Source organism: Oncorhynchus gorbuscha, linkage group LG06, assembly GCF_021184085.1.
Source record: "Oncorhynchus gorbuscha isolate QuinsamMale2020 ecotype Even-year linkage group LG06, OgorEven_v1.0, whole genome shotgun sequence".
In the NCBI taxonomy this organism is placed as follows: Eukaryota; Metazoa; Chordata; class Actinopteri; order Salmoniformes; family Salmonidae; genus Oncorhynchus; species Oncorhynchus gorbuscha.
In genome coordinates, this window is record NC_060178.1 from 27,717,637 (window position 1) to 27,861,815 (window position 144,179).

The following is a 144,179-nucleotide window of genomic DNA, read 5'->3' on the forward strand; positions in this document are numbered from 1 at the left end:
TGGGGAAGCAAGGCTCCACTTCCCCCAGAAGCAGACAAGGGCAAGCGGATGGAGCCTCTTTTTGTGGTGGGCTGGACCTGTGTTGGGGACTTTTGTCAAGTCCCTGTCACTGTGGAGGGGGTGCCCTGCTCTAACCTGGTGGACACTGGGTCTGGTGAGGCCAGATATTGTGTCAGGTTGGACTCAGTGTGAGCCCACAACTGTGCAGCTCCGCACAGTCACAGGTCAGCTGGCACCCATGAAAGGGAAGGGACTAATGACTCTGACAGTAGGGGGCAGGTCTGTACGTCATCCTGTGTGGGTGGCGGCTGTGCAGGACCCTTGTATATTGGGGTTGGACTTTCTTAGGAGCACAGGCTGCCAGTTAGACCTAAATGGGGGCACACTGAGCTTCCAGGGAGGGCCGGCAGTCACCATGGCCCCCCCTAATGTCACATTCACTCAACACAACAAACCCTTTACTCCAACAGTTAAAACAGCAGAGACTCATGGCTGCACCCCCTCCCCCATATCTCCAGTCCCCCTGTCACCTACGTCTGTGTGTTACATTCCCCCAGCTACCTCGATGACACAGCCCTCTGTGAGCCCGGGTCGCACCCCCCCCAGCCCAGCCACCCCAGATGGGAGAGGAGAGGACACTGTGCAGTGAGGGAGATATGGGGAGGAACTGTGTTGGTCTTGACCCCGAGTATCAGGAATGGTTGTGGCAGTTGCTGTTTGAATTCAGAGACAGCTTTGTGCTGAGTGAGGAAGAGGTGGGTCAGACTCATCTGGTGCAGCATGAGATCGACACAGGTGATGCTGGACCCATCAAGATGCGTCCCCGCCGTATCCCGCTGGCAAGCCAGGAGGCGGCAGACAAGGCTGTGTGGGAGATGCAGTGGGCAGACTTCATCGAGCCCTCAGACAGTCCCTGGGCGGCGCCAGTCGTCATGGTTCCGAAGAAGGGGGGCAAGCTGAGGTTCTGTGCGGCTGAATGAGGTAACCAGGAAGGTCTCATACCCCATACCACGTATCGATGAGTCGCTGGACCTGGTTAGGGGGTCCTCCTGGTTCCCCTCACTAGACCTCCGCAGTGGCTACTGGCAGGTACCCCTCTCCCCAGAGGCCAGAGCCAAAACTGCATTCTCCACTAACAGAGGACACTGGCAGTTCAAGGTCCTGAGCTTCGGCCTGTGCAACGCTCCAGCTACTTTTGAGCGTTTGATGGACAGGTGATGGATGGCATCCCCCGACAGCAGTTTCTGTTATACCTCGACGACATCCTGGCCCATGGCAGCTCCTTCCAGTCAGCCCTGGGGGCACTACGGCGTGTGCTGGAGCGGGTGGCTGCCGCAGGTCTGAAGCTCCACCCCGAGTAGTGCCACTTCATGAGGAGAGAGGTGTCCTTCTTGGGCCACCGAGTGGGGAAGGAGGGGATCAGCACCATGGAGGACAAGGTGGGGGCTGTCTGAGACTGGCCCACCCTCCACCGACCAGCATCAGCTGAAGAGCTTCCTGGGCCTGGCCTCGTACTACAGGAGGTTTGTACGGGGCTTCTCAAGCATCACTGCTCCCCTGAACCGCCTGCTGCCGAAGGACAAGGCTTTCACTTGGACAGTGGAGTGTGAGGAGGCGTTCAACACCCTCAAACGTGCACTGATCGAGGCCCCCGTGCTCGCCCCCCCTGACCTCACCTTGCCCTTTATCCTGGACACAGACGCGAGCAATGTGGGCATGGGTGGGGTGCTGGCACAGGTGGGGCCAGTGGGGGAGAGAGTGGTGGCATACTTCAGCAAAACATTTGACAAACATGAGCGCCGCTACTGTGTCACCCGGCGGGAGTTCTTGGCTGTTGTGGCTTCAGTCAAACACTTCCTGGGTGGCCTGCCCTTTACTGTAAGGACTGACCTCTCTGCTCTCCAGTGGCTCATGTCGTTCAGAGAGCAAGAAGGGCAGGTGGCATGCTGGTTGGAGGAGCTTCAGCCGTATGACTTCGCAGTGGTGCACAGGGCAGGGGCACGCCACTCCAACGCCGACGCCATGTCCCGTCGGCCCTGTACTGCAGACGGCTGCCGCCACTGTGAGTGGAGAGAGGGATGGGAGAGAGAGCTGTGTGCAGAGGGGGTCTGTGCCACAGTGTGTCGGTCGAGCGGGCCTGTCTGCTGTGAGCTGCAGACTGTCGACGTGGCTGAATGGGGGCAGCAGCAGGGACTGGACACAGACCCACAGTCAGTGCTACAGTGGGTAGAGGTGCAGGTGAGGCCACCATGGGAAGAGGTGACAGCGCTCTCACTCGCGACCAAAGGGTTGTGGTTAAAGTTTGAGAGACTGCGGCTGGCTGATGGCGTGCTACAGCGGGCATGGAAGGAGTCAGCTACGGGAGAGGAGAGGTGGCAGGTGGTGGTCCCAAAAGCATTGCAGGAGGCTGTGCTCCAGAGTACTCATGGGGGGGTGGGGACTGGACACTTTGGGGTCATAAAAACACTCTGCCGCCTTCGTCAGGGCCTTTACTGGGGGCAGCACAAGAGGGATGTGGAGGACTTTTGTCACCGCTGTGACAACTGCACAGCGAGAAAGGGCCCCCCAGGCCGCTCTCATGCTCAGCTACAACAGTTCCCAGTGGGGGCTCCCATGGAGAGGGTGGGAGTGGGTGTAGTAGGGCCGTTCCCCACCACAGACAGTGGAAACCGATGGGTACCCACGGCCTAGGCTCTGCCTGACCAGGAGGCAGAGACCATCGTCAACGCCCTGACAGCGGGGATGTTCAGCAGGTTTGGAGCTGCAGAGTCCATCCACAGCGACCAGGCAGAAACTTTGAGTCCCATGTGTTCGCCACCATGTGTGAGATGCTGGGTATGCACAAGACCCGCACTACTCCTCTCCATCCTCAAAGTGATGGCCTTGTGGAGCGATACAACAAAATGCTTGGACAGCAGCTGGCCATCGTCCCTTCCAAACACCAGCGTGATTTGGACAAGCACCTGCCTATGGTCCTCATGGCATGCCGTTCCGCTGTCCAAGACTCCACCTCCTGCACGCCTGCCCTCCTCATGCTGGGGAGAGAGATCCGCACCCCTGCGGAGATGGCGTTTGGTCGGCCCCTGGATAGCCCTCACGTTCCCCCGGGGCCGGAGTATGCCCGGAGACTCCAGGACCGCCTGGAGACAGCCCACACCTTCGCCAGAGAGCAGCTGGTGAATGCAGGTTTGAGGCAGAAGAGGAACTATGACGTGCACACCCGGGGAAGGCACTTTGTGGCTGGGGAGCTGGTCTGGGTCTACAGCCCCCTAAGGAAAAAAGGCAGATGCCCCAAGTTGGACAGTCACTGGGTGGGACCCTGCAGTGTCCTGGAGAGGGTAGGGGAGGTTGTTTACCGGGTGCAGCTTCCTCCCAGGGGGAGAAAGGTGACACTACACCGGGACAGGTTAGCCCCATACAGAGGGGCCTCTTCTCCCCACTCCCCCTGTCTCCCCCCCTGTGTCACTGCGTGGTTCCCCAGAGTCACTGACTGTATTACCCATTCCCGCTTCCTTGTCCCCCATATCCCTGGAACCACCAGCTTTCATATGTTCTCATGTTCTGAGCAAGGAACTAAAACTTTTGCTTTTTACATGGCACATATTGGACTTTTACTTTCTTCTCCAACACTTTGTTTTTGCATTATTTAAACCAAATTGAACGTTTTATTTTATTGATGTATTATATTAAGTTAAAATAAGTGTTAATTCAGTATTGTTGTAATTGTCATTACAAATACATGTTCTTTTTAAATCGGCCGATTTAATCGGTATCTGCTTTTTTTTTTGGGTCCTCCAATAATCGGTATCGGCGTTGAAAAATCATAATCGGTCTACCTCTAATCCCAACACGGTTTTAACATTTAGAAATTTCAATAATCATCACACTTGATACGGCTTTTGAAACATACGACTCTTAACTTTCATCAATGACAAATCCTTCAAATAAAAAAGATACACTTACTCTAGAAGTTTTGCACAGGCTGCAGAGCCATACAGCTGTAGATGCCTCTGTCTCGGAGCATACTAAATAGCCAATACGCACAGGTGGTTGCCTCTTGTATTCTGTCTGTTTTCTGTAAACAAGCACTGTAACCCTAACACGGTGTGCATCAATTTAATCTTTCATTTTTTGAAAATGACTTCTCGCTGAAATGAAAGATAAAGTCCTTATGCTCCCAATACCAAGTGATGCGTGTTAACGTTCAGGTTGAGCATCAGGGATTTTAACAAAACTCAACGCTACAGAAGACGCCTTCATCCAATGACTCTTATGTGTAATGTAATGGAACTAAGGGTGTTTTCACATAGTCCTCTTTAAAAGAACCGATCTCAGTCCTCTTAAAAAGTGTACTCTGGGGTAGAAAAAAGCTAAATAGCTCAATTATCTTTTGTATTCACACTGCCCTTGCATTTGAATGAGGATTCAACTCTTTTGCCAGTTCACTTCACCTATTTTGTGGTCCGAGTCCACTTTGCATTCACATTGCTATGTTTAGAAAGGAACCAATAACTTTTTCTAACATTCACTCAATAGACTCTGGGTTTTTATAAAGTGCAGGACAAGCCATTCCATCATAACGTGTTAACGGACAGCTAGATATACCTACTTACATTTTGGAAGATAGTAGATTGCATTTAATTAAAAGATTAGACATAATAATTGTAATAATAATACATTATTAACGTGTAAATATGATTGATAACAGAATAAATAGCAGTAGAATAACTGCAGGTTAAGTAATGCTGTAATTCAAAATTATACACCCAATCTAGGCTACTGCCACTTTAAGTGGCTAGTATTGATTTTGTACCCTATGTTGTGATTCCACACATTTTGTGGAATTTCTGTGCATCTATAATATCCAAAAACAACGTTTTTTCCCCCAAACCTACACATCATATTCTCTCTTCTGTGGCACCAAAGTAAGTGGGTGTTTATGGCAGAGGAAACGGTGTCGCAGGAGTAACGACAAGCGAACTTGGGGAGCTTTGCGTTCACATTGCGCTAAAAAAAGGAAACGGGCCGAAGAATTCAAGTGAACTTCACTCAGACCACCTCTCCAGATGGTCTCAGTTCGCTTTGGGGCTTTTTTGAGGGGTCTGAGTTCCTTTGGAGTTTTCACACTGCACAAAAAACAAACCAAGTGTGAAAAGAGTCGGAGTCATGATCAAGGGCTAATGCCACGTTCATAATGTAATGACTTGACTAGATCATAAAGGAACAATTGTCCAGACAGAGGGTTGAGTTTACGAATTGACAGGTTTTTACACAGACTACTGTTTGGCCGTAGCCCACGCCAAATAAATGAAAGATAACCCACAAGCAAATCGTGACCTTCTCTTGTGAAGCCCAGACATAAGAGAGAGAACAAAGGCTAAACCTGGTCTTAACTTCCAATGCTCCATCCCCCTGCCCAAACCCCCCTCCTCGCCACTCCGCCAACCGCCAGGATGCCCGGCATCAGAACATTCCAGGCATTCCAGTGATTGGTAGATAGCAGGTTGATTGGCATGTCGGACCCCGCGAACACTGGGTACAGGTAAGTACAACACAACCATCTACTAGCCTAACACAACACACAGCTGTCTGCGGGTCGCTACAATAATAACTGGGAACTCAGCAAAAACGATGGTCAAATGGGATTTTTTTTAAAAAGTCATCCCATCCGACAAGGAATTCCAAATCAGGAATTCTGGCATCTTTTGTCGAGTTCAAAGCAACTGGGAACTCATGGAAAAAAAATTGGTGTGACTGGGAAAAATCTATTTCAACGGTCATCCAGCTCCGAATTTCAACTCGGGAACTCAGGGCCTCTTTCTAGAGCTCTGACCTTCCGACCTGAAGATCACTGACATCATGATTTGACCTCATATTTTTCCAGTTGTTTAGAAAGCGACATTTCTAGAGCGCCTACTTTCCAACCTGAAAATCACTGTCATGATTTGACATTGTTTTTTGGGAGCATTCTCATGTCACGTTCACATGCTAGTCGGAACTAGGACATTTCCGAATTGCTGATTCGTTGAACACTGCACTGTTTAACTACATCCTATTACCAAGTCGGACATTTGAGTTTCCTAAAAAAAATCATTTTGAAATGGTCATCCTCAGAATTCTGAAGTCAAACTCGACCATCATTCTATAGCTCTGACATTGCGACTTAAAGATCACTGATTTGACTTTTTTTCTTCTGAGTTCCCAGTTGTTTTGAAAGCACCATAGCTCGTTTAGCAGGCACCCTGCTCAGAAGACCAATCCAGGTCACTTTTGCCAGATCCAGTGCGCTATTCTTCTTCTTCGATGAGGTTTAACAGCGGTTGGCATCCAATAAATGTTGCATTACCGCAACCTACAAGACTGGAGTATAAATCCCTTATACTTTGATTGAATAAAAAATAAACAAATACCCTTCCACCTAATACTCACAACAAAATGTAATTAATAAATAAAACACCACCGTACTCTGTGACTTACGTTCCATCCCTGCAGTACAGTTGATAACCTGCCACGTTCTATCAAAATCGAACCCAGAAGCAGACCAGGACAAGGAGAGTAGGAAGAAGGTGAGTATTTATTTACAAGTGAATGTGAATGGGTAGATAGGTCCAGGTGGCGTAGCGGGCAGCGGTGGTGAGTTGATGTGAGTAAATAAGTGGATCCAATGGGATAGCGGAATCCTCCGACGACCAGGTGGGAATGGGGTAAATGATCCGGGTGAGTAACTGAAGACAGAACAAACGGAGGTAAGTTTAAGGCAAGCAATACGTAAAAAAAAAACAAAACTAATTATATCCAACTTGAGGCACAACATACTGTTCATGGCTAACGATCCGGCATGGAATGGATGTCAGGTCCGGGCTTATGAAGAGGAGAGATGATGATCAGGACCAGGTGAGCAGATAGCTGATGGGATACAGGTGCGGGTAATCAGAACTCCCAACTGGCTACATTGCCCGGCAACCAGACAGGGTGCGTTCCAGGAAGCCGGAAAAAACACTCCAGGACAGAACACAGGCAAAAAACCGACTCAGGAAACGGGATTCGTGACATAACCATTGCTATAAATGCTAAAAATCCAATCTCACTGAAACATATAGAACTTGTTGGTTTATCCCTCTGTACTGGTACAGATCTAATACTCACACCACCCCTCTCAGGACCCCTCCCTCTGTACTGGTACAGATCTAATACTCACACCACCCCTCTCAGGACCCCTCCCTCTGTACTGGTACAGATCTAATACTCACACCACCCCTTTCAGGACCCCTCCCTCTGTACTCCTACAGATCTAATACTCACACTACCCCTCTCAGGACCCCTCCCTCTGTACTGGTACAGATCTAATACTCACACCACCCCTCTCAGGACCCCTCCCTCTGTACTCCTACAGATCTAATACTCACACCACCCCTCTCAGGACCCCTCCCTCTGTATTGGTACAGATCTAATACTCACACCACCCCTTTCAGGACCCATCCCTCTGTACTCCTACAGATCTAATACTCACACCACCCCTCTCAGGACCCCTCCCTCTGTACTGGTACAGATCTAATACTCACACCACCCCTCTCAGGACCCCTCCCTCTGTACTCCTACAGATCTAATACTCACACCACCCCTCTCAGGACCCCTCCCTCTGTACTCCTACAGATCTAATACTCACACCACCCCTCTCAGGACCCCTCCCTCTGCACTGGTACAGATCTACTACTCACACCACTCCTCTCAGGATCCCTCCCTCTGTACTGGTACAGATCTACTACTCACACCACTCCTCTCAGGATCCCTCACCCTTGACCCGTCTTCCTCTACTTTCTTCACTGCCTCGGCATATGACAACTTCTGCACTACTCTAACCCTGGAAACCTCAACCTGCCTCTCTTACACAGGACATTTCTGATCTCCAGCCCCATGGGCACCTCTACAATTAACACATACCACTACTTTCCCCAATGCTACACATTCCTTTGTCTCATGTCCTTCTGCACACTTCTCACACCTAGGAACCTCCCTCCTACACACTGCTGCCACATGCTCATAAGCTTGACATGTGTAACAATGTAATGTACTGGGCATAAAAGCTCATATAGGATAACTTATATATCCTTACATCACTTTGTTGGGCAAAGACTCAACATCAAAACTCAAAAGAGCAAACAACAACCCTTCTGTTTCACCACTCACTCCACCCTGTCTGCGTCGCACCAAACGACGAGCATCACAAACACCGGGAATCTTCTCCTTCAGTTGGTCAACTTTCACATTTACCGCTACCCCAGTAATCACTCCTTTCAATGGCACCCTTTTCTTGAGAGCTAAACAATTCACACCTCTTGCCTCCATTCTGTTAATGTGGAGCACCTGCTCCCTCTAACCAGCAGAAACACAAACAATTATCACAGGACCACTCCTGGTTACCCTCACCGATTCCACAGCACCCAACTCTGTTTTCACCCACCCCGAAACCACAAATGGATCCGCCAAAAGGCAAAGGTCCACTTTTTCCAAAAACTTCACTCCGACTGTCAGACTCATCTTTATCCTGACCCTCAGTGCACGCCTCGGGCTCAGAGAACTTCACCACACCTACCACCTCCGATACTTTTCTCTCATTCACTTCCCTTTCTCCTCCTGTCTTCTGCTCACTCTGCTTGCACTTTCTACCATTCTTCTTTAGCAAACCATCTCCTTTTTTCTATGCCATTTTTAACCCGATTCAAGCTCACCCTCTTCCTCCCTCTCTCTCTTAGACCTCTTCTGCCTCTCATATTCCCTCCATTCCTCCCACATATTCTAAGTATACGTCTCCTTTTGATAATACTGCACTTCTGTTGACATACATCTTGTTCTTGGCTTCTGAAGGGACACCATTTAACCAGCTGCCACAAACTCTGTACAATCAGCACGAACCCCTCGGGATGTAAAGCTCAACAGTGCATCCCGCTTGTGAAGAAGCTGCTTCGCCTTGATGATCTTCTTTATCAATAGCTACCGTAACGCTTTTCCATTTCAAACAAGCACGCTGTTCCAACCACCATCGACTGTGTCGCCATGACAGCATCGCACTATTCTTCTGTTCTTCATTTACACAATTAACCAAAACAAGGCTGCTTCTAGTCACCTTGACTGAATCGACAATCGGAGAGGTGAGCGACAGTAGCATTTCAAAAGTCAGAAGCGGCTTCCTCTCCTCCATCTTTTCTTCATCGACCCTAGAGAGGGTCGTTGCTGTTGTACTAGGAATGATGTATGAAAAATAAGTAAAAATAATATGTAGGCCTATAGCTTACACATTTTCATTCTGATATTATTGTATGCCTCTCATCACCAGTCACGACCAGCTGTGCGTCACATGATTGTCTCCAGTGGTGATGGAGTGGGAGCGCAGATGTCTGCTGAGCGGTTTCTCAATGTTCATCTCCTAGGCAATCGCCACGGTCCCAAGAGCACTGGCATGTGGTAAGACGATAATGCTCTTGGCTTGCATTTCATCTCTTGGCTGGATTTCATCAAAATGTGGGACAGAATAGTAAAGGGGTGGGCTGCCGTTATTGGACGGGGTTTCAAAACCAAAAAGAAGGGTAAACAGCCTATTGATGATGCTTTCTTTCATGACATTCCAATAGTAACGCTAAATGTATTAATAGTCATATCTACATCTTTAGTTTTTGTATGCTACTAGCCAATTTCAGCCTACATATTCCCATTATTAAAATGGATGACTTGAAAATCAAATCCTTCACTTACAACATTATATTTTAAATTGATATAATATTATTGAATATCATAATTGGATTTCTGTTATATTGTCTGCCATTTAGACAATAATAATTTTCATAATGATTAATAATAATAAGAATGGATTAAATCATTTTCTTGAAACAAAGTTTTCGTCATGGCCCATGAGGTACTTTAGCTCCGTTCCAGTGGCTCTATATCTCCAGGTTTTGTGTTAGTGAATTCATTAGCCCCCTATCTCCCCAAGGCAGGTAGCAGCTCTCTGATTTGCTTCCTGGTGTCTGACTCAGCCTTTACTACAGCAAGCCGAGCATCTGCCTGAAAGCACCATGAAATCCTCCTGATTGGCTCACCCAGTGAGTGTGTGTGTGTGTGAGTATCTGTTATTAATGACACACACACATACTATGCTACATTGTATTGTCATTTTTTGACGTGAAGAGATATTTTCAGTGGAGTTCGAGGTATCCTCAGACCCTCAAGTTGCTTCCCTTCTTTCACATCATCCCTCAGAGGTGCTGGCGGACTGGGAAGCATTGTGTGAGGAGGGTGCTTCATGCTCCGGTGAGGGAGCGGATTGACGAAGGAGAGTGGACCGAAGAGAAGAGGAGGGGAGAGAGGAGAGCAGATGCTGCCCACACCCTGAGATGCTCTGCTGTCTGATAGAAGATGAGATGTCTCTGCAGGAGTTCCAGCAACGTGTGGGCTGTGTCATCACACATGTCGGTGAGTGTCCTGTCTTTATCCCTCCATGAGGCATCAGCCAAGGGGATACCCAGCAGCTGCTCCCTGCATGGTCTCCCTATTCCAGACAGCATCTTAAGAGACGCCTAGATATGAAATGCTTGACTATAGAGATACATGTGTGAATATTTGGTCTAAACGGATAGAAATGTCAGGTTTGGGCTGATCATAATTGTTGCAATTTATACACAATTTACATTTGAAACAGTTCAAGGTCAGAGTCAGCCTTACACAAATAACCATGTAGCATGTTGTTATTGACTACTCATTTACATTTTTGACATTTGAGTCATTTTGCAGACGCTCTTATCCAGAGCAACTTACAGTAGCAATTAGGGTTAAGTGCCTTGCTCAAGGACACATTAACCGTTTTTTCACCAGGCTGCTCTGGGATTCGAACCAGGAAAACCTTTTGGTTACTGGCCCAATGCTCTTAACTGCTAGGCTACCTGCCACCCAAAATTGGGATCTGGTTTGTGGATTTATATTTTATTCTTGAGTAAATTTATAATGTACACATCATGTTCCACTCCAGTCAGACTTGTCATTCCATGCTGGTTGGTGTGATGTGTAATAACTAGTTGTCACAGCACATCACAGTGAGTGGGTGTCATCAGAAAGTGTGATTGTCATATATTGAAAATGACTTTTCTATCCTCTGATAATCCCATCCTATACTCATTATGAGTTTAATTGTAAATCACTATAACCACATTTTAGAGACAATATGTGTATCATCATGCAGATAGATATACAGTATTTATCGGTATCTATGGGTTTCATTACATATTTTATGATACTCAATTGTTATTAGCCACAGAAGACAGCACAACCTAGTATACATCTCTTTAGATTCCTATCTCCTCCTCTCAAAATTCCTCTTGTTCTCCTTCATTCCATATTCTACATCCGGGTCTTCCGGGCTGGGCAGAGGAAGTAGGTCATTGTGCCACGCTGGAGATTGTTACGGAGTGTATTCTATCACTGCTCTCGTGAGGCAGTCAGGCAGCAGCCATCTATTGAGGAGGGGACCATACAGCCAGTTACCATAGAAACTGAGATAGCCCAGGCTTGTGTGCATTGGCCCTATTGATTTATGGAAACGGCCTCTCCTGTGTTGCTGTTTGCATCTCTCACGCCCCCAACTTATCACAGACCCCCAATTATTTTCACTATCACACCCATTACTCATTAACCATAATTGAATCATTGTCAGTGTCCTGTTATATGGTGAGCGTTATAGACTGCTGTCATCATAACACTTTATTATACCGACCGGACCTAACGGTCCCAACAATTAAAGGTTCATAATGAGCTTCCCTATACTGAAGATGATTGCCTTGCTACACAAGAGACGGACAATAGTAATGTTATTCTGCTAGTGGCATTTATTCTCTATTGATTTATTTAAAATCAAAGACACACCCCTCTGTTCATCTGTAAGGGATGTAGAGCTGTGCAGATTCAATCACATATTTGACATTAAAAGCCGTGTGTGGGAAATGGTGAGCTTGGCAGCTGATGTCAGCAGCACTACATCAGAGATATTATTGCAGTTACACCTTGTAACAGGCTCCATAACTCAGAGAGAAAGAAAGCGAAAGAGGCAAGCCTTATCTGAGCTCTCATTGGTGGCAGGTGACAACATAGTTGCCGGAGTGTGAAGGCTGTGTAATCTAGGGTAACGGCGTATGGATTTTATGAATAACTCATGATAGAAATGATGTAGAATTCAAGTGGCTTCCTCTATTAAACAGAGTTATTAGAATGATCATACTGCAGACCATCGTCCTCTCACAGCTCTTCCAAACAAATTATATTTACAGGAAACTACACAACCGACTTGAAATGGTCCTTCAAATAGTTTTCAGGAAAAAAAAAGATCAGGCACAAGTATGTTTTGTTTTGTTGCCTCTCGCAAACCGAGGAATTAGAGTACTGCAATGCCTCTTGTGTACAGGGCAATCTTCCACTACACATCCCAAGGATATCTAATTCAATCTCCAAATCATATAGGGAAATATAAACTCAGTATTACATGAGTTAAATTCTTAACCTCATAGTGTGCAAAGATTTTGGCCCTGTGTAGCAGTAACCCTCATTTCAGGATGCCTTCTGCACTATTTAGTAGAGTTGAACAATGGAAATGTGTGGCATCGGTCATCCGTTGCTAATTTAACTAACGGGATTAGCATGGTCTGGCTACTCAAGGCTGGCCCCAGACACATACTATGTGGTTAACACAGGGAAATGAAACAGCCTATATAAACAGAAAATACAACCACATCAAAACATGAGCCCAGACTAAAGACGCAGCTGACAGGGAATCGTAAAGGCACCAAGGCTGGAAAATGCATTAAAATGTCAGTGTAATCACTTTGTGGTTTTCAGAGGCATTTAGTCTAAAACATACTTTCCACAGATGAGTAACCATTCTTGCAGATTCTCACCAAGTGATCAGTGACAATGTACATGTTCCACTGGCTCTACAGCACAGACCTCGATCCTAGACGTTATGTGTGAGCATGTTTATGGTTTCTCTCAGGATGAATGTTGGCTTACTTGTCTGTCATTCATTTTGTTGTAACTCTGGCACTGTAGTAGTTATATCCTCTTACAGTAAGCAATGAATCTATTGAGAGTCTCTATGTACATCATAAAGAGTTAAATGGATAAATAGAAGCAGCATTGTTTTGTCCCTCCCTTTTATCTATGTCCCCACCCCTCATCCTCTTAGTAGCCAAAGGGCCATTGCTATCTTCCAAAATCAATACCAGATGCCACCATGAGCATGTGTGCCATGTCATTCTGTAATACTGATAGTCCATTCATAAGCCTTCCTTGGCACCGAAGGAGATATATAAAAAGTCCAGATTCTATCCCATATGCAGAGAGGTGAACAGTGGAAAGGTCAGGAGGTCATCCTCTCTCCTGTCTCCATCTCAAACGTCCTGATCAGATGCCTTCCTTCCTCACCTCTGACTTCTGAAATCACATCCCCTCACAACAATGCCATCAACTTCATCTCCGTTTTTGGATTTTAGATGATGTGGAATCATAAAGGATCGATGGCAGGGATTCGATGTTCATTCGTTGAGTGCATTTCATCTGTCGACATATCATAGACTGTTGGATTTTGTTTCACTCAGAGGTTGTCAACATATCTTAAGGTTCGGTAGGTGTTCCAGCCATCGATCTTCCTGGTATCATAACAGCTCTGGTCTTGTTGCCCAGCCAGCCCAGTCTTGTTGTTATGACGTAGGCTGTATTCACACTGCTTCCCATTTGTCCCTCGTTTACGTGAAAAGGGGCTCTTTGGAAAACGTTTGTCTTATTTCGCACAGCCCCCTTTGGGCATTGGCCAGTATTTGATTGGTTCTCACAGTAACACAATGGAACAATAGCCCATTGAGTCATAAATCTATTTTAAGAGTCTGGCCTAATTTCGAACTCTAATATGGACTTACTGCTCCAGTTTTCAAGGGCTCAGGGTGGCCCTCAGATCAGCAGGGTCAAGCTTCACAGCAGGCTTGGAAAAACAGAGGGCATGTAGGTAGAAGACAGAAGTCAGGTCAGGTAAGGCTAGGACAGACAGAGGGAGTACTGGGGATTACTACTCCCCATTCTCCTTCTGTGACCTTGACCTCTGTAACCCGTTCCTCTCTGAAGGTGGTTGGGAAGGTTTGCTCACCCCCGATAGGGCATTGTTTGTGAGAAGAATTACCTCTCAAGGCTACGGTGTAAATTCATGATCCATAGCACTGCAGATGATTTTTTTTCTTTTTATACCAGATACTTAATCTATCTCGCAAGGGGTTGCAGTATATTGTGTGCAGTCACAGCATACCTGCTTTCTGCTGGCAGAGCCACATGGTGATGTCATATGATGGAATTTACTCCCTGCCTCTGACCTTAAGTAGAAAAACAAACAGTACAAATACTCCGATATTCTCCTTGTACAGCAGGTGTTGCTGCTTTTCTAGTCTTTAAGTTTTTAAGTTTCATTAGCATAGTGGTTTAGAATAGATAATGCCAGTACTGTGATTCAAGATCATATTGTTGAACTGAACATATACAATGCTTTGCAAAAGTATTCACCCCCCTTGGCGTTTTTCCTATTTTGTTGCATTACAACCTGTAATTTAAATAGATTTTTATTTGGATTTCATGTAATGGACATACACAAAAATAGTCAAAATTGGTGAAGTGAAATGAAAAAAAAGACTTAAAAAAATTCTGAAAAATACAAAACTGAGAAGTTGTGTGTGCATATGTATTCACGCCCTTTGCTATGAAGCCCCTAAATAAGATCTGGTGCAACCAATTACCTTCAGAAGTCACATAATTAGATAAATAAAGTCAATCTGTATGCAATTAAGTGTTACATGATCTGTCACATGATATCAGTATATATACACCTATTCTGAAAGGCCCCAGAGTCTGCAACACCACTAAGCAAGGGGCACCACCAAGCAAGCAGCGCCATGAAGACCAAGGAGCTGTCCAAACAAGTCAGGGACAAAGTTGTGGAGAAGTACAGATCAGGGTTGGTTTATAAAAAAATATCCCAAACTTTGAACATCCCACGAAGCACCATTAAAACATTATTAAAAAATGGAAAGAATATGGCACCACAACAAACCTGCCAAGAGAGGGCCGCCCACCAAAACTCGCAGACCAGGCAAGGAGGGCATTAATCAGAGAGGCAACAAAGAGACCAAAGATAACCCTGAAGGAGCTGCAAAGGTCCACAGCGGAGATTGGAGTATCTGTCCATAGGACCACTTTAAATTGTACACTCCACAGAGCTGGGCTTTACGGAAGAGTGGTCAGAAAAAAGCTGTTGCTTAAAGAAAGAAATAAGCAAACACGTTTGGTGTTCGCCAAAAGGCATATGGAAGACTCCCCAAACATATGGAAGAAGGTACCCTGGTCAGATGAGACTAAAATTGAGCTTTTTGACCATCAAGGAAAACGTTATGTCTGGCGCAAACCCAACACCTCTCATCAACCTGAGAACACCATCCCCACAGTGAAGCCTAGTGGTGGCAGCATCATGCTGTGGGGATTAGTTTTAACAACATTAGACATCAGCAGGATCATAACATTAGACTGGACCATTAGAAACTGGACCATCAACATTAGACCATTAGAAGGAATGATGGATGACGCTAAATACAGGGACATTCTTGAGGGAAACCTGTTTCAGTCTTCCAGAGATTTGAGACTGGGACAGAGGTTCACTTTCCAGCAGGACAGTGACCCTAAGCATACTGATAAAGCAACACTCAAGTGGTTTAAGGGGAAACATCTAAATGTCTTGGAATGGCCTAATCAAAGCCCAGACCTCCATCTAATTGAGAATCTGTGGTATGACTTAAAGATTGCTGGACACCAGCGGCACCCATCCAACTTGAATGAGCTGGAGCAGTTTTGCCTTGAAGAATGGGCATAAATCCCAGTGGCTAGTTGTGCCAAGCTTATAGAGACATACCCCAATAGACTTGCAGCTGTAATTGCTCCAAAAGGTGGTTCTATAAAGTATTGACTTTGGGGGGGATGAATAATTACGCTCCAGATGTTTTTTTTTTTTTGTCTTCTTGTTTGTTTCACAATAAAAAAAATAACAAAATTGCATCTTCAAAGTGGTAGACATGTTGTGTAAATAAAATGATACAAAACCCCCCCAAATCCTTTTTAATTCCAGGTTGTAAGGCAACAAAATAGGAAAAATGCCAAGGGGGTGAACACTTTCGCAAAAGCCACTAGTTCTTCTCACATGACATAATCACCGTGAGTAAAACATCTGAACTGGTGACCTCCTGCACATCAACACCACTTAGGAACAGGAGTCTGTCTGTAGACACCCATTCTCTCTGCCTGGGAGACCAACTATCTGAGCATAGTCTGTGGAGACCCATTCTCTCTGCCTGGGAGACCAACTATCTGAGCATAGTCTGTGGAGACCCATTCTCTCTGCCTGGGAGACCAACTATCTGAGCATAGTCTGTGGAGACCCATTCTCTCTGCCTGGGAGACCAACTATCTGAGCATAGTCTGTGGAGACCCATTCTCTCTGCCTGGGAGACCAACTATCTGAGCATAGTCTGTGGAGACCCATTCTCTCTGCCTGGGAGACCAACTATCTGAGCATAGTCTGTGGAGACCCATTCTCTCTGCCTGGGAGACCAACTATCTGAGCATAGTCTGTGGAGACCCATTCTCTCTGCCTGGGAGACCAACTATCTGAGCATAGTCTGTGGAGACGTATCTCAAAGTCATCCATAAAGAAAGTAGGTACATTGCATCTTGAATTTTTTACATATATATTTTATTACATTTATATGGCAAATGTGGCAATATCAGATTATGTGCACTGTATGTTTGAGATCTTTTTGGACTGAGCTGTTTATTGTAGTAGATGTGTATGGGAGGTGCGTGCAGAGGTAAACACTAAAGCCAAATATAGGCCTATCACTGTCATTAAAGTCGTCTCTGAATAGACCCGTGTCCTAAGATTAGCTAGCGAGAGTGATCTATGTTTATCAACCAGTGGAAAGGTAAGCTTAAGATACAGACCTGTGTATTATGCATTTTTAAAAGCAGGAAGGCCACTGGCTCCTATTCCATGTGACAAACATCAAGACTATAGTATCACACATATTGGCCATCACTTTGACACTAAATGGACACATTATGACGTAATGGTTAAGTTCTTACAGCACACGGTGTGGTGAAGCCTGAAGACGCAGATTTGTGAATGAGTGTTAAAAGAATGTCAGACAGTAGGCTACAATAGCAGTTCTACAAACTTACACCAAGTGCCATGCCCATGGGTGTAACTTAGTATGATTGAGTATGACTGATAATGTTCTTGTGTGTTATTATTCTCATGAAGTACGTGCCCTTCGCCAATGAGAGTGTCTTGGGAGGGAGGGGTGAGAAAGGGCTTCTGAGACAAGGACAGTAAATGAGCTACAGCCAGGAGGAAAAGCAGTGCCTCTTGTGCTGTGTTCCTGACGCACATTGTCCACACAGTACTCCACAGCACAGAGGCTGAATGTTGGGCTGGGTGGGGGAGGAAAGGGAAGCCCCAGTGCCTCAGGGTATAGTTGAGGATATTGGTGTAAACCATGCCAGTCTCCTGTGCTCCACTGGTCACAAGACTTGAAGTCAGACCTCTGGCGAGAGCCCTGACAGAACACACACACATGCACCCACACACTCACAGACACACACATTGTAAGGAATCTGCTCCGTGGTGCTCTGCGCGGTTTTTCATAACCACAGCTGGAGCCCCCAGGGCAGGACTGTAGTGTTCAGCGGTCTGGTTCGGTCCAGACAGGAAGACCTCGCCATGGGCTCAGTTATGTGTAAGTGACTGGATTACCTACTTTAAACCTTAATTGACATGTTCTTTCACACTCATACAGGTCTGGTTTCCATGGCTCGCTTGCCTCTGAGTGGTGTGAAACAGATGTGATGTAAGCTAGTTGTGCTACGGGAGAAGCCTGCTCAGTAGAGAGCAGTAGGTAGGGCCTGGTGGTTGAGTGGAGTTGTGCTTCCTCGTGACGTCTTGAGTAAGGAGCTCTGCGTGCTTACAGGCTTAAGGCGTTCAGCAATGTGACCTAACAGAGAGGCCGGTGATTACCCTGTGAACACCTTGTGGGAACCTGGTCACAAATAGAGCTGGGGAATTCAACATGCCTGGTCAATTCACAACGGAATGTATTATACAGTGTAGTTACCCGTTGCTTCTGTGCATACAGGTTGTGCTTCTCAGAGAAATACAGGTTGTGCTTCACAGAGAAATACAGGTTGTGCTTCACAGAGAAATACATGCTGCATTTCACTGTTACATTCTCCCCTGAGTGTGAAGTCACCTAAGCTTATATAGAGGTTACATAAGAAGGGTTTTTGATTATCCGCTGTTGCATGTGCCCGGCATAGAGAGGGAAGAGACGTAGGCAGAGGTCAGAGGCAACAGCTCACTGGCTCCCGGGACTGAAGATAAATAATTGCAGTGGTAGAGGCTGGCAGGGAACTGGGTGTGTGCGTACTGTGTAGAGTATGTGTGTGTGTGTGTGTGTGTGTGTGTGTGTGTGTGTGTGTGTGTGTGTGTGTGTGTGTGTGTGTGTGAGATGTGCTGCGCTGAGAGACAGACTATCAGATGGAAGGCACTGTAAGAGAGGAGCATCCAGGGGACTTGAAAAGCAGACCAGGGGTGATTCAGAAAGACTGAGCCTGGGAGGAGAGTGAAGCTCTGGTAGCCGCTCCGAGCTCTTTCTGTCCCTTTCTCCCTGGGCTGGGAGTCTGGACTGACCTTGACTACACTAGGCACTGCGTAGGAAGGAACTACACAAACGCACACACTCTCAGAGATGAGTAGTGCAGATATTTTGACAATCTGCTGTGGTGGGATGATGGACGGCTCCCCGCGGTACCAGACCATCCCCTCGCGGTGTTCGGTATGTGGGAGGCACACGCGTGGCGCTTCCTCCATGGTGCGTATCTCTGCCGGGGAGATGGAGTCCTACCACCGCTTTCTGGGGGTGTGTCAGAAGACTGAGTCAGCCACAGGGAGAAGTATGTCCTCCCCGTCTTCCCTCTCAACCTCCTTCTCAGCACCTCTCCTTCACTCCATCCCCTTGTCAGTTTTGTTTTTAAACTCGGCAAGTCAGTTAAGAACGAAATTCTTATTTACAATGACTGCCTTGTTCAGGGGCAGAACAACAAATGTTTACCTTGTCAGCTCGGGGATTTGATTCAGCAACCTTTTGGTTACTGGTCCAACGCTCGAACCATTATGCGGCGCTCGTTGATTGATGTGATGCTGCTAAGGCCCTGCTATATGTACATGCCTTAGTGAGGTTTCGTTAGTCTGCCGCTATCTGAGGCCTTCTAATATTAGACTGATGCCTTTATAAATAGGCATGGCAGTTCTCAACCTTCTCAGACATGCTTATCATATGCCAGGTTGCTTTCCTATCTGCATGTCATATGGCTTGCATTGTCCTGGATAGAAAGCTCCACATCACAACAACCTTTTAAAGAACACTTGATTATTAGAACCCAGGCTTGCACAATTATTCATGTTTCTCTCTGTGGAGAAGTGGCAATGACAGCAGAAAGAAAAATGGCTCCATGTTTAAAAAGAATGACAATCTGAATCATGGTGTCATGTGGTTGGATGAAGATGTCCTGTATGACTGTTTTAAATATGTGGGAAAAGACTAGCTGGCAACGTTGAAGGATGTCACAAAATAGCCTACCCAGAAGCAGTTGATGGTCCCACAAACCCTCAATGCCTAGACATGCACCGTCTCTTATGTGTGATTATCCCTTGCAAATAGTCACCTATGGTATCCAGTTAGCAGCCAAGCCTATGTCCTTCAGGGCATCTGGTTCAAAATCTGTGTGTCTGAAGATATAAATGCAATTCAATTGTTTGGGTTCAAGTAAGGAAATGTGTCACCTTTTGCTCTTCCTGGTCTGTCTTCATTCAAAGGTGTTTCTGAGGTAATGTTCTTTAGTCGGAACAAAGGGACACATATTATTGCCAGAAAGCAGTTTCTGTATCTGTCAAAGTGCAATTCCAATACGTTTTTGATCGTTAATAACAGAATGGGGTATCCATCTTAATGTCCCGAGTGTAAAACGGAAACCATAATGACCATCGCATGGCTTTGACATCTCTTCCTCAGAAATCCTTTCATCTCTCAGCACCATAATGACGTCCATTCATTCTGTTCCTAGAACAAGTTCAACGTAAATGTTGGCCAAAATTCATGGTCAAAATCCCAATTTGTTGCCCTATTTTTTTATCCTAATCGGTTGGTTGGTATTCCCTCCACCTGAAGTCCAGATTATTACACATCTGGGGCTCGTCCTACTTCCAAAGACAGTTTTGGCTTAGCTGACATTTGATATCCATCACTAGGGGAGGTTTGTTATTGGGAGATAAATGGACCTGTCTGACACATCGTTTTATTGTTTTCTTGCCATTTTCCTGAGTGTCAATGGGAAACGTGCTCTTTTGGACGTATGTGGATTTACGAACAAATATCTTACTATATTCAAACTTCCTCTCCAACAATATTGAAGGAGATCAGCATGGAGTGTTGGTCACATATTCTCATGTCCCTTTAGTTAAAGAAAAACTCCACCCAAAAACTATCTTTTGGTATTTGTTTCATTAGTCCATTGTTGACATAGTCCCTAAGTGTTTTGCATGTCAGCACTTGAGTTTTCAAGATATGTAACTTTTAAAATACAGAAGTCACATTTTGCGTCATATGACGCAAAACGCAGCATCATGTGACGCAAAACGCAGCATCATGTGACGCAAAAGGCATCGTACAGGAATGATTTCTGTATTTTGAAAGTTACATCTCGTGAAAATGTGAGTGTTGTCAAGCAAAACATTTTGGGACTATGTCAACAATGGACAAAATACCAAAAGATCTGATTTGGATGGAGGTTTCCTTTAAGACTGAAGCTTTTGTTCAGGAGAGGCTGTATCAACCACTATTAAATGACAAGGATGGACTACTTTCATACAATACTTTATGCATCTCATTTGATTGTGCTTCTTTGTTAAATGTCCATTTAGTTAAATGTGTTACTCCATACACACACACCTGCATGTATGTGTTGGCGCGCACCTGTGTGTATCTGTGTGGGTGGGTGTCGTGTAGCAGGGATCAGACTGGAGGAGGAACGTCGTGGGCTGGTTGGCTGAGTGTCTTTACAGTCACATGTTGATGGGAGGGGAGCTCGAAAAACAGTGCTGTGGTCCGCTGGTCCCTGATGCTGAGGGGATGATTTGTGTTAGATAGTCCACTATTTTAAGATGCTCAGTAGGGAGGCTAATCCAGCCTATCAATTGTCCTCTCCTGGAGGACAGATTTTGTTATGAATTTCTCACCCTCGGGGCTCAATTTGTCACCTAAGGGGTTCATATCCTATGAGGATAGTGTGGAGAGAAAGTGTGTGTGGTGTTTATGCTATATGTGGTGGATATTGTAGGATATCGTTTTACATACAGAAAACTTGAGTGTATTTGTGACGTGTGTCTTCTGTTTGGAAAGAGAGCAATGCAAAATGTATCAACACATTGATTTACACTCCTTCTGAACAATTGGCTGTCTCCTTATTTTGTCTTCAATAATGGCCTCTTGTTATGTAACCCTGTAACAGTAGGCTTATTGTCTGTGTGTGAAATCCATGGTGGCTCAGGCAGGCAGGTCGACAGGGCAGACAGAGCAGAGAGGGAGTCTAGCTAACTTCCCGTCTACCCGTTCAGACACAGCTGATCTCCCTGCTGTAGACTGCTGCTGACCCGCCAAGTGATTAAACACAGAGCTAATTATCCCATAATACCAGATCTACTGGTAGAGTTTGTTTTGTTTGTTTACAAAGTAAAGGGTAGAGTTTTTAAGTCTAAACCCTGACATAGATTCAAAGTACCACATGGAGTGACATTATTTTTAAATGACGTTTTTATGAAATTGTATAATACATTCAGGTCCAATCAAACATTTAATCGGATTTACAACAGACTGGTTTTCATGTTGTCCTTTGTGCGAATATTGTAACACATTTCACGTGGCAAACTGGACAGCACATTTCAGTGAATCTCACTACTTTGGAATACAGTGTACAATAGGAAGGAAAGCTGTTTATTTAACACACAATGCCTCAGTAGCTGCCACTGGTGTTTTGGGACATACTTCCTCTAGGACCATAAACACCCTTGTCTTCCCATGCAGCTGCTCTTAGAGAAGAGGGATGGATGGGGGGAAGGGGGGAGAAGAGAGGAGTTACAGGAAAGGACAGAGTCAGATCAGAAAGGGGTGCACAGTCAGCACGTGACTTTAATGAGAGGGATGCTGCTGAAGGGAGGAGAACACCAGAGCACAACACGGAACGCTCTGATTTGATCCTCTCTTTTTCTTTTTTTCTTTCTCCAGAAGTATAGTTAACATTTGGGGCTGCCCCCCACTTAAAGAGGCAGTAAGCAGTGTTTTTCTCCTCCCTGAGTCCTGATAGGTTGCTTGTGTGGCTGCTGTGCGCGGAGAGTCTTGTGAGAGAATAGAGTGGAGCTGTGAGACACAGCTGGGGCTGGAAAAAATGCCCAAAGGAACAGATGCACTCCTTCCTTAGAAAAAAACTTTGCGAGCTGGGTATGTGTGTGTTCGGGTGTGTGTAAGTGGGGAGTGTGTGTGTGTGTCTTGGGTTACTTATTAAGGAAGTCCGAAGAGGAGAAAGGGGATGAAAATGGTTGAATAAATTGTTTTGCCAAACTACCGCTGCTGGCTGTGTGATTTACCCCCGTCGCCTGGATTAGTGTGACTTTTCTCTCTCCTCACCCCCAACTATAGTGGCACTACGATGAAGAGAACCAGACCTGTCATAGGTAAGGTATTTTCACTCCCCTTGCTCGCTGGCTGGCTCTCTGTCGGGAGTTATAGGGTGTTTACATGCCAAACAGAGACACACGTTTGTTGTCACTCATGTTGCTAGCCTTGGTCCTAGAATTGATTTCCATTTCAACAGTATACCAAGAGGCTGTGACATTCTTCAGCATTTCCTCTGAGGAGCTCCAGGGACTCTTGCCTGTCTGTCCGTAGTTAATGCTGAGGGACAAAATGCCTTTGTTTTGCAGTTTTCTGTGGGGGAGATGCCAGTGTGCTTCAGGCTTTTTTTCTGGTAGGGACCAACTGTGTGAAAATGAGATTGTTGCGTGATAAAAGTTATGTAGGCTACAAATATACAACATCTGTTGTAATTGCTTTGCGTCATTTATCTAGTCCTCTACTCATTATTTCACAAGAGCCGCAATGTTGTTAATTAGTAGGCTACGCAATGATGCTTTCTTGGAGCTTTACTGAGCCTTTGTTAAAATAGACTTAGAGGGAAGGTAGGGTAAAGTGAGGGAGGCTACTTGATTTAAGGAATTCTAGGACCTTGTACATGATCATATAACTCACCATAGCTAATGATTAAAAGGAAACCTGCTTGCCCTCCATATAGTTTGAGGTAACTAACGTTAAACATTTATTCAATAAATGATGTACTTTCCAGGCAGAGAAAATGGTGCATACAGTACAACTCTCAAATGGGAATCATACAAGTTTCAGGTTGTTATATTGTTGTCCGTCAAGTTCATATCTGACAATATTGCATTGCACTTTGACCCTTATGCGAGCAACAATCTTTGACTATCTCATTAATGGCATGTCACAATAATAAATTCATTCAGTTTACCACACAGCTTGGATTAGGGGAAAATACAGTATGCACTGTAAGTCCTCATATCCAGTAGATGTGTTCCTGTAGCTGAGAGTGAATGTGTGTGTTTCTGCTCATTGGAGCAAATGGAGAAGGCTGTAGGCTCCCTTGCAAAAGGTGAGGTGAACACTGGGATGAGGTGGGTGGAGAGCAGAGGATGGCGCCCTTCTGTGTTGCCATGGCATTATTTCATGGTGTCTCCACATGTTGCTGGCACAACCTGCCACAGAATCAACTCCGTGTGGACAACACACCCACCAGACTAACAATACAGCAGATATGACTGACTAGGGCCTGGCGTTTATCCTGACCATGTGATCTGACTATAGGGAAACATCTGGAGGACCAGGACTGGATAAAGTGCAGTCTGTGTTAATACACTCCTTTATACCATGGCCAGACAGAGGGTGTTTTGTTCACAGTGAAAAGCTAGCTGCAGTGTGCTTCAGGCCAGGGTGACCCCAAACCATTAAGGCAGACTAATGGAGCTTCATCAACCATCCTTCCCCTCCTCCCCTCCAAGCATCCAGAATAGCTACTAAGTCTTACAGGAACAACACAATGAAAGAATGATCTGTGTGAAAGGGGGCAACAGTCGCTACTGCAGCTTGTAATGGAAATCTAACAAAGGCACACAAGGCTCATCTGCATTCACAGCTAAAGGTCTTGACTGCGAGGGGCAGCGTTACACATGGAGACCACTGTTGGAGAGAGAGAACAGACACTGTGGAAAGGTCCAGCGCCCAGCCTTGCCCTCATATCCCACAGATCATACTGAGCTGACTTGTCAGACATGTAGATCACAGGAGGTTGGTGGCAGCTTAATTTGGGAGGGAGGGCTTGTGGTAACGGCTGGAGTGGAATAGGTGGAATGGCATCAAATACATCAAACACATGGTTTCCAGAAGTTTGATGCCATTCCATCTACTCCATTCCAGCCATTATTATGCACCGTCATCCTCTAAGCAGCCTCCACTGATGATGATTGGGCCAGGGTATGGCCTCGGGGGCTTGATTAGTTGGGACATGTTGTACGCTAGTGTTTTAATAATACGGCTCTTTCTCCTATGATATTGTGATTGCTGACTGGAGGCATTCTCCTGTTTCCCTCCCCAGATGAGATCATGCAGCAGGAGATCAGGCCCTTGCTGGCTGTCGACATCATAGAGCAGCTGCACCGGCAGTTTGCCCTGCTCTCAGGTATGTATCTAGGGGCTCTGTCTCCTCTCCTTAATCCTGCTTCCCTCACGCACAGACAGGCACATATTGTAGTTCCTCTCCCTTTATGAAGGAGGAAAGATGGATGTCCGAAGGATGGAAATGACTGTTATTATCCTCATTTAGAGAGATGTGATTGCTTCTATAGTACTACACATTGCAATGTTTCGTGATTCATTTGGATCGCGGACAGAAAAAGGAAATGGATCATAGCCTTTCGAGTCACATTATCAGTTAAAAGGCCATTTCCGGTGTTCACCTTAAATCATGATTGAGTTGTGAGCAGACTTGAACCTTTTTAATACTGTTGATCGATAGGAGTGCTTCTTAATGACTTCCTGTCCCAGAATAGGACAGAGGTCACAGGAGGTTGGTGGCACCCGAATTGGTGAGAACGGGCTTGTGGTAATGACTGGAATGGAATCGGTGGAATGATATCAAATACATCAAACACATGGTTTCCAGGTGTTTGATCCCATACAATTTGCTCTGTTCCGACCATTATTATGAGCTATTCTCGCCTCAGCGGCCTCCTGTCTGGTCTGCTCCATGACAATAACAGCATTACGACATTACACCGTGAACCATTTCCTCTGACTATATTCACAAGCTTTGTTCAGTGCCTGAAATGGCCACTTTTGGGATCCGGAAGTAGTGAATGTGTACATACATACAGTTGAAGTCGGAAGTTTACATACACTTAGGTTGGAGTCATTAAAACTCGTTTTCAACCACTCCACAAATTTCTTGTTAACAAACTATAGTTTTGGCAAGTCGGTCAGAACATCTACTTTGTGCATGACACAAGTACATTTTCCAACAATTGTTTACAGACAGATTATTTAACTTATAATTCACTGTATCACAATTCCAGTGGGTCAGGAGTGTACATACACTAAGTTGACTGTGCCTTTAAACAGCTTGGAAAATTCCAGAAAATTATGTCATGGCTTTAGAAGCTTCTGATAGGCTAATTGACATCATTTGAGTCATAATTTGTACCTGGGATGTATTTCAAGGCCTCCCTTCAAACTCAGTTTGCTTGATATCATGGGAAAATCACAATAAATCAGCCAAGACCTCAGAAAAAAAATTGTAGACCTCGACAAGTCTGGTTCATCCTTGGGAGCAATTTCCAAACGCCTGAAGATACCATGTTCCTCTGTACAAACAATAGTACGCAAGCAAGTATAAACACCATGGGACCACAAAGCTGTCAAACTGCTCAGGAAGGAGACGTTCTGTCTCCTAGAGTTGAATGTACTTTGGTGCGAAAAGTGCAAATCAATCCCAGAACAACAGCAAAGGACCTTGTGAAGATGCTGGAGGAAACAGGCACAAAAGTATCTATATCCACAGTAAAACTAATCCTATATAGACATAACCCGAAAGGCCGCTCCAGCAAGGAAGAAGCAACTGCTCCAAAACCGCCCAAAAAAGCTAGACTACGGTTTACAACTGCACACGGGGACAAAGATCGTACTTTTTGGAGAAATGTCCTTTGGTCTGATGAAACAAAAATATGATTGTTTGGCCATAATGACCATTGTTATGTTTGGAGGAAAAGGGGAGGCTTGCAAGCCAAAGAACACCATCCCAACCGTGAAGCATGGGGTGGCAGCATCATGTTGTGGGGGTGCTTTGAGAGCAACGAGGTTTACAAATCCAATTCAGCTACACCAGCTCTGTCAGGAGGAATGGGCCAAAATTCACCCAACTTATTGTGGGAAGCTTGTGGAAGGCTACCCGAAACGTTTGACCCAAGTAAAACAAATTAAAGGCAATGCTACCAAATACTAATTGAGTGTATGTAAACTTCTGACCCACTGGGAATGTGGTGAAAGAAATAAAAGCTGAAATAAATCATTCTCTCTGCTATTATTTTTTACATTTCACATTCTTAAAATAAAGTGGTGATCCTAACTGACCTAAGACAGGGAATTTTTACTAGGATTAAATGTCAGGAATTGTGACAAACTGAGTTTAAATGTAAATGTGTATAGACTTCCGACTTCAACTGTACATACAGTACTGTATAGTCTTATTAACACGTATGTGAGAACATTGAGTCCCCTATATCATATCTGTATGCTCACAGATCAACCCAGAAGACTCTCTGAAACATTTTCCATCTCTGCGTTATTTCCCTCATAACCTTCTTGGAGCATAAATAAATGAGTCTTCATCTTCTGGCATATCCATATTTCAGTTACTGGAGACATAGAAGTGGCAGAGGTGTAGGGCCTAAGCTGGGACAATAACAGAGGGAGTTGTGGGTAGTTATTGGGCGGGACATCCACACCTAAGCCTCTGCCTCCACAGGGATCTTTTCCATTCCTTCCCACCCATGTCAAACCACCAGGGGTCGGCCTGCTGCACTTCTGCCAAGCTTATGCCTCAGTCTAAAAACCCTGGCTCAGAAAAGCTAGCTTTCAGACTTATGTCATTTTACTGTGGAAAAAAACACAAGAATGTTTTATGACCTACACCGCAAGCTGTTTTAAAAAAAATTCTCAGTGGGTTTTCCTCCAATATTACTTTCAGGCAGTACTTATACCTGAAGAGGTGTTGCTAAGTGGAGTTTTCCAGACAGCGCTGTATTTTCTAACTCTGATTATTATCTGATGTAGTGTTGTTGTCAGTGAGAGAAGTAGACAACGAGCCCTGACGTGTGTAAAAGGATCTCCTGTGGCGGCAGGTGATTGGATGTGTCTGGTTGGGAGGACTGATAGGTGAGATGTCACCCTGTGGGATGGATGGCAGGCGAGATGGCACAGGAAATGAACAGAATGCTGCTTTTAGCACAAAGACCGTGACGGCGTTGGAGTTTGGGAGGAGGGTGTTTTGCTTGTCTGTGTGACTGGTACATTTTTAGAACCGACTGAGAGAAGGGAGAGGAGGAGAAGTTAGTCAATGCGCGTTGAAAGTAAAAGAGCTACCGTTACCTGACCAATAATATCAAAGGCAATGTTTCTTGACGTGCTCCACAGGAATGAGAGTAATGTGTCCAGATAAAGTGAGTGCCCAGACACAAGCCTTAAGTAGAAAATCAGACTGCCTCGGGCAAATAAAAGCCTTGCACAAAGATACCATTTACAGCAGTTCCCCTCTGTCATCCTAAACGGAACTGTTTTGACGTTGAGAAGAATTCAACCTCGATAATAAGGCCAAACCCTAGTCCCCGATCTCCACCCATGAATGTAAGCACTGGGGGCATGATGTTGAGTGAGGTGGAACACTTTAGATAAATGGTGGCCTTGCCGCTCCCACGATGCTTTCTCATAGTGGTACACTTTGACTGATCAATCTCTCATTGTAGAGATATAGGATGATGCATTATAATATGGCTGCTTCATTTGTTTCAGGATTTAATACGAAACTTTTCTTTCTGTTAGATCAACGTATTCACTTATCAAACTTGTTAAGTTTCACGTTTCAAATAATTAAATGACTTAATTGTCAAAAAATTATCAAATTATATCCAACATTGGCAAACAATGCTGACGTTTTTTAACCCAATGTTCCCACCTTGTGGTTAATTAATGTAAATGTAACTTTTCTAAGGACCGCGTCCGATGAATGTTTATTATGCCCGTCAGTGTCTGGTGTGAACGAATGAACGTAACAAAATGGACACATTTATAACAACCAATTGTTTTTTCCCTCTGTGTGCAGGAGGAAGAGGGAAAGATGGTGCCCCAATCATCACCTTCCCGGAGTACTCAGGCTTCGGCGACCTCGTAGCGGAGGACTTCCAGAATGTTGTGACATATCTGACCAGCATCCCCAGGTATAGTAGGAGCAATGCATTTAAATCATTTTTTCCAACCATGCATATTCACCCATGGCTATACAGTTCAGATCAAAGTAGCACTTTTGGAGCACTTTATTTTCCCACAGTGGAGAACAGAGGCTTAATGCTTAATTTGTAAATTAGGAGGTGCCAGAACTCAAAGTGAGCCCGAGAGCGGGGTGATCTGGGGCCTCTGAAGGACCAGAACGCATGAAAAAATATAAGAATGAAGTATTGCATGCATTATCATAGCTTTTGCATACTGGTATAGAGCAGTTGAATAGACGGGCTTGCTTAAGTTGCACACATTGGGCAAATGTTTTGTAGCCTGGGGTCAGGGAAAAATGTGACCTTTTTATAAACGTATATCATGCAATTCTTCAACATTTTAGATGACTGCAGACTTTAGACAAATATTTTTTAATACCTCACAAATGATGGAAATGACAGGCTACTTTAACACTGACAAACTGATCTGAGATCAATTAAAACGACCTTGTCTTGAATCCATCCATAGCCAAGTCCTAGGTGTTTGGAGACACACATATTGCACAATTAGAGGAGGAAATGATCTTATTAGTCTTAAAAAGGCTTTCCAGTTTCACTGACTGACCCAATAAGGCAGAGCTCACTCACCAGCCATGGCCGATGTGCTCCTGCCAAAAGCCTATCTCTCTTGGTTGACTTTGTAAAACAATGCTGTTTGCTCAACAGGGCTATTTGGAAGTTGATAACTTGGTAGCCTACAGACAGATTAGACGTCTCTTTACAGCAGGATCCATTTGCTTTACAACCTGTGTTTTACCCGCGATTGTAGGCCTATTATTAAATATTTGCTTAAGGTCTGTTTTGATTGCACTGACCGATTTCCCGCGCCTTCCTGACTGTAGGCTATGCCCAATGATTGGGCTACACAATCCACAGCTAGGCATTTTTTCTTTTTACATAAACTATTGATCCTCTGTTGCTAAATTATAGGCCTACTCCTGGTCTAGCATTCTAATTTATTTGATGTATTTATGATCAGACAGGAGTAATTCTATAACTTTGGCAAATGTAGCCTAGAATTTCAATTCATCAGGAGGGGCTGCAACATCTCCAGTTCCCTTCGGCGGCTATGATTCAACAAGGAAAGAAATGAGGAAGTGCAACGCGGAAGAGATGAGTTGCTAGGATCATGTCTATCAGAGCAGAGAGAGATTATAGAAAGTGAATCTCATTCTAGATCTGTGAGAGATACAGGCTTGCTTCTGGTCTATATAGGCGTTGGTCGACATAGGCTAGAATGTTGCGCAAACCATAAACCCGGGCTGGCACAACACAAATCAATTTTTAGAATATCAGGCATGTTTTCACATTACGATTTTTAATGGGCAGGATAATTACAGAGGAGTCAACCTGAACTAACTAACTATCTGGCACTGAATGCTACTATATATTTGGTAATAGCAGGTTAAAGAGTGATGCTTATATCAGCACAGTGATGCAATGCTTCTAAAGAGTGTGGCTTGAAGAAAGACATTGGTTTATGAAGACGTAGCCCACTGGGTACACCGCATAATTTCAACGTGGATAATTGGGTACAATTTGGTTGAGACGTTGATCAGCGAGATTAAAACCTGTCACCCACTCAAAAAGACCGCCCTAAATGAGTTGAATTTCCAATTTGTGATCATTGTGCTTTCAACCATCTGGAATGGAAAAACAATGTCAAATTTTTGGTTTAGTTGTCACCCAAATGTCTATCGATGTGCTTTCAACCATTGAAAAGAAAGTCTAATGTGAATACAATATCAGATATTTTGTTTATTTATACAACAGATGAATACTGAGCTTCATCTAAAAGCAGAACCAAATGACCTGGATGCATTTGAAATTACATTAAAAGTACAGGTGGTGAATACCGTTTGACATTCTGTGCAGATTATTACAGCAATGGTGATGATTTCCACAGATCTGCGATGACCTATGCATGCTGTCTTGAACATACATGCTCTGTATGATTACATAATAACACAGTTATAGTCAAAGAAACCTCAATGTGGCCATGGATGCATTACTTATTTTAAGGTTGAATGTTGCATTAGTTTGTAAGATAATATTGAATTAGTGGCACAGATGGAACTATCCAAGCAGAAGATGCATCTCCTTCAAATGTTAATATTTGGTTTGCGTTGACAACCAAACATAACTCAATGTCACAAAATCTAATTACATTTGAAATCAAACGTTGCTTGAAACCCTTGGCCTATTGTCATTTATTTTTTGTTGTTGAATTCTGGGTTGAATTGAAACAATTGCTGTTGATGACTGCAAATGTTACAGTATATAGTCCTGAATAGCATCAATGATGATATTTGAGTGAAAGTGCGGCCACTTTTCATTTGCTATGTTTAAACATACCCGTTGGCATGACTTCAATAGCAACAGTGAATCTATTTAGTTTTTAAGTGGAGATCTCTCAACAATCACTCTCATGATCTAATATTGGCAATAGTCAGTGACAAATATCATAGCTAAGCAGGGCTGGCCTGGGTTAAAACCCTGGATGGGGGACCAATGGTTAGCTGTATATAGATCAGTAGGAGGGGAAGCCCAGCCTGTCCTTTTTTTCTGATAGTGGATATAACTTGAAGATCTTAGGTCTTAAAGGTACAAATTCAACATATTTTATTCAAGGTTTGTCTATGTTTCAATTGGATTATGACAAAATGATGACATAATCCTGTGGTTGACATTTCACCTTCAAAACAACACTTTTTTCAAATTCAATTATTTCCCACAGAGTTTCCATGTCACAATACATTGACAAATTACATTAAAACAATGTTGATCCAACTAGTTTATGCCCAGTAGGAAATGCCACTTCATCCCCTCTGTATGGGATGTGGTTCCGGCTAACTCCCATCCAACCGCACATCAAAAGGTACTTCCTAAGACACATTCCTCTGTATGGGATGTGGTTCCGGCTAACTCCCATCCAACCGCACATCCAAAGGTACTTCCTAAGACACATTTCTTGAGGTGAAGCATTTTCAATTCGTTTTCAATTTTTTCCACACCCTGACAAATGTGTCATTCTTTCTCTCATGGTACATCGTGAGGACCATTAATCTTGCCTCACGCCAGCTGCTCGCAGCCAGGAAAATACGCAAAAGTTGCTCAATTGAGTAGGAATTATATTAGGCCAGATAACACATTAAGATGTTAGACATGAGCAACTTTATTCACCTTTTGTCAGAGTAACACATTGAGAATGTTAATGGCCCTCACTTAAAAACCTCTTCCCTGTAAAAGAACCCAAACATTACACACGTTTACACAGCTCCTCTAACACTGTTAACTGCAATGGCCTGGTTCTAAAAGTGCCGAAGTGATTTTGTGTCAACTCTGTTTAAACTGTACAGAGACAGAGCACATGAGTGTAGTGTAGTGCCCTCTTGGATATGTCTTCTGACTGCATGCTTGGATAGCTACACCTACCGCATGTGTTTATTCACCTCTTTCCTTTGTCTAGTTTGGATGTGGCCAGCATCGGTTTCGTTATAATCATCGACCGCAGGCGGGACAAATGGAGCTCAGTGAAGGCCTCGCTGGCGCGGATAGCGGTATGACGATGTCCATCTTTCACTTCAGACAGGGCTTTTATCTCTTGCCTGGTTATCCAGTCTGTTTGTGCTTTAACTCCTCACTGTCTTTGACTTCAATAGAGGAGTTGGCCACAACACAGACAGAATGGGACCAAGCATTTTTATCTCGGCATCATGTAACATTGTAAAATATAATTGCTACCAATGCTCCTATATCAGGAAGTATTGTATGAAGATTTTTTTGGGGAGTATAATCTACTGCAAATTCTTGAGATGATGTTAAATTGAAAGTAAGCGCAGAGCAAAGCTCCCTCACACAAGGCTAACTCCACACAAGGCTAACTCCACACAAGGCTATGAGATGGTATGAAGCTGTGTTTTGTACCTGTGTCCACTAGGGGGCATTTCCAGGGAACCTCCAGCTGGTGTTGGTGCTAAGGCCCTCCCGCTTCTTCCAGAGGGCCATCGCTGACATTGGCATTAAGCTGCACCGGGATGACTTTAAAATGAAGGTACCGGTAAGAATGGTTCGCTACCACTCACCCTGTCCAACTCGTAGATCATCTTAGAAACCTTTCCTCTGTGTCTGGGTGTGAGATAGTGATTGACCTAATGTCATGTGGAGTGTTGCATCGGAGTCTGATGTTCACCTGTAAACTAACTGTTAGAACAATGACTATGTACTCTGCATGTTTTCCTTGTTTATAGAAAGCTGTAGAATTTGACAACATACACCTGTATATCCCTTCATACATTTTTTGGTGAAGGCCAATTCTCCTGCATTATCCCCAGACGCCTACAGTATACTGTAACTGTAAAAGATAAAAGTTACAACTCCTCCTCAGACTCCTCATCACCTTGCGTGTGTGTGTCATCCTTACTGGTGAGGAAGTGGAAATGGAGAAATGGAGTAAACCACAAAAAAACACAGAAGCCTATATTAACATTATGCCGTGACAATCATTGTCTCATCCTAAAATCTGATGAGAAAACCGAGACTGATAATGCAGAAGATGCCCTAACATCTTTAACACACAGCAATGTATGTGCATTTGTTTCCCTACAGATTGTGATGCTCAACTCCCTATCTGACTTACATGGCTACGTGGATAAGGGCCAGCTGACATGTGAGCTTGGTGGGAACCTGGACTACTGTCACAGCCAGTGGATCCACCGCCGGACAGTGAGTTACCATGACATTGGCCTTACACCAGTTATTTTCTGGACTCACTGGAAACAATACGAGTGTGTACGTTTTTTTGCTGTCAGGCCATTGAGAACTTTGCTGTGACGGTGAAGACCACGGCTCAAATGCTGCAGAAGTTCGGTACAGACCTGGCAGAGACGGAGCTGCCCAATGATGTGCAGTGCACCAAAGACCTCCTCACTACTCACACTGAGAAGCACGACAAACTCAAGGTGGGACTCTGATTCAGCGTCAACATAATACTACTGAACCTGGCTTCCTACAATGGTTTACTTGTACTCATGGCTAACATCCTCAACACTTGAAGATTGTGTTGATATTTGTTAGTTTACTATTAGTTACATTCACATACAGTAGTGTGATCAAATACACAGGGGAATGGGTTCTATCATAGCCTGTGGCATTGTAGTTTAACCATAAGCATCAATGGCCTAGATAATAATCAGAGTATTCTATTCCCAGACCAGCAACGCCATTATAAATCGGGTGGTTCAAGCCCTGAATGCTGATTGGCTGAAAGCCGTGGTATATCAGACCGTATACCATGTATTTTTTACTGTTCTAATTATGTTGGTAACCAGTTTATAATAGCAATAAGGCCAGAGGAGGTGTGGTATATGGCCAATATACCATGGCTAAGGGCTGTTCTTAAGCATGACGCAACGCGGAGTGCTTAGATACAGCCCTTAGCCGTGGTATATAGGGCATATACCATAAACCCCTGAGGTGCCTAATTGCCATTATAAACTGGTTACCAACCTTTCAGCCAATCAGCATTCAGGGTTTGAACCACCCGGTTTATAATGGTATTAAATGAATTCTTTCATTTTGACAGGATGAACTGAAATTAGTGATGAAACAGGGAACCACTCTACTGGGCTGTATCAAAGAGCAGGCTGCCAAGTCTGAGAACCACCAGCTAAACCCAGACGAGATGGAGAACCACATCACTGTGGAAAGGTTGGTTACTGGGACCTACTGGAGATGGAAGCTCCCAATTAAATCATTTGTATGTGTTCCGTTCACAAATGATTTAACTTATTTAATTTCTCACTAAGAGTATATTCCAGAGGTGGATAAAGATGCTGCAAATGATGTTATGTCCATGTTGTATTTCAGGTTGTTGGCCCAGCTAGATGAGACAGAAAACGCTTTTGAACAGTTCTGGTCTAAACATCACCTCAAACTGGAGCAGTGCCTACAGTTCCGCCATTTTGAGCATGACTTCCGAGAGGTACGTATGTTTCTGTGACAGAGTCGCTGACTGCTGTAGTCAGCAGGTTTAGCTTAATCATGTTAACAAAGAAAGCTGAACAGGACACAGCCTGGCTATTTGTGTTCCCCCAGAGACAGCAATTAGAAGTAGCCGTTACAATGTAAAACCTTGTCCAATAATAGTTGCTCACCCGTCAATTTCTCAACTTTTTTATGTTTGCAACCTCACACTTACAGTATATAGCGCTTCCTCTCAAGGATATGTGCTTAGAAATACTGTACATAAGTCCTTAACCTCCTGCTCTCTCTGTGTCCCCTCCACAGGTGAAAGTGTCATTGGACAGTCTGATGGCGACTCTGACAGCCCTGTCAGACATTGGGGACTGTGTCACCCTGGTAGATATGTTACTGAAGGACCTCAAGACCTTAGAGGAGAAGGCTCAGGTCAGCCCAGTCACATAACAAACGTTATATGAGATGTAACATCGACACCTTACAAGACAATACAAGGCACAATGTATCCACTATGTGTTAATTAGCACGTGATCATCAGCCTTGGATTGTATTGAATGTGAGCCTAACACGAATGTGGTCATGTGAGATGAATGGCTCTCTTGTCTGATGCATATCAGGAGTCGTTAGAGAAGGCCCAGCTCCACGCCCTACACGGGGACCAGCTGATTCAGAGCAACCACTATTCTGTGGACTCCATACGGCCCAAGTGTGTGGAGCTCCGACGCATCTGTGATGACTTCACCAACGAGGCCCAGAAGAAGTACGACGTCCTCTCCAAATCACGCCAAATACACAAAGGCATAGACAAGGTGGGGTGGATAACATAAGAGGCTCCTCATCTCTATATTGCTGTCAGAAAAGGCAATGTCCTCAGGGAGAGATTGTTTGCATGATTATACACGTCATTTACACATGCTCTCATGAATTCAAATAACTTTCACAAAGTTTCCCTCTTCCATCAAGGTTAGTGGTACTTCCACTTTTTCAGCAAAGCAATAAATACATTTACTCAATAAAAGTGTATTTTTCATATTATCTGTCTCAAAAACGCTTGTTCAGTATATTGTCCCATACAATAATCAGTACCTTCTTTTTTTGGTTCCTAAACAACTATACATGCCATCCATGTATAACATTAGTAGTTAAAAATATACATTAGTGCCATGCAAATGAGCCTAGATATACTACTGATATGGAGCCTAGACAGTAGCTACTGTAGTTGTTCATTCATCCATGTGTTCTCGGGTGGTTGTAGGTGAACCAGTGGTGTGAGTCGGGGGTGTACCTGCTGGCCTCTCAGGCTGTGGACAAGTGCCAGTCCCAGGAAGGGGCTGAGGCAGCCCTGCAGGACATTGAGAAGTTCCTGGAGACGGCCAAGGAGAACCAACTGAGTGACCTCAAGAACATCCACAACCAGTATGAGCTAGTCCTCAACGTTGAAGTCAAGGTGTGTGCAGTGCTCCCTTAATTCACTCATGGAATCCTAATTCCTGCAGTTGTCAGCCTACAGAAGAACAATGGTCCTATTTGTTGATCCCTGATCTGTGCTTTCCATCAGGCTAATGTACAAAAGGCTCTAAAGAGGCTGGACGATGTACAGGAGATGTTTGAGAAGAGACAGGTTAGTCTGAAGAAGCTGTCAGCCAAACAGACCCGACCCGTCCAGCCTGTGGCCCCCCGACCTGAGTCCTCTCCCAAACGGCCTGCGCCCCACAAAACACCCAGGACCACCTGCCTTGCCCCTGGTAAGTCTCCCCCATAGAGATAGTTAAAGGACTCAACTTAGATATAACCCCTTTTAGCATTGGCATTGCCATTGAGAGCATCCACCATTTTAAAGTAGTCAACTGGGTGGGGATTCCTATGGATTGACAGCAATCAGCCAATGATCAGAGAATTGTCTTTTTCAAATTGAGTGCTATGGTTTGTACATTGTACAGACTACTTTAAAATGGAGATAGCCTCAATGGCGCTGCCCATGCTGTCACAGATTCCATAATGACACAGATAAAAAGTTGAAACCTCTTTCCATCGTTATGGTCCCCCCCCACATGACCTAACCTCAAACTTTACCTGCCCGTAATGAAAGATCATTGTAGAGCCTATTCATTGCTATTGAAACTGAAATATAGTCTGTACTTTACTTTCCAGGAAGCACAGTCATTTTCTAGTTTAAAGTATGTATTTAAAACCTTACTTCTTGAGGCGTTTAAAGGAAGTATATTGTATTCACTGTGGTACTCAACCTACTACAGGAGGAGGACATAGCTTTGGGCCAGGGCCTCCTGCTGTTGTTCCACACAGAGAGAATGGCAAAACTCCTGATGTTTCAAACAGGATCCCTAGATGTCTCTATGCCTTCATGTCAAACATTCCACTTAGTAAAATAAAAAAACTCTTCCTTTTCCCATCCCTGTTCTATAACCATTTCTAGCCCTCAGTCGAAGGATCTCAGAGAACTCTAGTGCCACAAAGCAGCCCACGGAAGCTGAGCTTGCAAAAAGGAAAAATGTAAGCCGCAAAGTCAAAGGGAGCCTCAAGGTAAGACCTGTGGACATCCTCTAGACAATTGAACCTGAAATGGTTCAACCTCATTAACAGCCATCTGTTGTTTTTTTAGGTTAGACACTGGTCCACTTGTATGACAGTGTCCTGCCAATTCTTCATGTATAATGCATCAGAACATAACTCTTGGTCAGTGGGAGTCTGGGAGAAGAAGTCATGGGAGTGTCCTGTATCAGGCATCTTCTGTTTCCTGCCTTTCCCAAGGGAACCCTGCGGGGATGAGAAACCCTAGTTTCAAATCAATTGCGCACCTTTTGCCCTGACCACATCAGGTCTGTCTGATAAATAGGAATAATGTGCCATTCTAAATCAAATCACATTTAATTGGCCACATACACATGGTTAGCAGATGTTATTACGAGTGTAGCGAAATTGTAACGGTTTTCTTGTGTTGAAGGAGAGGCGGACCAAAACGCAGCCTGATGGTTATTCATGGTTCTTTAATAAAGACACTATACATGAATAAACTAACAAAACAAGAAATGTGAAAAAACCAAAACAGCCCTATCTGGTGCAAACACAGAAACAGGACCAATCACCCACAAAACCTAACACCAAACAGGCTGCCTAAATATGGTTCCCAATCAGAGACTATGACTAACACCTGCCTCTGATTGAGAACCATATCAGGCCAAACACAGAAACAGACAAACTAGACACACAACATAGAATGCCCACTCAGATCACACCCTGACCAAACAAAACATAGAAACATACAAAGCAAACTATGGTCAGGGTGTGACAGAAAAGCTTATTCTTCTAGATCCGACAGTGCAGCAGTATCTAACAGGTAATATCTAACAATTTCCACAACAAAACCTAATGTCTAACAAATTCCACAGCAAAACCTAATACACACAATCTGGTAAAGGATGGTAAGAGAGAATATACGTATAAAATATATGGATGAGCAGTGACAGATCGGCTAAAACGCAGTAGATAGTAAAGAATAGATAGTGAAGGACACAGTATAGAGTATATACACATAAGATGAGTAATGCAAGATATAAATATTTTTAAAATAGCATTATTAAAGTGACTAGTGTTCCATTTGTTAAAGTGGCCAATGATATCAAGTCTGTAGGTAGGCAGCCGGCTCTCTGTGCTAGTGGTGGCTGTGAACAGGCAGTGGCTCGGGTGGTTATTGTCCTCGATGATCTTTTTTACGTTCCTGTGACATCGGGTGTTGTAGGTGTCCTGGAGGGCAGGTAGTTTGCCCCCGGTAATACGTTATGCAGACCGCACCACCCTCTGCAGAGCCTTGCGGTTGTTGGCGGTGCAGTTGCAGTACCAGGCGGTGATACAGCCGGACAGAATGCTCTCAATTGTGCACCTGTAAAAGTTAGTGAGGGTTTTCGGTGACAAGCCACATTTCTTTAGCCTCCTTAGGTTGAAGAGGCGCTGTTGCAACTTCTTCACCACACTGTTTGTGTGCGTGGACCATTTCAGTTTGTCGGTGATATGTACACAGAGGAATTGAAACTTTCCACCTTCTCCACTGCTGTCCCATCGGTGTGGATAGGGGGCTGCTTCCTCTGCTGTTTCCTGAAGTCCACGATCATCTCTTGATGCTGACATTGAGTGAGAGGTTATTTCCCTGACACCACACTCCACTACCCTCACCTCCTTCCTGTAGGCTGTCTCGTCGTTGTTGGTAATCAAGCCTACCACTGTTGTGTCTTCTATAAACTTGATGATTGTGTTGGAGGCGTGCGTGGCCACGCAGTCATGGGTGAACACAGAGTACAGGAGAGGGCTGAGAATGCACCATTGTGGGGCCCCAGTGTTGAAGATCAGTGGAGTGGAGATGTTGTTTCTTCACAACCTGGGGGCGGCCTGTCAGGAAGTTCAGGACCCAGTTGCACAGGGCGGGGTCGAGACCTAGGATCTCAAGCTTAATGATGAGTTTTGAGGGTACTATGGTGTTGAATGCTGAGCTGTAGTGGCTCGGCATGCCGTCTGGGCCGGTAGCCTTGCAAGGGTTAACACGTATAAATGTTTTAATCATGTCGGCCACGGAGAAGGAGAGCCCACAGAGAACCCACAGCGGGCCGTGTCGGTGGCACTGTATTGTCCTCAAAGAAGTTGTTTAATTTGTCTGGGAGCAAGACGTCAATTTTTTATTTTTGTAATCCGTGATTGTCTGTAGACCCTGTCTTTAGACCCTGTCTGTAGAACCTGCCACATACGTCTCGTGTTTGAGCCGTTGAATTGCAACTTCACTTTGTCTCCATACTGACATTTTGCTTTTTTATTGCCTTACGGAGGGAATAACCACACGGAAGTTTGAGTAGCAGTGGTCGAGTGTTACTCGCTCGTGTATTGCAATCGATATGCTGATAGAATTTAGGTTGCCTTGTTCTCAGATTGGCTTTGTTAAAATCCCCAGCTACAATAAATGCAGCAGCCTCCGGATATATGGTTTCCAGTTTGCCTAAAGTTCTAGTCATGCATGATAAGCCACTCATCGTATCTAAATGTTAGCACTATGACCACGAGGGTGACGTTTGAAAGGAAATGGGGGCCTCCATGGTATGTACAGTATGTGTCACCCTTTCACCTGGCCATGACTGCGACGATGTGTGTTTGTGTCCTCAGATTGAGGTAATGCATGAGGCAAGCCAGGGAGGCTCCAGCCACATCCTGGTGACGAACGAGACAGAGGAGAGTCTTTCAAACAGACGGAGGTAAATGTCTCTTTTCTCTTCTCTGCCCATATACAGTATCTTTCCTGTTTCTTTCACTCTGCTCTTTTTCAAAACCACTGCATACACACACTGTGGCTAGTGATGAGGTTGGCGACATTTTACAAGGGACTGCTTTTTCCTCCACCATTAGTTTAGTGTTAGTTGAAGAAACTTTGAAATAGGTCACAGAGCGAGAGCGAGTGAAAATTGAAAGACGAGGTTAGGAGAGCATAGCATTTACAGTACAGTGGTCTGAAGAAAGGGCTTGTAGCGATGATGAAGATACACTTTTATCGAGGCAAAGGCTGCCGGCTGGCTGTTAGCACCCAGGTGACCACACACTGTGTGACTGCTGTGTGGAATGTCTCCTGCTCTAAGTTTATTAATACTCGATAAGTCGATCACATTATGTATCTTGTCTTTATTGTAACTGTTACGGTTCGTAGGAGTGTAATCCCTGTTGCATGGGTACAGTCTCTGACTCAACAGACATTTTTATATTTGGAAACCTCTTTTGAGGTTCTGAGCAAGTGAGAAAGTGGCTCAATCTCAAAGGGATGTGGCTGAAAGACAGAAATAAAATAGGTACAGGAAGTGAATGATATTTGCACTCCCCTCCACTGCCAAGCACAGGCATTAGAAGCAGTCAATGTAGGCCGTGTGTATTTGCATGACATTGAAATGAGACGTACAGAAGCTTATGTACATATGGTATGTCACCTGATATGTTAAAATGTCCTGTAACAGTTCTGGGTATTTATGCATAAGGTTTTTTTTTGTACATGAGATTTTCATAAAACACACATATAGGCTGTGATGTCCCTGACAATGTCTCTTTTGGAGCATAAAGTAGCAACAGATAAAAACCAGATTTGAAAAAAAGAAGTAAATGAAGGACAGAGTTTGGGAAACGCCTGCTGTAGGCTAGGGCCGCTAGAGATCCATACTAAATCCACATTTTCACAGCCAATCATTCCGATTTCTTTATTACACATGCCAGATTTATAATTGTAGAGAATGTTAAAGACCCTTAGCAAACATTGTGAAGTGCTTTATGTTTGAAGGTGGGGTTAGTTAGCTTATTTCAGAGAGTAGTTAGTTTCACAGTGAATTCCTTTCTGCAGAGTCACTAAATGCTGTATGTTACCTTATTGGGGGGCCCAGACTGTAAGAAAGGGAGAGATGGGGGAGCAGAGTTCATATGGAATGATTTAGTGAGCAGGATGTGGTTTAAAGCAAATTGTGTTTGCTCATTGTTTGCAGCCTGACATTTAAGGAGAAGTGAAATCAGGGAATGGGGTAAAAGGCTCTATAGAGATAAGAGGGATGGTAAAATTAGTAGGATACAGACGGTACACTTTCAACCAGTTTAATTCAATGAGCAATAGAAAACTGAATAAAAACGCTAATGTCAGCTAGCAATGCTGGACAGAATTTCCTCTTGAGACTGAGGTAATTTATTCAAATGATTCTTCCCTTATGACTTCACGCAGCCAGCCAAAATGTTCCTGAATGCAGCCAAGAACACGAACAGTCTGTTTACCATCACACAATTAGCTAAACCACAAAGTACAACTGCAGTATCCATCAAGCCAAGGCAAGAGTGGTGAATATATGCTCAAGAACAAGGCTCTGGTCTTTATTTAGAAAATGATACCAGCTGTTGACACTGAAATATAAAAAAATAAAAATAAAGACTGCAGTGACATACTGTGCAGCCTTACAATACACTATGAAAATGCTGCTTTGCATGGGTAGGTATTTAAATAGTAAGGTTTACAGAGGAGCATTACTTTCACTGCTGTGCAGTACATCTTTCCCAGCAGGCCAGAGGAAATGTCATGGATCTGGGGGTCCGTCGCTGCCTTCCAAAGGTACCGGACATCTGCCACGTGTCCGTGAGAGGTGATCATCTTATCGTAGATACAGGGGTGATAGGGGGCCTTCCCTTCCCCTGAAAAGTAAACATGTTCCTGGGGAGACACCCCCATGGCGTTGGCACAGATGCCCAAGAACACATCGTCAATGTACAGCGAGGCATTGAGGGACAGAGTGGCCTGGTAGATTTTGGAAGCCACGTCCCCTGAGACAACGTACCCTGCCCCCGCTGTGTAGTCTGGGTAAGAGAGCCACTGGTACATCTCATAAGGCACGTGGTACTTGCTGTCCTTCCGGCGGTTGGGTGGGGCTCCCCTGTGCACGTGGCCCACCCAGAGGTCCTGGGCCCCCTGACGGATCAGGCCCTGCAGGTAGTGCACCAGGTTGGGCATGTGGACAAAGATGTCGTCGTCGGCTGACATGAGGAAGCGTGCTTGGCTGCAGTAGTTGTGGCTCCAGCGGAACTGCAGCAGCAGTTTGATGGTGAGGTTGTGAAAGGTGTCCACAAAGTCCTGCTGGACCAGGTCCCCATAGACCTGGTCCTCCCCCAGCAGCCTCCTCTGTACATGGCCCCTCTGCTGGGGGTTGGGGTGGACCCCCAGGGCAAACACCAACCTCACGGTGGCCCCCAACTCCCTCTGGGTGTAGGCCTCATTCCCCCAGGTGGCCCGGATGGCCTGCCTCCTCTCCAGGTTCTCTGGGGAAGATTTGACGAACAGCAGCAACAGCACTTCATTGCTGTCACATTTGTCATGGTGGTTGATGAGGTACGGGAAGTTGCTCTGACTCTTAGCCTCCCTCTGGCTGATGCCAAAGCTCTTGTTGATGAAGTCGTAGCTGTTGACCAGGTAGCGGTAGGAGTAGGACTTCATATGGCTCACCACGTGGTGGTCCAGCTGCTCCCAGCACACCATCAACACGGACAGGACAAAGCACGTCGTCACCAGCTGCACACATTGACATTTTCTGATCCTTCTGAAATTCAAAAACATTCTTCAACCTTCCTACCCTTGCCCCCCCCCTTTTCTATCTTTTTGTCAAGTCCAATAGGTTGTTGCGTTTGACAGGCTGCTACTTTCACAATTATTCCAAATTATTTGGGAGTGTCTGAGTTCCATCATATTTGCCCAACGGGAGACATGGGCTCCTCAGAGAAATGTTGGTCTTCAGTTCAATTTCATCTCCTCCTGACACCTCTCCACTCTGCTCTCTACTGGAACTCTATTGTTGAGACAATCATGTCTGTAGTCATCACTGTTTTGTATTGTGTCCACACAGTCACAAAGCATTCCACATCATAGGATCTGAAAAGAGAAAGACAAAAATATGAACATATCGCACTAATAGGAAATGCATTTGAAATTGTGAGTCAATATTATGTTATTGAGTCATTCTGAGGATCTGAATGAATCCGCTAGATGTGCTTGATCCATCACGCCGGCTAAACCTGGTAAGTACTTTAGAGGTTATTCAAACAGGGCTAAAGTGCGAAAACCGCAGGGCGGCATCAATCAAGCATACTTATTCTGTCCAACCTGGAACGAGGCATCCATCCTCACGTCCCCAAGGTAGGCTACCCAAACAGCAACAACAGCCATGGGTCGAGCAATCGCATTTAGTCCACAATATGTGGACAGTCCAAATGCAATATTGATTGTAGGCCTATAAATGCAGACTGGTAACGTGGCTTTTCAATCAACCTACTCACCGGGGTGAAAGAACGACAGTAAGGCTGAAAGCGAAATTGTAACCTTTCTCATATTCCAACGATTCCAAACTGAAGAAGCAAAGCTCTCAAAACGTGTATGCTCAGAGCTCCCAACAAAAAAAATCCCTTGCTTTGAAGACTTTTTGCAAATCCAATCAGTTTTCTACGTTGATTCAACATCATCACGTTACATTTTTTTGTTGAAATAACAAAACAATGTTGATTCAACAAGTTTTTTGCACAATGGAATGTAGGCCTGTTGCTGAGAAATGTATTAATTTAAATTATAACAGAAATACCTTTATTTACATATATATTCAGACCGTTTGCTATGAGACTCAAAATTGAGCTCGGGTGCATCCTGTTTCCTTTGATCATCCTTGAGATGTTTCTACAACTTGATTGGAATTCAGCTGTGGTAAGTTCAATTGATTGGACATGTTTTGGCTAGGCACATACCTGTCTATATAATGTCCCACAGTTGACAGTGCATGTCAGAGCAAAAAACCAAGCCATGAGGTCGAAGGAATTGTCTGTAGGCACAGATCTGGGGAAGAGTACCAAAGATTGTCTGCAGCATTGAAGGTCCCCAAGAACACAGTGGCCTCCATCATCCTTAAGTGGAGGAAGTTTGGAACCACCAAGACTCTTCCTAGAGCAGGCCGCCCGGGCCAAACTGAGCAATGGGGGAGATGGGTCTTGGTCAGGGAGGTGACCAAGAACCCAATGGTCACTCTGACAGAGCTCCAGAGTTCCTCGGTGGAGATGTGAAAATCTTCAAGAAGGACAACCATCTTTGCAGCACTCCACCAATCAGGCCTTTATGTTAGTGGCCAGATGGAAACCAATTCTCAATAAAAAGCACATGACAGCCCACTTGGAGTTTGCCAAAAGGCACCTAAAGTACTCACAGACAATGAGAAACAAGATTTTCTAGTCTGATAAAACCAAGAATGCCAAGCGTCACGTCTGGAGGAAACCTGGCACCATCTCCACAGTAAAGCATGGTGGGGACAGCATCAGGCTGTGGGGATGTTTTTCGTCGGCAGGGACTGGGATACTAGTCAGGATCGAGAGAAATATGAACGGAGCAAAGTACAGAGAGATCCTTGATGAAAACCTGCTCCAGAGCGCTCAGGACCTCAGACTGGAGTGAAGGTTCACCTTCCAACAGGACAACGACCCTAAGCACACAACCAAGACAACGCAAGAGTGGCTTCGGGCCAAATCTCTGAATGTCCTTGAGTGGCCCAGCTATAGCCTGGACTTGAACCCGATCGAACATCTCTGGAGAGACCCGAAAATAGCTGAGCAGCAACCTGACAGAGCTTGAGAGGATCTGCGAAGAAGAATTGGAGAAACTCTCCAAGTACAGGTGTGCCAAGCTTGTAGCATCATACCCAACAAGACTCAAGGCTGTAATCGATGACAAAGGTGTTTCAACAAGGTACTGAGTAAAGGGTCTGAATACTTATGTTAATATGATATTTCTGTTTTATTTTATTCATTTGAAAAACAGTTCTATAAACCTGTTTTTGCTTTGTCGTTATTATGGGGTATTGTGTGTAGATTGAGGACAATACAGTGCACCGACGCGGCCCACAATCAAAGACTGTGGACTCTCCTTCTCCGTGGCCGTCGTGAGTAAAACATTTAAACGTGTTAACCCTCGCAAGGCTGCCGGCCCAGACGGCATCCCTAGCCGCGTCCTCAGAGCATGTGCAGACCAGCTGGCTGGTGTGTTTACCGAAATATTCAGTCAATCCCTATCCCAGTTTGTTGTCCCCACATGCTTCAAGATGGCCACCATTGTTCCTGTTCCCAAAAACTCTAAGGTAACTGAACTAAAGTACTATCGCCCGTAGCACTCACTTCTGTCAACATGAAGTGCTTTGAGAGACTAGTCAAGGATCATATCACCTCCACCTTACCTGACACACTAGACCCACTTCAATTCGCTTACCGCCCCAATAGGTCCACAGACGATGCAATCGCCATCACACCGCATACTGCCCTATCCCATCTGGACAAGAGGAATACCTATGTAAGAATGTTGTTCATTGACTACAGCTCAGCATTCAACACCATAGTGCCCTCCAAACTCATCATTAAGCTTGAGACCCTGGGTCTCGACCCCGCCCTGTGCAACTGGGTCTTGGACTTCCTGACGGGCCGCCCACAGGTGGTGAAGGTAGGAAACATCATCTCCCCTCTACTGTTCTTAAACACTGGGGCCACACAAGGGTGTGTTCCCAGCCCCCTCCTGTACTCCCTGTTTACCCACGACTGCGTGGCCATGCACGCCTCCAACACAATCATCAAGTTTATAGAAGACACAACAGTGGTAGGCTTGATTACCAACAACGACGAGACAGCCTACAGGAAGGAGGTGTGGGCAGTGGAGTGTGGTGTCAGGGAAATAACCTCTCACTGAATGTCATCATCAAGAGATGATTGTGGACTTCAGGAAACAGCAGAGGAAGCAGCCCCCTATCCACACCGATGGGACAGCAGTGGAGAAGGTGGAAAGTTTAAATTCGGTGGTGTACAAATCACAGACAAACTGAAATGGTCCACACACACAGACAGTCTGGTGAAGAAGGTGCAACAGCGCCTCTTCAACTTCAGGAGGCTAAAGAAATGTGGCTTGTCACCAAAAACCCTCACTAACTTTTACAGGTGCACAATTGAGAGCATCCTTTTGTGATGTATCGCCGCCTGGTACGGCAACTGCACCGCCAACAACCGCAAGGCTCTGCAGAGGGTGGTGCGGTCTGCATAATGCATTACCGGGGGCAAATTACCTGCCCTCCAGGACACCTACAACACCCGATGTCACAGGAAGGCAAAAAAGATCATTGAGGACAATAACCACCCGAGCCACAGCCTGTTCACCCTGCTGTCATCCAGAAGATGAGGTCAGTACAGGTGCATCAAAGCTGGGACAGAGAGATTGAAAAACAACTTCTATCTCAAGGCCATCAGATTGTTAACCAGCCACCACTAGCACAGAGAGGCGGCTGCCTACCTACAGACTTGATATCATTGGCCACTTTAATAAATGGAACACTCGTCACTTTAATAATGCTATTTTACTCATCTTATGTGTATATACTCTATACTGTGTCCTTCACTATCTATTCTTTACTATCTACTGCGTCTTAGCCGATCTGTCACTGCTCATCCATATATTTTATACGTATATTCTCTCTTACCATCCTTTACTAGATTGTGTGTATTAGGTTTTGTTGTAGAATTTGTTAGATATTAGGTTTTGTTGTGGAATTGTTAGATATTACCTGTTAGATACTGCTGCACTGTCGGATCTAGAAGAATAAGCATTTCGCTACACACGTAATAACATCTGCTAACCATGTGTATCTGACTAGTAAGATTTGATTTGAGATTGATGAGGAAATAAACAATTTAAGACATTTTAGAGTAAGGCTGTCACGTAACAAAATGTGGACAAAGTCAAGGGGTTTGAATACTTTCTGAATGCACTGTATCTGTTATTTTCCCGTGCTTATAGTGCCTTCACAAAGTATTCACACCTCTTGACATTTTCCACATATTATTGTTACAGCCTGTTTTTTCATTTTATTTTAATGTCACTGACCTACATACAAAACCCCATAATGTCAACCACAAAGACCAGGGAGGTTTTCCAATGCCTCGCAAAGACGGGCACCTATTGGTAGAAAAAAAAGAAGCAGACATTGAATATCCCCTTGAGCCTGGTGAAGTTATTAAACTTTGGATGGTGTATCAAAACAAGGTACAGGCGTCATTCCCAACTCCGTTGCCAGAGAGGAAGGAATTTCATGGACTTTACGATGGTGCCAATGGTGACTTTAAAACATTTACATTACATTTACATTTAAGTCATTTAGCAGACGCTCTTATCCAGAGCGACTTACAAATTGGTGCATTCACCTTATGACATCCAGTGGAACAGTCACTTTACAATAGTGCATCTAAATCTTAAAGGGGGGGGGAATACTTATCCTATCCTAGGTATTCCTTAAAGAGATGGGGTTTCAGGTGTCTCCGGAAGGTGATGATTGACTCCGCTGTCCTGGCGTCGTGAGGGAGTTTGTTCCACCATTGGGGGGCCAGAGCAGCGAACAGTTTTGACTGGGCTGAGCGGGAGCTGTACTTCCTCAGTGGTAGGGAGGCGAGCAGGCCAGAGGTGGATGAACGCAGTGCCCATGTTTGGGTGTAGGGCCTGATCAGAGCCTGGAGGTACTGAGGTGCCGTTCCCCTCACAGCTCCGTAGGCAAGCACCATGGTCTTGTAGCGGATGCGAGCTTCAACTGGAAGCCAGTGGAGAGAACGGAGGAGCGGGGTGACGTGAGAGAACTTGGGAAGGTTGAACACCAGACGGGCTGCGGCGTTCTGGATGAGTTGAAGGGGTTTAATGGCACAGGCAGGGAGCCCAGCCAACAGCGAGTTGCAGTAATCCAGACGGGAGATGACAAGTGCCTGGATTAGGACCTGCGCCGCTTCCTGTGTGAGGCAGGGTCGTACTCTGCGGATGTTGTAGAGCATGAACCTACAGGAATGGGCCACCGCCTTGATGTTGGTTGAGAACAACAGGGTGTTGTCCAGGATCACGCCAAGGTTCTTAGCGCTCTGGGAGGAGGACACAATGGAGTTGTCAACCGTGATGGCGAGATCATGGAATGGGCAGTCCTTCCCCGGGAGGAAGAGCAGCTCCGTCTTGCCGAGGTTCAGCTTGAGGTGGTGATCCGTCATCCACACTGATATGTCTGCCAGACATGCAGAGATGCGAAGGTTGGGACGGCGCGATACCATCCGAGTAGGGGCAGTGTGGGAGGTGTTGGATGAGAGCGAGAGGGAAAAGGATACAAGGTAGTGGTCGGAGACTTGGAGGGGAGTTGCAATGAGGTTAGTGGAAGAACAGCATCTAGTAAAGATGAGGTCGAGCATATTGCCTGCCTTGTGAGTAGGGGGGGAAGGTGAGAGGGTGAGGTCAAAAGAGGAGAGGAGTGGAAAGAAGGAGGCAGAGAGGAATGAGTCAAAGGTAGACGTGGGGAGGTTAAAGTCGCCCAGAACTGTGAGAGGTGAGCCGTCCTCAGGAAAGGAGCTTATCAAGGCATCAAGCTCATTGATGAACTCTCCGAGGGAACCTGGAGGGCGATAAATGATAAGGATGTTAAGCTTGAAAGGGCTGGTAACTGTGACAGCATGGAATTCAAAGCAGGCGATAGACAGATGGGTAAGGGGAGAAAGAGAGAATGACCACTTGGGAGAGATGAGGATCCCGGTGCCACCACCCCGCTGACCAGAAGCTCTCGGGGTGTGCGAGAACACGTGGGCGGACGAAGAGAGAGCAGTAGGAGTAGCAGTGTTGTCTGTGGTGATCCATGTTTCCGTTAGTGCCAAGAAGTCGAGGGACTGGAGGGAGGCATAGGCTGAGATGAACTCTGCCTTGTTGACCGCAGATCGGCAATTCCAGAGGCTACCGGAGACCTGGAACTCCACGTGGGTCGTGCGCGCTGGGACCACCAGATTAGGTGGCCGCGGCCACGCGGTGTGGAGCGTTTGTATGGTCTGTGCAGAGAGGAGAGAACAGGGATAAACAGACACATAGTTAACAGGCTACAGAAGAGGCTACGCTAATGCAAAGGAGATTGGAATGACAAGTGGACTACAAGTCTCGAATGTTCAGAAAGTTAAGCTACGTAGCAAGAATCTTATTGACTAAAATGATTAAAATGATACAGTACTGCTGAAGTAGGCTAGCTGGCAGTGGGTGCGTTGTTGACACTACACTAATCAAGTCGCTCCGTTGAGTGTAATAGTTTCTACAGTGCTGCTATTCGGGGGCTAGCTGGCTAGCTAGTAGTGTTGTTTACGTTACGTTGCGTTAAAAGAACGACAATAGCTGGCTAGCTAACCTAGAAAATCGCTCTAGACTACACAATTATCTTTGATACAAAGACGGCTATGTAGCTAGCTATGTAGCTAGCTACGATCAAACAAATCAAACCGTTGTACTGTAATGAAATGAAAATGTGATACTACCTGTGAATGCGACCGGGTTGTTGAGTTCTATTCAGAAGACGTTGGCTAGCTGTTGGCTAGCTGTTGGCTAGCTGTTGGCTAGCTGTTGGCTAGCTGTTGGCTAGCTGTTGGCTAGCTGTTGGCTAGCTGTTGGCTAGCTAGCAGAGTCTCCTACGTTAAGGACGACAAATCGCTGGCTAGCTAACCTCGGTAAATTAAGATAATCACTCTAAGACTACACACTCTAAACCTAAACAACACAATTATCTTGGAACGAAGATACGAAGACAGCAAAGACAGCTATGTAGCTAGCTAACACTACACTGATCGAGTCGTTCAGTTGAGTGTAATAGTTTTCCCAGTGCAGCTAATCAGTGGACGTTAGCTAGCTGGCTAGTGAAGACTACGTTACGACGGCGAAATACGATAATTACGCAATTATCTTTGATACAAAGACGGCTATGTAGCTAGCTAACACTACACTGATCGAGTCGTTCAGTTGAGTGTAATAGTTTTCCCAGTGCAGCTAATCAGTGGACGTTAGCTAGCTGGCTAGTGAAGACTACGTTACGACGGCGAAATACGATAATTACGCAATTATCTTTGATACAAAGACGGCTATGTAGCTAGCTGAGAAGAAATAGCTAAGATTAGACAAATCAAACCGTTGTGCTATAATGAAATGTAAAAAGTTATACTACCTGCGGGAGCGGAGCCCCGATGCGACCAAGCCGATGCGACCAAGCCTTGACAGTAATAGTTTAATGGCTGTGATAGGAGAAAACTAAGGATGGATCAACAACTTTGTAGTTACTCCACAATACTAACCTAATTGACAGAGTGAAAAGAACGAAGCCTGTACAGAAAAAAATTATCCCAAATAGGCATCGTGTTATCAACAAGGCCCCAAAGTAATACTGCAAAAAAAATGTGGCAAAGCAATTAACTTTTTGCCCTGAATATAAAGTGTTATGTTTGGGGCAAATCGAATACATCACATTACTGAGTACCACTCTCCATATTTTCAAGCATAGTGGTAGCTGTATCATAATATATAATAATAATAATATATGCCATTTAGCAGACGCTTTTATCCAAAGCGACTTACAGTCATGTGTGCATACATTCTACGTATGGGTGGTCCCGGGGATCGAACCCACTACCCTGGCGTTACAAGCGCCATGCTCTACCAACTGAGCTACAGAAGGACCACGTTATGGGTATGCTTGTAATCGTAGAGGACTGGGGAGTTTTTCAGGATAAAATTAGAAGTAGAATGGAGGTTAGCACAGGCAAGTTCTTTGAGTAAAACCTGGTTGTCTGCTTTCCACCAGACACTGGGAGATTAATTCACCTTTTCAACACAACAATAACCTAAAACAAATCTACACTGGAGTTGCTTACCAAGAAAACAGTGAATGTTCCTGAGTGGCCGAGTTAGTTTTTACTTAAATATACTTGAAAATCTATGGCAAAACCTGAAAATGGTTGTCTAGCAATGACCAACAACCAATTTGACAGACCCTGAAGAATTTTGAAAAGAATAATGGGCAAATGTTGCACAATCCAGTTGTGGGGAGCTCTTAGAGACTCACCCAGAAAGATCCACGGCTGTAATCACTGCCAATGATGCTTCTACAAAGTATTGACTCAGTGATACAGTGAATACTTATGTAAATGAGATATTTCTGTATTAAATGAAAACATTCATAACTTGTTTTCACATTGTCATTATGGTGTATCGTGTGTAGATGGGTGAGAGAGAAAAAAATATGTTAACCATTTTGAATTCGGGCTGTAACACAACAACATGTGGAATAAGTCCAGTGGTAGGAATAGTTTCTGAAGGCCCTCCATCCCATTGTGCTCTATCTCTGAAAGGATGATGGACAATCCTCAGTGTTTATCTGTCAGAGTCCATCCTCTGTAGATGCTTGTGCACAGTGTGAAGTCTCATAACCCTCTCAACCGTATAGCAGTAGTTGCCGAATCTTTTGTGAATGAATGCATAAGCCAACCCAGCGAAAGTTCAATAATGGAGGGGCTTTAAACTAACAGAGTGTATGGAATTGCTGAGGTCTGTACAAAACAGTCATCATGACAAAAAAAAAAATCATTACAGCAGCAGATTTAGGCAGTGGCCCACAACAATGAGCAGCCCTGACAGCATGCATCAGATAACCTTGTGTCAATACCATGATGGCCATCTATCCAACAGTCCCAACGCAAATAACATTCAACTCCCAATTAGAATTTCCTCCCATGTCTGGGTGTCACATATCAGTGTCAATAAGAGGTAGAAATTAGATTGTTGTTTATTTTCTAGGTTATTGTAATCACAAAAGGTTGCATTTGTTTGGTTGACATTTTAGTAATTGTGAATATTCCTGACCAAAACAACAAGAATATACACTATACATACAAAAGTATGTGGACACCCCTTCAAATTAGTAGATTTGGCTATTTCAGCCACACCCATTGCTGACAGGTATATAAAATCAAGCACACAGCCATGCAATCTCCATAGACAAACATTGGCAGGAGATTGATCTTACTGAAGAGCTCAGTGACTTTCAACGTGGCACCGTCATAGGATGCTACCTTTCCAACAAGTCAGTTTGTCAAATTTCTGCCATGCTAGAGCTTCAACTATAAGTCCTGTTATTGTGAAGTGGAAACTTCTTGGAGGAACACCGGCTCGGCCGCAAAGTGATAGGCTACACAAGCTCACAGAATTGGACCGCCGAGTGCTGAAGCGCGAGCACTTAAAAATCGTCTGTCCTCACTTGCAACACTCACTACCGCGTTCCAAAGATCAACATGCGCAATGCTCATTGTCGGCTCGAGTGGTGTAAAGCTTGCCACCATTGGACTCTGGAGCAGTGGAAATGTGCTTTCTGGAGTGATGAATCACGCTTTACCATCTGGCAGTCCGACTGACAAATCTGGGTTTGGTGGATGCCAGGCCAACACTACCTGCCCAAAAGCATAGTGTCAAATGTAAAGTTTGGTGGAGGAGGAATAATGGTCTGGGGCTGTTTTTCATGGTTCGGGCTAGGCCCCTTAGCTCTAATGAAGGGAAATATTAATGCTACAGCATACAATGACATTCCAGACGATTCTGTGCTTCCAACTTTGTGGCAACAGTTTGGGGAAGGGCCTTTCCTGTTTCAGCATGACAATGCCCTTGTGCACAAAGCGAGGTCCATATAGAAATGGTTTGTCGAGAGAACTTGACTTTCCTATACAGAGCTCTGACCTCAGCCCCGTCGAACTCCTTTGGGATGAATTGTGGCTGAATGGTAGCAAGTTCCGCAGCAATGTTCAAACATCGAGTGGAAAGCCTTCCCAGAAGAGTGGAGGCTGTTATAGCAGCAGAGGGGGGACCAACTCCATATTAATGCCCATGATGTTAGAATGAGCTTTTCAATGAGCAGGTCTCCACATACTTTTGGTCATGTACTGTATTTTCTCTCTCTCAAAACTATTTAAAACAGAAGTTCACCATAGCGTTATTATAGGCTACAACGTGTAATATATTTTACATGATAGGCCTCGTGCAGGGGTGGGCAACAAATGGCCCGCAGGTTGCATTTTCAGGGGAGGTTTTTAATTTTTTTATTGGGGGGAGGGTGGGGATTTATTATAAAAATAAAAAAAAAAAAATACAGGCCAATCTTGACCGTCTAAAACTTGAATTTATTGCCCACCCCTAGACTAGGGAAACATTCACCCCTACCGATGCAAACCTTTTCATTGATCAATGACTTGTAAAGCCAACTGTCCCCATGAAGTTCCTTTGAAAGTGGGAAAAATCTTTGAGCCAGCCTCCCAGAATATAAGTCCAAGAATGTAAACTCTTGGAGACATGAATGTGGTTTATTAATCATCAGCTCAACAACTATGGTTTGAGAATGCAGTAGACATCTATAGAGAAGTATGAACAACTACAGTTTTGTGCTAAGTTGGGTTCTAAGTAAGTTCAGATAGTCAGATTAAAACACAATAGAATAGGCAGGTAAGAACACCTAAATGGAGTTATTTTTTTTGTGTGTTAAAATTAAATATTCCAATTCCATATCATTGTTGAGTCAAAAGAAAATATTGAATTCTGTTAAATTTGTGTCTATTGTTTTAAAACCTACCAAGAGGGTTAGGTTCCAATTCCATGAAAGGGTGTTGGCCTCTCCCCTCCTTTCTCCCCTTCATCCCCGCGATGATTCTACCGTTAGCTGTTATCTCACTACAGGCTAACTGTAAAAGCAGTGTGAATTCAGGAGTGCGACATGAGCATAGATTTGTTTTTAGTTTTTCACAGTCTGACTTTTCTTTCTCAAACCTTCTACTGAAAGTCGACACCTTTTTGCTTTGAGCAGCTTAAGTTAATATAAACAGTCTTTCAGCTAGCGCATACAATCCCCCCACCACCTCCCTCTTCCAGATCACTTACCAGCCTGTGAGAGTTCCATCCACGTGTTGCTGGGAAAAGTACAGAAAACTACTCTCCCCTGCCCCTCTTTTCCTGTAGATGAGCACTCTCTCTCCCTCTCTCTCCTTCCCGCTCTCTCTTTCCCCTCTGTGTGTAAGGAATGGCAGCATCAGCCCCCAGCCGCCTGCCTGCCTCCCAGTGGTTTTCTCCTGCCTGAGCTGTTCTGTCTGTAAGTCTCTACGCTGTGTGACTGTGAAAGACTGAGAGAGCAGAATGGGAGCGGGGGAGGAAACCGCTGGGCTAGAGGGGGAAAGCTCAGCCCTTGTACCTCCCCTCTCATTGCCTGCCTCAGCTGAGTCAGTCTATGATCCTCTCTCTGCGTTATCATATCGGTGAAGCCAACCAGTAGGAGTGAAGTTGGATCATATGCCAGAATGACAGAGCTTGGAATTTGTGTCATCTGAGTTGCATCAGCTACTGCAAATTCTGCACAATAAAGGTAATTCGGTGTTCCCGAGGGTCACATTAGGAGAGGGTTTGCACAGGGGCAAACTCTGGCATTGTCTTCTAGTACATGATATGTATACATTATTTGTTTTATATAGTTATGGCATTGTTTTTCTGTTTGGAGGAGGTTATCTTTGCTCCCCGACTTAATTCTAGGCACACAGAGGTGTGTGGAGATCGAAGCTATTTTATGCACTAATACTTTAGCTAGTGTTGCTGGAAGCAACATGAGGGAGGATTGCAGAGTATGTATCATTAAACACTCCACTAGGGTGCTCAATAAAAATGATTTGACCTAGGAGCACAAATAACAGGCTCGGCACATGGCGTCATGGAACAGTTGCCCTCCAGGGCTTCAATCAAGGCATCTCTGTCCATAATATTTATTCGCGTGATGCTGCCCTATCTTCCAAAATCGATATATTCACAGATCTTATTGCGTTGGGACTTAGGAGGCAGTCACCTATGGTATAACAGATGCTTGCCTCTGTGAGATTGGCGGGGCCTTTGGAGGAGCTTTATTGACCTATAAAATGTGACCATACATCAAACACCACTCAGTGTCTGGATGGGCTCGTGATGGCACATAAAAATCAAGACCTCAGAACTCATACAAATGTGCACATTAAAGGAGCCATTAAAGTCTGGAAATGTTAGCTTTGCTCAAGATGGTTGGTTTTATGACAACTTCCTCTGTTAATTCTCCAAAGGTCTTATTTCCTCCCTTGTACCTCCTATCTGGGGGGCTGTTGTCTTTAGCAGAGCCCCTTTTGAGTTTGTACAATAAGCTGATGACGATGTTGATGGTCATTTAGAACTTTGACAAAGCACTTAGTGTATGAGAGGCAGTTGATGTCCTCATTATGGGTTTTTATTAATGTATCTGCATTGACAAATACGACTAAAGGGCTTCTCTGCAATTGTTGTGTATTGACGGATCCTTGTATTTTTCCTCCCCAGACACATCATGAATGAGCTGATTGAAACGGAGAGGCTGTACGTCGAGGAGCTGCAGAGCATCATGGAGGTGCGTTTGTTACTTTCATTGGCTCTCTCGTGACATGTGAAACGCTGCCAGTTAGTGGCAATAATGTCAAGGAGACAGTAGAGAAAGAGCTCCTTTCTCTGTTTACTGCACCTAGGGAAAATGAAACCCCTGTTCTAAAAATCGAATTGACCGCCAGTGTAAATGTTGCGTTAGATCTGCCCATTTCAGAATGACGTGTGAACTTTTGTTGAACTTAAAATGTGCCGTCTTTATTGATTAGATGAGTCATTAGGCTACTCAAACTGTCAGTGATTGATTGAAGTTCATATCATGTTCATGCAAGTGTTATGTGTAAAGCCATGTGGAGGACAGGATTGGATTGGGTTCAGATGATCAAAGAAGTGTTGACGTTATCATTGTTTTCACTGAGCCGTCACTCATTAGCTTTGAATGTGATTTTCTTCTCCAGGGATATGCTGCCGAGCTGGACAACACAGAGCTTTCCCCTCTCATCCCCGCAGCCCTGGAGAACAAGAAAGATGTACTGTTTGGCAATCTCCCAGAAATATATGAATTTCACAACAGGTGACCTAATTTCCTCTGTCTCGTTCTAAATTGCATTTCCATATTCAGTGAGTTGACAAATGGGCCTGCGATGTCAAAAGAAAAAGGATTGGCATGGTCCCCATCCCCCCTGCCACATGACAATCCTGAGAGATAGTCTTCTTCCTCTCACTCGTCTCTCACTGCTAACAACTTCTCTCGACCTGACCTGTGTTTAACACATTACTACTATGCATTCTTTGGCTGCAGGCACTCACATGGAACAACTGGTTATTTTATTTTCTCTCACAGCTCGGGAAGTCGCCCCCCCCCCCCCCCCCCCTCATTCTTCACTGGAAGCTATATATATAGAACACATTGTACCGCTATGTCAACTATGAAGGCTCCAAATAACATTCATCATCACCAGAAGAGTATGCTACAAAGCAGAATCAATAAGTAAAGGCGTCCGCATGCTTCCCACCTGGAACAGTTCGTGCATATACTGTATTATGACGAGATTTTGTGACGTTTGTTTCGGTCTTCGGCAAGGGTTTTTCGGCTGTTCGTGCGCATAAACATGTTTCTGGAGGCAAGCCGAAGTTCTGAAGCTAAAGTCTACGCCCCTTCGTCGGTAATTGGTCAACAGTAGGGAATTTTCAATTAAGTGTTTGTCATACAACTATAGACGATTTGTTTTCATGCAAATGTTTCCCCTTGAGAAATACTGTACCAAACATCCTAGTTAGATGTAAAACTGCACGACTAAGATCTCTTTGGCAAAAACATCCAAATGAATGACAGATTTCTTGAGTTATTTTAGATTAATACTGACTACGGCGTCGCAACATGGACAAACAGTACTATTGCTGCTTTTTTTTCTTCTCGTTTTTCAAGCGAATGTGGAAGGTATGCGAGCGCACTCGTTCTGTTCGCCAGCCTAACTGAAGCATGCAGAAAGAAGCCTTTAGCCAGCTAACTTTTATATCTACTGATTGATTTTCTGGTTGATTAGGAAAGCTAAACTGTGTACTTTTAGTTGTTGGGTCAATCAGACCATGCACATTTCAAGCTTATCTTTTTATTTTTTTATTTTTTATCATACGTTATTTAGGTAAGTGAACTGGCAGAGTCGTTGATCTTGCTTTGTAAAATACCTCTGTGCAAGAAGTCAAAAATAAACAAACATCCTGCATTGTGATTGGCTGAGAGAGCTCAATTGACAGTGGGCCCAGTATTGTCTTTGGGCGTGACGCCCCATGTGATGGACACCCATTGTTCTGCAAGGCCCTGTGATCACTCCCTCTCAGGTGGGGTTAGGTTACAGTGAGAGGGGCAAACAAAAGGTTCCACAGGGACCCATAGAGCTCCACGCCACATGGGCATTCAATATTATGCAGACACATTCACGTGAACATGTCCCTTCACCCCCGCTTTTCCAGTTTGTCCATATTTCTAATACAATGACAATATCCATAACACATAGATATCAGATGTGTCAACATTTCAGTGCCAGGGTTTTAGCTCTTAACACTATCATTTCATTATATGTGGATAATTTCTGTTGTATAATGTTTTATCTCTACTCAGCTAAATACTGTCCAGTGTCCATAGCTGAAGGACTTACTGTATTAACTCCTTGGTGTGGTAATGCTTAAGGAGTTAAAACCCAGGACAAACCCCCAAGCATGATACTAATGGGACACTCATTGGGAAGGCTCAGGGTTCAGTAGGTTAATTCAATGTCAACTGCAGGGCCCCACAAAAATCCCAACCTTGTTGTTCAGACTGGCATCCATGGCTTCCATACCTTTACACATCATAGACGTTCCAAACAGAAGTGCACAGACTCTGTCTACCAGCTACAATTTCCCCAAATCCTCTTAACTTCCCAGCATAGGAAATGGCAATCTGATGAATGTGCAATTGTATCCAATGTTCTACATTACTTTATGTACCTTGTAAGGGGTCAACAGGAAATGTGTTGAACTTTTTAATTGAGTTGACTTCATCCTTCTTGTTCGCAGGACATTTTTCAAAGAGCTTGAAAATTGCATGGAAACGCCAGAATTGGTAGGGACCTGCTTTTTGAAAAGGGTGAGTTCCTTGTGTTGATGTCATTTGGAAACTGAAGGCCGTTACTGTGCTGTTATGTTGCATCGCTAAGTGTCTGTCTCTCTCCAGAAAGAAGAGCTGCAGATCTATGAGAAGTATTGTCAGAACAAGCCCCGATCAGAGGCACTGTGGAGACAGTGTGGAGACAGCCTGTTCTTCCAGGTGACTCCCATTCCTTGGGTGTCTAAGTGTTGTCATAGTTATGATATAGCATTCCACTGTAAAATGGTGTCCGTTTACATTAAAGGGATACTGTGAGAGCCTGGTTCTACTTGTCCAGAGTCAGATGAACTTGTGGATACCATTCTTATGTCTCTGCATGCGGTATGAAGTTACGCTACCGTAAATGTAGTTACGCTGTACATGTAGACTTCCAGTCATTGCGCTCATGCTCGTTAGCATTGGCTTTTGAAACTATCGCTAAATTCCTTCATACTGAACGCAGAGACATACAAATGGAATCCACAAGTTCATGTGACTCGGGGTAAGTGGATTAAATGCCGGAAGTTTGCAGTATCCCTTTAAGCAACATGTCAATGGAAAAACATACATTTCCTGTTGTTTAGGGTTCGGATTTGGCTTGACAGACAGTGCATTCGGAAAGTATTCAGACCCCTTGACTTAAACCACTTTTCCCCCTTTTTTTTACATTACAGCCTTATTCTAAAATGGATTAAATAGTTTTTGTTCCCACTCAATCTACACACAATATCACATGATGAAAACAGTTTTTTAGAAAATTTTACAAATGTATTAAAAATAAAAACAGAGATCACATTTACATAATTATTCAGACCCTTTACTCAGTACTTTGTTGAAGCACCTTTGGTAGTGATTACAGCCAAGAGTCTTCTTGGGTATGACACTGCAAGCTTGGCACACCTTTCTTCTCTAGAAGGTGAATCTTCACCCCAGTCTGAGGTCCTGAGCGATCTGGAGCAGGATCTCTCTGTATTTTGCCTCGTTCATCTTTCCTTCGATCATGACTAGTCTCCCAGTCCCTGCCACTGAGAAACATCCCCTCAGCAGGATGCTGCCACCACCATGCTTCACTGTAGGGATGGTGCCAGGTTTCCTAAAAAATGTTATGCTTGGCATTCAGACCAGATAATCTTGTTTCTCATGGTCTGAGAGTCTTTAGGGGCCTTTTGGCAAACTCCAAGCGGGCTGTCTTGTGAGTGGCTTCCGTCTGGCCACTCTAACATAAAGGCCTGATTGGTGGAGTGCTGCAGAGATAGTTGTCCTTCTGGAAGATTCTCCCATCTCCACAGAGGAACTCTGGAGCTCTGTCAGAGTGTCCATCGGGTTCTTGGTCACCTCCCTGACCAAGGCCCTTCTCCCTCGATTGCTCAGTTTAGCCAGACGGCCAACTCTAGGAAGAGTCTTGGTGGTTCCAAACTTCTTCCATTTAAGAATGATGGAGGCCACTGTGTTCTTGGGGACCATCAATGCTGCAGAAATGTTTTGGTACCATTCCCCAGATCTGTGCCTCGACACAATTCTGTCTCGGAGCTTTACAGACAATTCCTTCAACCTCGTGGCTTGGTTTTTGCTTTGACATGCACTGTCAACTGTGGGACCTTATATAGACAGGTGTGTGCCTTTCCAAATCATGTCCAATCAATTGAATTTACCACAGGTGGTATCTCAAGGATGATCAATGGAAAGAGCATGCGCTCAATTTGGAGTCTCATAGCAAAGGGTCTGAATACTTATGTAAATAAGGTATTTCTTTTTTTTGTTTTTTGTAATAAATGTGAAAACATTTCTTAACCTGTTTTCGCTTTGTCATTATGGGGTATTGTGTGTAGATGGATGAGAATTATATTTATATTTTCAATCCATTTTTAGAATGAGTCTATAACGTACCAAAATGTGGAACAAATCAAGGGGTCTCGATACTTTCTGAAGGCACTGTAAATAATTGCAACAGGAAACATTCTATGATGTTTGTTACTGCAGGAATGTCAGAAGAAGCTGGACCACAAACTCTCCCTGGATGCTTATTTACTCAAGCCTGTGCAGAGGATCACCAAGTACCAGCTGATGGTCAAGGCAAGTTTAACACTGAGGTTAATATTTCACTTCAGCACTATACAATCACAGGCTTATTCAAATTTTAGAGCAACACACAGATAACAGATAAGATGTAAATGTCTTCACTGCTCAAACATCCTCCTTCACTGCCCAAGGGCTAACATGCAAAGCACTTCCTTCAGACGGATCTAATTTGAAGACCTTGACTCTCAAGCAGAGGAGGCTGGTGAGAGGAGCTAAGGTGCATTATTTATCCCACTTGGCTTTGTCCTGACCCGGCTCTGTTTCCTTTGTAGGAGATGCTGAAATGCAGTAAGAACCAGGAGGGTACTGCTGAATTGGAGGAGGCCCTTGCCACCATGCTGGACATCATCAAGTCTGTCAATGACTCCATGCATCAAATTGCCATAACGGGATTCGAGGTCAGTAGTTTCAAGTTTTATTAGTTGTAAAATGGTCACGAGATGCATCGTATACACGCCGTCCAATGAAATGGAAACTTGCAGGAATCCTTCTTGACAATGCAAAAACAACAAGAAATAATAAAGCATAACAATACGAACTAAGTAAATGGCTCAATAGAATATAATAAATATTTTAGCATAGGTAAGGAAGGCACAATTTATGGTCCAATATTTACACGTGATTTGGGGAAGGGGGGATTGGGTATGTGTTTTAAATTCTGCTCCCAATTGTGCAGTATGGTAGCAGGAGTTGTGCTGTGTGTGTATCATGAATGTGTGTTTGTGTGCATGTGTGGATGAGTGCATGTGTGGATGAGTGCATGTGTCAGGTGGTCAGTTCAAGTGTTCAGCAGTCTGATATCTTGAAGATAGAAACTGTTTCTGAGCCTGTTGGTATCAGACCTCATGCTCCAATACCGTCTGCCTGACGGGAAGCGAGTGAACAGCTCCTGGCTGAGGTGTATGACTTGGCTGGAGTGAAAGGGTTTGAAAAATCAGTCCGATTTAGATCCTTACTGTTCCTATCTTAGAGTGGATCTGTTGGGCTGTGTCAAAGTTCCAGGAAGTCCTGCTGTTAATCAGTTTGACTAATCTGTCGGAGAGAGTGTTATGGCTTGGTGTACTGTATGTGTGAGGGTGTAGGACTGATGTCCTCTGTGTGCCTCTCCCATCCCCAGGGGAACCTTAGTGAGCTGGGCAAGCTCCTGATGCAGGGCTCATTCAACGTGTGGACGGACCACAAGAAGGGCCACAGCAAGGTGAAGGACCTGGCTCGCTTCAAGCCCATGCAGAGGCACCTGTTCCTCTACAATAAGATGCTGCTTTTCTGTAAGAAGCGGGAGGAGACCACGGACGGACACGAGAAGCCGTCCGCCTCCTACAGCTTCAAACACTCCCTAAAGGTGAGGTTGGCTTGTGGGGTCAGTTCCTTGTTGGACAAACAACAATTGCTCACCTGGAATTTGAATGGTTTTAACTGTCCGCGGGGCTATAATTCTCACCATCCTCCACTTACTTCCCCCTTCTCATATGGAAACTTTACAGTGGCTCTCTCCGATCCCCTGAGAACCTTGGAATTCACTCTCATGCCACAAATTTCAATTCAAGCTAATCTAGATGCATGAAAAGCCAGGGCAGGAAACAGGGCCCTGAGATGACAGGACCTCCTTTCATCAATGGGATCTTGGGACAACCCTTTGTTTTCTAAAGGAAATATTTGATGAACTTGTTTTTTTTCTCTCACTCGCTGATATAAAGTGCTGTGCATGTAATACACTCTGACTGTCACTGGGTCAATGAGTAATGGTGTTCATAACTTTCAGCCCAGGGCTGTTTCAGGATAGAGCCATTCAATTGGAAATAAAGCTGAACTAAAAGGCTGTAGCAGTTCACATTCATTTGCAGAATACAAGAGCCTCTGAGCAGGATTCTATCTTTAAATTCTTCTCTTTAATAATATAATAATAATAATATAATAATATATGCCATTTAGCAGACGCTTTTATCCAAAGCGACTTACAGTCATGTGTGCATACATTCTACGTATGGGTGGTCCCAGGGATCGAACCCACTACCCTGGCGTTACAAGCGCCATGCTCTACCAACTGAGCTACAGAAGGACCACGTTTATGTGAAGCTGCAGGAGAAATCAGAAATATAAAGCTGTCATTGTTGTTAACCACAGTCTTGCCCCTGTTTCAGATGAGTGCTGTAGGAATCACCGAAAATGTCAAAGGAGACATTAAGAAGTTTGAGGTCTGGTACAACGGCAGAGAGGAAGTTTACATCATTCAGGTACATCCAATTTGTAAGTCGCTCTGGATAAGAGCGTCTGCTAAATGACTTAAATGTAAATGTAATGTACATGTCCATAAACTTTCTGCGTTAAAACTAAAACTCAATTGTTTCCATTTAAATGACTAGTTATTTTCCAAAGAATACTAAATAGATGCCAGACTTTGTAATAAGAGTTGTGATTCAGCAACATTCTTTTCTAAGAAGCATACCTCTCACTCCTGAGACATTTGTCATGAGGACGTCAAATGCCTTTTCTGTATGATATTCTCCTTGTGACCACTTGGTGGCAGTGTTGTCCCACTGAGAGTAGCTCCTCAGACGTCGCTACTGCAGAAACACCCACTGTCTGGTGTGAGGGAGGCTGTACAGTTAAACCTCAGCAGGTGTTTTTATATATATATATGGATATATATATATATTAGTGTGTGTCTCCCCAGGCTCCCTCCATGGATGTGAAGAACATGTGGGTGTCAGAGATCCGGAAAGTTCTGACAGGCCAGCTCGAAGCGTGCAGAGGTATGCAGTGTGTGGGGATTCTCTCTATAGGCATATTTATACCACCCTCTCAGCTCTCACACTGGACACCTGGACATAGCCCTGACGCCTCCCAGAACGGTAATGTGAATGTTAAGGGGGGGGGGGGACTAGTGTTTGAGAACACTTACCTGACCAGATGGTACAGTCCACACATTCCTGTCCTCCTCTCCTCTCCTCCTGTCCTCTCCCTCCACCTCCCTAGTAGTATGCATCAATCGCCCCATGTTCCGCTCCGAAGCGCCTGACAGTCAGGAAAACGACCCTCTGTGCATTGTGTCCTCTCAACTGAACTGACAACCTGTGTGTGTGTGTATGTGTGTGAGAGAGAGAGGGTGTATGTGTGAGGGGACTGGGTAATGACACAGCAGCCCTCATATGAAGCAGAGAGAGAGAAAGAGGCTCTGGCCTGACGGAGGGCTGGATGTGATTTACACCTGTCTCTGCTGGCAAGTGGTGGGAGGGGAGCACGTACAGCAGCATAGAGAAGCACACAAGATAAGCCAGTGTGAGATGTTAAAATGCCCAGCGACATGGGGTTTGTGCAATAGCAGGACAAGGCAGTGGCTTGTACTGCAGCTGTTTGATTTGATTCCTCCACTGGGATTTGGCAGTCAACTGCCCTGTCCCTCCTGTTAAAGACACAGATTAGGGGCTTCCATTCTGTCTACACCACTGTTTTGGCTCACGGCTTCTGGTCTGACTACACTGTTTTGGTCCACATACCCTCCTGTGGCTTATGTAACTCCTGGGATTTCTCCTGCTTTATCGCCTGGCATTGAAACATAGTTTTATCAACCTGCTTTTGACTGCAGGTTTCTCACACAGTCCTACACGCAGTGTGATGTACACAAGCACGCAAACAACAAATATATACACACATACACACTTGCATACCTATGAATCCACCTCCCTGACCGTTTTATGTCAATTTAACCTAAACTAATATGTCGTTCCATTGAAAATCTGTTCTATTCTAATACCATTTCTCTCTCCATTCACAGAGGCTAGTCAACTCCATCAGAAGATCACTGAGAATGTGTATCATGCTCCCATGAGGTAGAGTACTTGGTCTCACAACGTTTTCATCATGTCGTGTGATTGAATGGCAGCAGCGCATTGATGCTCTCAAGTACAGGGAATGTAATGCTTCTGTAGTGGCTGTGTGATTGACTGTCTCATATCGCTCCTCTCCGCCGCTCAGAAACACGCGCAAAATGGCCCTGAGGCAGTCGGACTCGTCTAGCCCGGAGACAGGCTTCAGGAGGAGCAACCCCAGCCCCAACATGAGACAGAAACGAGGTGAGAGATCACACAGCCGCTGACGGCCCCCGCCAACTAGGGCTGTGGCGGTCATGACATTTTGTCAGCCGGTTATTGTCATGCAAAAGACTTCCAGTCTCACGGTAGTTGACCTTTAATTAACATGAACACGTTTATGGTCTTTGGAACATTTACTAAATCAATTTAATATACACCATCACAATAAATATATATTTTTTGTCAGTTCTAAAAAACATAATGATATGAAGAAATACATTTCAGAAGAACAGAATATGAGTTGGCCTACTGTCGGCCCATGTTATCTGGCTATGCTCCATGCCATAGGCTGTAGGCTTGTTCAATTAGCTGACAAGGTTTTATAGCAAGAAGGATATCATTGAACTTAGCTTAATAAATATAAAGGATATTTTTCTCATTCAGGATCGATTGACTGCGCATATGAAGTGGCCATGTTGAGCATAAAAGAGATCATTTGAAACAGGTCCTACATGCTCGATTTAGATTTGGCAACTTTAGTTGTGAATGATACAAACTTTAGAATGTCTTACAAATCAAAACATACAGTACTAGTCAAACTTTTGGACACCTACTCATTCAAGGGTTGGGTTTTTCTTTATTTTTACTGTTTTCTACATTGTAGAATATATAGTGAAGATATCAAAACTATGAAAAGAAACATATGGAATCATGTAGTAACCAAAAATTTGGTTAAACAAATCAAAATATATTTTAGATTTTAGTTTCTTCAAAGTAGCCACCTTTTGCCTTGATGACAGCTTTGGACACTCTTGGCATTGTCACGTTGAAATAGGAAAGGGCCTTCCCCAAACTGTTGCCACAAAGTTGGAAGCACAGAAGCATTAAGATTTCCCTTCACTGGAACTATAGGACCTAGCCTGAACCACGAAAAACAGCCCCAGACCATTATTCCTCATCCACCAAACTTTACAGTTGGCACTATGCATTCAGGCAGGTAGCATTCTCCTGGCATCCGCCAAACCCAGATTCATCCGTTGGACTGCCAGATGGTGAAGTGTGATTAATCACTCCAGAGAACGCATTTCCACTGCTCCGTAGTCCAATGGTGGCGAGCTTTACACCACTCCAGCTGACTCTTGGTATTGAGAATGGTAATCTTAGGCTTGTGTGTGGCTGCTTGGCCATGGAAACCCATTTCATGAAGCTCCCCACGAACAGTTCTTATGCTGAGGTTGCTTCCAGAGGCAGTTTGGAACTCTGTAGTGAGTGATGCAACCGAGGACAGACAATTTTTACACACTATGCGCTTCCGCACTTGGCAGTCCCATTCTGTGAGCTTATGTGGACTACCACTTCGCGGCTCAGCTGTTATTGCTCCTAGACATTTCCAATTCACAATAGCATCACTTACAATTGACTGGGACAGCTCTAGCAGGGCAGAAATTTGACAAAACTGACTTGTTGGAAAGGTGGCACTCTTTGACAATGCCATGTTAAAAGTCACTGAGCTCATCAGTAAGGCCATTCTACTGCCAATGTTTATCTATGAAGATTGCATGGCTGTGTTCTCGATTTTATACACCTGTCAGCAACCGGTGAGGCTGAAATAGCCGAATCCATTCATTTGAAGGGGTGTCCACATCAACCACTGTTTGAGGAACATGCACTCACTGGTGATATTCCACCAAAACTCTGAATGCAATGGCTTCTCCAACCTTGTTCCTGCAGCTAAGTGCTTATTTCGGAAGACCAAGTGAAATCTGTTTGCGAACATCGATAGTAACATTTGTTGACAGTCCGTCTGCACGCTCGAGAAAGGAATAATGGAGAGGGAGGAAATCGAAACGCATGCTGGTGAGATATTCTGTATAGCCGTGTCACCCAATTCATTTTGAAAATATAAAAATGCCCTATTACGAGGCTATTCAAAATACAAATTCACTCATTGTAGGCGAACTGTAAGCCGCACTGCACAATCAATGAACCAACAGCATCGCTTAGAGCTATACGTTCACTCTCAGACTCATGGATAGACATTTTGGAGTGTGGCATGCGTAAGGTAACCTGTCCATCCAGTATGCATAATAATACAGTCCAAGGCGATTACTAGAATTGTTTAATTTTGGAGTATAGGCTAGACCAATTATGTACCAGAGACATCTTAAATCAGTTTTATGTTCTTCTGCTATGCGTAATATGCGATACGCTATGTATTGTATAATGACACATTCATCATTTTTATGAAGGTTTTTATTTGGGGGGGGGGGGGGCTTGCATATGCATAAAATCTCGTATGGGTGTTTTGAATGAATCATCACCTTAGATAGCGCTGTCCATTTTGTTGTGTTGGGCTTTGGAACCCAACAACCATGTTTTACACGGTTTCAACCTGCTGTTGAATTTCTTTCTTGAAATTGATCATCGCAGTGAGGTGAGTTTTAAAAGTACTATTGGCCTTCTGTTTTGCTGATATGTGTTTGATGTGATTTTCAATGGCCTTTTGCATTGATGTCAGAGTGGTTCGAGGGACAATAGAGCCCTGAGTACCCAGTTATGTGGAGCTGAGTCCAAAGTGCATAAAAGGAGATTACCGTGACTCACATGGAATTGTACTGCGGTTATGACTCATGACTACTGGTGTCGTAATATGGTCACCGCAAAAGCCCTACCACCAACCCCCGAGCCCTGACCAACTAGCATCCACTCAGCTGCGTTCACTGGAAACAAGAGGCAGCATCTGCCATCTACAAATGATCCCATAATGGCATTGTGAAAGACACCAGACTGATGGCACAATTAGCTGGGATGTTTCATCTGGGCTTTAACTCTGTTAGTGAGAGATGAGAGGATGGATGTATTACTGGCTCAGTCTGTCTGTCTCGGCATCATCCCCAGCCAACCCCCCACCCCCACTCCACTCTGATTGTCCACTACACCGGCTCACTATACTGGCAGATGAGGATGAGGTAACAGGTACGATTTCACGCCGTGTAGAACCCGGCGGCAGGGTGCTGCTGCGTCACAGTGAGAGGGACCTGGGCTAACTGTAGTCTGTCTGCCAGGGAGCGAGTGGTGGTGGTTAGGAGAGGAGAGTGGCTCTTTGACTCTAGATGTAGTCGGTGACTGGACGTCACTGGCTCGAGAAGTAAGTGGATCTGACAGGTGCTTAGTCCTGGGTGCACGGGGGCCTTTATTACCCCCACCACGGACTCACAGAGAGAATCTCTCCCCTTCTCCTCTGTGGGAAAGGAATATGACAGAAGCTGTTATAGAGTTGAGCTTTACTACAAAGAAAATGTATCCAGTCCCAACCTTACACTGAAGTCATACCGTTACGCAGCTGTAGTACAGTACGGTTTTGACTACAATGAGATTTGTACTGTGGTCTGGTGGGATTTTTTAGCTGATGCCAACCATTTCCCTAATTGGAACTGTTTCCTTTTTTGGGTCAGCAGGACCCACTCCAGAGGTCATGGCTCCAAATACTTTAGTTTCAATAATACATCTCACTATACATTAAAAATATAATATAAATATAGGAAAAAACACACATCACAACAATAGAGACACAACGCTACATAGAGACCTAAAACAACAACATAAGGCAGCAACACAACATTACAACAACATTATATTATGGTAGCAACACAACATGGTAGCAGCACAAAAACATGGCACAAACATTATTGGGCAACAACATTAAGTCAACAGCACAAAGGTCAAGAAGGTAGAGACAACAATACATCACACAAAGCAGCCACAACGGTCAGTAAGCGTGTCCATGATTTGAGTTTTTGAATGAAGAGATTGAGATAAAACTGTCCAGTGAGTGTTTGTTGCAGCTCGTTCCAGTCGCTAGCTGCAGCGAACTGAAAGGAGGAGCGACCCAGGGATGTGTGTGCTTTGGGGACCTTTAACAGAATGTGACTGGCAGAACGGGGCTGCAGTAGATATCTCAGATAGGGGGGAGTGAGGCCTAAGAGGGTTTTATGAATAAGCATCAACCAGTGGGTTTACAGAGATGCCCAGTTTACAGAGGAGTATAGAGTGCAGTGATGTGTCCTATAAGGAGCATTGGTGGCATATCTGATGGCTGAATGGTTAAGAACATCTAGCCGGACGAGAGCACCCTTACCTGCCGAGCTATAATTTACGTCTCAATAATCTAGCATGGGTAGGATGGTCATCTGAATCAGGGTTAGTTAAGCAGCTGGAGTGAAAGAGGAGCGATTATGATAGAGGAAACCAAGTCTTCATTTACCTTTAGCCTGCAGCTTTGGTATGTGCTGAGAGAAGGACAGTGCACCGTCTAGCCATACTCCCAAGTACTTGTATGTGGTGACAACCTCAAGCTCTAAACCCTCAGAGGTATTAATAACACCTGTGGGAAGAGGGGCCATTCTTCTTACCAAACCATATGACCTTTGTTTTGCAGGTGTTCAGAACAAGGTTAAGGGTAGAAAAAGCTTGTTGGACACTAAGAAATCTTTGTTGTAGAGTATTTAACACAAAATATAAGAATGTATCATCTGCATATAAATGGATGAGAGAGCTTCCTACTGCCTGAGCTATGTTGTTGATGTAAATTGAGAAGAGCGTGGGGCCTAGGATTGAGCCTCGGGGTACTCTCTTGGTGACAGGCAGTGGCTGAGACAGCAGATTTTCTTACTTTATACACTGCACTCTTTGAGAGAGGTAGTTAGCAAACCAGGCCAAAGACCCCCTCAGAGACACCATTACTCTTTAGCCGGCCCACAAGAATGGAATGGTCTGCCATATCAAAAGCTTTGGCCAGGCCAATAAAAATAATGCAAGAAAGCACTTTACAAAATAAAATGTATTATTACCATACAGAGAATTAGACAATGTAGGCTACCCCACTGCCTATTGGCTTATTTACATATTCAAGCCTGTCTCAAAATACAACGCTGCCTCTTTAATTACGACAAAAGCTCTTTACTGGACTGGCTTTTCAAAAACAGCTTGAAATGTGGCCTATATGTTTTGTGCTCTTGTAGGAAGCAGTAACTCCCCATTGCTGACCTATACTTATCTATAGTTGGGATGATAACTCGCTAACTAGCAAAGAATAGCAACAAACGTGCACATGCACGGCTCTGCTCTGCTCTCTGATCTGAACCGATCGGAAAAGCGCATTCACTCACAGGTGATTGAAAGACCGCTCATCGGCTAGCTACACCCGCCAATGGAATTGTACTCTGTTGTGCTCTGGGTCTACCTACAACAAAACCACAGACTCAATATTGCAAAGTTAGATTTGTTTTGGTTTGTTGCATTGGAAATGTTGCATCTCTTGCATGCTGCACAGCATGACATTTCTTCTGAGTGGCAGTCCTGGAGGAGGAGCGTACGCGGCACCCATGCGCAGTTTAGAGGGAACATTGCTCCCAATTCTTCTTGGGTTAGTCTGACCAGCTGTTAGATTCCGCCAACCCGTGGAGGCTGAACGGCTCATAATAATGGCTGGAACAGGGCAATGGAATGGCACCAAACACTTGGAAACCATGTGTTTGATGTATTTGGTGCCATTCCACTGATTCTTCTCCAGCTATTACCACGAGCTTGTTCTCCCCAATTAAGGTGCCACCAACCTCCTGGGCTACCAAGGATACGGTATATACCATGCTCACATTCTCAGTCAGTCTACTGGATTCTCTCTCATAGTTATCCAAAAGCTCCAATTTATTTTCTCATCTCCAGAAGGCCAGAGTAACCTCCGAGGAAAGAAGAAGAAGCAGCAGCATTGACATTTCTCTGTTTGGCACCTTTGTCAGAGGTGTGATGTTGGTGAGAGGAGGTGAAGCTGGGAGTTGTGATTATTTTGTGTTCTCACAATCAGAAGGTGATAATTATGTACAAGATAAAATGGACATTTTGAACACCCTCCAGGGCAGGTAGTTAAAGTGTCCTTGAAATCACACACATGCACACACACACACGCACAAAGTCCACTTTGAAAATATACATTATTTATTGTGTAAAAGTGTCTTCTAGAGTTGGCATCGGCAGGTGTCTAAATCCTTATACCGTTGCAGTTACAGCATGATTGTGGAGGACTCTTCTCTTCCTAATGCAGGTTCTGTTGTTGATGGAGCATAGAGGGGTCAATCATGGGTCAGGTTTAGTCCATATGGTGAAAGGCTCCAGGAAATTCCATGTCAAGCTTATTATGCATCTCAGAGCTCTGTCAGTGTTGTGTTTAGAACAGAGAGAACCTTTTGGTAGGGATGAGAAAGACCTAGATAAAAGCCATCATTAACAACCATCTGTATCAAGTATGGTCTTTTTATTATTGATTTATTGTTATTTAACTTGGCAAGTCCGTTAAGAACAAATAATTTTTTACAATGACGGCCTACACCAGCCAAACCCGGATGATGCTGAGCCAATTGTGCGCCACCCTATGGGACTCCCAATCACGGCCAGGTTGTGATACAGCCTGGATTCAAACCAGGGTGTCTGTAGTGACGCCTCTAGCACTGAGATGCATTGCTTTAGACCGCTGTGCCACTCGGAAGCCCCCTTATAAACATGCTTTTTTACAACCTTGTCAGCACTCTTCAAACTTGTGACCATCTGAATCTATTTTCAGAAATAGGTTGAGGTTGGTCTACCCCTGATCTTTCATGCAGACTAAAATGTAGGTGATTGAGTCGGGGTCAATGTCTCCAAAATGTCCAGGGTTGTCATGGTATCCATACTAGTCTTACAAAGTCGTCCCTCGGGCTTTCTCTCTAAACTCAGCCTCCTTTACCATTGTCCTCTCCCTTTCCTTCCCTAGCTGATGCTTCTGCCACTAATAACCCTGACCACAATGGTTATCTCGCTAGAAAGCGTTTCACCTTGCAGGGCCTCTCCAACAGAAGGTCTCTTCCCTCAGGTAAAGAAGCCATGACATCTCCACTGACCACCACCACCACCACTCCATCCTAACTCTTCACTTTGGCTTCATCCCCTCTTTGAAGAGGTCCCACTCATTGTAATTGTGAAGAACATCACCTGCTCTCATTCATTCTCATTGTTGGTCATCTCATCCCTAGCCTGCTACTCTGTGTGTCATTGTGCTGCTAATACATACAGGCACTTTTGCTCAGAGCAGAGAACTATTGTACTCCCCTCCGTATTTATTTCGAACAGTGAAGCAAAAACGTATAATTTGTCTCTATACTCCAGCATTTTGGATTCGAGATCAAATGTTTTATATGAGGCGACCGTACAGAATGTCAAGTTTTATTTTGAGGGTATTTTCATACATATCTGTTTTACTGTTTAGAAATGAAAGCACTTTATGTATCTAGTCCCACCAATTGTAGGTGTTAAAAGTATTTGGACACATTCACCTATAGTGTATTAAAATAGTACAAAGTTTAGTATTTGGTCCCATATTCACAGCACGCAATGACTACATCAAGCTTGTGACTTTACAAACTTGTTGGATGCATATGCAGTTTGTTTTGGTTGTGTTTTGGATGATGTTGTACCCAATAGAAATGAATGGTAAATCATGTATTGTGTGTGTAAATAATGTATTGTGTCATTTTGGAGTCACTTTTATTGTAAATAAGAATATGTCTCTGAACACATTAACATTAATGTGGATGCTACCGTGATTACGGACAACCATGAATTAATCATGACTAATGATGAGTGAGAAAGTTAGAGGCACAAAAAGGGCCTCATCCAGGCATAAGCGACATAAGCGGTCGCTTAGTGCCCCCGGCTGCTAGGGATGTCAGCAAGAAATGTGTAGATTGGTAGTTAGTCTAGCCAGCTATTTAAACTTGTAGTATTCATAGCCAAATACCGACTAGGCACGCAGGGAACCTGTCCAGGAGCCCTGACCTCCATGTGGCTCCCATTGATTTTGTTAGTCATTCTCACTCAGATATCATAGTAACATGGCATACATAAGTCATTACAACATGTGTAGAATTGCAGGAAATCATCTTTAAAAATGCAAAAATATCTCACCACCCCATGGCGAAATGGGTACAATTGCAAGAAATTGGTTGTAAAACTACAAAAATATATATATCTTTGCCCCATGGCAAAATGAGTATGGAATTGCATGACATTGTTATAAAATTGCAACATTTTCTCTCATCCGTTTTCTCTTTAGCTTCACTGTCCAAATAATTATGGCGGGGAGTATATGTCACAAGTTGCCAAATACTTGTATGTCTAGGACAAAAGGATTTGACATTTTCAGGAGTTTCGTTACTAAATGAGAAGGTGAGTCTGCAACGAGCAGACTATTATTATTTAATCGAATGGAACTGTTGTTGACAAGGACAGGAAGCACAGCAAAATAGCCTCAATTAGTGTAGCTGGCTAGCTATCTTATCTAGATTATTTACATCGATTTGATGCAGTAAAGACAGGCACTGCCAGATGGGATGATGGATAACCTATGGGCATTTACAAGTTTGTCTGCCTAGCGCGAGTCTGTCTACTTTTTCGCTCTATCCCTCCCTGGGGCACCATCTCTCCCGAGTCGCGCAGTCTGCGCATCAAACAAGTGTCCAAGTTTAAACAAAGTTACAAAAAATTGTAATGAAATCATTTCAAATGCCCATCACTAGTATAAAACAACCTTGACGTATAGGCAATGAAAACACATGAAGGCTACATTCTCAGCCGTAGTAAATGTCAGCCTGTAATGTGCTATGCTCTTGACATTTAAACGCGCATTAAATATATATATTTTTAAGAGGATGGTTTGATTCAATGTTTTTCTCTTGTTTTAGTGGTTAAGGTTCATTTCAAGGCACACAAAAGCATAATGAACGATGGCAGAATCTCTCCACAGAATACATCCTTAATCACAATACTGATAGCTTGGCGCTACATCAGATGTTTACATTATGCAAACATTATACTGCTTTCAGTTAAACAAACAAATTGAACAGGGAGATGGGTTTATTTAATTATTGTTTTATTACCACGTTAGCGCTATTACAGGGGTATTGTGGTTTGTAAGTGGGCAATAACATTACCGTGTATACTATGTCATCATTTGTATGGTGATAATCTAATAATGTATAGTTGGCGCCATCCTTGATGGAGAGCAGAGCAGGCTAGCTAAAGCTGAAGAGAAATAGACACTGAGGGAGTGATGTTTTTGCACTTTTTGGTTTGCTGAGGTAACGCCTTGCTGTGAACTTGTTGTTGATTTCATCTTGTTAGCATATCCCACCCATGGATTTCTCATCTGCGCCTGTGAGAATGCCGCCACCCGCTAGCAATGCAATGCCTTGCACTTCCTCGTGTCTCCTACACTCATTGCACGGTCTCAGTCCCACAGACCATGGTTTCCCAAACGCGGTCCTGCCACCGCTTCTCTACTTTCTTTCCTTACCCATAGTAAGATGAACTAATAGATACCATGTTGATGTCTCTGCATGCAGTTTGAAGGAAGTTAGATGGAGTTTGTGGAGTCATTGCTAACTAGCGTTAGCACAATGTCTGGAAGTCTACAGGAACTTAACGTTAGCATGCTTAAGCCGCCTTCAAACTGCACGCATAGATATAAAAATGGTATCCATGAGTTTATCTGACTGGGTAAGTGGAAAAAAGTGTGCCATTTTGGCAATTAAGCCAATCTCCATAAACTGGACTGTGTATAGTGAGGAATCAACAGTGAGTTATTGTATAAGATCAGGAATCAATCCAGAGGAAAGAGGAATCCTCAATGGAATATGCTCTTTTAGCCTTGCCATTGCTTTGCCATTGCTTTGCCCTCTCTCCCTCCCTCCTCTTCTTCTGTGCTTAGCTAATTGCTAACCCTTGCCTTTCACAGCCGAGGCTCCATCTAAGGAGACAGATGTCACACGCCGCTTCTCTGTAGCCTCCTCTATCAGTGTCTCTGCCACCAGCCGCACAAAAGGTACCTGATTGCCTGCGGTCTCTCTCTTTCTTTTTCTCTCTCCACCCGTCACCATCAAACTTTTTAAAGTGTCTGAGAGCAGGCACCGACAGGTTAGTGAGGGAGCTCTTTGAGAGAGAAGGGAGAGGAAAAAAAGTCATTTTCTCAACAAATTCTACCCATTTATGACTCATGAAATGTATGAGATGCATGAATAAAATGAAATGAAACAAAATGGAAAAGCGAAAACACTGAATAGTCTTTTTTTTTGGAGAAACCATAGTAATAAAATGTACATTTTGAAAAGCTGACATTTGAAATGTGGGGTGACATTCAGAGCTGCAAAGCAAGTGCAATTGTTGTTGGAATTTAGATAGGAACTTAATTTCCCCATGAAAAAGATACTTATGAAGTTCTCCTTTAACTATATTCCCTCCTAACAATCAAGCATTTCAATAACTTGTAATAATAATTTATTCTACTTTTTATAGTGCTATTCATTACATAATGAAATCTCAAAGCGCTGTAAAATCTAGAAACATCGTTAAAAAGTAGGTAGACTTATGATCAATGAAAACTGAGGATGTACAATAACGTCTATTTGGGTTCACTGTCTCAATAGATCTAATTCTCTACTAATTCTTCGACCCTGACAGGTCCTCCTTCAACTAATGTTAGAAAGACCAAAAGACATGAGATAAAAAGTGATCCAACACCATTCGGTTATGAAGGTAGCTATAGCGTCACAGTATGCACTGGGTGGGTCTGTGCATGTACAGCCTTTGTTAACATGGACTTTTTTGCATTTTGGTTGTGTGTGTGTGTGTACTCAAGTGTTTGTGACTTTGTACGTGTCTGTGTACATGATTGTGTATCGCCTGCTCCGTTGTGATGCATGGTATGTATTAGTTATTAGTGTGGCACAACAAGTGCTGAACAAGAATACTTCATATTAACAGGCCTCTGCTTGCCTTGTTGCCGGTAATGAGTCAGTGTGGCTGTGGAGCGATGATGACTCCTTTATTGATTTCTGCATGCGTATATCAATTCCCTGAATGGCATCCCAGTGGTCTGTAAAGAGCTCATTTCCTCACAGATACATTACGCGGTGCTATCCCTGCTGCGTGCAGACACAAAGGCACCACAGGCACAGATTCAGCCGTGCCTAGATCCACTTCTCAACCAGGTAATGGAAAAGTCACACTGATGGTCTGTATTCTTCTTTTCCCATTTTGACGGTTTTGGTTTAAAGTTTGTGTGAGTCTTTGTTGGCATTGAATGTCTTGTGGTACATTTTTCAGGTGGGTTTGTTGCGTTGTGTGTAACCTTTATATATTTCCAACTTCTTCACACCTTCTTTGACTGTCGGTATCAATGTTTCAGAAGGTTCAATGCGTATGTGTAAAGGGTGGATTTCTATAGCAGTGGATGTGTAATGCCATGTCTTAAGACGAACATGTTCACTTCTTCTCGTCAACTGAAGGGTTAACAAGACCTTGTCTTCTTTCTGTGTGCTCTATTTCTCCAGGCTGGACCCAACGGTGTTTGCCTTCAATGGACACAGAGGACTTTGAAACCATCCATTCAAGTGCAGAGGAGCTCTCCAACTCTTCAGATGGCGAGGATGAGTCCAGTAATAAAAATGTAAGTTGGGTTTAAAAAAATCCTGAAAGGTAACTTCATCCCCCTACATCATGTTGCTCTTCTTAAATCCTTCCAATCCCCGGGAAAGAAATCCTCTCCGCTTAATTATTTCCCACCATCACATCTCGTTAACACGGGCTGACGACTTGACATTTAAAAGACCAAAAGGACTGGGGATTAGCCTGGTGCGGTTCTCCCCAGCGTCTCCGGATTTTCTCTTTCCATTACAATCTGTCTGATGTATAAGATATGGAGGGCCTCATCACAACTCCACCACACTGAGACTGATGCTTACAACTCCACCACACTGCGACTGATGCTCACAACTCCACCACCCTGTGACTGATGCTCCCAACTCCACCACACTGAGACTGATGCTCACAACTCCACCACCCTGTGACTGATGCTCACAACTCCGCCACCCTGTGACTGATGCTCACAACTCCACCACCCTGTGACTGATGCTCACAACTCCGCCAGCCTGAGACTGATGCTCACAACTCTGCCACCCTGAGACTGATGCTCACAACTCCGCCACCCTGAGTCTGATGCTCACAACTCCGCCAGCCTGTGACTGATGCTCACAACTCTGCCACCCTGAGACTGATGCTCACAACTCCGCCAGCCTGTGACTGATGCTCACAACTCCGCCACCCTGTGACTGATGCTCACAACTCCGCCACCCTGAGACTGATGCTCACAACTCTGCCACCCTGAGACTGATGCTCCCTGAGTCCAACATGAGACTGATGGATGGACCTGCTGTGCACACACACACACACACTCTAAAGTAACACACTGTCACATACAAAGACAAACTACAACTACAAGGATAGGGTATCTCCTCTAAATCACTTCTCCTTCTCCGTTCTCTCCCCACTCTCTGCTCAAAGGACCATGATCGCTTCCGTGTCCAATTGACATACGAGTCGAGGACGGCACAGGACCTGTCTCTGGAGTCAGGAGATTTAGTACAGTTCCTGGAGGAGGCAGAGGATGGCCACTGGTGAGTGATGGTAGCACCCACTCTCTCTATCCTTTGTACACTCCATGAGAGTCCCAGAGAGAAACCATTTCTCCTGCCGTAGTGAGAGGGACCCAAGTCAACGGTATAAAACAGCCATATTCATCCTTGTCCCTGCACTGTTTTTACACACACACACTGCCCATCCACATCTCTTCACTGATTGAAACCCTGTGGAAAAAAATGTATAACTAATAATAACAATGTTGTTCAGAGTTCCCTTAGGACTAAAAGTAGGTGCTATGTAGTTTTAGATTAAAAGTTAAGTTTATGATGAGTTATTTCGATGGGGCATTCAGGATATTAAAGCATACAAGGTGAGTAGATCTGTACATCCCAGTGGCAATGAAAACACAATGCCTAAATGAATAATATATATGTCTTCTCACAGAAATAGCCTGCAGAATCCATTGCAAGCCAGGGTGGATGAGAGAGCGATTTGTGGTTTCACACGAGCTTTCGCAGTGCATTTTGGGGTGACTATACTCCATTAGATTAAATCTGCACTTAAAAATGATTTGAATATGCTTATATTTCATCAGCCTCATACATATTTCATATTTTCTTCAATCTCATCTTTTCTTTAAAACCGTCTTCAATCATTTGCATCTTCGGTCTCACACAACCCTCTCCTCTTCAGCAGTCAGTGATATGAATAATTGTATACGTTTTTCATGGAACGGAGTCAACATGTATTGCACAGAAGTTTCCACAACTGAAAAATCTGTCTGTGTCCTTGACCAAGGCACTAAACCCTAATTCGCTATCTGGATAAGAGCGTCTGCAAAATGACTAAAATGTAAATGTAAATAGAAGCTCAGGTTGACTTTCCCATGTAATTGTCCATTGGCATGTGAATGGTTCGCAGCAGGCCAAGGCCAAAGTGGTTGTATTAGTTGTAGGTACGGGATGCACATGGTATACACCGTCCAATGAAATGCTTGCTTTCTGCCAGGCAGAGCTCCAGCTGCAGAGCCTGTAGAGTATACAGACAGAATACTGGGAATATTAAATACCTATATGAAGCAGTACAGAGGCTTTGGACACAATCAACTGTCGCAAGCAGCATCACAAGCAATGAATACACAAGCTTTCCGTCACACGAAGCAGGGTGTAAAAAACAACAACTTTGGACTTGACAGTTCATAGACAAGATTACAGAGAGAACGCCTGATCAAATACTTTGTAAATATATTTTACACTGCCAGGGCCCCTCTAGCTCTCCCTAGTGACAGTAATCTAACTCCCAGTCCTTCTCTGATCATTTCGATTGCAGTGTGAGGCCCTGCACCAGCCTTTCCATTAAAGCCTACATTCTCTTTCATGTTTTAGGCTAGTCAAGAATCTTATTCCTCAGAAGACAGGTCTGGTACCGCCCAGTGTACTTCAGACAGCAGCAGGAGGTGGTCACTCATACAGTAACACTACTGGTATTTCTGACTAACCAACATCCACCGTAAAATGATGAGGCATTCATGGCATTGCAAAAAGACACTCACGCTATAGCTCAAAGTGATAGTTTGATTCGGTGCTTAGGGATTTGGCGGTGTGCATGCTTAGGAGGAGGGTAATGGTAAACTAAGCTTTTGGCTGTGAGGTGAACAAGCAGAGCATGATGTCATCCATTTCAGCATGCTCTCTCTCCTTCCTCCCTCCCGCCCTCACTTCAGCCACCCCTTGAAGTGTTCAGTTCACAGCCTTGCTTTTCTTGGAGCTCTTTCCTCTTAAAACAAGGGCTCTCTCGGGCTATTGTCTGCACTGAGTGGAATGCCATCTTAAGTTCTTCGAGAACAGAGTTCCATGCTTGGGCAGTTGACATTTTTGCGCAGAGCTTTCTCACTCGAAACCACTTATAAACACCATTCCAGCAGAATACTGGTGACTACTATAAAGTTTAATAGAAGCACTTTTCACTGATATTGATCTTAATCGATATTGTGTGTTTCACCATAATGTCCTTTTTTACACGGCTATTAAAATGGCATTGTTTGGTCAGTCATTGTAGCCAGGCTATGCAACCCCTCGCTAAAAAGACTGATGGTGTTTAAATCCCAGAAATCACCATTCCCTGTTGCTTGGCCTCCATAGGGTTAGATTCTAACCTCCATCTATGTCACTTTACGTCTTTAACTCTGATTTTCCTTACATTGCAGATATCTTCAGTGACATGTGCACAGCAGCTCTGTCTGACTCTGAGGGAAATGAAAACCCTAGGTGGGGAGATGTATCTCAGGACAGCAGATAGGCACGATGGAGCATTTGGCCATGAACTTCTGGAACATGCTGGTGGCCCAACTTGGTAAATCTTCACAGTGGGGCATCGATTTCAGCTGCTGTGCTCAGACATAAAACTACAAGTCTGAAGTCAAGTCAATAGTGAAAATTAGAATAAATGCCAAACTGTTTTGCCCTGCTTCAGCTGCTAAGGTTAAAGAAAGTTACTTTTACCAGCATTTTGTCATGTCTCAAAACCTGAACATGATCTGCTAGTCAGTGCTGTTAAAGAACCTCTGCTGTGGCTTTGCTGCACACCATACTCCCTCCTGTGGCTTAATCATGTAACCGTTGTGAGGAGGGTCATCCTGGACACATAGTGGACAAAGAAGTGCTACCATGGAAACTGGATCTCTCCATCAAGGGGGAAAATGCTTCACCGATAGACTCAATTGGAGACAGGCTTGATTGTAATTCTTGCGTTAAGACCTTAACATTTAAAACTTCCTGAAACGTTGATGTTTTGTCCTGCTGAATTGTCTGCCAGTTCAGTTGTTTTATAAATAACTGAGGGAATTCTAATTTAGCATGAGATATACTTTTCCCTGAACAACAACATACAGGACATAGATATTTACTTCTTCTTATGTACATACATAATATATATATTTTTTCCACTATTGTAAAATATGTGTATAACTATTCTGTAAATTCTCATCTGATCATTGTAAAAGTATTCATGCCAACTTCTTTCAAATTTTGGCTTGTGCCTCTAGTGGATTAATCTCAAATGTATGTCCTGGTTAAATGTTAGTGAATTCACTCATGAAATACCATCCTGTGGTCGATTGTGATTACAAGCATTGCACATAGCCCTGAACATATTTTATTAATCTACTAAAAATGTGGTATCATTGTACATAAAATATTCCAGTAGTACTGTACAGCTTATTTGGAAGTTGTATTGCTATACACTACAGCCCCAATATAGAATGTTTTCATATTATGTATATTTAAGAACATCACCTTGACCATCAGTGATATGACTCATATGATCAATCAACTGTTCATCTGACTTTTGTTTAAATATCATCGTTTCTAAGCCATATAATGGCATTAAATGCCCCGGATATGGTATAACAGCATACATGAGATTGTATCAGGCCACAGTATAGCAATCTTGTAATATAAAGCGCTTCAAAAGGCTGTATTGCTACTGCATTTTTTTTTGGATGTATTTATTTGACCATTATATCCGGGTAAGTCATTGAGAACAAATCATTATTCACAATAGCATATTATTCAATGAACTTGTCGCATTACCTCAATGTAATTCAATCTCTTCCGAATGCCCATCAAGGAGTTCTAACAATTTGGGGTGTTTAAGAATTGTAAGACATTGAAAGTCATAAGCACATGCACAAAGGGACTGAAGACAGAGGGAACTCTAGATGGAATGTAAAGAAGTGGTCTGGATTTGTTTTTCATAACCAAAAATGTTGTGTTCCTAATCTCTGAGACCAGACCTCTGCAAAAAATATCACTAAGACGTTATGAAATTCAGCCAAAAGGCAATGAATTCTCACAAAGCACAAAGCGACCTGCCTTTTTAGACAGAGGTGCTGGACTCATTTAAGATGAGTTACAATGAAATGTCATTCAATCTGAGTGAATTCAGAATGCATCTGTGATTGTTTTCTATGGATAAGTGTACATTACTTTTCTGTCATTTTAAGTATATAATGAAATGCATGCATCTTGAAAGCCAATGTTAATTTCTGTTCTTTTGTCAGTGGTCAATGCTGTTTCCGGTATAGCAGAACACAACCAGCCCACTATATCATTATAATTCCTGCCTACCCATTGCTACTCCCTCAAGGGAAAGAAGAAAGCCATTAATGTTAGACTTAAAAGCATAATGTATTCCCTCAGTTGGTGACTGGTACTAACTTTTTTATCTGCTTTCTCCTACTGATATTAAATCATATTTTAAAGAATCACATTATAACATTTGAAATGCTTAAAAGATCTAGTCTCTGGCACCAATAGCCTTATTCATAGCATATGAAAAGGATGACAAATTCCTTCTATTCCCTCATCCAAAACATGAACCTGCCATTTAAGTGCACCGACAGACATCTTTACATAACTGTAAACACAATTTTAGATGCAAAGTTTGAAAGATATGAACTTCTTATTTGGCCAAATTTCCTTGCTGGTGAGTATCATCCAGATGTTTATTTAACTAGGCAAGTCAGTTAAGAACAAATTCTTATTAACAATAACAGCAGGTTAACTGCCTTGTTCAGGGATGGAACAACACATTTTTACCTTGTCAGCTCAGGGATTTGACCTTTCGGTTACTGGCCCAATGCTCTAACCACTAGGCTACCTGCCACCCCAGATTTAAAGGCAATAAACGTTTAACATTTGATCATTTACACTATCTTTATAGTTTCCATTGGCATGTAATACTGTATGGCATTTCTGAGCTTCACTTCAATAAAGTCTTCCAAAACATCTGAATTGTGCAGTAACAAAAAAAGGTGCTCATAACTGAAATGTAAACATTTTGTCCATCACTGTGGTAGAAATATGATTTGGTTTGAAATTGAAAGTGCGGTGCAGGGGATGGCAGGGAGGTGGAGGGCACGGCTTCATTGAGCTTTGTTCTATGGTGTGTCTTTCAAGCTCCAGAGGGGATTACAGAAGTAGAAAAGAGTTGGCACAAAGAGCTGAAGATGTAACAGGCATACAGAAGCTGGGACTCGAGTAAAAAATGAAAGGGACTTGCTTGAGCTCATCACTTTGTCCTTCAAGCTTGGTGCAGGTTTGCAGAGGTTCTGTGAAGACAAACTGCACCACAGCCAGAAGGAATCCATCATGAGCATCTGCCCCTAGAACAAAACAAAGACAGTACGAAGATAGGCTAAAACCAGACAGAAAAGTTTATGAATATTTGAGCTAAAACTGCTTCTCGATCACACGTGTAGGCGATGTCATGGCAACGTTGGATAGCTCAAGCGTTAGAAACACGTCATCGGATCTAACGGTCGTCAAAGCCGTCAAATCAGACACTCCTTCGATATAAAGTTGTTTTTGACGAAAATTAAACCGTGTCAGTTTGTCACTCATGAGGTTGGAGTAGAAACATGTTCAACTACTTAAGACATTGAGTCGAATCTAGGCTGTTTCTTTAGAGTTCGACGAAAATTAACAACTAAGGAAGAATATTTCACTTCTCTCATTGACTTCCCAAACCACAGCTATAACAATGAGACAGATATTTATAATAATAATAATAATAATATATGCTTCGCTTTTATCCAAACCACAGCTATAACAATGAGACAGATATTTCACCGGATGTATAAATGTGAAGCATCCACTGGGCGTTTCCACTCACTACCAAATATGAGAAACCATTGGCCGGCAGTGGGAGAAGATAGATTTTGGCTGACATTCTGCTACATTTATCATCGATTAAACATTTGATCTCAATACAGTTTTCTGTTTCCAAAACTAGAATATGTTATGAACAGAGTGGGCTAAGAAAACTTTACCATTTGACAAAGTTTAAAACATAGCGTTATTTACGAGTGCACTTCACAGAGGCATTTCCATAACGGAAATATGCAGATATATGCTATAACGGGCCAATGGGATCTCGCTAGCTTGTGCTTGGTCCTGCCCAGATCCTTTCTAGTTCTGCCCACTATGACTCATTTGTACCCATTGGAAACTACATTGATTTAGTTATAAAAAATCATCGGCCTGGTCTGTTTAGTCTCTTCGCAAGCATTCCCTGAAGACTCGCAATGTTGCAGCTCTGGGTTTAGAAACTTTGTGAACAAACTGTGGATTAACTCTTAAATTAGGTTGAATCAAGGATTCTGTTGACGTGACGCCTATCCATAAGAAGTTTTAAATAAAGGTTTATCTATTAATCTTGTTGCACCACATTTTAAAATCCTTCCTCTAATCTAAGTTTAGTTTTCACTTTAAACCTATATTAATTTAAACCATTGTTGGCGCAACCCAACCTCAGTGATGACAACAGGGAAATGCAGATGTAGACATGTACTACAGGTATTCTGTCTTGAAGCCTTGCCTGTGTTTGAGAAAGTTGATTTCCCGGTAAACTTCGTAGAAAGTTGATTTACCTAAATTAACTTGCCCAGGTTTAATGACGTAGAAGGTTGATGTATTTAAATTAACTTGCCCAGGTTTAATGACGTAGAAAGTTGATGTATTTAAATTAACTTGCCCATATTTAATGATGACATTCTATAATAGAAGCGGACCATAAATTTGAAGAATATCTGGTAAAGTTGTGTATAACTTCGTAGCCAACCCTGTGGCCACGGAGCGCCTATGCCCTGCACAGTGCCAGTGGGCATTGTAGTTTGAATCCACCAGCCAATCAGTAGCCGCGCAGGGTTTATTCAGCAGGCTTTCCCATTCTTGTCCAATGAGATTACAGACGCCTTGTTTGCATTGCTTTTTGAATTCGGATTGAGGGAGTTGACAGATTTATCCACGCGCAAATATACATATTTACTTTTTAGAGACGGCAATAACCTACAGATAGTTAAGTGTCAATTTAGTTAGACAGCCGCTAGCTAGCTAGCTGAACTGGTCGACTAGCCAGTTTATCACTCACCTGCGATTATTTGTTGTTAATTCCGAAGGTTTATGTAAGTCTTAACATTTGTTTATTTTCCAGCAACCATGTTTATGAAGTACTGTAGTTAGTTAGCTAACTAAATTCGTTAGTGTTTGATTTAATTAGTTGACGTTAGTAACAACACGTTGTATTGGGTAATGTACAGTCGCTAACGTTTAGCCAGTCTGGTTCGTTTTTGTTAAACAACCAGTTAGCTCGTCTTTGACGAGGGTTTTCACTGTACGTTGGTTGGTGCAGTCATAAATACACTTTGTTGTTTTGCTAGTTAACGTTACATAGTTAATCAGATGTTACTAACTGGGGTCGGGACGTCTGTTACGTTAACGTCTGTTACGTTATGTTTGTAAAATAGTTTTCTGGAAATGTTTCTTAAATGCAACATTGGTTTTCAATGGCTTGACAATTTTGTCGTTAGAACTGAAATTCTATAAAGATGTGTGATATAACATATGGGTGTAAGTGGTGTATAAACATCTGAAATTAAGTCATATTTTGACAGAAATAGCTATGTTTATCAACTTGACCAATCCATATTTTAGTATTTGGCTATCAAAAACATTTCTATGTATGGAGAACATCCAACTTCCTTTTTAGTCATATATATATATATTTTTTTTTCTGGCTGAACTTGGAGAGAGAACCTCTTATTTTACTTTACCGTAAGATTAATGGCAGTATTCTGAGACCATAAGACACTTTATTTTTGTATTCTTTTGATGTGTAAGGGGGGTCATCATCAAAGTTATTTGAAGTATTTGGTTGTCTGTATGTGCAGAATGTTACCTTTCCCAAAATGTTACCACGTCTCAGTTTGGCACCCTTTTGAGCCCAATTTTTCCTTTTTGCAACACTTCCAAAACTACCTCAATACAAACATCAAACTGAAAATAGACAGTCTGGGAGAATTTAAAATTCCAAAAAGAATGAATTTAGCCGTATTTGATTTTGTAATTGCTACTTTTAGCATAATAATTGTCCATGGCAAAATACATTGAATTGAAGGAAATTAGCTTTAAAATGGCAAAATTCTCACGGTTCCAAGGCAGAATATGTACTGTAGAATCGCATCAAATTAGCTTTAAAACTGCAACATTTTCTTTCAGCTCCACAGCAAAATGTGTAGAATTGCAGGAAATTAACTTTAAACTGCAAACATTTCTCCAAAGCTCCATTGAGAAAATGTTGAATTGCAGGAAGTTGGCTTAAAGATGCAACATTTTTCTTCACCGCCAAGATGGGGGACCTTGCTGACCATTCCCATCTTACCTAGAAAATCCCTGAATAAATCCTTGCCTAGGGTACCAGTGTGGTCTCAGACAAGTTTGTAACATTTCAGAGGCTACTAATACAACAATGTAGCCTAGCGGTTAAGAGGTTGGGCCAGTAATCGAAAGGTTGCTAGTTTGAATCCCTGAGCTGGCTGGGTAAGAACATCTGTCTGCACGTGAGCAAGGCACTTAACCCTAATTGCGCCTATAAGTCGCTCTGAATAAGAGAGTCTGGTAAATTACTAAACATTTATATATATATATATATATATAAAATACAGGATGCAATTTTAGAGACATTGTGTTTTTGCAACCGTGGGTCTCACAGGGTTAAAGGGGACTGTCAAAATGTTATGACTTCATATTTATCTCCAGCACCACCTCAACATACAGTTGAAGTCGGAAGTTTACATACACCTTAGACAAATACATTTTAAACTCATTTAAAAAAAAATGTATTTAATGTTGTTTTTTTATACAATTCCTGACATTTAATCCTAGTAAAAATGACCTATCTTAGGTCAGTTAGGATCACCACTTTATTTTAAGAATGTGAAATGTCAGAATAATAGTAGAGTGATTTATTTATTTCATCACATTCCCAGTGGGTCAGAAGTTTACATACACTCAATTAGTATTTGGTAGCATTGTCTTTAAATTCTTTAACCTGGTTGTGGAAGGCTACCCGAAATGTTGTCCTTTAGCGATTTTTGCCACAACTTTCGAAGTATGCTTGGGGTCATTGTCCATTTGCGACCAAGCTTTAACTTCCTGACTGATGTCTTGATGTTGCTTCAAAATATCCACCAAATTTTCCTACATCATGATGCCATCTATTTTATGAAGTGCACTAGTCCCTCCTGCAGCAAAGCACCCCCACGACATGTTGCTGCCATCCCCGTGCTTCATGTTTGGGGTGGTGTTCTTCAGCTTGCAAGCCTCCCTTTTTCCTCCAAACATAACAATGGTCATTATGGCCAAACAGTTATATTTTTGTTTCATCAGACCAGAGGACATTTCTCCAAAAAGTATGATCTTTGTCACCATGTGCAGTTGCAAACAGTAGTCTGGCTTTTTTTATGGCGGTTTTGAAGCAGTGGCTTCTTCTTTGCTGAGCGGCCTTTCAGGTTATGTCGATATAGGACTCGTTTTACTGTGGATATAGATACTTTTGTATCTGTTTCCTCCAGCATCTTCACAAGGTCATTTGCTGCTGTTCTGGGTTTGATTTGTACTTTTGGCACCAAAGTACGTTCATCTCTAGGAGACAGAACACATCTTCTTCCTGAGCGGTATGATGGCTGCGTGGTCCCATGGTGTTTATACTTGCGTACTATTGTTTGTACAGAGGAATGTGTTACCTTCAGGTGTTTGGAAATTGCTCCCAATGATGAACAAGACTTGTGGAGGTGTACAATTTTTTTTTTCTGAGGTCTTGGCTGATTTCTTTTGATTTTTCCATGATGTCAAGCAAAGAGGCACTGAGTTTGAAGGTAGGCCTTGAAATACATCCACAGGTACACCACCAATTGACTCAAATTATGTCAATTAGCATATCAGAAGCTTCTAAAGCCATGACACAATTTTCTGGAATTTTCCAATCTGTATAAAGGCACAGTCAACTTAGTGTATGTAAACTTCTGACTCACTGGAATTGTGATACAGTGAGTTATAAATGAAATAATCTGTCTAAACAATTGTTGGAAAAAATACTTGTCACGCACAAAGTAGATGTCCTAAACGACTTGCCAAAACTATAGTTTGTTAACAAGAAATTTGTGGAGTGGTTGAAGAACGAGTTTTAATGACTCCAACCTAAGTGTATGTACATTTCTGACTTAAACTGTATGTGAAAATTGGCTGTTTCTGTTTTGTAGTAAAAAATGTATTTCCAATGACATCATAAACCAGTTAGTAGGCAATGCCTACTCATAATTAGTTAAAGTCACAATACACACTTTTTTACTACAAATCACGTGTTAATGTTGCGGTGGTGCTGGAAATGGTTAATATAAAGTTGAGCATTTTTTAAATTTCCCTTTTTAAGGACGCGGAAAATGACTGTACCTGTATAGCAGGGTGTGTCCAACGTTGGACAGTATGCCCGTAATCAGAAGAAGGTTCTAATTAGAAGGTCCTTGAATGCATCACTGAGCTTTGCCCAATAAATAATCAAATCCAATTGTTAGACACTACCACTCTGTGTTTTCCCTATATTCGTTGCCCTCGCTCCAAAATATATCATTAAAAAAATACTACAACTAAAACCAGATGTAAATTGTAGAAAATATAATGGAGTTTTGTTTTAATAAAATAATATTTGAAGTATAGCAATCACTAAAATAAAACTAGACTGTCGAGGCAAATCTCCCCCATTTGACTTTGTGTTTGGGTCTCTCAGATAGCAAATGAACACCGCATAAGCCATGGCAAAATGTGTAGAATTGCAGGATATTAGCTTTAAAACAGCAAAAGTTTTCTGAGGCCAAGAGGACAGGCTCAAATTTTGGTTGCAGACTGCGGCATTGGCCATGCCCTCCCTCCCCGCCTCCCGCTAACTTTGTCACCACTGAAGTAAACACATTTTTTTTATATAATTCATAGGGGAAATGCTAAACATGAATGTCAATGTTTGGTCACCCATGCTTCATTCTACTTCTCGTCTGCGATGGCATGGTGCCCATATTGCAAGGCTGATTAGCTCAAACAGACAGGTGTATGTTCAAAGCGAACATACCACATGGAATTCATGTTTGGAATTTATCTGGGAGGAAGGTGGTTGCGTCTAAGCAACATTTACCACAACCTTGTAATTACAACCATCTACCAATTATGGATATACATTCAATCGTGGTTTAAGTATCACCAGGCAGAGGCACATATTGGCAAATAACTCGCAAGGTGGGAAGCCAATATGTTATAAGACCCGAATTCTACTTGGGTATAAAATGGGCTACACACATTTTTATTTTCATCATTTCTATTCCAAGTGGTTTGGCATTTGACACCTCACTCTCTCCTCAAGCTCTGACTTTACTAACTTTTGATTGTTTAGACAGGATTGTGCCACCACCCGTGTCACACTTCCATGGCTGACAGCAGCATAGTTACTTTGGGGATGGCTCGGAGCCTGCTGGTGGACTCCTCTGTGTATGACTCCAGGATGGCTGAGACTACTAAGGATGTATTCCTGGGTTTGGGCTCTGAAGACATGGAAGGCAAGAGTTTCACCCTTTCTCTCAATCAGTGTGATATTAACTGCTTTTTACCTGAGGCTGTCACTCAAAACAGGAAGGATTTCGTTTTATGATTGCTTTCACATTACCTTTGAGATTCACTGTGCCCTTGGTCCTCTATTCCCTTGTAGAGATGCTACCTCGGGTCGAAACCAGAGTTGTTCTTGTAGGAGAAGCTGGAAGAAATGGAGCACTTGTCAAAGCACTGCAGGTACCGTGCCCTAATGGTTTGAGCCCAGTTGTATGGGCTGTCATTGTGGAAGCATCATTGCATTATGATTTGTTGCGTGTGATTTGTTTTAATTTTGTTATTTAATAATGAGTACAGTGAGTATACAAAACACCTTGACATACACTGACCAGGTGATTCCTTATTGACGCCACCAATTAAATCAGTGTAGATGAAGGGGGGGAGACAGGTTAACTTTGTCTGTGAATGTGAAGCTACGGCACAGGGCTCAACTGTAGGAATAAAACGGGTTCGCTCTTGAGCGACTGAGAAGCTTTTTGATCTGAAGGCTTCTTTAAATGATCTATTTTGTGTTCCAATCTGTAGTAGTGGCACATTCGCTGACAGCTTAATCAGAGGGGGAAGTCTGCTGAGTGATTTGACAAAGTTGACCTGCTGCTTTCAACTTTATTAATTTAGCAGAACTTTCCCCCCAGATAGCGTTTGACATTTGTTTGAAGTTCTTGCCTTCTGGGTTGCAATGACACAGGCCCGTTGTTCAGATAATTTGTCAGTTTGGTGTCGCCAGCTTGAGGTCAATGCTTCATTTTACAGGCCGTCAGAATAATGGAAGTCCCAGTGGTTAAGATTAGAGGAGGAGAACCGGGTGCTGAGACTGGAGAGAAATTGATAAAATCTATAGTCAATATGGTAGGTCTTTTTTCGGTGTTGCATGCTTTAATCCATCAGGGGGGGGGTCTCTTTGCATGGGCAATCTCAAGGTGATTGGTGTGTAGCTGCAGCAGTGTCCTCACAATTACCGGTAAATGTCACAGATTTATACTGTTAACACCTGTTGTCCAAGCTTAGATCTCTCTAACAAAATGATCTAACACGTTCACACTGTTTATTCCTCTAATGCTTTGTCTTCTGATGTATGGTGCCAATAATTCTGTGGGGATTATGTATTTTATGAATACGGTTTACAGGTATCATACATAATTTCTCTCTTCAGCTCAATGATCTCTGATTTATATAGGCTGTGTTCTTGATTCAATTTCTGCTCGACTGAATTTAGTGAGTCAAATCGAATCAAAATAACGCCCTCAGAGTGAGCACTGGAAATTGTTTCATGCGGCATTGAGCAATGTCATGGTGAGCATCGGTCTGTCTCTCTGCAAATTAATGAACGGGTTTCAAGTACCTGAACTTCAATGTTTACCGTTTGCTCTAAAATCACCTACTTTAAATGTATCACTCATATTGCAATATAATATCATGATTATCAAATTACTCCTTTGATATGAAAGGGCTGCTTGTGTGTCCCTACTCACATTAACAGCAACCTTTTTTAATCCACAGGATATCAACGTGCCTTGCATAAAGACCGACAATGTCAAAGAGTTTGGAGATGGAGAAAACACAGAGTTTGAGACGGTGTTTGTGCTCAAAGACTTTGCCTCTCCTGACTACATCTATCTTTACAAACATGACAACCGGATCGTGGGCCCCCCGGTTGTTCTCCACTGTGCGAGACGAGAGGAGGTAAGGACAGGAGCAAATCACTCCTGAAATATACTCACTCACTCTGGGATGGCACTCGCAGTGCTCGGCTGTGGATCACTCCTCGCCGGTTCAAGATATGAGGTTTTGACTGTTATGGTGCAATTTAGCATCTGCCTGCAATGGGAGATGAAGTAAAACATGGCAGAAAAGGTGTGCTTTCAAGTTTAAATAGATTTATATGATGGGTTTTGATTGTTCCCGTGAACCCTGAGAAATGCATCACTGTTGTCTGGTCTAAGCAGAGCACCTGCTCAACTCAGTCAGATTACTGGGGAAGATGAACACACCCGTGGCCACAGATCACTGCAAACCTCACCAGTCACCTCTCCAAGATGAACATATATCTATGAAGGAAAGCATTACAACTCTAAAAACTGAATAGATTTAAAATATGGCCGTATTCAGAATGAGAAATGATCTCTGCATCTATCCCCTTATCTACAGAGCCTGGTAACTTGGATATCAACAGAACACACACATACTTACAAATGCAGTAGCCTTTCATACAGCTTTGCTACTGACCAGTAAATAACCCCCCCCCCCCAGAAAAAAATATGTACTTGATAAAAGCAGTGGAGGAAATGATGCATGAGCAATGTTACCAATATCCGAGATTTATAAGAACCATATTGTTTGTTGTTTCCCACAGCCCCTGCCGTTTTCCTCTCGTCCTCTATACTCTACCACCATGTTCAACTTGTCGCTGTGTTTCACCGGTTTCCGCAACAAAGAGGAAGTTGTAAGTGGAATGGGTTCAAGTTGACTGTCATTATTTGTAGCACTACCAAGTACCAACATGTTGGTTTTGTTAGCTTTTTAATGCTAAGAGATGTGTGTTGGTGCCAAATGTCACTCACTGCCTTTAACCCCTGCAGAAAAACCTGGTGAATCTGGTGCATCACATGGGAGGCACCATTCGGAAGGACTTCAGCACGAAAGTCACCCATCTCATTGCATACTCCACTCATGGCGAGAAATACAAGGTTTGTAAAACACCCCTAACCTTTCCTCCTGTCTGGAAGAGCTCATGTATAGACCTAATCCATGCCATTTATTTTCTTCCCCACATGACATTTCATTTGCTGACTGAAGTTTTTGTTTTATTGATTCTCAGTGGTTCTGTTCGCTTTTCTCCACCCCATCTTTTTCTGAGTTGAAAGCTCAACTTGTTTAGATGTTTTGCTCCAGCACTTTAAACAGGAAAGTAGCCTAGCTCTCTTAACAGACATACTGAGACATTTTACATTGGAAAGTGAGTACTTAATAGAGTACAAGAATGAGATCCGTTTCAATACACTATGCCTTTTTTCATCCCTGGCTTTTGATGGAGCTTTTTACCTCTTGCAGTACCTGGCACACAGCCTACAGCTGTTGTAAAAGAGGGCCAAACACCTCAATCCTCTTTTTTAAAGAGTAGTTTCTGTACCATACTGGGCATAAGAGGCTGCTGAGGGGCTGGAACAGAGCAAATAGAATGGCATCAAATTCATGGAAACCATGTGTTTGATATATTTGATACCATTCAACTCATTCCTCTCCAGTCGTTACCACAAGCCATACACAAGCCCCCCAATTATCTTGTGGTACCTGGGTATATCGTATTGCCGGCAGTGCACACAAGGGCCTCTTTCTTTCCTGATGTAAAAAAACGAAATAATGCACAAAACAAATGTAGGCAGCATGGACCTTGATCCAGGAGGGGATTGTCTCTGCTTTAACGAAGAGGCTGGATTTTGCAAGTTAGCCACTTAGTTCGCAAACCAAATGCATAGCTGGAGCCCTGATCTGAAGATCACTTTCTAAGATGTGCCAAATAAATTGACTTCTAGTTATAAACCGTTGTACCCACCCACCGAGCTTTAGGGAGCCCCCACAAAAAATCGTAGTCTTTATTTCATAATACCCCAGTATGTGGTATATACTAGAGGTTTACCGATTATGCTTTTTCAACGCCCATACCGATTATTGGAGGACTAAAAAAAGAGGATACCTATTAATCAGACTTTTTTTGGGTGGGGGAATAATGACAATTACAACAATACTCAATGAACACTTATTTTAACTTAATATAATACATCAATGAAATCAAGTGCTGTTTGAATGAATGCTTACGAGCCTGCTGGTGCCTACCATCGCTCAGTCAGACTGCTCTATCAAATCATAGACTTAGTTATAACATAATAACACACAGAAATACGAGCCGTAGGTCATTTAATATGGTCGAATCCGGAAACTATAATCTCAAACAAAACGTTTATTGTTTCAGTGAAATACGGAACCGTTTGGTATTTTATCTAACGGGCGGCATCCCTAAGTCTAAATATTGCTGTTACATTGCACAACCTTCAATGTTATGTCATAATTACATAAAATTCTGGCAAGTTAGTTCGCAATGAGTCAGGCGGCCCAAACGGTTGCATTCACCCTGACTCTGCGTGCAATGAACGCAAGAGAAGTGACACAATTTCACCTGGGTAATATTGCCTGCTAACCTTTCTTTTAGCTAAATATGCGGGTTTAAAAAATATATACTTTTGTGTATTCATTTTAACAAAGGCATTGGTGTTTATGGTTAGGTATGTTTGAGCAGCAACCGCCCTTTTTCGCGAATGTGCACCGCATCGATTATATGCAACGCAGGACACGCTAGATAAACTAGTAATATCATCAACCATGTGTAGTTATAACTAGTGTTTATGATTGATTTTGTTTTTTATAAGATAAGTTTAACGCTAGCTAGAAACTTACCTTTGCTTCTTAATGCATTCGCGTAACAGGCGGGCTCCTCGTGAGGCAGGTGGTTAGAGCATTGGACTAGTTAACTGTAAGGTTGCAAGATTGAATCCCTGAGCTGACAAGGTAAAAATCTGTCGTTCTGCCCCTGAATGAGGCAGTTAACCCACCGTTCCTAGGCCATAATTGAAAATAAAAATGTGTTCTTAACTGACTTGCCTCGTTAAATAAAGTTGTATATAAAACAATTGGCATCCAAAAATACCGATTTCCGATTGTTATGAAAACTTGAAATCGGCCCTAATTAATCGACCATTCCGACTAATCGGTATACCTCTAGTATATACGGTATACCTCCTAATATGACATACTTCTCTGTGTCTAGCTTGCTGTGTGTATGGGAACACCCATCCTCACCCCAACTTGGATCCATAAGGCCTGGGAGCATAGAGAGGATGTGTAAGTATCTCCTCACGGTCTTCACATTCATGTCTGTACATCAATGTATACTATTATGTACATGTATGAGGGCTGACAACCACCTGTTCTTACAGTAGTTTCCATGCTGGAGATGAAGATTTCCGCACCGAATTCAAAGTTCCCCCCTTTCAAGACTGTGTGCTGAGCTTCCTGGGCTTCTCAGATGAAGAGAAGACCAACATGGAGGAAAGGACAATCAAACATGGTATTAGCCTGAGGTCTTACATTTTCAGTATTTATTTTTTGTTCCTTCATATGTTATATCTAGGCTTTACAAAAGCTACTCTACAAGCACATTATCCTCCCTTCTATTATGGAGTACTTTTGGAGTTTCTAAAACTTTGTGTTTCTCCAAGGTGGCAGCCACCTGGAGGTTGGTGATCAGAAGTGCACTCACATGGTGGTGGAGGAAAACGCTGTCAAGGAGCTGCCATTCGTACCATCAAAGAGACTGTATGTTGTCAAGCAGGAGGTGAGCACTTCAATGTAGTAGGTGTCAGCTTACATCACCGTACTGGCGGTAGGCAGACAAACATGAAACATTTCCCAGGTCAACAGTATGTCTGACTGAAGCATAACACCTCAAATTCATGTGCCTCAAATTCATGAATTCTCTAATACATTGGCGTTGTCAAGTCTGGGAAAATGAGCCTTGTTGTTTTCTTCTAAGGATTATGTCAAATACGTATTTCTATTTAATGTATTTGGCTGTATTGATTGGTAAACTCTTGCCTCACTTGGATGATCAATATTTAATTTTCCTTTCAACTAGACAAGTCATTTGAGCAGAGATGGTGAGCACTGGTGTTCCCCACCTTGTGTCAATACTATTTTTCTTTGCTTGTTCAAGTGGTTCTGGGGAACGATACAGATGGATGCCCGAGCAGGAGAGTCCATGTACTTCTATCAGAAGGTAAGTTTTGTCTGTCAGTCATCCTCCCAATGCCCCTACACAAACCTCTATACAGTGTAATGGACACTGCTAAGATTCTATAAACTGTGTCACGCACATCCTCATGATTATCCCTCTCTGGAAGGAGTTTGGGAAATAAAATACAAACATTTTTCACATACAAACTTTATGTCCAAATCAAAAAAGCTCCCCCAAAATTGGATGATCCCTGTGATAGAATATTTACTTTGATTGGCAATGCTCTGAATTTTTTTCAAAGTCCATGTCTGGATTGTAAGAGAAAGCGTTCTTGGAAAGCGTGTTAACGTTTTAATCAAACTTATATAAATCTGAGTATTCACAATAATCGTAGTATTGTGCGCTTGCAAACCAGTGGAGGCTGTTGAGGGGAGAAAAGCACATAATAATGGCCCGAACGGAGCAAATGGAATTGCATCAAACACCTGGAAACCATGTATTTGATACCGTGCCACTGATTTGACACTTATTCGTGTAATTGCTTTGCATGTGCAAACGGATGATAAACTAGGTGAAATTATGGCTTCACAAATCTCATCACAATTTTGAACCTCTCCCCTGCAGAGCTTAATTGAGCATCTGACCAAAATACGTGAGAATTTAGTTCTGGTTTAACAGAGATTACTTTCCACCACAGTGCCTTCCTTTTTCTTTTTACACACATTTTTCTCCATACACCCTCATCTGACATGCCCACGTTTCTCCTACTCTCAGATGGACAGTCCTGTGCTGAAGAAGGCTGTGTCCCTGCTGTCCCTCAACACACCCAACAGTAACCGGAAGAGGAGGCGTCTGCGGGAAACCCTGGCCCAGCTCACCAAGGAGACTGAGATCTCCCCCTTCCCTCCACCCCGCAAGAGGCCTTCTGCCGAACACTCCATGTCCATGGGCTCTCTGCTGGACATCTCCAACACCCCCGAGACCTGCAAGGCCTTGGCAGGTGAGAGAGGAGCCACGGTCACTCATCAGCCACACACGTCATGTCACAGGGCTGGTAACACTGGGTGTTAGTTAGCCTGTCAACGGTGGTTAATAAGCGCCTCTGACCTCGTTAAAAATGAATGCAGGCAAAAACAGACAGGGATTATAGCATCATTAGTGTCTCATGTCAGCTGAAATCAGAGCCTTGTCATAGACTAAGGAGGCGGTCACTGCTTGTTGCAGGGGGAGGCAGGAAGAACCAGCACTCTCTGCTATTCTGTTTGAACTCCCCCCAAAGAGACTGAACACCCTGTCTTTCAGAGCACAGTATAGAGAGCAGCAGGCGTAGGAGGTGCTGTGCTGAGGCCAACAGGCAGAGGAGGATGAGTGCCAGGGAGATGAGTAGGGGGACAAAGAGTGGCCCTAGCACTACCACCCCTCAGCAGGAAGCAGAGACCCCAGAGGCCCCCATGGGCCCTCAGGACAGGGAGTGTGTCCTTAGCCAGCCCAGTCCCCGGCCACAGAGACTGGGGAGGGTTCGTGGAGGGACTCGTCACAGGAGTCAGTCTGTCTCTCAGCGAATGCCAGGAGATGAAGGGTCACTCAGTTGAACTGTCACTGTGGGGAAATCCGATTTGGTATGATATTAGAAATTATATAAGAACTGTCTAGATGATCAAAGTGGTGCAAGAATAGTAGGTTGAGCCTTAAAGCCTGCAGAGTTGACTGGAGAGTTGAGGATGAATTTATATGAAGGAATGGGATTATATGAAATACATTTAGTTGCATTCTGGAACCATTCTCACTAGCTAAGATAAAAGCCCCAAGTCTTTTGCAGAGTAGCGTTCACTTTGCATGTCAGAATCTCAATTTTCTAAACTCCGAGACACCCAGGAAGTCAAAATAACTTCAGAAGTTGTGGGTAGTCAAAAGAAAACATGTTTTTCCCCACTGTCTCAATCAATATACACCTCTTGACGATCCCTGGCTCTCTTCCAGAACATTCCCGGCCCTTGAAGAGCTCTACACCTGCTGTCCTGAAGCAGTCGGCTAGATGGCAGGTCTCCAAGGAGTTGTACCAGACAGAGAGCAACTATGTGGATATTCTCACCACAGTCTTGCAGGTTTGTCGCTGCTGCTGTGGATGTTGGGCTCACTTAGCACCACCGGGGCTGCTAGGGTCCTAATCAGGCTGTCCCACTGGTGCCTGAGTCCAGTAACCAGTGGGGGAGAAAATTAATAGGATTGTGCGCATCAGGACTGTCAGCCAGCCAGGCTCCCACTCACACTGCAGAGCTCTTTGCTGCTCATCGACCCAAACCTCAGGCCTGTCCTTGTCTCATCGCTCCTATTCTCACATCTCCCTCCTCTGTTCAGCAAACCTCACTACCATATTTCCTAATCGGTGTGGTGTACTCTACTTTTGCGCGTACATCACCTTGTTCTCTTTCACCCTGACCCATGCCCACTCACTCCCACTCGTATGCAGTCACCAGTAGTGTCCTCTCTCTGTACCACGCCCACTGCACCATGGCAGCCCAGGAGACAGATGGCCGGCTTCACATTGGATGGTCTTTAACACTGACTGCTGACCCCATGTCCACTGCCCTCTGAAGTCAGCCCATGAACTGGCCTGCCAAGAAGTTGGCTTGAATACCAATGATCCCATTATGATTCACACATGTTGGGCGCTTGTTAAAATGTCTTTTTATTAGAAGGTAATTCCAGGCCATTTTGAGCCTTTTTGATTATACTTTTTACAGGGAAAGCTGAATAGAGCTTTGCTAGATCAGGACTTTTTAACGGGAATCATTTCTTGTAGTTTATTAGGGGACCTACTTTCACTGTTTGAGTTTTCTATATCTTTGATAAGATGATGGGGAGGCAGGGTGGTCTTTTATAATTAATACTTACCTGCACTCTAAAATGATTTGACTTTCTACTTTTACAAACATTCTCATAGAACTATTCAGTCTGAAATAGAGAGTACCTTATGTATTGGAGGTGTATGTATTGATTAAGGGAATAGTGGGCTAAGTCTGAGTCTCGCCTGAAACGTCTGTTCCTTTTTAGCTGTTCAAAGTACCCCTGGAAAAAGAAGGCCAAGTTGGTGGACCCATTTTGGCTCCGGAAGAAATCAAGACCATCTTTGGCAGCATCCCAGAGATCTTCGACGTACACACCAGGATAAAGGTGGGCACTTCTCTCCTTGAAATATCCCAAGATGACCTGAACAAGAGTTTAATCTGCAGTGAAGTCACCTAAACGCCCTCTGTGTCTCTCTGCTTATTGGGTTGATTTGACAGGCCGATCTGGAGGAGCTGGTCATGGACTGGTCTGAGGACAAGAGTGTCGGGGACATCATTCTCAAATACGTGAGTATAGCAGGCCTTTGTTCTGAATGTTGTATTGAGCCATTTTGGACATTCTCACTCAGTTCCTTTCTCTGTCTGTCAGTCTAAAGACCTGGTGAAGGCTTACCCGCCATTCGTCAACTTCTTTGAGATGAGCAAGGAGACCATAGTGAGGTGTGAGAAGCAGAAGCCGAGGTTCCATGCTTTCCTCAAGGTATGTGACCTCTGAGACGATGTACATTTGTGTATACATTCACGTGAGTGTAGGTTTAGAAGTTACCATATGCCTCATGCCAAAGGTCATTCATTGCTTGTCTCTATGTACAGTAAACTTGAAGAAAATGTCTCTGTCTGTGTTGTGGATGTGAGTGATTGCGTGTGTGTGTGTGTGTGTGTGTGTGTGTGTGTGTGTGTGTGTGTGTGTGTAAGCCGCAACATGTCTGTCAGGTCTCCTCCTGCTTTAACAGCAGTGTGTTTTTTTTTTTTTTTTTTTTGCCTCCAGATCAATCAGGCGAAGCCCGAGTGTGGACGACAGACACTGGTGGAGCTGCTGATTCGCCCTGTGCAGAGACTGCCTAGCGTCGCCCTTCTCCTCAACGGTAGACTACACCGCACACAAACACACTTGACAGCCAAATCTTGAGCAACATGGTACATATGTGGCGTGGTAGAAGTACTAACTTTATGCATTCTCCTCACCTGCATATGAAGAGAGCGCTTGATTTCCGACTAAAATGTCACAGGAAATGCTGATAGATGATCCTCGCCTTTATCCACAGTTGTGTTATAAATCTGTCGGCCATATCAGTTGTTTGCCCTTGGCTTTTTTCACTGTTCTATCAATTATATATGTCAATGTTCATTGACCCATCTATCTTGCAGATATTAAGAAACACACTGCCTGTAACAACCCTGACAAAATCACTTTGGAGAAGGCAATCGAATCACTCAAGGAAGTTATGACGTGAGTCAACTGTGCACCACCGGCCATGCATGAAGCATTTTGTTGTAATTAAGTTAAAGCCTCATCCATTAGCCATGCATTTACATAAAGTGATTGTAGCATCAGTTGGCTAACGGAATTTATTTGACCCCCCCCCCAGTCACATAAACGAGGACAAGAGGAAAATAGAGGGACAGAAGCAGATCTTTGATGTCGTCTATGAAGTTGACGGCTGCCCTGTAAGTTGTTTGTGCATTTTTCACCGGAATGTGGCACGCTTTGTTGAGCCTCTAATCCGTTAATGGCTGTCCTCCAGCACCATAACGACTAAGCCTCTCCCATAATGGCATTAATGGCTGTCCTCAGCACCATAACGACAAGGCCTCTCTCTATGCCTTAATGGCAGTCCTCAGCACCATAACGACAAGGCCTCTCTCTATGCATTAATGGCAGTCCTCAGCACCATGGCATTAATGGCTGTCCTCAGCACCATAACGACAAGGCCTCTCTCTATGCATTAATGGCTGTCCTCAGCACCATAACGACAAGGCCTCTCTCTATGCATTAATGGCTGTCCTCAGCACCATAACGACAAGGCCTCTCTCTATGCATTAATGGCTGTCCTCAGCACCATAACGACAATTAATGGCTGTCCTCAGCACCATAACTCTCTATGCATTAATGGCAGTCCTCAGCACCATAACGACAAGGCCTCTCTATGCATTAATGGCTGTCCTCAGCATCATAACGGCTAAGCCTCTCCCATAATGGTGTTAATGGCTTTCCTCAGCAACATAACGGCCAGGCCTCTCCCTATGCGTTAATAGCTGTTCTCCAGCGCCATAACGGCTAGGCCTCTCCCATAACGGCATTCATGGCAGTCCTCAGCACCATAATGACAACGCCTCTCTCTATGCATTAATGGCTGTCCTCAGCACCATAATGACAAGGCCTCTCTCTATGCATTAATGGCAGTCCTCAGCACCATAACGACAAGGCCTCTCTCTATGCATTAATGGCTGTCCTCAGCACCATAACGACAAGGCCTCTCTCTATGCATTAATGGCTGTCCTCAGCATCATAACGGCTAAGCCTCTCCCATAATGGCGTTAATGGCTGTCCTCAGCATCATAACGGCTAAGCCTCTCCCATAATGGCGTTAATGGCTGTCCTCAGCATCATAACGGCTAAGCCTCTCCCATAATGGCGTTAATGGCTGTCCTCAGCATCATAACGGCTAAGCCTCTCCCATAATGGTGTTAATGGCTGTCCTCAGCATCATAACGGCTAAGCCTCTCCCATAATGGCGTTAATGGCTGTCCTCAGCAACATAAGGCTAAGCCTCTCCCATAATGGTGTTAATGGCTTTCCTCAGCAACATAACGGCCAGGCCTCTCCCTATGCGTTAATAGCTGTTCTCCAGCGCCATAACGGCTAGGCCTCTCCCATAACGGCATTCATGGCTGTCCTCAGCAACAACGGCCAGGCCTCTCCCTATGCGTTAATGGCTGTTCTCCAGCACCATAACGGCTAGGCCTCTCCCATAACGGCATTCATGGCTGTCCTCAGCAACATAACGGCCAGGCCTCTCCCTATGCGTTAATGGCTGTCCTCAGCAACATAACGGCCTGGCCTCTCCCTATGTGTTAATGGCTGTACTCCAGCACCATAACGGCCAGGCCTCTCCCTATGCGTTAATGGCTGTACTCCAGCACCATAACGGCCAGGCCTCTCCCTATGCGTTAATGGCTGTACTCCAGCACCATAACGGCCAGGCCTCTCCCTATGCGTTAATGGCTGTACTCCAGCACCATAACGGCCAGGCCTCTCCCTATGCGTTAATGGCTGTAATATAATAATAATATAATAATATATGCCATTTAGCAGACGCTTTTATCCAAAGCGACTTACAGTCATGTGTGCATACATTCTACGTATGGGTGATCCAGGGAATCGAACCCACAACCCTGGCGTTACAAGCGCCATGCTCTACCAACTGAGCTACAGAACGGCCAGGCCAACTGAGCACCATAACTGCCAGGCCTCTCCCTATGTGTTCACCCTGACATCCCTATTTATTTCAGCTAATTTCCACAGGATGCATTTTTTTGTACTGTTCACTGCGTATTTATAGCTTGTTATTCATGGATTATTGCGCTGGAGTTAACTTGATAATGTGTGTGTGGAGAGAATTTGTGTAGAGCTGTGTGTATGTGTGAACCGAAGTCCTCTTTTCAGGTGATAATAGTGGAGATGAGTTGGGACTAGAGGGAGTGAATTAGTATACCTTTGGCTCTGGGCTGTGAGTATAGCTCTATTTATCTTGATTTGGATAAGCAGAGCATCCAAATGAATAAACATAGTTTGATGATAGGGTTTTAGAGGAATAATGGGACTGGAAATGGAAATTCCTCCATCAGCCGTGCAGTGAAATTACCAATCTGTGGAGTTAGACCCATTAATACCAAATATGCCGCTTTAAATGAGGCCTGTGATTGAATCATGAAGCTCTCTCTGGTGACCGTGTTTGTTTGTTTATTCACGAATGGTTGCTGGATGTCTTTTTGGTTGTGATATTCATCCCGTCTGCTCGCTCGCTCACTCTCTCTCTCCTCAGGCCAACCTGCTCTCGTCCCACCGCAGCCTGGTCCACAGGGTGGAGACCATCGCCCTGGGAGACAAACCCTGTGACCGAGGCGAGCACGTCACACTCTTTCTCTTCAATGACTGTCTTGAGGTAACGCCAACATCAATGAAGTAATACCAACATTGAAAACCTGCTCATCTGACACTCCAGCCAGGCTCAATGATATGCTGAATATTTGAACCCTGGTCAACATGTCACTGTATTGACTAGTGATGTCCCAGACATGGCTTTAGATGTTAGAACTTTACAATACACCCAAAATGCCCTCCCAAGTTAATGCCATTGCTCATTTGAGAAAATCTTGCCCGTCCTCTATCCCCCCCCCACCCACATTATGAAATCTTTGGGACTTGAGATGCTAAGAAAATGCAAATTCAGTAGCAAAGAGCCCCACTGGCTGATTATTTATGGGTGTGCAATCTATCGTTGCTGACACAGCTTCTTATCTGGCTCCTAATTAGTGAAGTGTTGCATTAGAATGGGGGTTAGCAATCAAACCCAGAATGTGTGTGGGAGAGGCGGCCTGATTCAGGAGTGTCAGAGCAGCCTGGTAATGAGCATGGGGAGAGCAGGGGCTGCACTCTTCAATTATTCATTGATTAGCCCCTCTGTATTCAGATCTCCCCTACCCCCAATAGATATCACAATGCCTTCATGGGACAGACCCAACCCCTGCCTCAGCCCCCCACACAAGCCAGTTAAACACATGCTAATGACTTGGACCGTTTACCTTTTATAAAAGGCCTTATCGATTTGTCACAGCTTAACCACCACATACTTACATACATACTTCACTTCACTTCACTGGAGAGAGAGTTTAGGTAGGGATGGAGGCTTCCATACCTCAACTGTGTCTGTATTTGCAGATTGCCCGGAAGAGACATAAGGTGATCAGCACATTCAGGAGTCCTCTGGGCCAGACGCGACCTGCAGCCCAACTCAAACACATCACCCTCATGCCTCTGTCCCAGATCAGGAGGGTCCTGGATCTGCAGGATACAGAGGGTGAGTGAGCCCCAAACCCTGGCATGTTCTCTACCTACCTACCTACCTACCTACCTACCTACCTACCTACCTACCTACCTACCTATCAAAACCTACAAATTCAAATGTTAGTCACATACACCGTTTACAGCAGGGATTCAAGGTGTGAAGAAATGCTATGTGCTAAGCTCCCTCAATGCAGTACATCAGACAGTAATAATACAAGTCAAGTCAAAAAATGAGAGGTTGTAAACATAGTAATAATGGACTGTATTACACTGTGTTTAGAAATATAAAGTAGGTAGTGTCTTGGTCACGCTGTGGAATACATAGTATATAATAGAACAGCAGAGTTGTGTGTGAGTTCTGAGTGCGTGTGTTTGTGTAAGGATTGGATGTGTGGGTAAGGAATGCAAATAATCTAAGGTGCCAATAATGAGGTGGAAATGGTCTCTAAGGTGCAGATCTGTAGGGAGGCGGCTAGGGTTAGCTGTTCAGAAGTCTGATGGCCTGCTTACCAACCTACCTACCTCAGTGTTTAACATCCATTACTAAGAAACATGACCACTCCTTGTTTGTGCTTCTTTTGGGTCGATACACATTCCCTGAGCAGGTATATTGCTCCATTCTGTTGTCCCTGTATCGGGAAATGTTATTCATAAGCATACTAGATAGCCTAATATTTGGAGTCAACACTGACTGAAATGGCAGCCCAGACATAATCAAGCAAACATCTCTCCTCTCTCCCACTAGCAGTGACTCCGCTTGTTTGGCCTTGTAATGGAGCTGCTAGGTTTAATTTCACGGTCAATATGTACTATAATTACAACCAGTGTATGTTGATAGACCAGAGATGGCTCTCTATGTATCTTAAAGAGAAATGGGATGCATGTTTTACCAGCTAGACTATTGACAATTTTGAGTGGTCCAAACCTCGCTCATTTCTCCTTTTCTCTCTGTCTTAGATTGCCGTAATGCCTTTGCCCTGGTGGTGCACCCGCCCACGGAACAAGAGAATCTTCTCTTCAGCTTCCAGCTGACCACTGAGGATACGGTGAAGTCAACCTGGCTGAAGATGCTCTGTCGCCACGTAGCCAACACCATCTGTAAGGCTGACGCGGTGAGGGAGGCAGAGTGAGACAGTGGTCCACTGAGCCGCTATAGGCTCGTCGGGTTGGGTTGGAGGGCCCCTCCTGAGAACACATGTTGCAACACATGTTGCCTGTCTATCTGCTCCTCTCATTAACACAGCCAGACAGGCTGAAGCGACCAAGGCATCCCTCACTGGTCTGGTGTCCTCATGCAGAACATGGTGTATGGGCTCTTTAGAGGTTGATGAGGACACAAATGCAATTATTTTGGCCAGTTTTAGTACACTTACATATCACGTTGCGTGAGTGGCCTTTTTGGTCATTTCAATCCTATTAGATTGTCCTCTGTGGTTAAACTGGAAGACAGATTAATGTAATTAGAAGTGGAATTGTACTAGAACTAACACTAAAGACATAGATGGGTTGTTTTATCTCTCCACAGGTCTTTTCACTGATGTAGTATTCGAGCTTGAATGAGGAAGCTAACTAGTAATTGGCTGCCCGGAGACAGACTTGCATTTCCCATCATAATTAAAAACAGGCGTAATAAGCTTCGGAGGTGAGCCCAGCCAGTCCCAGCTGTCAGGTGTGAACTGTCCACTAGGTGGCGATGTAAACCTCTACTACAGGCTGGCCTTGCTATTTTAATTGATTCACTGGCTTTCTCCGCACCCTGAATACCAACCAGTGAGCTCCAGCTGCATGTAAAAACAGACAACAGTTTCTCACTCTATGCATTTTGACAGCGAAGCAGAATGGTCTGGAAATGTATTTATACTTGTTTCTATTTTAAACAGGAAGATCTAATTCAGTGCACTGAGCCTGACTCTGTCCAAGTGAGCACAAAGGATATGGACAGCACGCTGAGTAAAGCCTCTAGAGTCATCAAGAAAACTTCAAAGAAGGTAAAATGGGCTCTGAATTAGCCCATCTCTCTCCTGTATTCCACACAAGCACATGTTGGATATTGGACAAGCTGACTGTTAAACAGAGCTATTTTCAAAATCAAATCAAATTTTATTAGTCACATGCGCCGAATACAACCGGTGTAGACCTTACAGTGAATGTTTACTTACGAGCCCCTAACCGACAGTGCAGTTAAAAAAAAAATACAGATAAGAATAAGAGATTAAAGTAACAAGTAATTAAAGCAGTAAAAAAATAACAATATATACAGGGGGGTGCCGGTACAGAGTCAATGTGCCGGGGGCACCGGTCAGTTGAGGTAGTGTGTACATGTAGGTAGAGTTAATTAAAGTGACTGTGCATAGATTATAACAGAGAGGGTGTGTGTGTGGTGGGGGGGGGGAGTTGAGGAGTCTTATGGCTTGGGGGTAGAAGCTGTTTAGAAGCCTCTTGGATCTAGAATTGGTGCTCTGGTACCGCTTGCCGTGTGGTAGCAGAGAGATGACTAGGGTGGCTGGAATCTTTGACAATTTTTAGGGCCTTCCTTTGACACCGCCTGGTATAGAGGTCCTGGATGGCAGGAAGCTTGGCCTCAGTGATGTACTGGGCCGTTCACACAACCCTCTGTAGTGCCTTGCTGTCGGAGGCCAAGCAGTTGCCATACCAGGCAGTGATGCAACCAGTCAGGATGCTCTCTATGGTGCAGCTGTAGAACCTTTTAAGGATCTGAGGAACCATGCCAAATATTTTCAGTCTCCTGAGATGGAATAGGTTTTGTCGTGCCCTCTTCACGACTGTCATGGTGTGCTTGGACCATGTTAGTTTGCTGGTGATGTGGACACCAAGGAACCTGACGCTCTCAACCTGCTCCACTGCAGCCTGTCGATGAGTGTTTGACTGTTTAACCCCCAGGTAACGAGAGCATTTTCCTTCACCAAAACACCCAAACGGGTAATCCAGAGAGCCTTCATGGCCAACAGCACCTCCGATGACAAGAGCCCTGGCCCCAGCTCAGAGAACATGATCCATGTTGGAAGGCAGTGCCACCCTGTCAGTAAGTTCATCCATCCACCCACCCGTCTACTTCAAAGGTCCAGGCCTTGAACAAGGTTTGTCTAATCAAGTCGAGGCTAAAGGGGCATGGTGCTAAATAAAATAAAAGAGCAATGGCAGAATCTTGAGTCATTTTAGGATTTTGAGATGGGTACTATAATTGCACCATGTACCCTGTTTTTCTCAGAAAATCAATTTGCAGTGCTCTCCAAAGCATAGTCCTGAAAGGGTTGCGTAATTAGGTGATTGTTGACGTCTAATGGTGAAATTGTTCTGCCAGTGCAAGCCATATTATTTTTGAAGGAACAGCTTCAGTTTTTGAATTAATGATGACACATGACTGTTTTGAACTTTTCTCCTTTTTTATACAGTTTGGCTATTTATTTCCAGTTCTTCTAACTGCGTCAGTTGATGACAGGTTTTATTTTATCTCAGTCTTTTTCTGACCTTTTCTCTACTTCCTTTTATTAGAGTGGAAAAGATGAGTCATACAATACTAAATATTTGAAGTAAGGTACTGCACTCAAACTTTGCTATTAAAAAGGGATTTTAAATGCAACTTGATGCAGTAGTGTGACATGCAGAGTCTGACCAATGAGTTGACAGGGTCTCTCCCATGGTCTGTGACTCTCCCCCATGCTTTGCTCTGTGACTGTAGATGGCCCGCTCCACCTCAACATTCAACCTCAGTGGTTCTACAGCTGCTGCTGTGGTGCAGCGCTCTAACTCCCTGGACCACCCACCCTGTCCCCGCCTCCGTGTTCCCGTCTGTATTCATAACCCAGACCCAACCCCTAGTCCAACCTGCCCTGAGGAGACCCCACTTAAGCCCCAACCCACCCCCACCAGGCCCCCTTACTCTGCCGGCCCCCCTACCTGGAGGGTCCCGTCCAAAGGCAGGCTTCCCCCTGGGACATGCAGGGACCTGCTGGTCCCCTCCTCTGACCCACACAAGGCAGGCTGCTTGAGGCCCCGCAAAGAGACCCTCCTATAGGCGGCTGACTGACGTGAGCATCACCATGCTGGGTTTAATACCCCTTTTACCTCACCGGGATAGGTGGTGGCTTTCTCACTGACTAACTCCTCATTTCCTGGGCTGTGGTGGCTCTCTCTCTCCGGCTCTCTGTGGGCTCCCTCCTCTTGTCTCTTATCTGCTGCACTCCTCACTCACTCAGCTCCACTAACATCAGCTTGCAGCGCCGGGCCGATGCTCACTTTTAGCTTTTACATAAGCAATTCATTTTGGAATAGGGAGGAGTGTCTTACAGCAGCGGATTATCTGGTTATGATCTATGGCTTCTAAAACAAATGTGTTGTGGTGACAGTGATTTACATTTTTCTCCCACTAATTAAATAAATCCAACATTGTGTGCAGCACTATGCTTTAGTGTTTTGATGGACACTCCAGGCCTTTTGACAATCTGTCACTGGGCATTTGTGAAACAGTGGCTTCATGTGTGTTCTGACTCTCTTGTTCTGTATGTCCTCGCTGTGCCACTGCTATTGATCCTACGCCCTCAAATTTAAACCGTAATGTCACCTCAAATCTCATTAACCTGACTGGGCCCTGTCAAAGTGAGAATGTGTTATGGTGGTTATATCAACAAGCAAACGGTGAGAAGGTGCTGGTGCATAAATTGGGTTGCTTTTCAGGCTGGCCTTTACTCTCACTCTGACTTTAGCCGGCCACAGCTTTACTGAAGGAGGATACATGACGCACACCTGTTTACGCTCCTACGTTCGTTAACACTCCGTACTCCATAGGGTAGACTCTTAATGAGGGTGAAATATGTATGCATTTTAACCAGCCAGACCTTGTGGTTCCCCAGAAATCACCCTGCTTTTATGCAGCAGCACCTTTCATGTTGGCCTCCCCAAGTTGCCCCGGTAACATATAATCAAGGTTCCTTTTGAATAGATCTGATTCATCCACAGTAATGAGCAGCACAGGGACAGAGAGAGGAAACTACGTCTTTACAACATGGCAAAATGTTGAATGGTTTTGGAAGTTGGGGGGAGTATAGTAATATTGTATTGGCATCACTCGCTCGATTAGTTCAATGCCAACATTTGGCAAGGAAGGCAGACTGGCACTGGGGAAAGCTGAATGTAAAAGTAATTAAATGAGACTTCCATATAAAACGACCATGTATCCTTCACAATGCACTTCCCACGAGATTGCTTTTGCGGACCACATGACAATCCATCTTTGTGCTGTGGCTTTTAAAGGTCCACCAGGAGTCCCAGCGTGTACATGTGATCAGAAAGCCCTCATGTTGAATGACTTAAGTGTTCACTTGAGCATTTGCTCATCTCTAACCCTTCAGTGTAACTCATTGTCCTTAAACTAACACTCGAGGGGTCGTTTCTGTTTTGGAACCCAATCAATTTCCTAATTTAATTAATGTCCCTGTCCTGTTCTGTTCCCTCCAGGCGATGCACTCTCCCTCCATGGTCAACCTGCCGTCCATGTTTGAGAGGAAGTACCACACGTTCAGTCGCTCCACATCCCACCTGTTCTGATTGACTCTTAGAGGAGAGAAACACGGCAAGCTGTTCTGAACGGTGCACCACTCACTAATTCAATTAGCTCACCTCTCGGCAATGTTACTGCAGATTGGCACATCCTGTAATTGTTTAATGACCGCAAGTTCATTCAGATAATGTCTGACTTGGAAAATGAAAGCTGGATACTCTTGTATTTAGTGTTTACTTACAATGTTACAAGTTGAGCTCATGTCTTAGACAGTTGGGAACATTTGATTAACATGTATAGGTACGATATTTACTGACATATTTTCTGTATTTTTGTCGTGGAGGGATATTATTCAATGAATGATAAGCCAATAAATGTGTTACTTAGTTTTTTGGGGAACACGCCTGTTGGCTTCACTTACTATAGTTTCCAGCTTTTATAAAGCTCTTGAAATGTTTAAACTTTTTGATGATATAAATGATCAGGATTAGGGGAACAGAAGCTGCTGTTTGCTGTTTTGTAAGTGATTGTTTTATGTTGTAAAGTGGGTTGTAAAGTGGGTATGTTTTTCAGGAGGGTCTAAGGGGATGATGTTGCATTACACTACATTTATTTTCCAGAATCATTTTATAAATAGTCTATATACAAATCCTCTTGCTATTTATGTGTACATTTGCCTCCCTTTTGTCTGTCATTATCTATAATTGTTCTGATTTACCTCTTGTCAAAATTGTATTCCATTATGTGTATTCCATACACTTACACATGATCCAACATTAAGCTTATTTCTGGTGGGTTATTCAGTTATAGGATGTTGTTCACGACTTCTCTTACCAACACATGATGAATGGAAAAAATGTATAATTATCTCCCATTCATCTGTATTGAATAGTGACTATTATTATGCAAAGTCACTTTATTATGGTTTGTAAATTGAATTGTTTTACTCAATTTTAATAAAAATGCCCGATATTGAATGTTGTGTTTTTTAGGATTAGAAAAACTAACATGCATCTCACGTCCAGAGCAAAGTCCTGCTCTATAAACAATGCAAGAGAAACCTCATCCATTTGACTTATTCAGTCAGTTACTTCTAATGTATTATGTCCCGGGTGTATTATCCTCCTTACTTAGGGGGGGGGGGGGGGGGGGGAAGTGAAAATCTGAACCATGTAGGCTTCTGCAGAGAAATGCACGGAATTCACTTTGCAAATTACCATGAAGCAATAAATTGCTGCCTGAAATGAATTTGGAAAATGTTAACTGGATGCCATTTGCATCCTTTGACCCCTCTGTTGAAGTGTTTGTTCTGAATAGCACACTAAAGCAAGACATGGCAGCCATTTTTATTATCTCCATTTGAGCAATAAATGTACATTTAGCACGAAGCAATCAGTCTGTGATCATGTGTAAAGCAATGTGTGATAAATGTCCTTATTTGGCACTTTCTGCTACAGCTACTGGCCTATTAACGTTCAGGTAACTCACTTGAAAGGTGTCAACATTTTTGGTATTCATGTCACCGCAGCTCAGTATAGCACACGAGTCCGTTCAAAGAGCCAGACTAAAAGCAGTCTACTGGATAGTGAGCCAATGCAGGAGCCCTGAGGCATAGGGAGACCAGGGAATACCACAGTGGATAGGCACCAGGTGGAGGACACACTCTTTTATATTTGACTTTCCTCCACAACAAAGCAGATATGTCAGGCCAGTAGAGGGTGAACTGTGAGGATGAGCCTTGGTGAGATTAGAATGATGTAGGGGCTTAAATCTTGTGGAAATGTTTTCATTCTTTGGTGGGTGGGTGGGGGTTATCAGTAGTAGAGCACCACCAGAAGTGAAAGTGATTTGATTTGAACTATTCCGGGGTCATAGTCTGTCTGGTCCACACATGTGAGCCATTACATGAATCTAATCGTATTTGACTATCAAAGAAATGTCAACCCTTATTGACTGTCAAGTCTGTGTTATGCGACTGTTTGACTGAATTGTCTCAATTTATACATTTTGATTTTATGAGCGAAACTAGTATTGTGGATGAAAGTTTCCCATTTGAGCTTGTATCATCTTGGAGACAATACACTATACCATACCTCTGAGTCATCCCATAGCTCTTCATTCTCACCAATGACCTGGCATTGGCTCTTGGTATTGATCATCGCTAATGATGCTATTTGCACATACCCTCCAACTATCAATTAGGTTGTCTGCTGTTTGCAAAGTGAATTCCGTACAAACATCCATGCATGTGTAACAATTAAATAAACAAAGGGTTTCTTCCTGTAACAGCTGTCAGGTTCCTCCTGTACCATGGGGTATTGTCTGCCTACAACAAGGCCTTGATGGATTACCATAGATGAAAACGCAATTAGGACCTCACTATCAACTCCTTTGGTTGGATTAATTCTGATCACAAATGACGACCTGATATTTTAGGTAACTTAAAATGCCATTGGTCCATCTGCCTGCACAATGAGACACCTCTGAGGGAGAGGTGATAGCACAACATGGAACAATGTCTCAAATGAAGAAAAATGGGTCCATGGCATGAGGATTTACAGCATTTATGGCTTTAACAGGTGAAAAACATTATTGAATTCCCACTTAGGGGAGGCTCATCACCCACTGAAATTGCCAACTACTTTAATGATTTTTTAAATTGGCAAGATTAGCAAACTTAGTCATGACACAACAACAATCTCTCAACCTACCCATCCATTCGTAACTGACCAGATTATGAAAGACAAGCATTGTCATTTTGAATTCTGTAAAGTGAGTGTGGAAGAGGTGAAAAAATTGTTGTCTATCAACAATGACAAGTCACCTGGGTCTGACAACTTGGATGGAAAATTACTAAGGATGATAGCGGACTATAATGACACTCCTATTTGCCATCTCTTCAATCTAAGCCTACAGGAAAGTATGTACCCTCAGGCCTCGAGGGAAGTCATTCCGCTACCTAAGAATAGCAAAGCACCCTTTATTTTTTATTTTAAGCCCGGATGTGGAGGTCCTGGGCTGGCATGGTTACATGTGGTCTGCGCTTGTGAGGCAGGTTGGATGTACTGCCAAGTTATCTAAAATGACATTGGAGGTGGCTTATGGTAGAGAAATGAAAATTGAACTCTCTGGCAACAGCTCTGATGGACATTCCAGCAGTCAGCATGCCAATTGCAAACTTGTAGCATTGTGTTCTGTGACAAAACTGCACATTTTGTAGTGGCCTTTTGTTGTCCCCAGCACAGGATGCATCTGTGTAATGATCATGTTGTTTAATCAGCTTCTTGATCATCGCTATGCCACACCTGTCAGGCAGATGGATTGTGTTCCACATGCTTTGAGTGTGTGTGGAACATTTCTGGGATATTTTATTTCAGCTCATAAAACATGGGACCAACACTTTACATGTTGCGTTTATATTTTTGTTCAGTATATATGACACAGCTATCAATTTTTTGGGACTTAAATGAAACGGCTATACTTTTTATTTTTATTTATCACAATTTTCATTAACCAATTTTGATCTTTAATGCAGACAAGTTCCTTACCTTCTTCCCCTTCTACTTCCATTTTTGTAATGCTGCAATTACAGTGCATTCAAAACGTATTCAGACCCCTGGACTTTTTCCACATTTTGTTACAGCCTTATTCTAAAATGTATTACCTTGTTTTTTCCCCCATCAATCTACACACAATACCCCATAATGACAAAGCAAAAAACAGTTTTTTTTATATTTGCAAAGGTATTACAAATTCAAAACTGAAATATTATAGTATAGTATTCAGACTCTTTACTCAGTACTTTGTTGAAGCACCTTTGTCAACGATTACAGCCACAAGTCTTCTTGGCCATGACACTACAAGCTTGGTAAACCTATATTTGGGGAGTTTCTCCTGTTCTTCTCTGCATATCCTCTCAAGATCTGTCAGGTGGGATGGGGAGCGTCGCTGCACAGCTATTTTAAGGTCTCTCCAGAGATGATCAATTGGGTTCAAGTCCGGGCTCTGGCTGGGCCCCTCAAGGACATTCAGAGACTTGTCTCGAAGCCATTCCTGCATTGTCTTCGCTGTGTGCTTAGGGGTTGTTGTACTGTTGGAAGGTGAACCTTCGCCCCAGTCTGAGGTCCAGAGCGCTCTGGAGCAGTTTTTCATCAAGGATCTCCGTTCATCTATCCCTCGATCCTGACTAGTCTCCCAGTCCCTGCCGCTGAAAAATATCCCCACAGCATGATGCTCCCACCACTATTCTTCCCAGTAGGGATGGTGCCAGACGTAAATTTGGCATTCAGGCCAAAGAGTTCAATCTTGGTTTCATCAGACCAGAGAATCTTGTTTCTCATGGTCTGAGAGTCCTTTAGGTGCCTTTTGGCAAACTCCAAGTGGGCTAATTTAATCCATTTTAGAAAAAGTCTGTAACCTAAAAACATGTGGAAAAAAGGAAGGGGTCTGAATACTTACCAAATGCACTGTAGTTTGTTGTAAACTTGAGTAGAGCAGACATTTCCATATATTTGTGTTAGCTGCATGTGTGACTTAACTTCACCAGCTCTATTTATCACTTACAAAGAGCAGACTGTTAAAAAAAATCTGTAGATATTGTTTTTTCATCAATTAGTATATTTCAGTTTGACCATAATATTTGTTGTAATATTTGTAGCTTAGCATCCGCATCATCTGACCACTTCCGTGTTGACCGATTCACCTGCACTTCCTGCTTTAGTTTTTGCTTGCAAGCAGGAATCAGGAGGATAGAATTATGGTCAGATTTGCCAAATGGAGGGTGAGGGAGAGCTTTGTATGCATCTCTGTGTGTGGAGTAAAGGTGGTCTAGAGTTTTTTTTTTCCATCTGGTTGCATATGCGACATGCTAATAGAAATGAGGTAAAACAGATTTAAATTAGCCTGCATTAAAGTCCCCAGCCACTAGGAGTGCCACTTCTGGATGAGCATTTTCTTTCTTGTTTGCTTATGGCCTTATACAGCTGGTTGAGTGCGGTCTTAGTGCCAGCATCGATTTCTGGTGGTAAATAGATGACTACGAATAATGTAGATGAGAACTCTCTTGGTAGATAGTGTGGTCTACAACTTGTCATGAGGTATTCTACCTCAGGCGAGCAATACCTTGAGATTTCTTTAATATTAGACATCGTGCACCAGCAGTTATTGACAAATAGACACAATCCCCCGCCCCTAGTCTTACCAGACATAGCTGCTCTGTCCTGTCGATGCACGGAGAAGCCAGCCAGCTCTATATTATCTGTGTTGTTGTTTAGTCACATCTCGATGAAACATAACATATTACAGTTTTAAATGTCCTGTTGGTAAGATAGTCAGAATCGTAGATTGTCCAGTCTGTTTTCCAATTATTGCACGTTGGCCAATAATACGGAGTGGTGGTTTACTACTCATCAGCGAATTCTTACAAGGCACGCTGCCCTCCTCCCCGTTTTTCTCTGTCTTTTCTTCACATTGATGACAGGGATTTGGGCCTTGTCTCGACAAAGCAGTATTTCCTTCGTGTCTGCCTCTTTAAAGAACAAATATTTATCCAGTTTGAGGTGAGTAATTGCTGTTCTGATGTCCAGAAGCTCTTTTCGGTCATAAGAGACGGTAGCAGCAACATTATGTACAAAATGAATTACAAACAATGCGAAAAAAATAATGATACATTATTAATAGAAAAAAATCCTTACAATTAACTTCAGTTAGTGGAGACTGAAACAAAACATACTGTATGCTTAAAGTATTTTGCTTCCTCTTTCTAAATATAGTTTGGGGAATCATGGGGGATTCTGTCATTTTAAAAAGACACCCCTAGTTAGAAACTCTGTTGTAGCTCAGTTGGAAACATGTAACTACACAACCTCAAAAGGAATTCCACAAGAACAAAGGTAATCCTCCAAGACAAAAAGGTGGTCCTTCTGTAGCTCAGTTGGTAGAGCATGGCGCTTGTAACGCCAGGGTAGTGGGTTCGATCCCCGGGACCACCCATACGTAGAATGTATGCACACATGACTGTAAGTCGCTTTGGATAAAAGCGTCTGCAAAATGGCATATATTATTATTATTATATATTATTATTTCGAGTAGGGGAAGTTCTAGAATTTTTCATTAGGAACTCTGTTGGAGCAGAGATAACTCTTTAATTAAAGGAGAAATTCTGGGATGACTTGCCCTGTTGGAGTAGGGTAAGGTTCTAAGCAGAGAAGCGGCCATGGGATGACATGACATGGTCACAAGTTATGTCATCCCAGGGCACAATCCTGAGATAGAAGTAAGAAAATATCAGCATAACCGCACTAACCGTACATTTGTGTCGTAAATTGAGTATGTAGTATGCTTACTGGTCATAGATACAAATTCATTGCTTTAACTAATTATGACAAATGTTAAGAAAATGTTGAGCAATGTTATAAAGTAAAGACTATGCAAGTAAGTTATGCTATATGTTATGTTGGCTGACAATTTGTTAGTTACACTATCTTTATGAACCGCATAGCATATCATTACAGCTGTATGTAAAGGGAAAGGGGGATACCATGTCAGTTGTACAACTGAATGCCTTCAACTGAAATGTGTCTTTATCATTTAACCCGAGCCCTCTGAATCAGAGGGCTGCCTTAATCGACATCATGCACTGGTAATATGTTAGCTACCTACCTAAAGTTAGTTGGCTACTAATACATTAAACTTGCCAGTATATTAACTATAAGCTTTCTAACTACCCAATGTTTATTAACTTGAGTATTAACATCATTCTTAGCTTAGCTAAATGGTATAGTCGTTTTGAGTTCTCAATGGACATTGCTGTCATGTTTTGTCTTATATTGTCTTGTCATTTTGCTTTTCCTTCTGTTCGTTTTCCCCCTGCTGGTCTTTTTAGGTTCGTTCCCCTTTTTCTCTCTCCCTCTCTCTCTCTCTCTCTCTATCGTTCCGTTCCTGCTCCCAGCTGTTCCTATTCCCCTAATCAATCATTTAGTCTTCCCACACCTGTTCCCTATCTTTTCCCCTGATTAGAGTCCCTATTTCTCCCCTTGTTTTCCGTTTCTGCCCTGTCGGATCCTTGTATACTGTTCACCGTGCTGTGTCTTTGTATCGCCCTGTCGTGTCGTGTTTCCCTCAGATGCTGCGTGGTGAGCAGGTGTCTGAGTCTGCTACGGTCAAGTGCCTTCCCGAGGCAACCTGCAGTTCATTATCGAGTCTCCAGTCAGTTCTCGTGATTACGAGTGAAATTGTTTCTTATGCTTTATTTACCGCTCCGATTTGTCTAGAAGTATTGCTATTTCCTTAAACTGGATTAAAGACTCTGTTTTCGCCAAGTCGCTTTTGGGTCCTCATTCACCTGCATAACAATTGCTAAATTGGGTATCTTGTAAATTCACTCTGGCAATCTGCTCAGATTTCAGAGCACTTTCGGTGCAGAATAACTGTTGAATTTACAAACGCTCAACATCCCTTGAATATGGCCGTGTCAGTAAACGTCGGGGGAAAAAAGCGTAATTAAATCGTTGCCGTCAGCACAGTTACAGTCATTAACGCTCTGGATTACATGAAGAAAGCCTAACCAGCTCAGTTTGGGCGACAAAAATGTTCAGAGTGAGATGTTCTCTTATTTATGTCTGGAAGTAGCTAGCAAGCTAGCCAACTTTAACCAGTTAGCTTGGGTGCTTGACTGCCATTGTGAGGTCAACCCTGCTTCTCTGCCAGAGCGGGCAGAGTGCGCTCTGAAAAGTCTGAATTTATGAACACACCTGAAGTCATAAGATGTCTACCTAGTAATTTGTTATCCTAACAAGCTAGCAAGATGCTGCATAGCAACAGTATCAACCTCCGGTACGCAGGCGAAGCACTAGTATGCTCAACTGAAAAGTTACTGTTAATTTACAGTATACTAAAATTAAATAATACTAATAGTATGTAGTATATACTCACCTCTTCGGGATCGGTGTCCCGTTCACGGGACGGTTAAGCTAACGTAGACTGATGCGATTAGCATGAGGTTATAATTATCAAGAACATTTCCCAGGACATAGACATATCTTATATTTGCAGAAAGCTTAAATTTGTGTTAATATAACTGCACTGTCCAAATTACAGTAGCTATTTCAGTGAAATAATACTTTGCTATTGTTTGAGGAGAGTACACAATTTTGAACATGAAAAGTTATTAACTAACAAATTAGGCACATTTGGGCAGTCTTGATATACAATTTTGAACAGAAATGCAATGGTTCATTGGATGAGTCTAAAACTTTGCACATATCCTGCCTCCATCTAGTGGCCAAAATCTAAATTGCACGTGGGCTGGAATAATACATGATGGCCTTTCCGTTGCATTTCAAAGATGATGGTACAAAAAAATACAAAAGAACGGTTGTTTTTTTCTTTGTATTATATTTTATCAGATCTATTGTGTTACATTCTCCTACATTCCTTTCACATTTCCACAAACGTCAAAGTGTTTCCGTTCATATGGTACCAAGAATATGCGTGTCCTTGCTTCAGGGCCTGAGCTACAGGCAGTTAGATTTGGGTGTCATTTTAGGCGAAAATTGAAAAAAAGGGGCGGATCCTTATGTTTATGTAGTATACTGTGTGTTAGTATGGGTGTTCAAACACAGCTTGGGTATGTGAGTATGTTGATAGAATGTGTATGTATGCTTAGATGGCAGGTTTGAAACCTGTTATCAAAATGGAGGGTAGCGGAAAATTACCGACTCGTAGTGTGAGGGGCCGTTGGTCATTGGAAAAGTGAGGGTAGCGGGGCAAGGGAGCTCGAAATTGGCCAAATTTACGATGGGGAAAGTATTATATTTAGTGAGGTAACAGGCAGAATCTAAAGCTATACAGCTATTACCCATATCTCTGACCACAGAACCAGTAAGTAAAAAAAATCCCTGGTAATGTTACCACATGGCGCCAGGTGTGAAACTAATTTTGGGGTTGGAAGAAACTATGCGAAATGCCAGGGGAATGGATTCTAAAAGGTAACAATTAAAATGACCAGGTCAAACACTCCAGAAAACCTTGAGGGTTTTTAATCTCGTGAGACACTTTATTCCGTCTTATTCTGAAATAGATTGATAGAATTGACGAAAGGAAGGAGGGGTCTCGAGATATTAAAGTGGAGTTAATATTGTGAGTAATTGTTTGTGGAGTTTTGAAAAAGCTATTATGTCTGGCGCCAGCATTGGGGTTGCCAAACTTGAAATGACCTTTTAAAAAGTTTGTTCATGAACACGAAGGGCATTGTAGTGCGGTGGTTACATAAAATCATGTAGGAGAAGAGAGACCAGTCATATACGGGAGTAAATTGTTACACTCAGTGGTGAGAGAGAAGCCACTTTGTCTAAGTATAGTGTAGGCTACACAAAGAGTAAATAAATGTTGGGATGGGTTAATACACAAACGATTAATGAGTGGAGGGAGGACGGTGGCCTCCTAGTAAACATAAGATCTCATGTTTTGTTTAGTCTGTAATTTAAAACTTTTTGTTCACCTGGTAAAGTAATGTTAGACGAAAGACGGGTAGAGTGGAGTAGAGATTGTAGAGGGAAACAAGTGTTAGAGTGGAATAGAAATGTACTGGGTGATGGTGATTGAGAGTTAAAGGAAACAGAGATGTAGATTAATTGGAAAGTAAATTGGTTTAAGATTTAGCAAAGTGAAAACTAACTAAATGATTATTTTCTCTTTTAGGAGAGGATGGGGTGTCTCTATCTCTCCCTTTGAAATGTTTCCCAAGGCTGTTGCCTTGGGAGAGTAGTTAGTGACATTCTGCAGTTTTATAAAGTATCTACAGTGGTTCCTCATTTAAAAGTTGCAAGTTTACTTACACCGCGGGACTTAGAGGTACCCAGCGTCACGGCTTCATTGCTCCAGACCACCACAAGGGGGAGTTAGATCACTCATTATGCATTTGGGTCCCAAGGTTTTTATATGACCAATCATATCGAGTGTTTCCAATGACAAATTTGACGCGGAGCCATCCCTCCCGTGTGGCTTTCTTCAGCAAAGATGGCTGACAAAACATTTTGGGGAGGCAAATGTAAGTAGTTATAACGTAGTAACAATCAAGCAAAAAATGTACAATTGAGAGGAATATGTTAGTTAATGTAGAGACAAACGATTGTGCATATTTTAAGTTCATTCACGAAAATCGCTATTTTGCAAGTTTTTTTCTGTCATATCCAATACCAGGTGTCTCAAGCTCCATTCTGTGAATGACGCTGTGTCTGCATGTATGTATTACAATTATACACTTCAACAGTGTTTACCACTCTTTCTTCTGGGACATCAATGATTCCACATTGTAACTATGCAATAGACTAGAAACATGATTTTGTAATTCATATATATACAGAATAAAAAAACAGTACATCCTGCCAGCACGCCCACAAGCGTGCTGAATGACACGTGGAAGAGAGCGAGGAATGAGATGGGAGTAACAATTCAGGCTATTTGCTCTAAGATCTGCATAATAATGTCATGAAACAAGCAGGGAGCAGGTTTCTAACCTTCAACATTCTAGCCCGAAGTCTAGCACGCTCTCGACTGTGCCCAAATGTATTAATTGGGATTGGGGCCGATTGTGGCTAAAAACACTTTATCAATTGGAATCTTTAACATGTGGAAAGGGGGAAAAGTATCATTAGTTTTTCACAAGCGTCGCAGGATTGACTATTAACTGAACAATAGACTATTCAACCTTTACTAAAGAATTGTCTAATAGCCAGGCTAGGTGTGAACCCCAACTTGCAACAAATCATTTGTGTCTACCTACACACGTATCTACCTACACATGTTCTGATTTTTTTATATTTTATATATATATATGTGTAGGTAGATGTGTTGGTAGATACGTGTGTAGGTAGACACAAATGATTTGTTGCAAGTTGGGGTTCACACCTAGCTTGGCTATTAGACAATTCTTTAGTACATTTTACATTTACATTTAAGTCATTTAGCAGACGCTCTTATCCAGAGCGACTTACAAATTGGTGCATTCACCTTATGACATCCAGTGGAACAGTCACTTTACAAGAGTGCATCTAAATCTTAAAGGGGGGGGGGTGAGAGGGATTACTTATCCTATCCTAGGTATTCCTTAAAGAGGTGGGGTTTCAGGTGTCTCCGGAAGGTGGTGATTGACTCCGCTGTCCTGGCGTCGTGAGGGAGTTTGTTCCACCATTGGGGGGCCAGAGCAGCGAACAGTTTTGACTGGGCTGAGCGGGAACTGTACTTCCTCAGTGGTAGGGAGGTGAGCAGGCCAGAGGTGGATGAACGCAGTGCCCTTGTTTGGGTGTAGGGCCTGATCAGAGCCTGGAGGTACTGAGGTGCCGTTCCCCTCACAGCTCCGTAGGCAAGCACCATGGTCTTGTAGCGGATGTGAGCTTCAACTGGAAGCCATTACCTTTTGAAGATCTTCTGCTTTTCGCAACACTAAAGGTCACGACAAAACAAAATGTTGTTTTCTCTATATAATCCATTTTTACAGCCTAACAGGAAACATTTTGTAAATGGCCTGTCGTAAATTCAGTGTCCTTCAACTTTGGAATTAACGTTCGATGTAATTACTCAATCTAAACCGACGTTTATCGAGTCATGTCTGGTTTCATTGCAATCCTCTGTTTGTTAGTAAAACAACCACACTTCATGGTTCTTTTCCGGGACATATTGACCGAAAGGAACTGATTTGAACACGGCAAACAATGACCTAATTGCGCACCAATGATATGATCGGTTCTTCGTTGATTGACTGTATTTCGGACCAATGACCACTGATAGTCTTGAAATCTAGCTGGATAGACAGCCAATGAGCTCAGGTAAATGACAACATGTGATGGTTCTATCCAGGAAGACTATCGTTTGTGGGAAACTCAAGCGTATAGACACAACCATTCGCCATTGAAAACTCTACGAGGCAGCCATGCTGGTTACGTGCAGCATTTCTGTTTTGAGAGCATTTTCAGAGAATAATTATGGCAAGTAAATCTTTAAAATCGAAGACAAATACAAAGTATACAGATCTACACGATATCATTGACGAGATTGATAGAGATAGTGAGAGTGAACACCAGGGAATCAACAACTGCCGAGGTGAAAAACAGCTGAAAAAGTTGCATGGGGCTGTACTTGAAGTTCATGTCCAGCTGAGGTCCTGATGGTCTCTTCGGTCTGAATACTGGAGGTTCAGCACAGAGTGCCAACGACCCTCCTCCTCTCTGATTGCAGGTTTAGCTCCCTTAGTAAAGGTTGAATAGTCTATTGTTCAGTTAATAGCCAATCCTGCGACGCTTGTGAAAAACTAATAATACTTTTCCCCCTTTCCACAGTATATATATGTTTCGAATTCAGGCTTTATCACATCTGACTGTGATTGGGAGTGTCATAGGATGGCACACATTTGGCCCAGCGGGTTTGATTGGCCTTCATTGGCCGGGGTAGGCTGGTGCTGGGGTAGGCTGGTGCTGAAAATATAGCTAGCTTGTTATGCAAGTGTTGCACACCAACAGATGGAGAAAACCTACACCAGTCGAGCAATTCAGTTCAACAATCTTCATTTTAATTTGACTTTTCAATCAACAAGAGGGCTTAATTGGAGGGCTTAATTGGAGTTCCACTGGATGTCATAAGGTGAATGCACCAATTTGTAAGTCGCTCTGGATAAGAGCATCTGCTAAATGACTTAAATGTAAATGTAAATGTATATATAAAATGACTTAACAGGCTGAGGTAGGCTATGAGGCTTTCTTAGGCCTACTTACAATTGCAACTGGTCAAAAATGTAGCATCCTACATAAAACAATCGTTTAAAGAAAAAAAATTGATCTAAATATTGTAACTAATAATTAAAAACGCACATTTGTAAATCCCAAACTCTGAAAGTAATTGGAAAGGTAGATACAAATTATGTGTGACACAATAAATAATGTAAAAAATATGTAAACAAGATGCTGTGTTTTTATTTACAGTAGCAGGTGAAGCAGGTGTAGCCCATCATGCAAACGTTTCCTATTAGCAGGACAATATACTTTTTATAACCCTGCTACTGTTGTGAAAATCCCCCAACTTGCAATGAATGATGGTTAAGTACTCTAAAGTGTTACATTTCTAAGTCAAAACAGCAGCTCAGTATTTATTCAGCAACATCTTTATGCTTTTGTTAATAAAATAAAATGACGAGAAAAAAGACATTCAAATGAGGATGTTTATATAAACTACATTTTAGTTGCACTTCCAGCCAGCTCCACGACCACAGGTAAAACCTTGCTGAGATGATCAATGCATTTGTTGCGTTGTTGTATCGTCAATTTCTCTAGCAAAAAAAAAAACATCTTCATGGCCTTCACCAGTTCATCTTTGCTTGTCTGCTTGGCAGAGTTACTGATGAATGTTTTCAGTCGATGCCAAATAAGTTTGATCGGGTTTAAATCAGGACATGTAGAGATGAAAACAATATGTGTAGATATACTGTAGGTCCTACAGAAGGTGTTGTAGGTATTTTATTTATTTATTTAAACCTTCATTTTACTACATAAAGGTCGACTTACTCTGCTGGCGTCTTGACCCAGTTTATGCCCTCATCTGCAATGCAAACCCGGGCGGCAGTGTGTTTTGTGTCATTGACTGCCTTAACAGCCAAAATTAGGTACAATAATAGAAGTATACATGTAAATAGGCCTAACCGTAACAAAATTATTGCTATAATCCTACCTTGAAAGAAACAATGTGGTCCCAGAAACACCCCTCTGACATAGGGTCCAGCATATCTCTTGATGATTTCTTCCTCAAAGAAATCTCAAGTCATGATACCTGAAAAAGGAGGCAAGAGTGAATTATTCTGGAACACATAACAGTCCGTGAGTTTTAAGCTCCAATATTTGATGTACCTTTTGCTTTGTAAATAGCCAAACTTACCATCAAAAATCAAATATGGGCCTGGTCCCTGGCGAGAAATTGCCCCCCACACACATGGAGTGTCATGCAGGTGAAAGAGGACCCAAAAGCGACTTGGCGAAAACAGAGTCTTTAATCCAGTAAAGTAAATACAATCCAAAAAACACAACTTTCACTCGAAATGACGAGGACAAACTGGAGACTCGATCTTGAACAGCAGGTGAACAACAGGTTGCCTCGGGAAGGCACTTGAACCAGACAGACTCAGACACCTGCTCACCACGCAGCATCTGAGGAAAACACGACACGACAGGGCGATACACAAACACAGCACGGTGAATTCTAGACAAGGAACCGACAGGGCAGAAACGAATAACAAGGAGAGAAATAGGGACTCTAATCAGGGAAAAGGATCGGGAACAGGTGTGGGAAGGCTAAATGATGATTAGGGGAATAGGAACAGCTGGGAGCAGGAACGGAACGATAGAGAGAAGAGAGAGCGAGAGAGTGAGAGAGGGAGGGGGAGAGAGAGGGATAGAAAGAGGGAAAGAACCTAATAAGACCAGCAGAGGGAAACGAATAGAATGGGGAGCACAGGGACAAGACATGATAATAAATGACAAAACATGACATGGAGTTTGAGCGGATGCCTGGGACTCGGCTTGCTTGATCTTCCTTTTTTTTTGTAGCAATTTTGAGCAATTTGAAATACAATGTAAAAATGTGCAGTGTACAGTACAGACCAGTAGTTGATTTATTTAAGCATTATTTTTTAGCATTATTAGGCCTACATTAAAGTATGGTAGCCTACTGTACCTGTTCATTTTCCTGGGATTTCGAGGTCGGCGTAAAACAGGCATCTGATGATAGTGTTTGCGAATAGCACTGTCTGTGACCAAAATCCCCAAGTCTACCAGTATTTTTTAAATGTCTCCAGTAGATATTCCGTTCCTCCTGAATGGACTAATCTGCTCACTTAAATGAATAGAGATCCTGTTCATGGTGCTACAATATAATCAAAGTGAGGACAATCGACAATCTGCTCTATACTTAGAGTCTATTGTAACCTGAAAGTCACGCCTTTCTTCACACGGACCAAAACTCCACCCTTAACACAGTTACCATTCAAAAATGAGCTGTTAATTTTTGTAAAAATCACATTGCGACCAAAGAGAACAGATGAAATGGGATTCGTTTTCATCAAACCAGCATCTTTCTATGGTGCTACCCATTCCAGGGTTAGGACTGTAACCACCAGAGAACTTGAAAATGAGCCGGAGCTGAGAGGATCACCAAAACTAAAGGTATTTTGGTTTCAGAGCATTTTATATAAAGAAACTAGAAGGTATATAGCCTATCAATGTGTAGGCATACTGTATAATAAACTCGATAATTGTGTAGTTAAAAATGTGAATGTGTTTTTGCAGAGCTTACAACCATGCCGACAACCATCCGTGGTGATCAGTGGACAAAGGGCTGGACAATTGGCCGCACCGAAAAAACACAAGGTTGCCAAGAAAGCGGTTAGTTAAGCTAGATTCTTAAAATGTGTACAACACATTTAATTCTTAATTGATCTACTGTTTCCATCATAGGCCATTGCAATCGATGGCGGCTCAGGGCGGTACCATTCTGCTCATCTGATGAAGGTGCTCATGGGTGAGATTCAAACTTTGAAGACCGAGATCGAGTCATTGAAGGCAGACCATCAGAAAGAGAAACATTCTCTGAGGGAAGAGATACGGGCGACAGCTGATGCATTGGTCCAGAGCCAGGCGGTATTGGCGGAGAGTCACCTCTCATTAGCGGAGAGTCAGGTGGAGAATGACACGTTGAAAAGGGCGAGGAAGGAGATGGAGTCACAATCCATGTCAGGCACTCCTGTGAGCTCTGGAACTCCACCTCCGACAGGCAGAGTCAACATACGTGGAGGGTTCGTCAGGTCGTCGGTCCACCCGGACATTTCCATTTATTTTCTGACAACAGAACTTGACCAACTGCTCACCAGGCACAGCAAGGGCCGCCCGGACCGTTATGCTGTTCTGCTATTCCAAGGATGTGTAACTGAAGAGAGATACCACGAGTGGGCACAGCATACAAACTGAGATGGATCCCGTGGCTTACCAGTGAACCTCTGGGTGTTCATCGTTAATACTGTGTCTCAGAAGTTTCTGTCCATGACTGATGCAACCCGAAAAAGCATTAAAAACATTAAAAAGCATGAAAGGTCAACGAGAAAGTCTGGACATGGCCTGCTCTCCCTTATGTAAGGAATTATGCACCTTCCCATGTTTACTACAGTATGTACTATATGCTACGTTTACTTGTCAGACTGCACAGTATCCCAAAAAACAAATGCAGGTGGCTTATATCTTCAAAATGCTTTAAATGCTTTATTATCCATATGTAAAAGCATATACTGTACATTACTGTATTTCTTCATCAGCATCTTTATGCTTTTGTTAATACAATAATGACAAAAATACTCTTTCAAAATGTCCATAACAAATTACTTGTTCAAATATGCCATGATATTCTTGAGATATGTGTTGACTGAATATATGCAAGTGATGTCTGCTTTATTGCCTTTTTCTCACTCACTCTAGGTTAAATGAAAACAAAATCTCCAAAATATCGTTACTTTTTAAACAAAGTGATTATTATTATTATTAATGAATTCAGAATTATATATAAGCCCCTTAGGATCTGTGAGAATATCTAAAGGAAAATGCCCCTTAGATATTAATTTAGAGTCCTCCAATCCTGTAAATGTAATTATTGGTGGAGAGTCACGTCTTTGAAAAAAATATTTTTCGATATACTGTAGGCCTACCATCGGCGAAATGAGTCTCACTAGTGTTGAGTAATGTCTAATGCATAATTCTGTAGTAGACATCACAACTATGTTGTGAAGACATCGCAACTATGACATAACATTGTACAGCGCCATATTTTCCATTCCATTCTAACAGAAACCCATAGGGTTTTTCGTTTTTCATGGAAGAGAAATACCATAATATTAATCAAATGAATGAAGCAATTACCAGTCAAAAGTTACTACAGTATGTATTGTAAACTGCACAGTAGCCTAATAAACAAATTAACAAATTTCGTTAATAAACTAATGATAAAAAATACTCTTTCAAAATGCAGATGTTGATTTAGTTATGGATAATTAATACATATCACTGATTTACAGAAATATTGGAACAAAGCCTATATTTTCACATTTTTTTTCATGGAATAGGAACACCATAATATTATTCAAATGATTAAGCAAGTACCAGTCAAAAGTTTGGGCACACCTACTCATTCCAGGATTTTAACTAAGGGATTCTTTAGCTAAATAGCCCAGCACTGTACTGCCTACTGTCACATTGTACAGCGCCATATTTTCCTTTCCATTCTAACAGAAACCCAAATAGTTTTTCATTTTTCATGGAATAGAAACACCATAATATTAATCAAATTAATTAAGCATGTACAAGTCAAAAGTTTGGACACACCTACTCATTCCAGGATTATTATTATTATTTTCTTTACTATTTTCTACATTGTAGAATAATAGTGAAGATATCACAACTATGAAATAACGCATGCCCTGTATTCTGTAGTACAGACACAGCTTGCTCTCCATTATGTAAGGAATTAGGCACTCTCCCATGTTTGCCACAGTATTTATTGTAGACTGCACAGTAGCCTAATAAAAAATTAACACATTTCTTAAATAAAATAATGATAAAAAAATACTCTTTCAATAACGTATTACTATGGGAATAAATATCACTGATTTACAGAGATATTGGAACAAAGTTGTCTAATGAAGGCAAACAATTTAGAATCCTCCGATCCTGCACCCTACTCCCGACGTCACGTTGTACAGCGCCATAGAAACCGTGAGGGTTTCATTTTTCCTTTTTCTCTGAATAGAAACACCACCATATTAATGAAATTAATTAAGCCACAAGGTTTTAAATTCTCTGGTAATGCCAATACGGAATACTATCAAATGCTTCTCAAAGATAACCTCTGGTGGTCAAACTAGCAATAACTTGCAGTAACAGATAAAATGTCTGAGAATTAAACGACGTGCCACAGAATGCCGAGGCAGCACGCAAGGTGTGCTGCAGTATGACGCAACTTTTAAAGGAGGAACCACTGTATGTATCTGGATTCGGCCGTAAAAGGAGCTTTCAAATAAGTAAGGCCTGGCCATTGGTTTGTTTGTTTTTGCCCTACGTTTAACCACACACAGCAGCACATGCATACACAACCCACCGGTTGTCAATATTTGTTAGATGCTGTTTATTGTGATTTATTGTGTGGGGTCTTTTTAATTTGGTTGTAAACTGAGTACGCAGAATGATGAAAATGTTTGAAATGTTTCTAAATGGTTTCTGAAGTACAGGAAAAGAAAGGGGAAAGAAAATGCTAAATGGTGTTGAATGACCTTGTCTTGACCTGACTTTCTGGTGAGGCCTAATCAACCTCACTAGAAATGATAGAGACATTGGATGATATTTAAGTATAATATGAAAAAGTGTATTGCTGTTCTTGTTTTGGTTGTTAATTGTTCTTGTCTTTTAAATAGTATCCAGTCGAAGTTATCAACTGCCTTTTCTCTCATGCCTTTTCTCTCAGGAGTGCTACCCGAGTCCACGTGGAATGAGCATGGAGAGAGATCCCATCCAAACTTCTCTCCTACTGCTGGTGTACTGGTAGGAAAATGGACAAGACATAATGGACTGTAAAGGGCAGTGGCGGCTCAGGTGAGAGACATTATCAAGGGCCATCCACTGAGCATGTGCCATTGGGAGGACGAACTGAAACACTCTCTGAAGCAAAACATGAAGAAACACAAGAAAAAGAGTGCCGAGAAGTAGGGGGTGGTCAACTATGCCTGTAAATTTATTTAGGGTTGCCCTAAACTGTTTATTTGGGGTATCATGTTGATTTTGGAGGTCTACACACTGGGAAGCTTATTGTAAATTAGATTCAAATGCATTGAGATACAGATCTGTCATTAACATGCCACGCGCAACACTAAAACAGGGACAAACTGGGGCCGTAATGAAAAAAGTTAATACTGGTAAAATATGGTCATTCTAACCGTGTCGATGTGTGATAAGTTGAGGGTCTTGAATTTGAGTGATAGACTCAACGTGGAGCACTGAAGACTGCCATTCCAAATGTGGGTTGTATAACATTGATAGGAGGGGTTTTGTTTTACCATATCATCAGATGTGTAATATTAAAGCGTATCAATACATACGGCTTTCTGGCTGATACAGTACAATTGACTTGAGCATGTTTTAGTATGTTTATAACTATATAACTATCCCCAAAGCCAACACTTACTTTGGCCACCTTTCCTTCCAGTTCTCTGCTGCCAATGACTGGAACGAATTGCAAAAATATCTCCCTCTCTTTCTAACCTTAAGCATCAGCTGTCAGAGCAGGTTACCGATCACTGTACCTGTACACAGCCAATCTGTAAATAGCACACCCAACTACCTCATCCCTATATTATTACTTACCCTCTTGCTCTTTTGCACCCCAGTATCTCTACTTGCACATCATCATCTGCACATATATCACTCCAGTATTAATTCTAAATTGTAATTATTTTCACCTCTATGGCCTATTTATTGCCTACCTCCCTACTCTTCTACATTTGCACACATTGTACATAGTGGTCCTTCTGTAGCTCATTTGGTAGAGCATGGTGCTTGTAACGCCAGGGTAGTGGGTTCAATCCCCGGGACCACCCATACGTAGAATGTATGCACACATGACTGTAAGTCGCTTTGGATAAAAGCGTCTGCTAAATGGCATATATTATTATATATTATTATCATTTTATTTTCCATTTATTTTGTGTTATTGACTGTATGTTTGTTTATGTGTAACTCTGTGTTGTTGTTTTTGTCGCACTGCTGTGCTTTATCTTGGCCAGGTCGCCAATAAAACCTGTAATATCTGGTGTTTCATTGAGTCGTGGCTGAACGATGACGTTAAGAACATACAGCTGGTGGGTTATACACTCTATTGGCAGGACAGCACAGCAGCCTCTGGTAAAGACACGGGGCGGGGGCCTATGTATTTATGTAAACAACAGCTGGTGCACGATATCTAAGGATGTCTCAAAGTATCTCATGATAAGATGTAGACCACACAATCTACCTAGAGAGTTTCTATCTGTTTTTTCCGTAGCTGTCTGCATACCAACACAGACAGAGGCGGGCACTACAACCGCACTCAATGAGCTGTATTTCGCCATAAGCAAACAGGAAAACGCTCATCCAGAGGCGACGAGTCATGTGGCCGGTGACTTTAGAGCAGGGAAACTTTTTCAGTTTTACCTAATTTCAGTCAGCAGAGATGCGTACAAAGCTCTCCCTCGCCCTCCATTTGACAAATCTGACCATAACAATATCCTAATGATTCCTGCTTACAAACAAAAATTAAAGCAGGAGGCACTAGTGACCCAGTCTATAAAAAAGTGGTCAGATGAAGCAGATGCCAAACTACATGACTGTTTTGCTAGCACAGACTGAAATATGTTCCGGGATTCTTCCGATGGCATTGAGGAGTACACCACATCAGTCACTGGCTTTATCAATAAGTGCATCAAGGACATCGTCCCCACAGTGACTGTATGTACATACCCCAACCAGAAACCATTGATTACAGGCAACATCCGCACTGAGCTAAAGGTTAGAACTGTCGCTTCAAGGAGCGGGACTCTAACCGGGATGCACAACCGCAAGCTGCCCAGTGACACAAGCCTACCAGATGAGCTAAATAACTTCTATGCTCACTTCGAGGCAAGTAATACTGAAACATGCATGAGAGCATCAGCTTTTCCAGACAACTGTGTGATCACACTCTCTGTAGCCGATGTAAGACCTTTAAAAAGGTCAAGATTCACAAGGCCGCTGGGCCAGACAGATTACCAGAACGTGTACTCTGAGCATGCGCTGACCAACTGGCAAGTGTCTTCACTGACATTTTCACCTTCTCCCTGTCTGAGTCTGTAATACCAACATGTTTCAAGCGGACCAACATAGTCCCTGTGCCCAAGAACACTAAGGAAACCTGCCTAAATGACTACTGACCCATAGCACTCATGTCTGTAGCCATGAAATGCTTTGAAAGGCTGGTCATGGCTCACATCAACACCATTATCCAAGAAACACTAGACCCACTTCAATTCGCATAACGCACCAACAGATCCACAGATGATGCCATCTCTATTGCACTCCACACTGACCTTTCCCACCTGGACAAAAAGGAACACCTATGTGAAATGTTATTTATTGACTACAGCTCAGCGTTCAACAGTATAGTGCCCTCAAAGCTCATCACAAAGCTAAGGACCCTGGGACTAAACACCTCCCTCTGCAACTGGATCCTGGACATCCTGATGTGCCGATCCCAGGTGGTTAAGGTAGGTAACAACACATCCACCATGCTGATCCTCAACACGGGGGTCCCTGCGGTGCGCGCTCACTCCCCTCCTGTACTCCTTGTTCAAGCATGACAGCATGGCCAAGCACGACTCCAAAACCATCATTAAGTTTGCTGATGGTTGGCCTGATCACCGACAACAATGAGACAGCCTATAGAGAGGAGCAAGAACAACAGCCTCTCCCTCAACATGATCAAGACAAAGGAGATGATTGTGGAATACAGGAAAAGAAGGACTGAGCATGCCCCCATTCTCATCGACAGGGCTGTAGTGGAGCAGGTTGAGAGCTTCAAGTTCCTTGGCGTCCACATCACTAACAAACTAACATGGTCCTAGCACACCATGCCAGTCGTGAAGAGGGCATGACAAAACCTATCCCCCTCAGGAGACTGGTATTTTTAAATCACTGATGAATGATTTTGTGACTGATTCCCTGACCTGTCAATGTTTTTAATTAGCTGTTTTTGATTTAGTTATTCTCTTGTGAATTCTATGGTTTTTACTAGATTACTTGTAGTTTTTCATGTTGTTTGTCTGTCATTTTTGTAATGATTTGGTGCTGCCTATCTTGGCCAGGACGCTCTTGAAAAAGAGATTTTGAATCTTAACCCTTCCTGGTTAAATAAAGGTTAAATAAAATAAATAAAAATATGGCAACCACAAGGCACTACAGAGAGTAGTGCGTACTACTCAGTACATCACGAGGCCAAGCTTCCAGCCATCCAGGACCTCTATACCAGGCGGTGTCAGAGGAAGGCTCTAAAAATTGTCAAAGACTCCAGCCACCCTAGTCATAGACTGTTCTCTCAGCTACCGCATGGCAAGCGGTACAGTAGCGCCAAGTGTAGGCCCAAGAGGCTTCTAAACAGCTTCTACCCCCAAACCATAAGACTCCTGAACAGCTAATTAAATGGCTACCCAGACTTTTGCATTGTCCCTCCCTACACTGCTGCTATTCTCTGTTATTATCTATGCATAGCCACTTTAATAACTCTACCTACACGTACATAATTACCTTGACACTGGTGCCCCTGCACATTGACACATTGACTCTGTACCAGTACCCCCTCCCCTGTATATAGCCCTGCTATTGTTATTTACTGCTGCTCTTTAATGGTTTGTTATTCTTATCTCTTACTTTTTTAAAGGTATTTTCTGGAAACTGCGTTGGTGGTTAGGGGCTTGTAAGTAAGCATTTCACTGTTGTATTCGCCGCATGTGACAAATAACATTTGATTTGATATCTGCACAAAATTGAAAGCTCTCTCTGTCAGATCTCCTGCTCACAGACACACATGGGCTCAGGAATTTGAAACCATTTTCCTTTTTCACTGACTTTACTCCACAAAAACAAACACCCTACCTTCCATCAAACAGTGGTGGAAAAAGTACCCAACTGTCATACTTGAGTAAAAGTATAGATACCTTATTAGAAAGGTACTCAAGTAAAAGTGATTCACCCAGTAAAATACTACTTGACTAAAAGTATGAACATATTTGGTTCTAAATATACTGAAGTATCAAAAGTAAAAGTATAAATAATTTCAAATTCCTTATAATAAGCAAAGCAGATGGCACCATTTTCTTGTTTTTAAAATGCACGAATAGTCAGTGTTACACTCCAACACAAATGATGCATTTGTATTTTGTGAGTCTGCTAGATCAGAGGCAGTAGTGATGACCACGTGTTCTCTTTATAAATGCATGAATGGGACCATTTTCCTGTCATGCTAAGCATTCACCATTCAACGAGTACTTTTGGGAGTCGGTAAAAATGTATGGAGTAAAAATTATATTATTTTCTTTAGGAATGTTGTGAAGTAAAAGTAGTTAAAAATAGAAATAATAAAGTACAGATACCCCAAAACACTACTTAAGTAGTACTTTAAAGTATTTTTACTTCAGTACTTTACACCACTGCCATCACAATAAACTCGCAAAGCACCCTTTACTGGCTCAAACAGCCGGACGATCAGCCTGCTTACAATCCTTAGTAAACGTTTGGAAAAAAATTGTGTTTGACCAAATACAATGCTATTTTATAGTAAACAAATGAACAACTGACTTTCACCATGCTTACAGGGGTGGGCACTCAATACGTGCAGCACTAAAATACATTTATACTAAGAAGCTAGTGGGAGCTGTTTTGTCAGAGTTCAGTGCAGATTTTGACATTATCAATCATAATCTGCTGCTGAAAAAACATGTGTTATGTCTTTACATCCGCTGCTATATCGTGGATCGAGAGTTACCTGTCTAACAGAACACAAAGGCTGTTCTTTAATGGAAGCCTCTAACATAATCGGGCAGAGTTGGACTTCCCCAGGGCAGTTGTCTAGGCCCCTTACTGACACTGGCACTGAATAAAGCTAATATACTGTATGTATGCCGATGACTCAACATTATACACGTCAGCTATCACAGCAAGCGAAATCACTGCAACACTTAACAAAGAGCTGCAGTCAGTTTTAGAATGGCTGGCAAGTAATACGCTAGTACTAAATAAAAACTAAAAGGATTGTATTTGGGACTAACCATTCACTAAATCTCAACTTAATCTTGTAACGAATACTGTGGAAATAGAGCAAGTTGAGGAGACTAAGCTGTTTGGTGTAACCCTGGAATATAAACAGTTAAGGTCAACACATATTGATGCAATGGTAGCTAAGGTGGGCAGAGGTCTGCTCTGCTTTCTTGACAAGGCTATCAACAAACCAAGTCCTACATGCTCTAGTTTTGTCACACCTGGACTACTGCCCAGTCATATGGTCGAGTGCCACAAAGATGGACAGTTGGCCCAGAACAGAGTAGCATGTCTGGTCCTTAAATGTACACAGAAAGCTAACATCAATGACATGAATGTCAATCTCTCCTGGCTCAAAGTAGAGGAGAGAGTGACTGCATCACTACTTGTCTTTGTGAGAGGGATTGACATGTTGAAATTACCGAGCTGTCTGTTCAAATGACTAGCACACAGCTCAGACACCCATGCATAACCCACAAGACATGCCACCAGCAGTCTCTTCACAGTTCTCAAGTCCAGAACAGACTCTGGGAAAAGCACAGTACTACACAGAGCCATGACTACATGGAACTCTATTACACATCAAGGAACTCATGCAAGCAGTAAAATCAGATAAAAAGCTCCAGATAACACTACACCTTATGGAACAACGTGAACTGTTAAGAGAGACACACACAGCACACACACACACACATGCATACTCACACACACGCAAACACATGCATTGTACACATGTTCAGTGGCTTGCGAAAGTATTCATCCCCCTTGGCATTTTTCTTATTTTGTTGCCTTACAACCTGGAATTAAAATAGATGTTTTTGGGGGGGTTGTGTCATTTGATTTACACAACATGCCTACAACTTTGAAGATGCAAAAAGAAGACAAAAAAACAGAACACTTGAGCGTGCATAACTATTCACCCCCCCCCCAAGTCAATACTTTGTAGAACCACCTTTTGCAGCAATTACAGCTGCAAGTCTCTTGGGGTATGTCTCTATAAGCTTGGCACATTTGCCACTGGGATTTTTGCCCATTCTTCAAGGCAAAAATGCTTCAGCTCCTTCAAGTTAGATGGGTTCTGCTGATGCACAGCAATCTTTACGTCACACCACAGATTCCCAATTCGATTGAGATCTTGGTTTTGACTAGGCCATTCCAAGACATTTAAATGTTTCCCCTCAAACCACTCGAGTGTTGGCTTAGCAGTATGCTTAGGGTCACTGTCCTGCTGGAAGGTGAACCTCTGTCCCAGTCTCAAATCTCTGGAAGACTGAAACAGGTTTCCCTCAAGAATGTCCCTGTATTTAGCGTCATCCATCATCCTACAATTCTGACCAGTTTCCCAGTCCCTGCTGATGAAAAACACCCCCACAGCATGATGCTGCCACCACCATGGTGTTCTCTGGGCGATGAGAGGTGTTGGGTTTGCGCCAGACATAGCGTTTTCCTTGATGGCCAAAAAGCTACATTTTTGTTTCATCTGACCAGAGTACCTTCTTCCATATGTTTGGGTAGTCTCCCATACGCCTTTTGGCCAACCTGGTCATTCTTTAAAAGTAACTTCCTCACCATTTTAGATAAGCATGCTCCGTTCAAAAAAATGCAGAACCAAGAACAGATACAGCCCTTGGTTCACTCCAGACCTGACTGCCCTCGACCAGCACAAAAACATCCTGTGGCGGACTGCAATAGCATCGAATAGCCCCCGTGATATGCAACTGTTCAGGGAAGTCAGGAACCAATACACGCAGTCAGTCAGGAAAGCTAAGGCCAGCTTCTTCAGGCAGAAGTTTGCATCCTGTAGCTCCAACTCCAAAAAGTTCTGGGACACTGTGAAGTCCATGGAGAACAAGAGCACCTCCTCCCAGCTGCCCACTGCACTGAGGCTAGGTAACACAGTCTCCACCGATAAATCCATGATTATCGAAAACTTCAATAAGCACTTCTCAATGGCTGGCCATGCCTTCCGCCTGGCTACTCCAACCTCGGCCAACAGCTCTGCCCCCCCCGCAGCTCCTCGCCCAAGCCTCTCCAGGTTCTCCTTTACCCAAATCCAGATAGCAGATGTTCTGAAAGAGCTGCAAAACCTGGACCCGTACAAATCAGCTGGGCTTGACAATCTGGACCCTCTATTTCTGAAACTCTCTGCCGCCATTGTCGCAACCCCTATTACCAGCCTGTTCAACCTCTCTTTCATATCGTCTGAGATCCCCAAGGATCGGAAAGCTGCCGCAGTCATCCCCCTCTTCAAAGGGGGGAGACACCCTGGACCCAAACTGTTATAGACCTATATCCATCCTGCCCTGCCTATCTAAGGTCTTCGAAAGCCAAGTCAACAAACAGGTCAATGACCATCTCGAATCCCACCGTACCTTCTCCGCTGTGCAATCTGGTTTCAGAGCCGGTCACGGGTGCACCTCAGCTACACTCAAGGTACTAAACGATATCATAACCGCCATCGATAAAAGACAGTACTGTGCAGCCGTCTTCATCGACCTCGCCAAGGCTTTCGACTCTGTCAATCACCATATTCTTATCGGCAGACTCAATAGCCTCGGTTTTTCGGATGACTGCCTTGCCTGGTTCACCAATTACTTTGCAGACAGAGTTCAGTGTGTCAAATCGGAGGGCATGCTGTCCGGTCCTCTGGCAGTCTCTATGGGGGTGCCACAGGGTTCAATTCTCGGGCCGACTCTTTTCTCTGTATATATCAATGATGTTGCTCTTGCTGCGGGCGATTCCCTGATCCACCTCTACGCAGACGACACCATTCTATATACTTTTGACCCGTCATTGTACACTGTGCTATCTAACCTCCAAACGAGCTTCAATGCCATACAGCACTCCTTCTGTGGCCTCCAACTGCTCTTAAACGCGAGTAAAACCAAATGCATGCTTTTCAACCGATCGCTGCATGCACCCGCATGCCCGACTAGCATTACCACCCTGGATGGTTCCGACCTTGAATATGTGGACATCTATAAGTACCTAGGTGTCTGGCTAGACTGCAAACTCTCCTTCCAGACTCACATCAAACATCTCCAATCGAAAATCAAATCAAAAGTCGGCTTTCTATTCCGCAACAAAGCCTCCTTCACTCACGTCGCCAAGCTTACCCTAGTAAAACTGACTATCCTACCGATCCTCGACTTCGGCGATGTCATCTACAAAATGGCTTCCAACACTCTACTCAGCAAACTGGATGCAGTCTATCACAGTGCCATCCGTTTTGTCACTAAAGCACCTTATACCACCCACCACTGCGACTTGTATGCTCTAGTCGGCTGGCCCTCACTACATATTCGTCGCCAGACCCACTGGCTCCAGGTCATCTACAAGTCCATGCTAGGTAAAGCGCCGCCTTATCTTAGTTCACTGGTCACGATGGCAACTCCCATCCGTAGCACGCGCTCCAGCAGGTGTATCTCACAGATCATCCCTAAAGCCAACACCTCATGTGGCCGCCTTTCGTTCCAGTACTCTGCTGCCTGTAACTGGAACGAACTGAAAAAAATCGCTGAAGTTGGAGACTTTTATCTCCCTCACCAACTTCAAACATCAGCTATCCGAGCAGCTAACCGATCGCTGCAGCTGTACATAGTCTATTGGTAAATAGCCCACCCATTTTCACCTACCTCATTCCCATACTGTTTTTATACTGTTTTTTATTTATTTACTTTTCTGCTCTTTTGCACACCAATATCTCTACCTGTACATGACCATCTGATCATTTATCACTCCAGTGTTAATCTGCAAAATTGTATTATTCGCCTACCTCCTCATGCCTTTTGCACACATTGTATATAGACTGCCCATTTTTTTTCTACTGTGTTATTGACTTGTTAATTATTTACTCCATGTGTAACTCTGTGTTGTCTGTTCACACTGCTATGCTTTATTTTGGCCAGGTCGCAGTTGCAAATGAGAACTTGTTCTCAACTAGCCTACCTGGTTAAATAAAGGTGAAAAAAACACAAACGTGTTTGCATATTTTTTTCTAAGCGATGTTTTTTTTCTGGCCACTCTTCCATAAAGCCCAGCTCTGTGGAGTGTATGGCTTAAAGTGGCCCTATGGACAGATACTCCAATCTCTGCTGTGGAGATTTGCAGCTCCTTCAGAGTTATCTTTGGTCTCTTTGTTGGCCCTCTGATTAATGCCCTCCATGCCTGGTCCGTGAGTTTTGTTGGCCGGCCCTCTCTTGGCAGGTATGTTGTGGTGCCATATTCTTTCCATTTTTTAATAATGGATTTAATGGTGCTCAGTGGGATGTTCAAAGTTTCTGATATTTTTTTATAATCCAACCCTGTTCTGTATTTCTCCACAACTTTGTCCCTGACCTGTTTGGAGAGCTCCCTGGTCTTCATGCTGCCGCTTGCTTGGTGGTTCCCCTTGCTTAGTGGTGTTGCAGACTCTGAGGCCTATCAGAACAGGTGTATATATACTGAGATCATGTGACAGATAATGTGACACTTAGATTGCACACAGGTGGTCTTTGTTTAACTAATTATGTGACTTCTGAAGTTAATTGGTTGCATCAGTTCTTATTTAGGGGAGGAGGTGAATACATATGGACGCACCATTTTTCCGTATTTTTTAAAATTTCACAACACCAATTTGGATTATTTTGTGTATGTCCATTACATTAAATCCAAATAAAATATATTTAAATTACAGGTTGTAATGCAACAAAATAGGAAAAAACGCAAAGGGGATGAATACTTATGCAAAGGCACTGTACATTTTAATAATGTTGTATGGTGGTATTGTACATTTTTTTGCTGTGGTAGTAGCTAATGGGGATCCTTAATAAATACAAAAAGTCAACATCAAACCAAAAGCATGGATTGCTGTCATTCCTTGTCCATAAAATGCTTACAGGGTAAGGAAATCAATATGTAATTTTGTAGTTTTGGTGAACAATCCCTTTAATGTCGAGAGGGATGGGATTCTTTAAAACAAATCACCTGGAACAGCACCATCTAATGGTCAAAACCTGGAAATATCAATATGTAGGATGGGACAAAATCATAACAACTTCAAATCAAATCATATTGTATTTGTCACATGTGCCGAATACAACAGATATAGACCTTACAGTGTAATGCTTAATGATTAATGTCTCTGAACAAGAAAAAACAGCACCAAATTCACTTGAAATACACTTCATAGGATGATATTCTGAGCCGCAGCTCCATTCTACTTGTCAGACAGAGAACTGATACTATATACATGTTGCGGTGGGATTGGCGTTTGGTATGTGGGGTCAGAGTGTTTCTTTTGACCATTTCTTTTGATCCCTCATGTCTAACACATTGTCAGAAAAATGTTTGGTCCAAATCGGATGTAAGGTACTATATTTATTGAATATTACATGAATCCTATTAATTAAAATGGACACTTTTGGTGCAATCAATTAGCTTAATTTATAAGAGATCAAATTGTTTTTTTAACAAAATATTAAAGCTAACAACAGAAACAATTTCAGAACAATTCGAAATGGTGGGTGTTGAAATCCTCTTTCTTGTGCTTTTTGAGGTGGAATGACCCCATAGTAATAATGGGTTAGGGCATTTGTTTCTGCTCCATTTCCAGCTGTACATTTACATACCATGGCTGTGACTTTGTGAGGCTCTCAGCTCTGCTGTGAGAGATTGTCTTGGTTCCTAGCTCACATAGGGCATTCCTCCTCTTGACATATCACTTGCTTTCATACTTCATACAGCATTTTAATTAACATAATATAAATTCTTGATTTCATTTGGAACATGGAACCAACCAACCATTCCAGTATGGAATCATCTGCCTTTCCTGAAATGGTTTTTCTTCACACACACTTTCTTCAGAAATGTAGGTATTTTTTACCTCCATGTCACACATTATTCATTGCTCAATGAGCAGATGTCTATTTACATAAGCCTGGTGTCGGCAGCACAGAACATTTACACACACTATATAAGCTCATTTCATTTTAAGACATTGGAGGTGTGACTTTAAGTTTGTAGATGTGGATTTTCAGAACAGTCTTACAGTAATAACTGAACAAATTTGTGTGTTTGAGGAATAAAGAAGATATGACATTACAATGTTGGTTTAGTGATAATGGAACTGATGCTGGCAGGCTCAGCTATAGATAATGTAGTATAGGAGAGGAAGTAGTCAGCATAGCGTATAGGGTCTAGCTGAGGTGAAGGCGAGTGATGTTTGTTGATTTGAGTTATTTGGTGGCAACCCAGACGTGTTAGTCAGGGTGTATTCTGTTCTACTCTTGTGATGTCTGACTGACTCATTAACATTCTCTGCAAGGTTTTCTCTCACACATCCTCTCCCTCCTAAACGCACATGCACAGGCAAAGATTTTCCGTTTGCAGACACGAAAATGTTTCAGGAAGACAGGCTGAGTGACATGCTTTTGCATGGGCTTTGCATATGCGCTTTGTAGTATTTTGTTGTGGTACTAGAAAGAAAAATGCCCCGAACGTAAAATAACGTTATTAACAGGCTACCATGCTTTTAAAATAATGGTTCTGTTCTGGAACAGTTTGGATCACTTTCGTTCCAGGTTCCATTTCTGTTCCTTGAAAAATGTAGTTATATTCAGTTCCAACCCCTGCTACTAATGCATGCATCCTTCCTTCATTAGAATGCTGGTGTGTCCACAGAACATAAAGATGCTAATGATTTATTTATGATGTAATCCTAAAGGGCCCTGTGCTTCACATTGAAGATCTCACTGCAGCAATCATCTAAACTTGGCCATAATGAAAATGGACAAAAGCACCCACAAGAATAACACATATGCCTGATATTGTCATGATGACATACATGCTACAATCCTTCAGAAATTGGATTCCTTTACAAACACAATGGGCTGTGTTGACAATTAATGGCAATTTTCCCATGTTTATGAAGACTGCATTCACGGTAAACACTGTATTTATTTTTACATTTCTAGTGTGCAATCTATAATGCTTAAGCAGCGATACAGATTGAATAGAGCACAAGGACTGCCTAACGTGTGTTGTGCAACCATTTAGCTAAATTCAAATGCAATCAATTCATGTCAAATCAAAACAAATCAAAGTCTATTTGTCACATGCACCGAATACAACAGGTGTATGTATACCTTACAGTGAAATGTTTACTTACAAGCCCTTAACCAACAATGCAGCTTTATTAAAAAAAACAAGTGTTAAGTAAAAAATAGATAAGTAAAACATTTAAAATAACACTAACAAATAATTAAAGAGCAAAAAATTACAGTAACAAATAATTAAAGAATAGTTCAAGGCCAGTGGCAGAACATTCTGAGAAATATTTTTATGAAGTCTCTCTGGAGGTTGAGTTTAGATCAGTCTCAGTATGCACTCTCTCTCGTCCTCTCCCTTTCTGACATCTGTATTGGCTCTAATCCAATCTTTTTTCAGTAAATGCCTATTCCAAAACTTCCAGAGTCAATTGAAGTGCTTTGTGTGTGCATTTGTGTGTGCTCTTGTGTACAAAAGACACTGATTGTTCACAAATGTGCTTTAGCGTAATAGTGTTTTAATTCTCTGAAGGTGATAACAGCCCCAGTCAGAGAGAGAATACAGAGAAATAGAGAGGAGTTCCTTCAGCTGTCTGAGAATGAACTGCTTTTTCCTCCAATAACTGTTAGCGCAGCGTCTGCCTTTTAGCAGCACCAATTACATGTACTTTTTTAAAAGCACTGCACTTGTCAAATGAACATTAAAAGATTAAAAACTCCCCACTGGGCACACACTGTTTGAATCAACGTTGTTTCAACTTCATTTGTAGAAGTATTTTGACGTGTAATCGACGTGGAAAAAGACATAAAACCACTACTGTTATCACCTCATTTCAACCACTTATGTAAACATTGAAATTAGGGAAATAGTTCAACATAAATACATTGACTTAACCTGACAAATAGGTTTTTACATCACTCTAATTCCAACTTAAGAACTATGCATATTTAAAATTGCGTCGATTTTGTTTGAATTTCATATTTTATCAGACGTGTTTTATTTGACCTTGTTTCAATGTTGATAGTAAAACAGGGAGATCGTTCAAGATTGATGTCGAAATTGGACGTCTATCCATGTCCTGAGGACGTCGTGAAATGCCTTCAAAACTGTCCACTAGAGGCAACAGTGAGTGAGTGCTATTACCATCGAGTAGGCTTGTCTTTTGCTAGGGCGTAATCCCATGACTCTGGATCAGAAGGTTGCGCATTTGATCCCAGTTGTGGACACAGTTTTTATTTTGGGGGATTTAACCCTATCCCAAACCTTAACCCTTACCGTAACCATTCAGAATGAGTGCCTAATCTTAACCCTTAACCCAAGTCATTTGACTTGAATGGAACAATATAGAGCAGCAGGTGCAACAAAAACATTAATTTAGTAGTGAGACTCTGAGAGCTTGTTGAGTAAAATAGAATGTTTGAATCAACCTATATAAAGAGGTACAATATATTGAAATAAAATGTGAAACCACAGTCCAATGATTCATTGACTCCAACTTGGTATTTGAGGGGTAATGGACTTCAGTAAGAAACAGTCTACCATCCAGATGCCCACCTCTGTGTACTCTGCTTAGCTTTTGAAACAAGCTATGTTTGATTCAGCTGAGGTATCATGTCAACACATTTAGACATCGATCTGTTTCCATATTCATTTGTGTAGACTACCTAAATTATATAAAAAAGTTGAAATGAACTCTAACTTTTGTTACACAAGCTCAAATCAAATCACATGTTATTAGTCACATGCACCGAATACAACATTTACATTTACATTTAAGTCATTTAGCAGACGCTCTTATCCAGATTGGTGCATTCACCTTATGACATCCAGTGGAACAGTCACTTTACAATAGTGCATCTAAATCTTAAAGGGGGGGGGGGGGGTGAGAGAGGATTATACTTATCCTATCCTAGGTATTCCTTAAAGAGGTGGGGTTTAAGGTGTCTCCGGAAGGTGGTGATTGACTCCGCTGTCCTGGCGTCGTGAGGGAGTTTGTTCCACCATTGGGGGGGCCAGAGCAGCGAACAGTTTTGACTGGGCTGAGCGGGAACTGTACTTCCTCAGTGGTAGGGAGGCGAGCAGGCCAGAGGTGGATGAACGCAGTGCCCTTTTTTGGGTGTAGGGCCTGATCAGAGCCTGGAGGTACTGAGGTGCCGTTCCCCTCACAGCTCCGTAGGCAAGCACCATGGTCTTGTAGCGGATGCGAGCTTCAACTGGAAGCCAGTGGAGAGAGCGGAGGAGCGGGGTGACGTGAGAGAACTTGGGAAGGTTGAACACCAGACGGGCTATAAAAAGTTGCCAATATTATGTAAACCTTTGGTAATTCAGTCATTTTTTTAGTTGTCCAGCTTTACCAACTATAGCTAGCTAAAGTAGGACAGCATGGAGTAGCTAAAGTGGGACAGTCTTATAGGCTTTTCCAATGTCATAAAGACATCAAGTTTACATTAGGGACCCCTTACACATATTTAAACTGTAAATGTAAATATTATCCACAAAACATAAAGTGTCCCATTTAATTATACACATATCCGTTATGCAAGCTAACAACTAGCATAGATAGCAAGCTAGCTTGCTTGCTAATTAGCTAACAAGAGTAGCCAAGTTGGCTCCGTTGTTCTTTGCATGTGAATGCCTGTTGTCTTGGGGGAACATTGTGATCAACAAAGCCACAGGGCTCCTTGATGAGGTGGTTATAGTGCATCTGTACAAATGAATGGATGATGTGTGGTACTTTTGATTATCTAGTTATATCGACCAAATAACTTTTGTTATGTTGTGATTATGAGATAAATAAGTTGAGATATCGACATAAGGAGGGAATTTTTGTATTTATTAATATGTCCTCTCTGGACTTCCGTACTAATCTGTCTGTAGAGCCAATATATATATATATTTTCTCCCAATTTGCGAACAGCAGCACTGTTTTTCAAAGTATCTAATATAGGCTATTGCCACGAGGAACGCATCGGCCATCACCGGTGAGTAGCCTATGGCTTCATCTTCATCTGTGTGCCACTGGACATTTTATTTAGTAGCCTACTTTAGTCAATATACTGTATATATTGTAAATGAAATACAGGATTACAAATATTTTTTCGTTTCCATATGGAATTCTCAATGCAATTTCAAAGTATACATAGTTCTGATGAATATGTTAAAACTAAATTGATGTATCAACCTGTTAGTTCGGCTAAGTCAATGTATTGTAGTTGAAGTTTTATCCTAATTCCAATGTCTACAACACTGGTTTAAATAAGATGAATACAGTACTGGTTTACTTTTTTATATTTTTTAATCCATTGTATTTTCCACATTGAAACGATATTGATTCAACCTGTGTGTGCCCAGTGGATCCCCTCATAGAGACATCACATCCAACCCCAGAGAGGGACTGTTTAACTCCATGATATCTAGTTGTGTCAGCTCAAAATGCAAATTGATGCCTTGTGCAATTTCTATGTCTACAGGTCTCTGTGAAGGAGGTTAAATATAAACCTCTTACCTAACGAACATTTACTCTTTAGCTGTTTATATTTGTCAGTTGCTGATGACTCTCACTCCTCCTGTACCTTCTTCTTTAGGATTACCAAGAGATGAGCCCAGCCATTTTATTTCTTCTCCCGAAGATGTCTTCAAAGATGTTCCAGTTAACGTGCCTTTCAAACCTGTTTAAGGTATGTCTTACAACCTTACAGGGATAAGACTCTCCCTCCTTTGTGTTCATAAATAATTATAAAATATCATTTCAGTACCTCTCTACTGCAGCTGTCTGACATTTCTGAGGGTAATATAGCTTTGTTGCGACTCATGAGCAGGTTCAATGGTTTGCACTGCAAAGGGAGGAGGGGGAAAATATTCTGTCATTGTAGATTTTATAAGTAGCAATGCTGCAGCCTTTCACAGAGTAAGGTTTGCACAGCTATCAAAAAGCTCACCAAAGGTCAGGCCTGTACAGCCCCTTTTGATGGAGACACAATTTGCTTGGTCTCTGAATGTTATTTATTTTTAACCACTTTTTTCTCCACAATTGGTAGTTACAGTCTTGTCCTACCGCTGCAACTCCCATACAGACTCGGGAGAGGCGAAGGTTGAGAGCCATTCGTCCTCCGAAACACAACCCTGCCAAACCTTCTTGACACACTGCTCGCTTAACCCAGAAGCCAGCCGGACCAATGTGTCAGAGGAAACACCGTACAACTGCATGCGTGCATGCGCCCAGGCTGCCCCAGGAGTCGCTAGACCACGATGGGACAAAGACATCCCAGCCAGTCAAACTCTCCCATAACCCGGACGACAGTGGGCCAATTGTGCGCCGCCTCATGGGTTTCCCAGTCGGCTGCAACACAGCCCAGGATCCAACCCGGGTCTATAATGACGCCTCAATGTTAAGAGTGACTGCCCCTAAAACAATATGTGGCATCGCTATGAGTCAGAAACCTATATTATAGTGTCAAAATTGACTACTAAGTGTAAATAGGGTAATTTTGGTCATAAAGCCAGTCTCTTTTGGAAACTCAGTGCGTCACAACGAGTAAATCAAGGTTGGGTTTGGATTACAATTATGTCAATAAATCATGCTTCCTTTTGCATGTGCAAATCGCCCCTCTGCCCACTTCGCTTCCCTTCATTGAATGGAGCTCCATTGTTTCATCGCCCCTAATGTATTCCAAGGAAGGCAGACTGAAAAGCCCTAAACGTATTGCCAAAGTTATATAGTTTGCATGCCCTGCCGAAGGAACCTAGCTAGTATGCGAAATAGGTGCTTGGAGTTTGGCGGTCCTGAAGTCTGCACCAGTAACTCTAGCTTGGTGTGTCATGATCGGTGGTGGTGAGTATAACAAGTAGTGGTGCGTGGGTAATATCACTGTGGAAGCCAAGCCCCCTCCCCCCATTCCCCAGAAAAGCCATATTACAACCCATGTGTTGTGATAATTGAGTCGTTTGCTCTATAACCTGTGTATTCATATGTCTTGCGACCGTGATATATAGGCCTAAAGGCCGAGACAATAAGAAGACACAGTTGCAGAATAAATTCAACCACATCTTTGTTTTATCACAAAACCGGATAGCAAACACTGTCAAGTGAAGTCCACAAAGCATATTGCTTGTACACTAACAGACAGTTACATGATCTACAGCATGGTCAAGCAAGTTAATGTTTCCGACACTAGAACCACAGAGAGTTACCTCAAGTCACAAAGAAAACAGGAGCTGCCTCCACTATTGCAGCACAATTCAAACTTCAACATTTCAACATAATCAAATCACCTCTGCTTAGTGTAATACAGTGACAACTAAAATATACCAAAAACAATTTAGTCCAATCAACGTAAGCTAAATATGATGTGACTGTCCATGGTTCTGATTTCTGTGCTTCTGTGTGTGTGTGTGTGCGTGCGTGCACGTTCGTGCAAGTAGAAAAGCATGTTGACTCGCTTTCATGTTGACGAAACTGTCTATCACTCTGTCATGCAATACACGCTTTTATTTTTTGTTGTCCTAGGCTACCTGGCTAAAATGCTTGCTCGGTAGCCTAACTTCTATTCATGGGAAATGTTAGATAGTTAACATTAGCCAACATCATCCATCCTCCTAGGCCAGGGGGGCAGAGCAATGTATGAATTAATGGTTGAATCAGAATCACCGTTGTAATCATTGGCCAGTATGGAGACTTAAGGTGGC

At 43.0% G+C, this 144,179-nt stretch overlaps 3 protein-coding genes across 15 annotated transcripts; 2 read left to right on the forward strand and 1 right to left on the reverse strand.

Moving 5' to 3' along the window:
• Positions 1-10,329: 10,329 nt before the first annotated feature.
• On the forward strand, positions 10,330-81,647 carry LOC124037787 (guanine nucleotide exchange factor DBS-like). 12 transcript variants are annotated; one of them, XM_046352843.1, is made up of 34 exons: positions 10,330-10,467; positions 24,895-24,978; positions 28,672-28,786; positions 32,307-32,397; positions 32,778-32,897; positions 33,446-33,562; positions 33,649-33,798; positions 34,422-34,546; positions 34,706-34,820; positions 35,126-35,245; positions 35,434-35,625; positions 36,072-36,263; positions 36,375-36,561; positions 37,251-37,357; positions 39,980-40,068; positions 55,581-55,647; positions 56,078-56,193; positions 58,179-58,248; positions 58,336-58,428; positions 60,229-60,321; positions 60,600-60,725; positions 61,445-61,669; positions 62,469-62,561; positions 63,002-63,080; positions 64,103-64,157; positions 64,303-64,400; positions 71,164-71,262; positions 74,182-74,268; positions 74,904-74,978; positions 75,344-75,433; positions 75,776-75,891; positions 76,785-76,897; positions 78,248-78,345; positions 79,069-81,647. In XM_046352843.1, exons 1-34 carry the CDS (start codon positions 10,389-10,391, stop codon positions 79,158-79,160), a joined length of 3,768 nt encoding a protein of 1,255 aa, XP_046208799.1. In that variant the 5' UTR covers positions 10,330-10,388; the 3' UTR covers positions 79,161-81,647. The 12 variants fall into 12 exon arrangements, with proteins under 12 accessions (XP_046208799.1, XP_046208793.1, XP_046208796.1 ...); XM_046352837.1 differs by lacking the exon at positions 10,330-10,467 and adding an exon at positions 18,477-19,071; XM_046352840.1 differs by lacking the exon at positions 10,330-10,467 and adding an exon at positions 18,477-19,071 and having other exon boundaries at positions 78,248-78,318.
• Positions 41,424-54,488, reverse strand: LOC124037789 (lactosylceramide 1,3-N-acetyl-beta-D-glucosaminyltransferase A-like). Of its 2 annotated transcripts, none has more exons than XM_046352850.1 (2): positions 54,135-54,488; positions 41,424-43,250 (listed from the first exon to the last, which is right to left on the reverse strand). In XM_046352850.1, the coding sequence occupies exon 2, from the start codon at positions 42,936-42,938 to the stop codon at positions 41,799-41,801; it is 1,140 nt and encodes a 379-aa protein (XP_046208806.1). In that variant the 5' UTR covers positions 42,939-43,250; positions 54,135-54,488; the 3' UTR covers positions 41,424-41,798. The 2 variants fall into 2 exon arrangements, with proteins under 2 accessions (XP_046208806.1, XP_046208807.1); XM_046352851.1 differs by lacking the exon at positions 54,135-54,488 and adding an exon at positions 50,386-50,537.
• A 1,976-nt stretch (positions 81,648-83,623) lies between the features above and the next one.
• LOC124037790 (protein ECT2-like) lies at positions 83,624-108,551 on the forward strand. The gene is given in 26 exon segments (XM_046352852.1): positions 83,624-83,826; positions 88,140-88,302; positions 88,452-88,531; positions 89,105-89,200; positions 89,852-90,034; positions 90,705-90,794; positions 90,931-91,038; positions 93,174-93,247; positions 93,343-93,473; positions 93,625-93,740; positions 94,119-94,181; positions 94,914-95,139; positions 96,120-96,244; positions 97,194-97,313; positions 97,427-97,495; positions 97,578-97,688; positions 97,977-98,073; positions 98,357-98,438; positions 98,578-98,656; positions 101,035-101,154; positions 101,931-102,069; positions 103,014-103,168; positions 103,937-104,044; positions 104,958-105,067; positions 105,069-105,099; positions 107,532-108,551. Coding segments are annotated over 25 exon segments (2,733 nt in total). The 5' UTR covers positions 83,624-83,826; positions 88,140-88,172; the 3' UTR covers positions 107,622-108,551.
• Positions 108,552-144,179: the final 35,628 nt, after the last annotated feature.

Bases quoted from the DNA above. Each gene is read 5' to 3' on its own strand.
- LOC124037787 (XM_046352837.1), top strand. From the start codon at position 18,867: ATGAGTAGTGCAGATATTTTGACAATCTGCTGTGGTGGGATGATGGAC. The intron at 62,562-63,001 runs GTACATCCAATT...GTGTCTCCCCAG, and splicing joins AGGAAGTTTACATCATTCAG to GCTCCCTCCATGGATGTGAA. The intron at 78,346-79,068 runs GTATTTCTGACT...CTTACATTGCAG, and splicing joins CTCATACAGTAACACTACTG to ATATCTTCAGTGACATGTGC.
- LOC124037789 (XM_046352850.1), bottom strand. From the start codon at position 42,938: ATGTTTTTGAATTTCAGAAGGATCAGAAAATGTCAATGTGTGCAGCTG.